Here is a 132,737-nt window from a genome sequence, read left to right on the forward strand (position 1 = left end):
GTATTCCCTTAAACAAATACGACCCTTAGCCTATTGAAGTTCAATGTAACATTATATTGAATTCCTAGCACTTATGTTGCACTTTGAAAAGGGAAAGTGCTATAATGTATTGATCGTACAGCAAAGGGCTGTTAGTGAGTATTTGAAAAGACGGTGCTAACATGTGGTTTTACTTGGGGGTAGGAAAGATTGTATCCATTTCTCAGCTCTTGTTTTTGGCAACCAGAAATTGAAGCCTGAAACTGAGATTCCATTGGCTTAATTATTCTATTTAATTCTCCATTTTTTCCTCCAAATTTATTAGAAAGATCAGTGACAGAAATAGTTCTGCAACAACACCTGCAATTTATACACATTGTGCTTTTTTATTATCCAGTGATTTCATAGACCTGACTCATTTTCTCTGTGATGCCAGTCTTCCTTTGTATTACTGTTCCATCAACATGAATGCGTTTTGTGCAGAACTCAACTTCTCTGGTAATGATGCATTTAAAGGTAGATAATGGTACGTAAAGTACCTAAATAAGAAGTGCTAAATCCTGCTAACATTTGTCATTGAGTAGAAATTCACACAGTTGCAATTTGTAGCTGCAACTGGTTTTCCCAATTCAGTTTGAAAACTGACCAAAAGGAAAAGAGACACTCATATCATCTGAGCCCTACCCAGCTCCATTGAGATGTGTTGCCATAAAGCAACCGTACTTTGAAGCTCTGAAATGGTGATGTGCAAAATCCTGAAACGTACAAAGGGCCTTGCATACTTCCAATACTCTGGGATCACATATGGAGACATGAGGGTTTTGAATAGCAGAGACCAACCATGTACAATTACAGAGACAGAGTTGCTTACCTCCCAGGCTAACAACATGTCACATTGGACTTTGAAAGCTCCTGTGGCCTCCTCATGAGACTTACAGATTCTCCTACACACCAAAAGTGTTAGTCTCATTCTAACTACGTTTCTAAGGTTAAATGCTTAGAAATAAATATAAATATTGTGGTATTAAATTCAGCTAATTATTTAAAATTTATTGGCATGGCATTATTGCAAAGCAAGCACCGTGCTGGTCCTTGAGAAGGAAGACTACAGTCAGAAAACACATTTCAGAAGGACAAGAAGAACAGTTTTCAGCTCCCTATATTTCGTATAACTACAGCACTGTTGCCTGTATATCAACAGTCTAGGTTTCTTTTTCAGCCAACAGAGGGACATAATTCTAAAACATAATTTGACTATTGCTAGCATAGGAGTCTAAAACTGGTAAATCAACTCAAGCAGATTTTTACAGTACACTATCAGGACAACTCAGTATTCCAAGCCCACAACCTAGGTGTCCCTATGTGAACTTGTTGGATGAGCTTTCATTGTAGTCAATCTCTGGTTGTTGCAGTCAACAGATCTGTGAGCTCAGTAAGCAGCTACATGGCTGCCAGGCTCTGACAGCAGTATTTCCTCGCTCTCTGTAGCTATCTGTCTTATTTAAGGACACACACATTTATCTGATGTTCAGTCCCACACACACATTGTAGACACATTAAGGTAAATGCTTTATCCATAAGGCTAGTTGAGATGAATTTATGTTACATATTCATATACTATCGAACATATATTTTCTAACATCACAAACCACAACTGGTCTTTTACTGATGAACTACTGCATTTCTGAGCTGCTCCCAGGTAAAACGTGCTTCACAGCTTCAATTTGAAGGTTTTTTTCTGTTGCTGTTGCTGTTTGTTTGTTTGTTTTTGTTGTGTTGTTTGTTTGTTTTTTTATCCCACTTTATTTAAGTTTTTAAAATCAAGAAGGCTTTGACTTGGATAGGTTGAGGACTTCCACTGCTAACTTCTTTGTGGTTATGCTGTTAAAAAAAGAGGGGAGAGGGATGATGCACCTTAACCTGTAGGAGAGAAGAGATAAAATAACAGAGACAAAAGAACAGGGTTTATTCCTGACATACACACCTGTTCAGATTTGTAGAACACGATGTAGACATTCAAGTGTAGATATCCATTTAAGGGTGAAAGTGTATATTTCGCATACTTCAGTCAGAATTTGCACTCTAGATGCTGCAAATTTGGTCCAGACTAGCAAAAAACACAATTAGAGATAGCATGATGCCAAATCAGAGTTTTAATCCATACACAACATATCAAACATAAGATTTTTTTGCTCAGAGTCAGATACCTTATTAGCTGACCTATGGATGCACTGCTTCTTCATAGTACTCAATTGTTGCTCAGTTCCAGCTCCACGTTCTGCTGAGCTCATGGAACTTTATAGTATTGTCTCTTGCTCCCAGCTGGCCCACCTGAACCCTTGTTCCCTGATTGCTATGTCTGTGTGCTAATTCAGATGGTGACCATAGAATCATGGAGTTATTACAGTTGGAAAAGACCACTAAGATCATCTAGTCCAACCATTGAACCATCACCACTATGCCCACTAACAACGTTCTTGTATGCATTGATTGACTGCAAACTTGCTTCATTGCTGTTGGGACAGGTATATCATGCCTTTGTTTTTTTCCTAGATTTTTTTTTCATGTAAATGGATTAGCTGCCTACTGTTTTCAGCTCATGTCACAATCTGCACAACCGCACTCTCGGTTTATGATACTTTTGCACCTCCAGGTTTCCAGAAATTCTCAGCTGTTTCTTCACACCACAGCTGAGATCAGTGTAGATAGTAAAGGACCCGTGCTTACCAATGCATTGCATGTATAAGGACATGAATTATTTAAACATCATCCATTTGCAGCAGCTCTGCATAGGTATGAAACTCTGCCTTAACTTCTATGAAGGTGTGCCAGTAGCTTTAGGTATTCGTTAAGTATTCCTTGAGTGTATCACTGTAAGAGTCATTTGCACATTTTAAAAATTCACTGCAGTGTATAAGCCACTGGGTATTTCAGTGCTTTGTTCTACATTTCAAAGGACTCATTCTAAAAAAATATTTGCATATTTTTCCTTGGTAATTTTAAAACTAAAGCTCTTAAACAGCCGTCATTGTCAGACGTTTTGTAGGAGAACTGCTGCAAATCTACATTAAATTGCAGAATAAGTCTCTATTCCAGAAAAGAAATATATATATCCAAACCTGTTAAGTGTATACTTCCATTCATCTCTGTTCAGCAAGCCTTTTAAACATACCAGAGCTACACTGGAACTTCAAGATATACTTAAGTAGTCTGACAAACAGTGACAAACTTAAACAAATCCTTACAGTTAAGTGCTTTGTTGAAACTGAATTCAGTGATGTAATTCTCACCCTGTAAATTATTAAATAGGTGTAGGTGAAACTGTGAGGTGTGAGCTTTGGCAACCTTAATAATGAAACTAAGAAAATTCCTCTGGTAGTGCACTAACGATAGTTAAAAACACGTGTGCTGTCTTCCTACAGAGTAATACAGTTTGATTAAATTTTAGTACAAAAGTTATATTTTAAAAAAGCATGTCTAGAAATACACAGAGATGGAGTTTTGTATTTAAACAGATAAATATGATTTTAAAAATACAACTTCTCTAGTAGGTAAGCATCTGCAGCATGTAATTCTGCACAAATTCACACTGTCACAGCAGCAGGAATAACTGGTGCAACAGCTGATCTCTTAGTTCTCTGAGTTTTAAGGGATATGGCCTCGATGTAGGTCTTATTTTAATGCAGGTCTGATTGGATTACTGCTGTGGTCTTCACTAGAATCAAAAAGCTGTGGGATAAAATGTGTGAAACAGGTTCTTCTACAAATAAATTCTCAAAACATCTGGATCTTACTTTATGACAAGTTGTTTCACGCTGAATCTTATGGATTATATATAAAACACCAAAGAGAAAATGCATAACATTAGTGAATTCTACCTAGGAAACATTTCCTGGACAGCATGTATGGGGGGAGAAAAAAAAAAGTATAAAGCTTGAATGAGAAGGATTATATTTTCAAGAGTTTCTCAATCCAGCATGCTCTGCTCCCTAAGGGAATGACTCATCATCAGACCTTCTCTTGACAGACAAAGAATAGTTAATTGTCACTCCAAACACTGCTCTGTTGTTTATGTATTTCTGATTAGAATCTGATTACACCCCATTTGCGTAAACACGTAATGTTGCCACCAATATTCATCTATGAAACTAGAAAGAAGCTAATTACCCAAAGCTTACAGTAATTGTCAGCATAATGGACAGAGAACATGACTGGGAGGAAGGAAGTGTTAACAGAAGCTGCCAGTTGTTCAAAGACATCCAGTTGGATATACAGAAAGTCACAATTTCATTAACATGTGAAGCTTTTGCTGGGCACAAAGTCATCCTGGTTAAAAAATGCAATGAGAAAATATAAAATCAACTTGTAAAGACTCAGGTGGGAAAAAAGAAACTAATGACAGGGATTAAAAGTAACAAGGCAGAGAGGAGGCAGAAGCTACTTGCTCACGTATGAGTGGGCAACTGAATTAAACACAGTAAAAGGACTCTTTAGTAAATATTAGGAGGGGAGAAAAGAAGTGCTTTCTATTAAATATTCATGAAGTGCAGTGAGTAAACAGTATGAAAACAGCAAAAAAAAAAAAATGTTTCATAGATTTCTGTTTGGAGTTATGTTCCGCCATGAGAAGGTGGCAAAAAGAACAAATATCACCAGCAAGAGAGAAAGCAGGGAGTATCAGTTCAAACTCAATTTCATCCTTCAGCATGGTTAGATGAACGCCTGCCTTCAGCTGTTAACAATGCATTGTTTAGATCTGGGGAAATTCTGGAGGAGTAATGTCAAAATTTTCTCAGTGTGTGAAAGCTTGAAAGGACATACAGAATAATTACCAGATGACATTCATAACCATCGCAAAGAGATAGCTAATGTGGGCTCTTGTCAGTAAAAATTGGAGGTTAAAATATCATTAAAACCAGTCACTGCAGCATCTCAGAAGATAGGCCTTACCGAACTTCTTTTGCCACGGGGCTGTCTATGCCCTTCAGCATGCTTTGAAAATTTATATAATTCTGAGTGTGAAGACAACGGTGTTCACATAACAGCCATTGATTTCTTCAAAGTGTTTTAGTCAATCCCACAATAACACTTTGATTTAAAAGAACTTCTATTATATGCAATTAGCACTGCATGGATTAAAAACTGACTCACTGGTGGATCTCCAGATGTCACTGCTAATGAAAAGACATAAACAAAGACTATTATTGTGAGGAGTTTTTTTACCCAGAGATTGATTTTTTTGTCCACTACTATTATCAGTGATGTAGACGACATAAAATATTATGATAAAGCTTGCAGACGATTGTAAATATTGAAGAGTGTGTATTACTTTCGCCAGTGGGGCTGAATCATCGGATTGAGAGTTCTGATCTAACAAAAAGGCAAATTAAAGGGGACAAATGCAATGTATTACGGATGGGGTCTGTCAGTATATGTGTGGGATAAGATACTCTGGGTCAGAGAGGAGTTTTGCAGCGTGAGTTTTGAAAAATGCAGTGCATTCAGCTTATATGAGAGACCAAAGAGAACTACAATGACCACTTGGTACAGCAACAAGCAAATGAGAGACCTTAGTCACAGCTCACTTTTCAGCCCAGGTGTTGAAAGCAAAACACTTTAAGATGTCTGGAAGATGGATAAAAACAAGCATGCTGCTATCAGCAAGCATAGTGGTTACTGGGGACAGCAGAGGACTTGCACTTAGTGGATGTGTGAAAACCTCATCAGAATTCTTGGCAAAAGTACCAGCCTCATTTCAGAAGGGGTGGTCATGCTGCTGCCTGTTTCTTTTGGCTGGGGAGTCTGAGAGGTTACATGTATGCAAGTAAATGGCATGCAGCAATGGTCTGGAGGCCCTATAGGTATCAGTCCCTACTGTTTAACAATTACTTAACACACAGCAACTAACACTCCTGACAACACCGAGCACATAAACAGGTAGCAGCATCCCTGAAGATCAGGGAACAGCTCTGTAAGGCAGTACCAAGGTGGCCAGCCTCATTGGGCTGAATAAGGAAGATGCTTTAGCCATGTGTATGCAGTGCTCACTGCTGCCCTTGTCCACAGGGTCAAAGAAGAAGCTGATGCCTGTCTTGTTCAGCAGTGTGGAGATGTCCCTTTGCAGGCCTGCTGCAGAATGCTCATACTGTATTGCCCTCCACATGTCCATTACATTTGTAGCTCTTCATTAAGACAATGAATGTATTAAAATCTTGTGTGTCTGGACTTCAGCTGGTTGGCTGCCATAGTAGGGGAAGGCTCCTCTCTGATATACAATAGCCCAATTGTGTTTTGGGGGCAAAGGCCTTTGTATTTTCCATCAGGATCATCTGGAGATGTGGCACCACTGCTTGTTAAAGAAGCCAACCCCTGCCAGGCCTTTGGTCAACCTTAGTTTCTCCTTTAAGAGCAAAAGGCATATGGTTTCTGTAATTCCTTTGTCCTCCATGGGTTTAAGAGCTGAAATACTGAAGGTCTGTGAAACTTTCTAATAAGTGCATTGCCAAGGTATTTGAAGTATTATTTCCAAAAAGCACCCCAAACAGATGGGGCACATGGTCTAATTGTCACATGAACAAATTTAATGACAAGTTCCTCAAAATAAAGGGCATCTCAAAACTTGTAAAGAAGAAATATGCAGACTTCATTTCCTTCAATGATTGTTTTTCACAAACTTTGAGTGAATCATTTACGGAAATGTGATGCTCCAGTTCTAAGCAATATGAAGTTTAATATGTTAACTTATGAGTTCATGGGGAAGTTTCATGTGTGTTCTCACTATGAAAGAAAGAGAGGAAGAAAAGGAAGGAAGGAAGGAAGGAAGGAAGCAAGGAAGGAAGGAAGGAAGATACAGCACAGACTACAAATCCTAATGACACAGCTATGTGTGTATGTACACACAAGTGCCCACATAGAGGAAAACATACTCAGATGAATTTATTTGTCCTCAAAAAACAAAAAGAGATACGGTTGGACTGACTTGACTGCCTTTGAAATGGCAACGTCATTCCAGCTTATGCAGACAGGCATAATTTCAATGCAAGCATGCCAACTTCCCATAGATGCAGCATGTGAACGTGTAGGTACTGAGAAATTGTACAGTTTTGTTAAACTGGTGGTCTGGGATTGAGAGAGAAAAGGAATTAGGGTCTGTACTTACAAGGTTGCCATGATGCAGAACAGGTTGTTGGATTTTCACAGTTATTTACTGTAATTCAGCTAAAAGCATGGGCAGAAGTTTTTTCACTTTCACACATGCTCCTTTATGTGAAATTGCAAAGCGCTGTGAGGCTTCGAAGAAAGGGGCGTGCAGAGTAGAGCCAGATTTCTAGCGTTGTCTCAAAGTAGAGCAAATTAGCAGGATCCCAATGTTTGAACTTCACGAGCGGAGACACACGAGGGCACCACTGGGCGGAGGATGGCGGCTGGGTGGGAGTGGGCAGCTGCAGGCACCTCCTGCCTTGTTTTAATGGTACGGTACCTTGAGTCTTTGTGGTAGGTCGTTAATAAAAACAAGAAGACAAACGAGACAAAACGAACCTGCAAAAATTAAAGAGTTAATGATATTTAACTTTGACTTGTTTTCTCATAATTTTTCTAGGCTGAATCTCTCAAAGCAAGATAATATTGACTCAGCCTCATTAAACTGATTCAGAGATTTTTTTTTAAGAAACATGCAAAATTAATGAACAATGTTCTAATATCAATAAGGCACTTCAGAATGTACATTGCTCAACTATTGCTATGAAAAGATACTCTCTCTCTACCAACTCTTTAAGTTGGTGAAGAGATGATCTGAAATTAGCAAGGTCAGAGCAAGAACTTACTGCAGCCTTCCACTGCTTGAGGGGAACTCATTAACAGGAGGAGACCAATTTTGCACACAGGCAGATAGCGATAGGACAAAAGGGAGCAGTTTTAAATGAAAAGAGTGGAGATTCAAGTTAGATGTTAGGAAGAAATTTTTTACTCAGAGAGCTCCAGAGAAGCTCTGGATGTCCCATTCCTTGAGATGTTCAAGGCCAGGTTGGATGGAGCCCTGGGCAGCCTGAGCTGGTGGGTGGCAGCCCTGCCCACAGCAAAGGGCTGGAACTGAACAGCCTCTAAGATCCCTACCAAACGAAGACATTCTTTGACTGTATGAAGTGCTTGGTGGGTTCTTAGGAAGCCATGACTCTTAGGAAGTCAACACAAAGCAGCCTTTGCCCCAGAGATGGCCCCGTCACAGGATACATTGTCACATATGCTTTATAGAGTTCTACTTTTTTCTTTACTGATGAGGCTCAGCTGGTCTACTATGCCTATTGTGGGCATCGTATTCAAGAGTCTTGGGGAGACCAACAAAAAATGATAAATGCTTTGAAAACATGGCAATTTGAATTGAGAAATCTAAAGAGCATGTTACCTCATGAGACCTTCTGATGTACATGTGGAATATTGCCATAAGCAGGGTAATACCCATTGTGTTCCACGACCAGAAGAGGAAGGCAAAATTTAATTGGGTTAATTTTCAGAAAAAGAAGCTTAGGCAGAAACAGTTAATGGACACAACAAGTGGTCTGGAGACAATGTGTTCTTCAGTTGAGGTTTTTAAAAGCATGGCAGAAAAATATGTTGGGCTTGACCTGAAATATATTTAATCCTGCTTCCCTCTGAGCAGATGCCTAATAGAAGGCCTCTTGAGATTCCGCCTTTTATGGTATCAGCCTTGCACTAAAATCTTATTGATGGAACATCCTGCCCAGGCTTTTTGCATATTTAATAACGTCCAGTTCTCCCTCATCTCATATAATGACGATTAAAAAACAAACTATGCCAGGAAAACGTTTCACAATCATGCTTACTTTCTGCCCCAGAACTGCCATTCACCAGGGGCAGAACTGAGCAAACAAACACAGGTGAGGGACAGGCAGAGACGGTGCTACTACAGGGTAGTAACAGGGCAGGGCTGAGCAAGAGATGAGCTTTTTTTCGCTGTTGCCCTTCTCCTCTTCAACACCATTCTCTCCTACCAACTAAGAGAGGGTAATAATCATGGAATTCTTTCAAGCGGTGCCCAGTGCCAGGACAGGAGGCCGTGGGCACAAACCGTATTACCCCAGGAGGCTCCCTCAGAACACCAGGAGCAGTGCTGCGCTGTGCGGGTGCCAGAGCACTGGCAGCACTGGCACAGGCTGGCAGAGGCTGTGGGGTCTCCTCCCTGCAGCTCTCCAGAAGCCGCCTGGCCGTGGGCCTGGGCACCCCGCTCTCGGCGGTGCTGCTGGAGCAGGGGCTGGGACGCGGGGACACAGAGGGCCCTACCCGCCTCAGCTCCAACGCAGGCGGCGCACCCGCCCCGCGCTGCCCGCAGGAGGAAGCGCTCGGACTGAGGGCGGTGCGGAGCGGGGCGGGCCGGGGCGGAGCGGGCCGTGCCGACCCGCCCCTCCGCCCGCAGCCGCCGCCGCGGCGGGAGAGGTGACAAGCAGCTGCGTGGAGGCGCCGCCGCCCGGCTGCGAACGGCCCCTTCCCGGCCCGGCTTCTCCGCGAGGTAAGGCAACCCCGAGCCACGATCCCTGCGGAGAGCTCGGCTCCGCCGCCCTCGGCCCGCGATACCTGGGCGGGCGGCGGCCGACGCTCCCCGGTCTCTGCTCCCTCGTGGGTGCCCCCCCCCGCCATTTTCCCCTCGTGTTTCCCGTGGGAGCGGCTGCGGCGCGGCGGCGCCTCCCGTCCCGCGGCCGCACAGGGCTCCGCGTGCTGCCGGGAAGCGGCGGCCTCGGGGAGCCGCGGTTTCCTCCCGGCGGCGGCCCCGTGTCCCGTGTTCCCCCCCCTCCCCCCACCCCCTTCACCCGCGGCCGTGAGCGCGGCCGCCGCAGAGGGCCGGAGCGCCCCGAGGAACTCCGTGCGGAAAGTCGATGTTGTGCTGCGCCGAGTTGCGTGAGGAGCGTGTATACCTACGGGGAATGCGCACCTAGGTGCACACGTGGGAGATATGTGCGCGCTGATAGATTTTCCAAGCCATGACGACATTGCCTGCAGGCTTCTGCTTCCAGATGTTTTCCTTTCTGTTTCTCCCGGGCACGTTTCCCTTCTACTGGGAGCGAGGATGCTCCCTGTGTGCTGCGGACAGGAGCAGTGGAGCATCTGTGTGCCCACGGTTCCTCTTGGCCGCACTGTGCCGGTCCCAACCCCAGCGGCGTGGGCAGGCAGCGGCAGAAGTGCAATTAATGTTCAGCACGTGACTTGGCCCAGCACTTATCATCTTAACGTGGTGTTCGGACCTTGGTAAATAAGCACAGGTTCAGCCATCTGTCCTGCCTTCTCCTGCCCTGTGTGTGCATACCACAGCGTGCGTGTGTACACAAATGAGAAGTGTCCCTATAGGAAGCTTTGGGGCTAAATATGTATTTGAACTCTTCTGGAAGTGCCCCGAAGTTACTATCAAGGACTGATGGAAAGCTCCTTTGATATGGTTTTTGACTACGTTCCAAAAAAGCCCCAAACCAGTTGCTTCAGGATTGGTGATGCCAGTCAGTAATGTGCTTAGCTGTTTGCATACACGCACTACAGCTGGTACTGCTGCTGGAAGGCATGCTGCTCTTCCCCTGCAGACAAGGCCCTTTTGTTTAGCTGTGGGTTCCAGGGGTGTGTGAAGCCAGGATGGGCCCTGTGGCCTCTCTCTGTAAGGAGGAGATGGTGCTGCTCATCCCACACCATCTGCAGCCCCAGGGTAGGGCATGTCTGTCTGTGGCACTTCCACGGCTGCTGCCATATGCTACAGCTTGTCTCTTGCAGGTGAGATTTGGAATGGTCTTTGGCTCCAGCGAGGGTTTGCAGTAGCATAAAAGTCTGTCTGTCTTACCAAGGTAGTCTGCAGGACGGTAGCTGTATGGTGATGTTTTCCTGTAGCAAAGAGATTGGCTGTGTAGTGATACCTCTGTGTGCTATGTAGATATGAGGGTGGGTCCCATGACGGATGTCACTTCAACACATTTTTCCTCGGAAACTTCTCTCCTTAATCATTTATGGCCCTCTCTGAATAAATAGTGTATTTTTAGAGCTCGGCAGACCTACCAAAATCTCAAATCCTTGGAGTTGATCTGTTTGGGATTGCGATGCTGAAATCTTCATTTGAGCATCATTTTCTTAAATTTGGCTTTTGCAGAATAACAGTTGTCATAAGAAGATTAAAAATAAAGTCTACTTGCTGTTAACACTTGGTGGGCGAAATTTTCATCTTGTCTACTACATCTGCTCTGCAGTTTCTCTGCTGGTTGCACAGTCTCTAGAGCTGTAGGATGCAGCATCAGATAGATTTTCTACTAACCTAGGGATTCTCAAACTGTGGTGTGTGCCGTGCAGAAGCAGCACCTGGATTCTGCCACCACTGACATATGAATCCTCCAAGTTTGGGAACCTTCCTGGTCTTGTTTTCTCTGAGCTTGAAAGCTCAACTACAAGACAGCAGAAAAAAATGCTGTTAACAGTTTACGGCAGGAAAAAGAAGCACACACAATTGGTATTCCCTGTGCTGCCTGATGGTGTTAGGTCCTCTGGGCAGCTCTTGGAATGTCAGCAATTTTTAACGATTATTTTACTCTTCAGACTGACGAGTAAAATTACAGAACTTAATTTATTTAGGTTTGGCACGTTCTCACTGAAACTGATGCCATATCAGGTGAATGAACAGCCTGCTTGTTTATACCACCTTCCCTCTCCCTTTTTATAGGCCCCCATAGGTATTGCTGTGGTACTACTAGAAGGCTTCAGAATTTGGTCTAACCTGCCAATAAAAACAGAAACAGAGAACTACCAACAGCATTAAACCTGTTATTGAGGAAGATATTTTAACACTGATGATGATCAGGGTAGAAATCTCACTTCAGAGGGCTCCATTCAGCCCTTCAATCACATTTACTGCTCTTCTATATATTTTTTTCTGGCAGTTTATTGTTAGCTGTATGGTGCTGGACTACTCAAGACAGATATGTACATGCTACCTTCATCTTTGCAGAATTGAAAAGTAACCTAATTGGCTTCCTGATCTTATGCCCCTCTATCATATTTCAAACTCTGTCTACTCATTACTGCCTTCCAGATGTCTTGTACTAATCAAATCTTTGCTGGATCACTTTTCCTCACATGCATTATTATTCATTTTCCTATAGGCATCCAAGAAATTAAAATGCTTGATGTAATTTTCTTTATTTTTTTCCTTTTTTTTTTTTTCCTTCCTTTTGCCTTTCTTCAATATTCTCCCATGTTCATTTGCAACTTTATGTAAGTACAGTTAATTTAGAAAGCATTCATTAAGATGTTACTGAAGCGAAAGTCAGGAACAGTGTTGATCAAAAATACTTTTCGTTTTCTGGTTGCTCATTTCTGACGAATAAACCTTTAAAAACCAGAACAATCTCCTTTTTCTACTAGTGGTATTTCCCCTGCTCTTTTAGTGTAGTCTTCATCATTTACCAATGAATGATTTACGATAACTGAGTTCTACACCTTCCAAACTTCAGAGAAGTGCAATACTGAAACTCTCAACTAAATATGGAATAAAAAGACAGTTGAGTGCGGCTCAGACAAACCTGAGTATGAAGGAAGAGCAGGCTTTTTCAAAGAGCTGTAAGTATCCAATAATGCAACAGTTTATCCTTGCCTTGCAGACCAACGTTTCAGGGACTGATGAAGATGACCGTTGTCAGGCACTTTCTGTGGAGCACGAAATAGGCCCTTTGCTATCCAGGGCTTAGGCCACAGAGTGCTTTAAGACAGCAAATAGGGTTTTGAGCACAAAAATGCAGTCTGGAAGACAGGAGGATTGGGGTGGTGATGGTATGCAGATGTATTACTGACATGCTCTGGAGCAGTAAAATTTCCTCAAGTGGGAAGTTTCATGACCTGCTATGGCGTATTGTGCAGGCCACTCTTTGCCTAGATAGGGCTGAGACAGCAACACTGTCATTGAGTAATGTTTCAGTATGAAAGTATAATGTCAGTGTAAAGTCCAGAAATACTTCTGACCTATGACCGGTTGAGATCATGTATCTTAAAGCAACAAAGCTAGTCTGTAGGTGGCTGCAGACTCTTTTTAAAAAGTGTGGGGGTTTATTTTTTGTTTGTTTTTTTTTTTTTTTTTTTTTTGTTTTTTTGCTTACTGGTGAATTCCAGCTTTAAGTTCAATTCAACTTAACATCAACTGCTCTTCAGCAGCAGGTTGTTTTGATCATGCTGCAGCTGTTTGAGCTGAAGGATAAATAGCTTTGTTGTCTTCATATTGTGAGAATTAAAGGCCGTTTCTGACTCCTTCACGTGCTGGTTTGATGCTGATGTGGGAAATAGGGCAGAAAGAATTCTGCTTTGTGGGTCTCTGCTTGGGAAGTAACAAGGGGTGGTGGAGCTCCTTCTTACTTTGTGCACCCTCTGCTGACAGACAAATATTTCATGCCTAATGGTATCAAAACGAGGTCCAGGAGGCTGAGTTTGCTTGAAACTCCATCTCCTTTGACTGGAAATCATGTGGTGTTGAGAAGAGTCCATGCCTTCTGCTTAGCTTGGTGTCCCTGGTCCATAGCTTTAGGTTCAATTAAATGAGCCGACAGTTGGCTTTGTTACTGATCTTTCTCAGGAATGGGAGATTTGACACTAAAGAATGGTTGCTCAGTAGATCCATGTCAAAATTTACAAGTGTTTTGTTAGTGATTTAAGACTGTAAAAATGTATGGATTTGGAGGTCTGGCAATAAAAACTTTTAAGAAGTACAGGGATGTCTAAATGCTCTTGACTTGGGTTCCAAGTGAGCGGTTAGTGGGTTTGGATGAAGGGTGTACTTGTTAGCTGAGAGGGGTTTCCAAGTAGGCACAAGGCTTTTGTGAAGTAGGACGCATCCCTGTGGTGCTCTCAGTTTATATGGACGTTGTAGGCTCTGAGCATTGATGGCCTTGATGGGTGGCTTTGATGAGTTAGTTATCTAACCTTTATTTGCTGTTCTCAAATCTGGAACTTCTGGTTTTTTTGTATGTTTACAATGAATTGTTGATATATCAAAGTAATTTCTGGATATGCTTCTGGAGCAGTGGCTGTCAGGGCTTGAAAGTAAGTGTTCACTTACTGTAGCCTTTAAGTGAATAAATGTTAACTTTAGCTTTTCAGATTAGTGAAATATAATAATAATAATGCCTTACTAGAAGCATCTTAAATTTCATGTCTGCAGAACAGGTATATGAAGTGTTTCCTGCCCCCTGCTTGTGCTTGAGTCTTTGGCTTAACAGCATGAGGGGAGAGAAGAAAAAAAGACACAGGCTTAAGATCTCCTCTAGAGAGCATCGGGTGATGCAACTCATATTAGATATTACACTCTTGGGATTCTGCATTGCCTGTTGGCAGTTAGAGATGGGTCTTGTGTTACTCAATTCATTCACTTAATTTCATAATACTTTATGCTTTTTGCTTCTTGTTTGTGCTGGAGTATATTTCTTGTGCTACTTGCAGCTTTTAGATATCTGTTTTCTCCGGTTCCTTTCCTAATTTCTTGAACAGTCCATTCCTGTTTACACTGTGGTAGATGGGTGCCATGTTATTGCTAGATGCCGTGGGATGGGCTTGGATACCCTGATATTTTTTTCAGAGCTGTAAGTGTTGAATGGTTAGACCTGAAAATGCATCCTATGGGAGCAGTGGTGAGTATGGACAGGAAGGGTGAAGGCATAATTAGCTGTAGTGGTAACACTATGACACAGTCCAGCAGAACAAGCTGTTGTCAGTGGCTTCAGTCAGTCATTCTCTTGAAATTACCTGTCCTCATTGCTGTGAATTAAAGGAAGGGGAGGAAAAATCAATACACTTTCTGAGCTGTAAAGCGGCATCTTGATCAACAGGGTGACAATAACTAGAGGCTAAAGCTGGGTGGAGCCCAGCACTCCTCCCTTGTGAAGCAGTAGAGCGGTTTGGTCGTCTGAGTTGTGATGATGGCCCTAGGGCTGACAGGAGGATTATTGCAGCATTGTTGTTGCTTTCTAGAAAGCTTACCTCATGCTTCTTTAGAAATTTCAGATGATTGATGCACTTTTTCTTACAGTGATGCCAGCGATGCCAAAACTGCTAGGGCTGGTCCCAGCTGCTGCTGAGTGCTGGTGGAAGAAGCCTGCTGCTGGAGGCAAACTGGAAATGGGGATGATGTCACACTGAGATGCTGTTTTAGAGAGTTTCAGGATTGAGACAGTGGGTTTTCTCAACTGGAAGAATCATTACAACTGCCGCAGTTCTACTTTGTTTACATCAGAGGGATTTTGTTAGGGGGACTGTAATTATTATTATTTTTGTTTGTTTTCTGACTGAGGGAAAAAAAGAGTAAATGGGATGCTTGTAAGGTGTTTTTTTTTTTTTTTTTTTTTTTTTTTTTAAAGCTGCCAATGCACTTCAAGTTACGTTGTCTCAAAAAGAAATATTTGGCCATGGCTGTAATTGGAGACTCCACAACAGATAGTGGTTTCTGGAAGGATATATCAAGATCTTTACCAGAAAGTTGGCTCTGGTTACTTTGTTCCTTTGTAGTTCAGGTGTCTTCCAGTAGCTGGAAGGGTTTTCATGAGACAAAAGTGTGGCTTGGTAGTAGATGTCTCTCTAAAATGCAAGTGCACTCAATACATAAGATGTCTGAGAGGACAGAAATAATAGGGCCCAGAATTCTGTGGATGTTTCTGTGGAGAATCCAGGGATTTTAACCTCTCACTTCTGACAGTAGTTGAAAGAAGGATCAAAAGAAGCAAATGCAAAACACTTGAGTGATATTCCCTTGTATATGCTGCCAAAAGCAGAGGAAAGGGATAAAGACAGCAGTCTCTCTAGTTCATCCACTGGGAACTGAGCACACATTCACAGCTTTTGTCCCAGGCCGTATGTCTGGCTCCAGTGAAGAGCTGTTGCCACGTCTGGACCCAGTGTGGAGCTATCAATTATGGGCAAGGGACTGGGCTGAGGGAGCTGGGTGTTCCTGGTTGGATGAAAGGAGGCTGGGGGAAAATCCCATGCAGCTAGTTAAGTATATTGAAGCCAAGCTCTGCTGAGTAGTGCCAGATGACAGCAAGGGGACAGTGGCAACAAGTTTTTGCTTTGGGAATTCAGGTTGGGCATTGCCCAAATAGGCAACCCCTAATTGTGGGCCTGCCAAAGTTAGGTTCACAGGTTGAGATGCCATCATGATCACCAAGAGGACAGGGAGACTGGTGAGACTGGCCTTAAGATTTTTGGTTCATAGACTGTATACATGCAAAGGATCTATACAGACTTCACCCTGAACTATTCTTCTGCAGTCTGCTTTGCCTAGTACTACCTTTAAGCCAAAGGCAGCAGGCAAGATACCTTCTAATCTCATTTTGCCTCTACTAATATGTATTAGTTCTAATAATTAATCGTTATTAGATTTGGTACTAGGGGGAATAGACAAATTAATGGCTATGTCAATATTTTATTTTACTTTTTTTTAAGTGAGAGGAAGAGTAGTAAGTGGAGAAAAATACAGAAGATGAAGTGCACAGCATTAGCTGGAAGCTAGCTGTTCACAGAGTTTTCCCTACAAATAAACTCTCTGTTCTATCTTTGAATCTCTAGTCAATGAAATAGTGTGCATTTTGATTTTGAAGCACTCTTTCTGTAATTTACTTCATTCTTGAGGTGGCGGGGTTAAATCTTGAAATTTGCAGCTGGAGCTGTACTGTCATTGGAGATCAGGGTTTTCGGATGCCATTTTATCTCCACCTAGTGCTTCTGCGAAAGGTCCTTGTTTCCTGCCCTTCATTGCTCCTTGTTTGCCTGTTTTTCCTGAGTGAAAGCAATTCTTGTTTCTTCCTCTGTGAACAGATATTCATTTTCTTGGTTTCTGTTAACGTAATACATCAGGAAAAGTAAAGATCCATGATCGTGTATATTTATATAGTGTTTTGTGGCAGAATAATTAGGCAAAGAACCACATGCGATGTTTTAAAACGTTGTACACACAAAAGCTTCATAGTGACCATACAGTAAGCTGTAACAAATCAACCTTTTTGAGGTGAAAATTGAAATTTTATGTAAAACTTGTGACTGCTTGAATGCGTGTAACTCTGATGTTTAAAGAAAAGCTTGCCTATGTGAACACAAACTGGTAGACCTCACAAAACAGAGCTGCTTGCTAACCAAAAGACTAGTTGCTTGCCAGCAGTTTGCTTGGCATAGCTTTCTCCTACCTGTCATCCATACTTCACAGAAAGAAATAAAACCCTGTACTTACATAATCCAGGCCTATCCTCCTTGCCAATGTAATGCTTTGTTAATTACACGGAGTCCTCTACTTTTACATGTGCAGGTCATTAATTGTTGTGAAAGGATGAGGGATTCAATCCTGCTGTTACTGATTTTAAAAAGCAAAAATTATTCAGTTGCTTCTCTTTTTTTTTTTTTTTTCTTTTTCTTTTTTTTTCTGAAGTCTCCTGGTGCCTGTTTTCTTTGCTTATGGTGAGATTGCTTGCTGATTTTGCTGCATGCCCCTGAGCATCTACCCTACAGGCTCATGCTGTTAAGTGGCAGCTTGCAGGGAAATGGCAGCTAGCATCACCTGCTAAATAGCAATGGGACATTTTGCACCTACCTTGTAGCAGTGTTTAAAAACAATAGAATAATTTTAGACAGACTAAGCTAAATTATTATTGTATTAATTTAAGATGGAGAGATTCAAAATGCAGCTCTGTTCAGTGACGCATTTTCCCCTTTGAGTTTATAATGGAGAAATAAAATAGAGCTTGTGGATTTAAAGGATAATTAAAGAGTCCTCATTACATCACTGGTTGAAAGTTGTATTATTTGCAGCCATTGCTTGAATTACGCGCAGGATCTGGATTACATTAGAGGCTGATAATTGAATCTTCATAGAAGATTTAAAAAATACTTGGTTTTACCTATTTAAAAACCATAATTGGAATAGGCTAGTTTTTTTTCAGGTAGTTATGTGAAGGATTATTTTTGGTAATTTAGGAACGATATATAATAGAGGACAAATCTTAGTTCTATTTGTTCCTGACAGGCTAGCTGTTACGGGAAGCCACCAAATTCTAGCTTCTTAGAATAAGGGGCAGAAGTTTCTTTTATGCAGCCTTCACCTATGTGGCCTGAAATTCAAGGGACTTCTCCTATGTGACTTTGGGGATGAGGCTATTAGGTTCTCTGACAAGGTGATTTATCAAGTGGTTTCCTCTTGCTGTAGGTTTGAATGGGAGCAACTCCAAATACGAGGCCAGAACAATAGCTGTGGAGGAAGTTAGTCATGGAGGGATCTGAGGAGGAAGGAGCATGTTTTTATCAGCAATGGAAGAACTTCCCAATACACAATGGTCTTGCTAAGGAGTACTGAGTAGCGGTGACTTACACCTTGGTGTTGTTTCCAACTGGATGCTGAAGACATACAGGCACAGTGCAAGACTTCCACCAGCTAATTCCCTGGTTCTGGTAAATGCTGTATAAAATAAAGGACATGAAATCAATTAGCAAGGAGGAAGATACGTTAGCAAGGAGGAACATGCGTCTTGCTTGCAGTGTTAGTGCTTTTACCATGTGATTCCTTCTGACTCATAGAACTCATTCTTCTGAGTAGAATTCAGAAGCTGTTGATGAAGGTACAGTTCTTAAATCTTTCTGAAAGAGTCGGATGGAACAGGCTTCCTAGGGGGGATTATGAAGTCTCCTTCTCTGGAGATATTCAGAGAGCTGCCTGGACGCCTACCTGTGCAATCTGCTTTGGGAGGGGAGTTGGACTTGATGATCTCTAGAGGTCCCTTCTAACCTTCCAATTCTGTGATTTTAATGCATGTTGAAGAAATCATTTAGGTTTTTTGATGGGTCCAAATACTCAAATATATGACCTCTAAAATGACAATAGACCATTTTATGTCTGAGATAACTGCATGGGGCTGACAGCTACAGCCCAGGGCATACCAGTGGCACCGCTTTTCAGCAATGGCCACTCAGGCTCTCACTGAGGAATCTAAGATGGCATCAAATGTCTGTAACGTTAGTATTAGTGGGCATGGTGGTGATGAGTTGACAGTTGGACTTGATTTGATATATTTCAAATCAATGGACTTCAAAATCCTCAGCTTTTTTTAGATGTCATGAAGAAACACAGAACCACTGTTTTAATGAAACTTTAGTGTAAGTTGGCATTCAAAGAGCTACTTAATATAGGTGGTTTGCCAGTTTGTTTTGACTAGTTTAGTACTTTGCTAGTGTATATTTCTAATATACACTAGCAAATATACTATATGTATTATAATATATAATAGTGTATATTTCTTATACAGTGAGAAACAGCAAGAAATCATTTGTTTTACCAACCTTCCCTCCCAAAAAATTTCCCTTGAGAACCCAAAAGAAAATCATAAAGAACTTAGTCTAACTCAGTCTAACTCCTTTTAGGTTAATTTGGTGTCAATCAGTTGTTCAGAGGAAGAAAGCATGGGGGAGTGTAGGGATTCAGTCAGGGAAAGAAAACCTGGAACATGTTCAGCATAGCTTAGAGAACAAGCTTGTGTAGCTTATACAGCAGCATAACTGGAACATGCTTATAGGAAGCTGAGGATTTACACCAAAGCTGTAACTGTGCATTGTCAAAATACACCTGTTCTTAAGATATATGATTATGTATTTATTTACTTGAAATTAATTTCAAAATCAAAAGTGCTATCCAGAGCATGTAACTTCAGTGTCTTAAGTTCTTAGGTTCTTAATAAAGCTTCTTCTGTGGTATGATTTCACCTTTTATTTGTTTAACACAGGAATTAATATGAGGATGGCCATCTCAGGTAACAGAGACAGAATGCTTTTAGGATGTGGAAGAATCTACTTTGGTATATGATGAATCACAGCCTACAAATGCCTATTTCTCTTCAGTGACTATAAAGAGAAAGGAGTAGAGTGACTCATTGAGATGTGGCTGTTTATATTTGGTCGTGTATATTTCAAGCCAAGTACATAGGGCTACATTCAGAGGCAGCTCAGCCCTCTGGTGCACCCAGGCTATGTCTCTCAAACGTTTAGCTGTAAAACCTGGTTGCAGTGTTCTGCAGCTCTCTTCTGTCTGGCATTTTCATTACCCTTTCCAACTGCAACCTCTACCAGAGGGAAGAGTGCATGTATACTCAGTTTTCATGCCAGTGGGGAATTGGTGTCATCCCAGAATAAAGTCAGGATACAGCCAGAGTGCATGCCTGAATCCATGCGTTTGGATCTCACAGTTGAGACATGGCTTAAATTCTGTGCACAACCAGCGAGAGGAAAGAGAGGATTTGGAAGGCCTCCAGAAACCACCTCAGGTTTGGTAAGGTGAATCCTAACCTCTGACTTGAATATGTGCTTAACTTCTGTGATATCTTACTGTTTCATATTTTTCTCAGTGTAGATGGTGAGACTAGAACAATCTGTTTTCATGTTTGTGTATACTCCATTTCAAGGTTTTCTGGGTTAGGGAGATGTTGGGAAATCAGGGTACTTGAAAGTTAAACCAGTTGAAATCCTGGACTCTAAGCTCTTATAAGAAGAGTATTTAGAAAATAATAATAATAATTGACCTAGCAATGTCCTTTTGGAAGTATACTTGCTTCTTGTCAGTAACTTCAGTTTTGGCAGTACTAGAGATCTTATTTTTGTAACTTACTATGATTCCTGCCATCACTTCAGCCCCAGTGCCTCAGAAATAGTGAGGTATTTTGCAAAGACTGGCATCAGTGACATTGCCTGTGAACAGGTCTAGGTGTCTAGATTTAAACTCTTGGCAGCTGCCTTGAAATTTTCTTTTCTGCTGTCATTCAGATCATAGCTACTAAGGTTGAATTTTACTGGTGCTAGCTAGTCTATTACTGACACAAGAAAGTTTTTGAAGTTGTTCCTGCCATTGCTGAACTTACCAAAATGTCACCATTGCTGTAGGTCATCTACACTCTGCTCAAAATCTTCTTTGTGCTGTAGCCAGTATCACGTAAGTTACTTGTCATGTTAAATGTTAGTGATATCTTTTAGTCCACCCTTTTTGCATAACTCTGCTTAAATCAAGTTTTGTTGGTTTCTAGTGTTAGCTCTAATAGCTATCACTGAAGAACAAAATAGGAAAAAAAGTGCAGATTTTGCTTGATCCGTTTTACTACAACTTTATTACTTCCAAAATAGTCCAGTTTTCTGGCAATGCTTTATCTGTATCCTTCAGAAAGTTGTAAGTCGCCTTTAGCAGTGTGTTTACATTGAATCATTAAGTGCAGGAGACTGTGAAACAGAGCAGATGGTATTTTCTTTGTTCAGAATGTACCTTTATTTGTTCATCTTTTTTGAGTTTGACATCAGAATTCCTTTGCTTCTCTAAGAGTTTTGTCATATTGCAATTAAATATATAATGCAATTGCATAAGTAGATCTGAAAATTGAATTCCTGTCCTTTTTCTTTGAAGTGAAAAATGCGTGATTGGATGGCTGCATCTCAAACTCAGATCAATCACTCTGGAAGACTTTGCTCAATGTACAGCAGACGTATTTTTAAATATACATTTTTTTCTTCAGCCCTTGAATTCATGCCTTGCTGTATGCTATTCAGGCACCATTTTTAAGGAAGATTACATATTTTCGCTTGAGCTTTCTGATGGACTCTTGCTGAGGGGCTGACACACACAGCGTGTGATTTGAGAGGCTTCTGATCCCTTGACAAGGGAAGAACAAGAATGTAATCATGGAAAGTAATCCACACAAGAATCCAGGTGAGCACTTGGCTGTTGGTTTTGCATATATAATTCTAGTGGCCTAGGTGTAAGACTTTGGAGAACCTGAAACACGTTTTGACTTCACCTGAAGCCCTGAGCTTGCAGTTGACTTGTCTGGATTTAACTTCCTTTTTGCAGTTAACTTGCAAGCTTCTTAGAAGCAAACTAACTACCCTTGGAAATTCTTTGTGTACACTGCCATATTGGTTCATAGGGAAAGGAGGACCGTGGCAGTGTGTGCTGCTGGAGAGGAGAGAGCTGCAGCCCTCTTGGGCTTGGGCTGGGCGCCATGACCGACCTGGATCTCCACTGTGCAGGGCTAGTTCCTCTGTGGGTGGAGTGGTGGTATCTGTGCTGCTCATCATCCTCTTTGGACCCTTTGGGGTACTTTGGGGTCACCAGGCTCCATCACTGTTTTGTCCCTGCCTCAGTGTCATCTTTCATCTCCTGGCTGTCCTGGAATTGTTGGTGCTCAGTGCTGGCTGCTCTGTGCTTCCCATCCAGCTCAGGCACTTTCTGCTTTCTTGTTATAACCTTTTGTTCAACCAGACCTGGGATTTCCAGACTCAGTCTCTTGCTTCTCTTTTTCCCCTTCGTCTGATTGCCGTCTCTCCTCTCCTGCCCAGCTTCATGCTATATTTTGGTCCCCTCGACCTTTCTCACACCCTACTGCAGTGCTGTCTCAAGGCTCTGTCTCCTGCACATCCGTGGGGCACAAGCCAAAGGGTCACGAAAGCAACAGACGAGGTTGTCTTCCTGCTGTCACTTCCAATGTCTGGTCTTTGGCAGATGGGAGCAGCAGTTACAGGGGAAATCCTGCTAATCTCCTGTAACTTGAGCCTGTTACACGCTCAGTCGCACTGTGGGGCTGGTGCCTTTCCAGCCACATACAGCCATTCGGAGGAGGTGGTGGATTTATATTGCAGAGCTCAAAAGGAAAAATACGATGATATATTAGCACCATTTTGTTAGGTCCCATAGCTTTATCAGATAGGAAAATATTTTCATAAGAACAGTAAAATATGTAGCCTTGAAAAATAAAAGAAAAAGGTAAAGAGAGTACTGCCAATTTTCAGGACTGCCCTTTGAGGGGAGGGGGCAGAGTTCTCCGGTCAGTGGGTTATTGGAATGGCAGAGCAACGTGTTTTTGTCTAGCCTGTCTCAGAAATGGGCAAACTGCATTTTGGCAGAAAATAAATAAATCCTGCAGCAGATGTCCAGCATGGAAAATTTTAACACAGGCAGCTCGAGTCTGGCAAAGTCAGAAGACTGTGGAAAATCCCAACGAGACGCACTGGGCCACCTCGATCATAGATGGAGTCGCCAGCCTTGCCAGCAGCGCGACCCAGCTCCAGGTCTCTCGAGGCCTGCTGGAACCTACTGTTTAGGGTTATTTTTGTCTGTTTTTGTATATTAGAGTGGAATGGAGGGGGTGATTCAGCAGAGAGGGAGGGCTGCCCTGTAGGAGACTCTAGGCAGAAGCCAGCAGCAGGAGCCAGCAGAAGCCTGAACTTGCTGGAATGGAGGAGGGGAAGGAGAGGAGGAGTGTGTCATGGTCAGATGGCGGGGACGCGAGGGGCAGCCAGCAGGGGGCTGCGGCAGGGGGGCCTGCAGTGCTGGAAGGGGCAGACCTTGACAAATTGGAGGGGAAATGATGAAGCCTGAAGGAGTTTTTGCTTGTGGGATGGCGGGGTAATGGATTTTGGAAAGCTTCGTTTATAATATGCAAAACAGGCGATAGGAAACAATGGGGCCTTGGGACAGAGCTGCCAGTTGAATGAGGGCTTTGTTTTCCTCTTGTCTATTCATATTTTTAAACTTTCAGTGGAATTTGAGATATATTTTATGTGTTTTTATGTAAGGGATTGAGCTACATTAACTACTGTCTAAAGTAGTATTGCACTGCAATCTTTATCCCTTTTTGGATGAAGATTGACTTCCCGGTTAAGCTCCTTTTTGTATTCTTTCTTAATTGCAACTCATGTTCAATAATCCTTTGCTGCATTGCACTTTTGGTTTAAAACTTCAGCAAAATTTGTGAGAAAACACAATTTTTTTTGTGTCCCAAGCATACTGATCTGCCCTGGGCATGGCCAAAAATTGGCAACTGGTTTCACAGCCTCAGTACTGATGGGCATCAGTGGTGAGCCACTCACACTACTGGGATGTGGGCGCTGCTTGTGTGATCTGTTTGCCAGGGGTATTAAAACGCCACCAAATAGGTCATGTCCTCATCAAGGAGCATCCCATACCCGGAGTTCATGGCACCTGGTCTCAAATGTTCTGAAAAATGCTGCCTGTGTGTTGCTGCTAAATGAGCGCGCTGCACAGTGGGATCATGCAGTATTTAAGTGAGAGCATTGCAAGCTGAATGGGAGTGCGGTTTTGCTGCATGTTGGAATAAAAGGCAGATTGTTTGGTTTATGGTGCATGGCAAACCTTTCCCAATAAAACAGCATCGCTGCAGTTCTGCAGTTCCAGTAATGCTGTTTGTGCATGCGTTTATGATCAGCAGAAGCTTTTAAAATCCTCGCACAAGCTGGCACTGAGCTGCCGTTGTGGTGCAGGGGAAGGGAGTTGTTTGCTTTTGCCGCATGTGGTGCTTCATGGAGGTACTGCTTTACCTCGCTAGCAGAACCCCTTTCCTGCGTGAGGGAGATTCCTGGTTCATCAGCATGGACGTGTTGTTTTTCCACGTTGGGAGCGCCGTGCTGCTGTGTCAATCACCCCCCATCCAGTGGGTTCGAGAGCGACAGGGCTGACGATGCGGGGCGTGATTGGCTGCCATATGCTGGGAGGGCTCTGGGAGAGGGAAGGGCTGCAGTCCTCCAGCAACAGAGTTTAGGCTGTGTCTTTGCTTCATCATCTGAGGAAAAATCCCCCAATAAGGCTCAGGGCTATCTGAGTGCAAGAAAAAAAAAAAAACAAATAGAAAAAAAAAATGGACGGCTAATCGTTCAGTGTGACATCCATTCATCACAATGATGCGATGGGAAAGGCGCGGCTGTTTGTTGATGTCACATGTTTCTGTTCACATTGGAAACGTGCCGAATAGACGGAGCTGAACAAGGTAGGAGGACTGTCGTCTGTTGTTGAGTGTTCAGAGAGTTTGCTGCAGTGTGCTGCATACCGGCTGTGCTGCCTGGGGCAGTTGGGCAGGCGAGATTTCCCCGTGAATACCTGCTGTTAGGGAGCGATATGCGGGTGTTATGCCAACTTGCTTTCAGAGGGACTTTGTTTACGCCATAAACAGCTCTCTTCAGGAATAGATAGTGAGTATATTAAAAATAACACGGGCAAATAACAGAAATAGGTCAGTGTGTTTCAGAAGTGCTGTACCCTAATTGGATTTTTAGCCAGGCTGTCGCCTAGCAGTGCTGCGTAGCCTTAATAAAGAGAATGAGTCAACCTGGAAATCTGTGAAGTTTATAGCAGATACGCTTGACGATTTCTGTGAATTAGAATGGCTCGTCTAAATAATTCCCTATCAGAGGCTTTAACTGAAGCCAGGATGGTCTGCCTGGAGCTTGAAGGAGCAGTAGGGTAAGCTTACAGCGTTTCACTCCATTACAGAAGTCCAGGCGTTTTGGGCTGTGCAGTGATTCCTTGTGCTCCTGAAGGCAAGCTGTTAGTTTCTGGTAATGTAGTTCAGTTGAGTATTTCCCCTGCTATTTCCAGGCCTTCGTCTTGGCAACAAAACGGGATCTTTATGTGAAAACAAGGTTACTAATACGTGCTGCAATTATCTGATCTGTGTGCATTTTTAATGAGAGGATACACAGCTAGCAGAATAATTTAAGGAGCAGGCTGGCTTTCACAGCAATGATTTCACTGTGCTGAGACGCATCAACTTTCTTGGTGAGGAGGAGCTCAGGAAACAGTGGAGAAGATTTATGTTAAGCACTCTGGAGAGAAGATGTTTATTTAGGCAGAAGCCTGTTCAATTTTGGAAGGGTTGAGGAATTAGTATTATTATTCATTATTATTATTTATTAGATGTTGGAAGCAAACTTTGCCACTGTATTGTTGGAAGGGTCTGAGAACATTGCCTCATCCTGTGACGTGATGTGCTTGGACTTTCCTAGACTGCCATTTGTGCTGGCAGAGCTCAGTACCTATCAGGATTCCACTCAGTTAGCTATCTGACATAGTGTGCTGTCTTCAGGTGTGCTTATAGCAGCATCAAGTTTGTATTTACAATACATAACTTTAAAAATAAATAGAAGATTGGCAGATGGTGAAACAGCAAGAAAATGCTATTATCTTATTCTCTTCTAATACCCATGAGTGTTATATATAAATATTTTTATTCAGATAAGATGTGGGTAGAAAAATTGTGTGAGCTGAGGAGGAATGAAGATCAATGTCTCAAAGTAGAAATTAGGTATAAGAACTCTTTAATGCCTAGAAAAACTTCCAAAAATCTAAAAAAAAAATCTTTGAAGCTAATTTTAAGTGTTGTGTTAAATAAGCCCTGTTAGACGAACAGTTCTCCCATCCCATCTCCTTCACTCCCAGTTCTTCAAGGGGAAGTACAGGACATGGGCAAAAAAACTACGGATGTCATCGCCCAACTCCTCACAGCAGACTTTGTTCAGAAGAGGCTGATTCAAATTCCCCATTATCTGGCTCAGTGCTTGCTGAAGACCTGGGGCTGAGATGTCGATACATCTCCTGTTTATGAACCAGTAATACATAAACACTGCACTCGAGTAAGTAGTAGCAGCTGCATGTATCGTCTGAGAATTTCCAGCTGCTAACAAGTGAAACACGTCAGGATGTAGAACATTATTATTAATAGGATATGAATATGTACGTTTCACAGTTGATTGCTATTGATGTTCGAATGTAATGTTTGTGTGCGCAGTGTGTTAGGCAAGTGAAGCAAGGACTGATAATTAGAAGTCAAATAATCTTATGCAAGATATAGACTGCGAGCTACTTTTTTATTTTTTGCAAACAGAAGTGTTTTCATGCATAACTTGCACAGAAATTTTTTCAGTCTCACATTTTGAGACTGTCGGATAACTTAAATGACTGGTTTTTGTATCTTTGAGGTGACATTGTGTAGAATTGGCTTTAATGCCAAGGTGAAAATTTGCATTCATCCCTCAGTCTGCCTGCTCTCAAAGTATAGTTATTCAGTATTGGGTTTGTTTCTTCGTTATCCTAAGATAATATTTACTCATGATGTAATGTAGTATCTACAGAATGTTTACGAAAGGAAATAAAGTTCTCTGTTTGTACAAATGCATTCTACAGAAATCTGCAGTAGTCATGCTGCAAGTATTTTTTCCTGTGCAAAAAAAGTAGCTATTAATATTGCATGGGATTTCAGGCATTCGGGACTGCTAAGTCATCTCTGCTGTGGATGAATGTTCTTCTCTGTAGCTCACCAGTATGTCAGCAATTATCTGTACTGTATTTGTAAGAAGCTCTGAATGTTCGCTCTTTTATACCATTGAGAGGTGAGAAAAAGGCTTAGGGTTCAAACGGAATTCCTCATTTCTCATTGCATGTGTGGTTTTATTTCCTAAATCATAAACATTACTGATGTATCTGACACAAATTTCAGATCATAACTATTAATGATAGCTTATTCTCCAATGTTACTAGAAATTTCTCAGACTATGAGGATTCTCTTTTATCTTTCAGAGAATAAATGCTTTTTAAAGCCCAAAGATTTTTCCTCTTTTTTTTTTTTTTTTTTTTTTTGTAAGAACACAGCTGTTTACAAGAGTGTACCAAATGAGAATATAGTTTCCTGCTTTAGAATTTGTTAGTATGTTTGCTTTTTAAAACCATCTTGCAGCCTTTGATTGTGAAGCTAATTTGGTATCTTTAGCATGGTGTGTTGTGGTCAACTGGCGTGAACCAGTGCTACATAACGTTCTGTAAACAGGCTGAAATTACAGCCTGAGGAATATAAAACTCTTTTTAAGGAGGTGTCAAAGCTGAAAACTAGTTCAAATAATAGTAGCATTAACTGCTTGCCTAATTAAACTAATCGTCTTATCCGTTATTAGCAAATGCAATGACAGTTGTTGGTCACTGATATACGGAGTCCAAAGTTTCCTTTAAAAACAAACATTTCAGCTCTGTTTGGGGTAGAGGGTGCTTGAGGTTAAAAATCATACATCGCCTTCCTAGAATTTACCGATGTCTTAATCTCCACGTGAGTAAATAAATGCATTAAATAAGGGATGTAAAATTCTTAGTGCAGTGTTTTGGGTGCGCTGAAAAAGGAAAGTTTGGGACTGTGGAAATTCACAAGCGTACCCAACAGGAGATTAGAGGCATATATAAGTAATACAAAGAATATGTATTGTAACTATGCAAAGAAATAGTAAGCGTGTGGAGGTTCTTTTTTGCTGTTCTTACCAAAGCTATTGAGAGATGCCAGTGTTCAGCTGGCTGCTTTAGCAGAAGACCTGTAGGATTCCTGGAGTGATAAGCCTGGCCCAGGAGCTTGTGGGCTTGTGGTACCAGCAACGATGCAAGTTAGAAGAGCTTGGCTGTTCTGGTTAAATGAAAGAGATGCACAAACCTGCCCAGTGCTTTTTTTTTTTTCTTTTTCTGTTTTTGTATGTAGATGTATGCGCACACACACATAATAACAACATTGTATTTCATTTTTGTGATTTTGAAATTAAAAAAATATGTAATGATACAGTAGGAGTGTTTTAATGGTGCAGCTCTTACATAAAGGAACAGATCAAGTTAGAGCAGATGGTTTATATCAGTCTATTACTTTTTTTCTATTTTTGATCAGTGACTTTTAGAAATTTCCAAGTTCACATTACACACCATTTCAAGATCATTGGAGTATCACACGCTGCTGAATTGTAAGCCAACAATTGGTAGAGAAGCTCATATGCCCGTGAAATCTTTTCTCCTGCATAGAGTACAGCAGTCTGAGCAATAGGCAGAATTAGAGAATACACACAAGGAAAAATACAAAAATGTTTTTCCTGTGGAGACTTATGGAATGAAGTTGGAACTCAAAAGTGCTTATTTTTTTTCCCTCTTTTTGTGGATTCTGAAGGCAAATTTTCATTTTTTTGTGTGTGTGTGATTGATTTTAAGAAATAGGCCAAGCAAATAATTTTCTCCCCCATTTAAGATTTTCTCCTGTCCAGATGGAATTTTTTTCACATATTTATAAATAATATAACATATTTAACATATATAACATATTTATAACATATTTATATATATTTATACAAAATATTTTCTACAGTATTTGTTTGGGACAGGGTTTTGAACTTATCTTGAGCAGTGTTTTGAACTTAGCCTAAACCTTAAGTTGCGAAGTGGCAAGGTTTCCACTTATTTTTTAGAACTCAGAAGAAAATTTTCAATAAATTGATTTATATGGTGCTTTTTTTTTTCTTTTTTCTTTTTTTTTTTTTTTAGCCTAGAAGCTCTTGGCAGGACAGTTTTTGACATTGAGGTGGGGAAGCGATTGTGCTGTAGGATATCAAAACCAATCCTTAGTCCATTTTTTTCCTTACTCATTCCCCCCTTTCTAGGCGGTTTGGTGGTTTTTGTGTTTTGTTTTGTTTTTTTTTGGTGCTGTTATTAACAGCTACGTAAATATTTCACTCCTACAGCTGTGCTGCTTTGTAAACAGACACCTCTGTCTATCCCTCCCTCTCACATGGGTGGCTGGCACACGTGCAGGTAGTGCCCCGTTAATGATTCAGGGCTTTAGCACAGCCCTGCATTTTATTTATTTGAAAAGTTGTGGTGATAATTATGGGTTTTTCCTGACAGCTGTATTCATTGATGGCTCGGACCTTGCCTTGTATTGCTGTGAGAAGAACTGTGCTGGTTTTCCTACTGTAGCCAGCAAGTGCAAGGCCCAGCGCTATGAGGCAGAGAACCTCAGGCTGGTGGAGGTGGGCTGAAGGCCACCTCCATCACAGAGCAGATGGGAGGCCCTGGGAGTGAGGCAAGCAGTCACAAGGAGCACAGGAGCTTGTCGTACAGTGTTTTTGAGCAGACTTTTATCTGTGGAGGTTTCTGTGCCAGAGGACACTTCTGTGTGGGCTGCTGGTGCTGCCGATGAGATGCTAGGCATGCAGCAATAGCACAGTACAGTGCTCTCCTGAAGCCAGAGCACACGTGTTGGAAAACTTCTCACGGGTATTTTTTTCAGTTTCCTTGTGTATTTTCAGTTCCGTTCTGGATTGCTTTATTGCGATAATTTTGAAGGAAAGGGAATGGGAAATACTAAAAAGCGAGGCATGAAGGCCTTTCGAAGTGTCTGCCCTGGAATGTTTAGCCAATAGCTTTTTCTTTTTTCCTTTTTTCTTTTTTTTTTTTTTAAGACCTCATTTAATGCTTGGGACACTGTGTGATGGGGCTACTTTCAAAGGCTTTGCAGTCTACTGCAGCAGCTCTTTGAAGAAGAAATGCCAGCAGGGGACGAGCTGGCAGCTTAATCCTTGGTATAAAATGTCCAAAGTGGTAAGAAGCCACTGCATCCATCTCAGGGGGAGGAGTTGGAGGTCCACACCTGGAATTACATCCATCTCACGGACATGGATTTCATGGAGCTGGGAGTGGCTGGACTTTTTTAGAACATGAGGGATACAGTTCCCTTTCACCTTCCTGTTGCTTTCCTACTTTCTATCCTTCCTTCTCAATCCAGTTCTCTTGAGGAGTCGGACCCAACAATCAAAGGTGAGGGACTGCAGCCAAAGAACCAGTGCCTGTTTCTGCCAGTTTTTTTTGCCTTCCCAAGTTGATCACTGCTCCCCTTGCAGAGCAATGTCACGCTGCCTTTCTCCATGGGGGTTTTTCTGCAGAGCAGTCTGCAGCTCTGTGGGGCCTGCAGGATGAACATCCACGCCTTTATGCCCTGAATTGTTCCTTGGAGGAGCCCATCTCTCCTTTGACTTTGAGGGCAACTGAGGAGATTGTACTTTTCAGTCACCGGGGTCACATTTACGTGCCTCAACATAGGCTGTGTGAGTCCGCGGACTCTGAAATCTGCTTGAAATAAGAGATGAGTGCTGACTTTCTCATGGGAAGCCTTGAGGATCAGCATGTTCCTGAGGATCTGTTGCCAGGCCTAGTTGCAGGACCAGGCTGCTTGTAAGGAGTTGCAGTCCCAAAGCGGAGAAGGCAAAAGGGTAAGCTGAGGACAGGAATACAGACCTTGACTGGCATGTGACTTCAGCTTTTGGTCACTCGGTTTCTGAGGAGTTTCCATGTGAGAAATTGTATTTAGTAGCCTTTAGTAGCTGATGGTGCAGTCACTACTCTTATTCTCTAGCTCTGCTGTCACTGCTCACATTCTGAGATGAGGGGGACCCACAGTATCTTTCTTCCCTCGTAGAGCCTTCTTTGAACCTAATGGTCTATGTGTATTATTTATTGCTTTTGTTGCGTTTTTTTTTTCCCCCCATCTGCATTATTTTGCCTTTGTTAAATTCTTATGTCATACTATCATTCATTGTACTCAGTGTCATGAGATCCTTTTGTAACTCTCACAGTTTGCTCCAGGTGTGATTTCACAATATTTAACTGCAGATGTTCAGTGATTACGGGTTTACTGTAAAGGAGAGGAGGATACTCTGTTGGTAAACTCTGTCATTACAGAAATCAGAGCTCATTATGAGAAGCGTGAGCATTATGAGAAGACACGTGAGCTTGCTGAGGTGGGGAGCCACATAGAGTTCACTGACCCAGAACTTCTGACTTCAGCCTTTGTGCCATCTGCAAGTCCTTTACATTTTTGCTTCTTTTAATTAAATTCCTTTCGACATCTGTAAGATTCTTATCATCGTGAGAGTTAAGTCCCACAATAATCATCAGATTATAAAGATAACTGAATCGTTTGCTTTCATTTTGCTTAATTCTGAGCTTTTGGGGATTGGTGTTTTTTTGTGGTTTTTTTTTTTTTTTTTTTTTTTAGCTCTTCACCACGGTTATCAGATTTTTAATTTTTAATAAAAACTGATAGTTTCCTGTAAACATATTTGTAGATGTTAAGGCTTTATGATGTGCACTTGATATTTTAAGACTTCCATTGATGTGGGTGAGAGTTAGCTGCACTGCTGGAGAATTGTGCAGTAGATCTGTGAACTTAAGGGTTCTTATGAAAGGATTCAGTATAGGTTATTTTCTTAGAGACAGAGGATATTAAAACTGACTTAGTAGTAATTATCAGCTTTGGTAAAAATAGCCAACTGCATCTCATTCTTCTTGGTCATCAGACACTATAGAGTTAACATAACTTTTTACTTAGGGAAAAGGTAAATATGGTGGTTATCATCTTGGGAACGCTTCATCTGGAAGGTAAAAGTAATTACCTGAAAGAAGTACTGAACAGAACAGAAATAGCTAACAAGTTTCTGCTTTACTGGTTTAAAAATGCTGAACTTTTTTGATTTATGCGTTGACTGCATTGACTCCAGTGCTTCTGGAGTTATGAAATTTAGATTGTGCTGTGCCTTATGCTGTGGCAGGATTGTTCTTCGGATTTTTCCTTTCTCCTTTCTCATCAAGCATGGTGATAATGAAGTAAAAAAAAAAAATTAAAAAAAATCTTAATTTGAGGATTGCCATCTAAAATGACGAAACTATAATAATTAAACTGAAGTAAAAACATTTTAAGATGTAAATGGAGTGAACTATGTTTCTAACACATCCCAAAAGTGTGAAACTACAATAACACTGTAGCCAAAAACTTTCATTTCTCTCAGAGTAAAACAGTGTTTTTTTGGTAGTGGACAAGCAATTCTATTCAGTTCCATTAAAGTGGTAATGTGGTTACTACTATTTCAGGTGACAGACAAAGGAATAAACCTGTAGAGGGACCTTACAGCAGTTTTTTCAGGATTTCCAGTCTGCATTGTAATAGATTGCATGTCTCTGCGAAATCCAAGTATTGGTGATGTATACTTTGCACCCCATGAAGCTGCACAATATTACTTGAGGGTGTAATTCTGACTGGGAGGAAGTTAGTAGACTTACATTTTATTTTTATTTTTATTTTATTTTATTTATTTTATTTTATTTTTTTCTCGTCTGGTTTGATATTTCATGTCCTGCTTGCTTTGTCCTGGAAATGATAGGAGTTCTTCTCTTTTCGTATATGAAGTGTCATGGACCAGTACGTGCATCCAGGCAGGAGGTCAGCTCAGATGAAATCTCTTCTTTACTAGCTAAGCAAATGCTGCATAAAAATTAAGTACATTCAACACAGAAATCTAACAAGTCATTTTTTTTGCAGACTGTTTTTCTGAAGTAGAAGTAAAATCACAGCAGTCCATTTTCTTAATTTTTTATGGACAGACGATGTCTTATCTCAGAATGATGTTTTTGGTGTTGTTTGGCCAAATCCAAAATATTTTTGTGCTATTTGTTGACCTTGTAACACAGAAAAAATTTCTTTAAGACAAAAAAACAAACAAACAAAAAGCTTTTAAGAACAGTACTGTTTATCAAAGTGAGACTTAATGACAGTTTAAGGGAATATTTTTTTTGCTTTACAGTTTAACAGAGAAATTACACAAGGCAATACAAACCATAGAACGCAAAACCAAATGTTCATTCAAATACCCATTTGGGACTAAGCTTGAAATACAGCAAACAAACCTTTGAAAAGGACAAGACTGCTGAGGCTTATATTAAACAGTCCAAATCTTGTGCTGCAATTTGAGCAGAAAACATTCCCTTGCCAAAAGCCGGTTGCTCGTACTTGGTGTCATGCATGTATCCCTTACTTTGGAAGTGCTCACCAACACCAGGCAGTGCCAGCAGGAGAGAGAAGTCTCTGCAGCTACAGGTAAGCAGATACAGAGTAGACAAAGGGCTGGAAAAGTGCTCCATCAAAACATTTCTGGGAAATGCATTTGGTGGAAATTTTCATGGAAAAAATGCTGCAATTCCTTGTTTCCCTAGGATGAAAGAACTTTCTCAACTTTCATATCAAAAAACAATTTATAAGGTATTCCTGCAGAGCTGTGTGCTTATCCATGACGATATTTCAGTTACAGTATAGTGGTTCTGCCATATAAAAATAAAGTGTACAGGTGGAATTGTTTCAGTATTGCTGAAATACTTCTTTCTCTGATATTTTCACCTTTCAGTTGACAGAAGCACTGAGATTGCTGGGTTTCATTCGGGAAAGTTTTTGACAAGTCCTAGGGGAGAGTAGGAAGGACATTGCCTACTGCACTGTTTCCATGTAAAATATCTAAGTTAAAATAGTGATTTTTTATTTTCATATTGGAAGAAAAAAATACAGTATTGATTTGAAGCAAGGATGTGTGTGGGTTTGTCTTTATAACCTTGAACTGTCCAAATAACCTGGGACTGTTGCCGCATACCCAGTCAGTACTGTTACCTGCATCCATGCTCACCTCAGCTCCGAAGCCAGCAGCAATGAAAAGGAAGGCTCCATACATTGAAGTTGCTTTTACAGCAACCTGACAAGTTTTTCCTTTGACAAATCTGAAGGTGGTTTGTGTCCCTCTTCACTGTTGTAAACAGCTAAACTAAGCACATGGCAGAAAAATGAGTATGAAGTATGAGTTCACCTGGTGTCACTGTAGGCTGATCAACTTCCTGAGCTTGTTCCCGTGTATCCTCTCTATTCACTGTTGTAAATGCTTTGTCTTCCATTACTTACTTGAAAAATGAATTATTTTCTAAAATGAAACTGGGTTAAAAAGTAACTTTCTTGAAGTGCCAATAGGTGGTGAGCTTTTTGGTCCAAGATCAATGTGACCCATTTTTATTGGGTCAGCACTTTCTAATCAGCGCTCAGGCAAAAAGAAAGGCCAGCACTGCAGATGAATCCCCAGTTTCATCAGATCAGAAAAAAACCAGGGGTTTGATGTGCGCTTCTTCCACTTGTAAATGCTTGCTTTTGGTTCAGGATTAAATAGAGGTTTTCAGAATTTTCTGGAAAACAGAAATGCACCAGGCTTGCAAGTACTCTAAGAAGTGCACTTTGTTGTTTCTTTACTTTCAATTGCAAAGCTAATCTTTGAGGAAAAGCCTTCTCCTTCTGAACTCATGATATACTGACAACAGAACAGCATCTTTGGAAGAGACCAAGTGAACCTTCTTTTTCCCTCCCTCCTTGGTGCTGTGTTGAAACAAACAAGCCAACATTCTTTGAAGAAACCAACAGTTCTTCATAATGAGGAAGGCTCTTTGAGAAACGGCTTTTAGTGAAAGGTTTCAACTTAGGTTATTTAAAACCTTTGCTGTTTGTCTGAATGTTGGCATAAAAACATTAATTATTTTATGAAGATGTAATGGAATTGCTTTTGAAGGCACTTGGAAGACTTGGAAACAGTCTGATACTCCATAGGTGACGCTGAAGTTAGGTTTCTATTCCATCTTTTTAACTGCTGCAAGATATAAAGTATTCTGACATTTACATTTAATCCAGCTGTGCAGTATGTCCCATGAGATATGTAAGAAGTAAAAAGCTTGCATATGTTCAACCTCATGATGATTTCTTTAGTTCTGGAAATAAATAAAACTGTGTTTGTATGTTACATGCACACCGCTAATGGAAAGTAAGGGAAATTGAATATTTATGTTTGAATGGGCGCTGGTAAAAGATTGCCTGGACAGCCCTTCGAGAAGCAAATACAATATACATGTTATTTCTTTTTCCTGTTGTAGACACTTCCCTATTGTAATGAGTTGCCTCCAAAATATGCCTGAGATTATTGTGAAATGCTTAGGGTCTGGCAGGGCACAGTCATATATGCCAAACTTTGGATCTCTCAGGTGTGCTCTTGGGTTTTCCTTATTCTCTCTGATCCCCCATTGGATTACAAACATAGCATTGCTTTTAGATAACGCATCTGGAGATGCAAAAAGGATCTTGGTGTTTCTTCCCGTGCTGATAGTTTTTAAAAGCACTAATAAAAGTTCCACTTAGAGTGAAAGGAAAAGAGACATCCTCTCTTCTGGTTTAACATGTTCAGGAGCAGTGAAAAGGCAGTAATAACACAGGTATAGTAAAGGGTGGGGGTTTTTTGTTAGTCACTTCAAAGGAACATATTTTATTTTAGGACATGCATACATGTCTGCAGTCTTGATGTATTTCCTTCCATGTCAACTCTCTTCTTCAGAGAGGCCAATCTTTTGTCAACAATTGGAAACCAGTAGGATTCCCTCTTGGTATCCCACTTTTTGTTTACGTGGTGCTGAAAGACACTTCTGACAGGGCAGCATTCAATAAGGCAATAGGCAAATCCATGGAAGAAAAATCCAGTAAGATCTACTAGATACAAAGACATCAGTAAGAGGTAACAATATATTCCTGCAGTTGCCATGCTCTGCTGGCCCAGTTTTCATACTCTACAGGAGGCATCTAGTGTCTGGCCATGGTTGGAGACAGGATATTGGGTTAGATGGATGTTTCAGCTCGCTTGCAAAGGTCATCTTTATGTTCTTTAGTATCCTCAGTTAAAATGAAAATGGAGAAAGTGGCATGGAGATGGAGGTATCTCTGGAGGGTGATGTTTCTTGGAGCTCATGCAGGGAATCTGTTTGTCAGAATGCATTTACTGCCTAAGAGACAGTCGAGGTTAATAGTATTAGATGCTCTCCTCCAGAGCTTTTTTGGATGTGCCATGCAGCTTTCCAGAGTGGGGTAATTTGTTGGAATATATTATTAATAATGCTATTGGCTAAGTGTGTTTTTATCTTGCAAGCTCAACATATCTTAATTTACATGAAGTTGTCAGTTCATTCAGAGCTGCCCCATCTCTCCTTGGAGGGGGATACTGCCTGTGACATAAAGAGATACCTTTGTAAGAGTTCTGTCTTCTGGGCTTAGTGTGAAACTGGGGAAGAGAAAAGCGAAAACTGACAGCAGCCTGAGCTCTTTAAAACTGTGCTCTTTTGTAACAGCGTGTTGTTGATCCTTTGGCAGGTGAGAGCAGTCACTTGATCATGGACTCGCTCCACGCCAGTCCAGGACTATAAAAACTTCAGAGCATACAGACACGCTCTTCTATAAATATTTTTACAGTTCTAAAAACATCGATGTACTTCTGCAGTTTGGTGTGTGTAGGACCTCCTAATATTCTGGGGTACCCTTCCCTGGGGAACCAGGTTTGATTAATAACTGCTGCACGGTGCACTCTGCCAAAAGCAAAACACCGGTGTCCACCAGAGGCCGAGTGATAACGTCATTGCTGCCAGGGATGATTAACTCTGCTCCCAGAGGCACGGAAGCAGGATTTTTCTCCCTTGTCAAGGTGGGAGCAGAACGTTATGTATGATTTTGTGCAGCTAGAGGATGAAAACTGTTTACATTGGGCTTGAAAACAAGAAGTGTTTAAGGTACAGACAGGAAGAAGATGAGGACCAAGAAAGAACGTGAAGGTTCAGTGGAGCAGGTTTAAAATCATTATAACAACCAAGTATTTGTTATAATAACTATTTTCTACAACTGTATTTTAACGGAAGCACAATGAGTATTAGTTTTATCAGCATGACTTCTAAACACTTCGATGTTAGAAAATACTCCTATGGCTTCCAGTCACCTGGAGACTCGAACCTCAGCAGAAATACTTCACGGTCCATTACCAAGGTAGCGCAGGGGATCGCTAAAGAGGTCCTGAGCTGTGGCTGTTGTTTCACAGCTGGCAGCACGCTTTCCTCACCTCTTTCCCAGGGGACAGAGGACACTGGTGGTATTATGTTGTATTGCCAGCTCCAAAGCACACGGCAGGTTTTTGCAAGAAGCTCAGCATTATGCTGTAAGTGACATGGAGCGTACTGAAAAACCTGAAGCTCAGGGCACCAGAAGGAGCAACATGGCACGTTAGTGATCTTAGCAAGGAGAATGTGGCTCATTCATCAAAACTGATGTCTGGAGGTTATGCACAGTTCAAATAAAACAGACCAGCATTTTCTAACCTGTCCCTGGATTTCTGTCAGCTTAATTGAAATTGTTAGAATTGACTCTTGGCAAATTTTCCATTTGTGTTACATGTGACGAGTGTTCGTCTATAGTTGTATAACAGACAGAGAGGTGTTGAAAAAGTTATCTGCAGCTCAAGCAAATAACATCAATAATGGTTCTTTTGTAAGTCAGAACACGGTTGATTTCAGTAGAGTTCAAGTCAAATTGATACAGGAACTGGGATTAGATTTTTAGTATTCTTGGCTCCTAGCCACTTGCACAAAGTATCAGGCTTCCTCCCTGATAGGACAGTTTGTTTCCTTCCTCATTTGAGCAGTGGTGGTCTATTCAATGCAAAATAGAAGCTGCTTTTACTATCTTTTCAAAAAAGTGTTGGCGGGAGGAACTCTCTAAATGATTAAAGAAATATTCAAAATGTCACTTGAAATTTGTAGAACAAAATGGATTTATCACCTTCTACTACAATTGAATGTTGGTGGTTTGGTTTTTTTTTTCTTAAAAATGGCAGCAAGGTTTTCTGTCATATTTCTCATCACAGAACAGATGTTTCGTAAAGTCTTTCTTGTTTTCTGTTGTTTCTTGTATGCTGAGAATATTATTTTTGTGACTTTGCAACAGCTGAGAAATGAACCAGCAGCCTGATTCTTTTTATGACTTTAATTTTCCTGAAATAGGCTAGGACATTACTGAACTCTTTGATACACTGTACAGACTTACTAAATGCTCTAATATTAGGGGTTACGTATCAAAAATATGAATGAGTCTTTAGAAACTGGTTCACAGTAAGAGTATAAAACTGACTCCATAGTCACTGATGAGGGATGCCCCTATATTGCTTATCACTTTCTAGTCTTGTTCCCTAATCTGGTGGGCCAGGGGAGTGAGAAAAGCTTATCTACCACACAAAAGTCTCTTGCATGTTCTGTCTTTAAGAATATTATTTATTCAGACATGATTAAGAAGCATGCCGACTGTCATATTGCTTGTCAGTAGAATAATATAATATCCTCTCTCTATTGGTTAGTGGGGGATTTTGCACAGAGAGGCTTAAACCAGCTTGGTCAGCCTTACTTTCCAGGGATAGGGAGCCCATTCTGTCTGATACAGCATTATAAATGTAGGGCCTCGCATCTGGGAGCCAGGCGGGCTGCAGCAGGAAGATGGAGGGCCAGGAAGGGAGCAGGACACAGACTGTGGTGCCAGGCCCAGCAAGTAGGGAGGTGTGGGCCTGGCTCTGCTGTGGTAGCCAGCATGCCTGATGTGGGCCTCGTGCCTGCTTTTTACTACTGTTTTGACTCTACTCCTCATCCAGAGTATTGGGAATGCTGGCTGTAGCTGATCCAACAGGTAACGTGAGGTGTTATGAATGAACGGTTTGTGAGCTGTCAGAAAATCTGCTGGAACAAAGTCAACTTTAGAAAGACTGTTAACAAAGGTGAACTGATAGAGAGCACGCAGGATCAGCGTGCTGTCATGTGGAGCTTTATGCCCGCCTTTAGCCCAGGATTAAACTGCAGCCTCGCTTTCCTGAGCCTCTTGGCAGAGGACCTGAGGGAGAAATACAGAAAGCAGTACTGGGGAGTCAAGGAAACAGCAGGTATGTGGCATTTAAACGGTGCTGGAGTGTGCTTGTGGGTTTGTAGTGGTCATTTGATATGCAGCTTCTATTTGTTTTAGAGGCCTGGTGTGCTATTTAAAGCACAAATAGTGGGAAAAATGACATTTGAAGGCATGTAACAGTAAGGAGTAGGTGAAAAGCTGAAGTAAAGTTGCACCATCATCGGACTGATGTGCAACCTGTTGTACAGCCGTGTCCTGAGTGCTTTAAAAGTGGAGTCCACCATGCAGCTCCAACTCAGAGATGGAACTTCATTGGATTTGCATACTTTTTTCTGGCTTTGAGGGTGAGGTGTCATGTTCAATAGCTGCCAGTCTGAATATCTGCATTTCCATTATGAGTATGTAAAATATGTAACACAGCATGATTCTGCTTCATATGGAAAAATCCTTACATATTAGACTTGTACAGGGAATCTCTTCACAAGGTTTTGACTCTTACCAGAGCAAAGGGCAAAGCGAGTTTCCTCAGCAAATGTCACTAGCAGCTGAAGATGCATCCACAGAACAGGACACATTGTTAACTCTTGTGTTTGAATTTAATGGAATATCCTGCACCTCTGTGTATGGTTATGCTTTGTCCCGTATTGCCTGTCCCTGCTGAAATCACTGATTTGAAACTAATAAGTCCAGATCAAAGGGGATGACTAAGCTGATGGTAATATTTCTTACATGTAAGTTTACCTCCTGGACAAATAGCTGAAACTCAGTGAGTATCATGAATATCACAAGAATCTGAGTGAGACCAATACATGGTTAAGACATAGATGCTGGATTGTGAACTTGCATCATTGAGAGTGAAGCTTGTGATGGTTAAGGTTAATGATGCCTAATGTTGTGAGGCAGCTGTTCTCAACTTCCTACAACTCCCATCCAGACCTTAAAACTTCAGCTTGAAGTTCTTTGTGCCTGGTGTCTGTTGCAGGTTCTCCAGAGGTAATCAAAATGATCTTGTGCTTGTGTATAAGCATATAAAAGTTATAGCAGCAGTCTGCTTTGGATCAGGGGCTTAAAATTTGGCGGTAGTATTTCTCTGGGATTAGAGAGTTTGGACTACTTGAATATGCTTCTATGGTTGGCTAAGTTAGCAGTCTCTGCAGAATTACAAAATCATGTGTGATTGTTTTGAAAACTAACTTCTCAAGATGTTCTGTTGGCATGAAGTATCCAACAAGTCATTTTTGGGGGACTATGTAGGTAGGTCCTGAAAGGGACTTTTATCCCACCTGATTTCTGGCATTTAACTGAATCTGGGGAGGTTCATATTGTCTGGAGTTTAATAGGCTGCTGCCCTTTTAGTGACCTGAAGAAGGATCTCCAACTACCTCATGCCTTAAGGAGGACTTTTTTTCCTGATTGTTTTTTATCTTTTTACTTTTTCTTTTTTCTTAAGCAGACTGTTGTAAACTGTTGAACTCGCAAAACAAAGTATATTTAGCAAATCTTTACTGACTTGCTGGGAAAGTAGAGGTTGTGTACTTTGCAATTTTTTTCTGGTGTAACTGAGGGTTTCCTGAATTTTTTAGTACTTACCATTGCATATATAGAAAAATATGTGGATCATGTTGATGGACTTAGACAATAGCAGCAATAAATTAAGTCCCATTCTCAATATCTCTCTTACTGAAGAGTTTGAATACTACGGGGTGGTTAGTTCTCAAAGAGTTAAGTGGAAAACTTTTAATTCCTTGTGAGTTAATTTAGTGGTTCTTTTGGAGATCTGTGTTGGGACCATGTAGGGTGGACTGTGGGTGTGACTTCTTTACTGGAAGGTGACTTTACTGCAGAGATGACTTCCTGAAGATGAGATTTTAGATCATTATGATGTGTTTTATCAACAGAAGCATAAATATATGATGCCTGGGAAGCCTCAGCTTCTCCATTACACAGATACTACACAATACTAGTCAGACTAGAGTATTTTTTGTTTCTTCTTCTGCTCCTGTTTTCCAGCTGAGCAATTCACTGGTTTATAACAAGGAAGGATTTTGTGGGGCTTCTAGCACCTGTATGGTTTGCATTATTTGATACATAAAAGGATTTCTTAATTATTGTTGTAATTTGTACTGGGAAGGTTTATCTGCCAACTTGGAAAAAGAGAAACGATTTAAAACAGAAGACAGATCTGGAGTCTGACAGGCTGTTTCCTGCTCTCTCAGGAGAGTATGAAATTGGCAAAAGGCTCCCACTCCTCCATGTCTTGCTAGCTTTCTGCAAAAGGGAAGTAATGCTTATCTGAAAGAAGAGATCTGGAGCTAAGTATCTTTTCCAAATAAACGTCCTTGAATTTATTTCATTTAACCGAACAACAAATTGAACCTCCAGAGCAAACCAAAAAGCAAAGCTTTCTGCCTGGATAAGGAACCTGATTGGTGCCAAGTGCTGTAGGCTAGTGAGATCCTGTTGATTTTAGCAGGGCAGCTTGACTTTGTCTGATACTTTGGAAAAGAAATTGAAGACAGAAGGACAGAGTTTACACTTGCTGGAGGGTCCCAGTCTTCTCTATATGGATGTGCTCTGCAGCAAGTGGTCACAGTGAACTGTGGTGTTAGTAACGGCCGAAGTAACGGTTGTGACAGGCATTTTATTGAGGCTTTTTTTTTAATTAGCATTTTATTTGTGTTGTCTTTCATAAATCCTATGTTTCTTTCCCTTGTTTACTTCAATCTGTTCATCTTATAACCATATTCTCTTCTACTTTCCTTCTAAAAATCCTTTTCCCTTTTTCACCTCAGTGTTCTCTTTCTTCCTTTTGACTTTCTTTCCCACCCATAATTTTTTGTTACTCCCCATATGTATAACCAAGATGTTGTAATCACAATATAATCAAAAGAGTAAGGCAAAAGCAAACAAGGATCACAAAAGAGAATAAGTAGAAGAGCTTACCCTTGGGTTGAGCTCACTAGAAGATACCAAAAGAGGGGATCTCCAGAAGAGATCCTTCCCCTCTGGTAGCCAGCTCTTAAATAGGTCCAGGAGGGGTGGAGCCTGGCTCCACCCCTTCCGGCAGCACAGGTGAATTGCCTTCAGCTGTGCTCCTCTGACTGACTCGTGGCTCACCTCAGGTGATTAATCAGAGGTTCAGGCCGTGACTCAGCAGTTCCCATACACCATAACACCCCTTCCATCCTTCCTCCTTCCCTCCATTTCCATAATGAGCCATTTCACTTTCCTTCTTTCTATTCCCGTATTTTCCTTTTCCTTCTCTTGAACTCTTGCTTCACATCTTGAACTCCTGCGTTCATTGATTCCTCCTGTATTTTTTTCCCCAGTTTCTCTTCCTTCTCTTTGTATTACTTCCCACTCAAACTGTATCTTTCCAAACAGTATTCTGTCACGTTTCGAGGACAGGTGATGGACAGAGGACGTATGCCTGCTGCCAGGGATGTGGCTATGAATACACTGGACACAGAAGTGGTCCTCATGTGCCCTGCAGTGTTGGTGCCTGCTTCGTAGGGAAGGCATGTCCTCCTTCAGGCAGGTCTCAGCGCTGAAGCCAATTGCAGTAGAAACTGAACAACTACATGTACTGAAACTACATCCTCAGCACTTACTGAGAAGTTATATTGTGATATTTTTGAGAAGATTTCTGAGATTCCTCATGCTCCCCTTTCCTCAGCAAATCGCTACTAGGATGATGATATGTAAGAAGACGAGAAGTACAATGAAGCTGTGCTTCGTTCCTCTTCTACTCTAGTCTTCCACCCCACACACTGGGTGGTTCTTGCTGCGGCCTCATGAATCTTGTATGTGATTCTGGTGTGCATATTTTTGTAAAAAAAAAAACCCGTGGCTACAGTCATTTATATAACGTGTTTGCTTTGCCATCACGTGTAACGCCTGTTTTTCTTCAGTCTTCACACCTACTGTTTGAAAAGTAGCCGAGTCTTTTGTGGTAGTGTGCAGCACAGCAGACTATTACTACTTGTGAGTTTGAGCTGTGTGCAGCGTAGCATTTACCCTTTTTCTAAAATTCTGGTCTGTTTCCTACATGTATTACTGAAAACCATTACGGGCATTTCTGAATTTGAATGAGTGGCTCTAGAGAGAATATTTCCTCTTTTGCATTTACCCAGCTAAATCATCAGCCTGACAAACTATCAGCTCAGCAGGCTCTTTGGAAAGGCCCTCCCTCTCTTTCCCCCCTTCTTTCCTTTTAATCATTTCCAAGTATTTTCTCACCTCTTTGTACATTTCCAACTTCACCCCACTCTTCACTGATGCTGTGGGACAACGCTGGTAGAATGTTTAATTAAATAAATGTTCAATTCTTATACTGTATTGTGCCACGGTTGAGTAGAGTTATTATAAAATATGCTCACTCTAAATGTATTAAATTAAATTGTACTAATTCTCAGACTTGATAGGGATCTTCTGGACGCGTTATTGCATGTTTGATTTGACACTGAATTTTTGAACAATTAGCATTTCATTGCCTGTATTCTTTCTAGTAGTGGCAAATTTTGTTATAGGTATTAATCACAGCAAAATCCTTTTTGATAGTGTTACTAAGTTATAGAAGAGCCTTTGGATGCAAAGGCTTGGAAGTCAGAACTGCGAACTGTTCCTGAAACAGTGTGTGAGTAATTCTTACTCGCATTGCTAACCCTCCTGGCTTTGATTAAATCAAATGAATCTAAGCACAGAATGGTAATTATTTTGGCATGGGAAAGCTGACAGTGTTTTCAGAGCTATTTTTATTGCTACATTTTAAAATATCACTTATTCCAATCTTCCCCCTTTCTTTATTCATCTTGCATAAAAATAATCCATCAACTGTTTCTGGCTGTTATCTGCAAAGTGAAGTTTGTGTGTTCCTTTGAAGCTGAACAGAAGGAAACATCATGACCGTGATTTCACTGTCTGCATATAATATAGTCATTTATTAAAAACTGTTTATAACGTCCAACCCTTTGATTTTCAAACCTGTTTATCTAGAAAATATCCTAGGTATTTTACGGTCCTAAAATAGCTTGAGTTCTGTATTTAAAGCTCTTAGGCTTTGGTGTTGAACCATGTATTTGTATAGGTACATGAAAGCCAATTTAATAAAAGAAAAAATCAGATAAGGGCTGCTTTGTATTAGAAAGAGCTAATCAGATGATCTTTTGTGAAGCCTTTTTGAAACAACCTTTGGCTTACCAGGGAGCCATTCTATTTTCTGGAAATGTGAACTTCTTTTCCTGTAATTCTGTGAAGGCGGTTCTTTGGGATTTCTCTTTTCCTGGAGAAAAAAAGAGAGAGAAATGAGAAATCTAAACAGAATGCTACCATCTTTATTTCTAAGGAAGAGCAAATAAAAAGTAGCAGTTTCCAATGAAATAAAACAATCTAAAGGGCCAAATGATAAATTAATGGAAACTGGTTCTTGTATATTGTTTTGGAGACTAAGCACATTAGATTGAATTGTTTCACAACCAGCACGCCTAATTATTGTGTCTGCCACATTCATCTATTTAAATCATTCCCAACTTTTGGATCGCTGCCTAGAATATTATTGCAATACGTGTTTCAGCTGGCTGTTCCCTTGTCATGCACTACTTCATGAAGGAGGCTGATTTCGTTTGGAAAAAGAAATAGAAGCAAGTATTGGTAGGATATTTAGAGTACCTGATAAGAAGCAATGATAGGTTTCATAAAGTTGATGTGAACGAGCTGAATGTGAACTGATATTATATTTGTTTTGTCAGGTCAGTGATTTAAAAAGTGCCTTTGTGAAGTCACTTTTATGAGAGAGGACTGCTACGCCTGTGTTTTCAAAATACTGTCTTTGCCAGCTAGACGTTGCCTTGACCTTACCTGTGGTGGAAGATACCTCAACTGTCTTGATTTGCCAATTAATTGATGGGAAACTGAACTCACCGTAAAAGCAGGAAGAAGGAATTATTATTACTGGGACATGAACAAATGAATGCATTGCTTTTCTTGTGTAATCAGTACCAGCAAGCAACCTGCGGCGAACTAATATTCCATCCAAGAGTGCCATTGCAGTGAAGGACGTGTGCTTGTAACCGGTGCATCAGTGATACAATCAGCAGACCCACACATTTTACAGACAGAAATGCTCCTGAGCATGATCTTCTTCAGCCAAAAGTCTACAAGTGGGACTTAATGATTGATGAATGACTGCTCGCCGATAAACTTTCTCAGTTTATTCAGTGTTGTGTGACTTGGACATCATTAATTGTCCACTTTTAAAAAAACAAAAAACTTTCAATTGGAATTATTTTTTTCCTGGTGTTTTGTTTTGTTGTTTATTTTTCCTTCGTCAGTAACTTTGGAAATTTCTTTGGCGTAATTCGCTTGACGGGGAAGTTCTACACAAATTCTGCATCAGCCTTTCAACATGGCTTTGAATGTTGCTCCTGTACGAGATACAAAATGGCTAACGTTAGAAGTGTGCAGACAGTTTCAGAGGGGAACTTGTTCACGCTCTGATGAAGAATGCAAATTTGCACATCCCCCTAAAAGTTGCCAGGTTGAAAATGGAAGAGTTATTGCCTGCTTTGATTCCTTAAAGGTAAGGAAGAAAATTGCATGTGCAATGTAGTTGCTGATATATTGTATTGTAAGCAAAAATTGAAATTGAATTACAGCTAATCAGAAGGTAATTTTGTGGCTTGTTCTTGGTAAGATGTATGTTAATACAAGTGTTACTTGTCTTAACTTTTGTTTATTGAAGCTCTGAAAAGCTTTCTTTCTAAGGTTTTTTCTTTTCCAGTGTCAATATGTTGTTTACTGAAATGTCATATGACTGTGGGATACAGGATTGCTTTCAGCTGGTGTGACAACTGTAGTTACATTTTATAAATTACCATTGTTCCACTGCAAATGAAAATACATGATGGCAGACTACTGGGCCATTGTCAGAGTGCTAGTGAGTCAAATGTTATTTAAAAAAAGTACATTTTCATTTAAACCAATAAAAGTAAGAAAAGTCTATCCACTGCTCCAATTTTGACACGGCAGATTGTTTACCCTAGTATTGTAGACTCCAAGATAAATGAATAGCGTTGCTCTTTATGTACATATTGTTAGTATAGATAGCCATCTAAGTTTAGAACAGAGTGAAGGGATGCAGAGTGCCTGCATTAGAAATAGTGTGGCCAGCAGGAGCAGGGAGGTGATCATCCCCCTGTACTCAGCACTGGTGAGGCCGCACCTCGAGTACTGCGTTCAGTTTTGGGCCCCTCACTACAGGAAAGATGTTGAGGCCCTGGAACGTGTCCAGAGACGGGCAAGGAAACTGGTGAGGGGTCTGGAGCACAAGTCTTATGAGGAGAGGCTGAGGGAGCTGGGATTGTTCAGTGTGGAGAAGAGGAGGCTCAGGGGAGACCTCACTGCACTCTACAACTTCCTGAAGGGCGGTTGTGGTGGAGAGGGGTTTGGCAACGAGCAGGACACGGGGTAATGGCCACAAGTTGTATCAGAGGAGGTTTAGGTTGGACATAAGGAAGAACTTTTTGTCTCAGAGGGTGGTCAGGCACTGCAATGGCTGCCCAGGGAGGTGGTGGAGTCGCCGTCCCTGGCAGTGTTCAAGAGGTGCCTGGATGAGGAGCTGCGAGATGTGGTTTAGTGCTTGTGGTAGCAATGGTGATGGGAGGATGGTTGGACTAGATGATCCTGTAGGTTCTTTCCAACCATGTGTTTCCATTATTCTATGATTTTCTCCTGTGGAGGAAATCTAGTACTTATACTGGTGGACCACGAGGTCTGTGTGACCTCCTAATGACATCACGCACGCTTCAGAAAGCTATTTTAAAAATTTTGCAAAAATATTTTGCTCTGCTGAAAAGACTGAATAAACCCATGGGATTTGAGGAGTACACGATGTTTTCTGTGAAGATGTGCTTGTATTCTCATGTAAACAGAAGAACAAAAAACATTTTTGTGTGTATAAATGATGATCAGGAAAAGTTACCCATTTGAAATTCTATTTTGAAAACTGGGGCAATTTGTCTTTCGGGCAATATGGGGGGAATATATTTTGGGGAATATATTGGTCTGCTTTTTAAATTCAGCTCTGTAAATCGGAATTTCAGTTACTTACTGAGAGCTCTTGCTATGGCAGTATCAGCGTGAATGAGAAGAAAGTTCCACGTTATTTGAAAACATTTGTTTAATTCCATTACACTTTTGAAAATTTTTAATTACAATACAAAATGCTCTACTACTCATCTCTTTTTCTGTGTGTGCTGATTTTTTTTTCCTCTTCTTTTGAAGACTCAGAAGAAGGTAACTTGGTGGAAGTGTTTGTGAGGGGTTTATGTTCTGTCTGTCCTGTAAACCAGAACAGCACCTTTGGAGTCATCACATCGAATGCTATTAATGACCTTAATCCCTGGATTACTGCACGATAAACTGCAGCAACGTCTTTGTAGATGTTCTAGTACGTTGGTCACTTGCCAGTGGGGTGATTTCTTCTTCTTAATGGATGGGCCAGCAAAAGGACAATAAGTAGCTTTCATAGAAAATAAGCAAGTCGGTGGAATTGTTTCAAATGCAACGTTTTACCCGTTGTAGAAGCTCAGGAAACAGTTCATAAGCTGCCAAAGAAGTTTAATTTAAAACTAAGGCTTTATTTGAGTGTTTGTTTGTTTATAGAACTGTAAGATTTTAAATTGGTCAGACCATAGCTTAATTCTTCATTTCTAACATCAAACCTGACTTTGTGTTTTATCCCTATAACCTTGGAAGCAGGGGATTAGTGTGAGAGGAGAATCATTCTTACACTCTTATGATTCCCTGACCAAATGAGTTATTAAACAACAGAAGACTTGGCCACAAGGCTAATCAGTGCCAAAGCAATAGTCTTAATTTCAGAGTTTAGAAGTATAACCCTAGTAGCTGTATAGATAAAAGCAAATCTGGGAAGAACTTCAATTGACCTAAAACTCAGTGCTCTGAGTGTGTATGCCCCTTCTTTCTCTGGAAGAAAAAGGAATTGATGTTATGAAGCTGCACTGGTTACAATGGGCTTTATTGCTTCTTCCATGACTGCCCTTGCTGGGCAGGAGGCCTGATGTGGGGCAAAGTGCTCTGTGTTCATCCTATAACAGTAGGGCTGGCAGGGCAAGAGGCTGCTGCTGCATCTTCAAAGCTAAAGCATGCTTGTGCTGCCTGCTTGCCTTGCCCTGACATTGCAGGGTGCCTGAGGCTCCAGCACCAGTTATTTGAGCTACAGGCTTTTGTGCTGGGATGATCACCACCCAAGAAATGGAACTTGTGTTGCAGCCAGATTTAATAATGCAGTGAGGGATTGCTGTGGATAACTTGCTGACAACCAGCATCGTTGCTCAATGGGAAGAAGTCCGAAACCATTTTAAAAACAAAGTCAAAGCAAACAAGCACTTTTTGTCCTTGTGCAGTAGGCACCAGCTCTGATGGGTTGGCACTTCCAAACCTGGCACTGGGGGCCAAAACTGAGGTGCCGTGCCCTGTCCTCTGCTCTGTAGCTCTGCTCCCCAGGCATCTGGCAGAAGGGAGCAGGCACCCATGCCTCCTGTGCTGTGTTTGTCAAGCTCATTTGATCAAATTGCCGGTAAAGATGGGATCAGAACGAAACGCCCAATTGCGGCCTGAAACCACAGAGGCAGAGGCTCAGGTTTCCTTCTGCTGACCGCTGCAAGCTGGCTGATAATGTCTGCGCAGCTCAGCATCAGTCAGAGCCCAACCTTCAATACATGGAGGGCTTTCAGGAATTGCTGAAACTGCATGGCTCGAGGCTGTATCAGCGAGTATCCCGAATCCGTTATCTGCATTATTCCAAAGGGTGTTTGTAAATTGATGCACGTATGGCAAGAATGTGTCCAGATAGCTCAGTTTGTTTGTACTGTTGGTGGAGAGGCTGCTGTTGTTAGCCACATAAATCTATCTGATGGCGCGGCTTCCTGAAATGCTGGCGTTGGTCATATGGCTTCAGAATAACTCTTTGGAATTCAACAGGCGGGATAACATTTTATGTAAATAAACAGTCCAGAGTTATAGATAAAATCAGAATTTAATTAAAAAAAAACAGAAGCTGTTTTCTTTACTGAACACTGAGCCATACTTTAATGCGGGCAATTATTTAGAATTTATTTGTATAATAGCCAGAGCTTTGGAGACTTAGCATATTTGCTGTCTTGGTTTGGTGCATCTGCTGTAAAAATAAATAACAGCGAGTAAGCTGAGTGTCTTTGGATAAGTATCTTCCTACCCAGAGAAGAAACAGGATTTTTTTAGTCTAAGATTGAGGTATATATTGCATTTATGTGGTGCCTTGCAGCTACAGCACCTCTATAAGAAATCAATCAGACACAAGATACAGCACCCAGGCTGTGGCTGTCCTTGAACCACAAATCATAACGGTCCACGTTCAGAGAAAGAACATGCACCCTCTGGATGTGTTCTCCCTTCTGGTTATCTGGGACAGGAGAGGGAGCAGTGTGGTGTCTGTGGGTGACAGCTGGATAAGATTGTTGAAGAACCTGGATGGAGCCACTGGACAGTTCAGCAGAAGACTACAGAGATGACAAGAGGGCTAGAGCACCTCTCCTGTGACAAGAGGCCAAGGAAGCCTGGGGGAGCTCAGCCTGGAGCGAAGGTTCAGGGGGGATCTTACCCATGCTTAGAAGTACCTGAAGAAAGGGTGCAAAGGCTACAGAGCCAGACTCTGTTCAGCAGTTCCCAGTGCCAGGACAAGAGGCCATGGGCACAAACTGCAGCCCAGGAGGCTCCCTATGAAAACGAGGAGCAGTGCTGTGCTGTGTAGGTGCCAGAGCACTGGCACAGGCTCCCTGCAGCTCTCCAGAAGCCACCTGGCCGTGGGCCTGGGCATCCTACTTTGGGTGGTGCTGCTGGAGCAGGCGGCCTTCTCACCTCAACAGTTCTGTGATTTTGTGACCAGAAGCATTTTCACTGTCTGCCTGTAGCCTTGTGATTGGTTAAAGGTAGTAAAAGCTGGTGTCAAGAGAGGAAATAATCGCAGCCAAGGGATGCTCAACTGGGCTGCACCACATCCTTCTTTGTGCTCGCATCGCTGTCTTGTGGTTGTGCAGTACACCAGGCTGGGAAATTGACTGTGGTTGAAATAAAGTTGTTGCAGTTGCTGCTGTCAGAAGGGACCAATTGTGGGTACCAGCAGAGCTCTGCTGCTTTTGCAGGAATCATGCCATGGCCTTAGGTCCAGGCTTCTGGAGTAATGGGATTGTATCAGAATCCAAGTTTTCCCAAATTAAAGGGATCTATTTGTAGGTCTGCTGGTTCCAAGTAAAGGGTCAACAGAATGTAGAGAACATTGTTTGCTTTTAACTCAGAAAGCATTTTTGACTCTGAAAACCTGTCCTAGTAATACTTGGCTTTAAACCCAGAAGAATTTGCAACAACCGCCCCTCGGACTGATTGCAGTTTTTCAGATCCAAAATGCTCACTGTCTAGGCTCTGAATATCCTTCATCTGTGAAATGCTCCAGGCTAGACAGAAATAGCTCAGGACTAATGAGCCTGGTTCAATTGCAGGCCAGAAACTTGCTGATGCCAGCTCCTGCCACATGGGCTTCTGAGATAGGGTTTGGCATTTTTTGTTTGGTTGAAGACAGAGCCTGGCCTGAACTACAGAGAGTACTTTGGGGGTTGTGCAGGGGATCGTTCCTGTTATTCCTGTAGGCACTGGTGCAGCAGTCAGTAGATAAGCACCCATTAACCCTTCACAGATAGTGTTGCCTCCAGCATCTGGGCTCCTTCCAGCAGGAGCCTTCACTGCTCTGCCAGCTAGTGCAGCACCTGAAATTGAACCAGGCAAGTGGCTCCCACTAGCTTAACATCCGGATGAAAGTGGCTCCCAGCTAATCCAGTTGCCTGTGGCTGACATGGATTAAGGCATATTTACATGACGAAGCCCAGAGCCTTTGCCAGTGGACAGGAAAGCAGCGAGCTACTGAAGAAGCTCTGCCAGTCAGAGCCTTGTCTGCTGCCTTAAACCATACTGAAGCCTTTCTGGGACTGTTGCTTCCCTTTGGATGCTGCAGTGATTTTGGGTCTTGTGATGAGGCCTATTTAAGGGGAAGTTTCAATTTCAGGAACTCCTCTGTTTGTGTTTTCATATTCTTGCTCAGTTCGAGCAGCTTAAATCTTCAAAAGTGAAGAACCTGGATATGTAACACTTCATATATCACATGCAGAGACCTCCAAGTTCAACATTGCAAGCAAGCAAACCTGTTTTAAAGACTTACTTGTCCTGCTAGTGGTAAAGAACAAAATCCTTTAAGAGGAATATTAATATATAATATAATCTCTAGGGACGAGAACATGCAGAACTGTGCTGTATTTAAAAAATAGTAATAATAAAACATTAAAATGAATAGTAATGCCTATGAGAGAAAGAGGGGAGAAGCTTGGCAGGTAAAAAAATGTTCATGTGCATTTCAGCAGGAGCAGACTCTTGTGTTCTCAGGCAAGTCTAGCTTTTAAATTACAGTCTGAATTCTCTTGACTCAGATTTATAACTTTTCTGCCAACTACTAGAAGGATACACTGTCTAAGCTACTATAGACAACAGAGGAGATATCTTAAAGATACTGTCACTGCAAATTTTATGGTGGCAACAAGAAAATGAAAGCACTTTTACGGCTAGAGTTGCATTTTTTTGTATTTTTTTCTAATCTATTTACTAGTGTCTAAATACATTGAGCTGTTCTATTTACTGAGCCAGCAGACTAGTGTGAACTGTTCATTTGCATTTTCATGAAAGCCTTTTAAGAACATGCCTATCTGGTCTCATTTGGCACTACAGAATAAAAGGTAATTGAACACTGTACACAGTAGACTGTTTACCAAGTTAAAAGGGTTCCAGGAAAAAAAGAAATTTTAGGACTATCTACTTTGTTGAAATATCTGAAACTGAAAAGAATCTGTGTAAGAAGGACTTGGCTTTATTTAGAAAAAGGAGGGAAAAAGTCTTTGTAAACTGAGCAGGCTGTCTGTAAGGGAGTGATCTCACAGTTAGGATGCACCAGCTAGCCATTTGCATTTATGCAATTCTTTTAGGGATCTCTAAATGCTTTATAAATGTTAAAGAATCGGGATCTTATCACACAGTGGGGTAGATGATACCTGTTCTCACTTTGCAGTTGAGGCAATCTGGACAGATTGTAGGTGCGTGCCATGGACACGAGTGACTGGCTGGTTTTGTCCGTACCAGAGAGCATGTAAATGAGCAGTCACAGTGTTTTAACTGGCACAATTAAAACTCACAGTTATGTGGTGTGACGCTGTTCAAAGACAAGGTGAGTTCAAGGGCTGTGCCTACAGCTGGTGGCAACAAGGGAAGAATGACTGAAATGAGCAAACTCATTTCTCCTGGGTGACAGCATCGTTTGTTCCTTTGGGGCCCGTGAATTCAGCCAGCTTTGCTGCACAGTGACCTAATTTCAGTTGGATGGAGTAAGTTTAGGATCTGGGCATGTGGAATTTGCAGCCTAAAACTGTTCAGGTGAGGATTCAGAACCCTGGTCCCCTCTCTTCATGCATTATCCATGTAAAAGGCAAAACAATGGGTTCAGTCGTGTCACTTCTTATTATGCTTTTTAAAAGTAAAACCACATGTGAACAAGTTACAGGTAGTCTGGCAGCACCTGGTAGAAGCTTTCCTGTCTCTGAATTGCAGAAAAGTGTGGGCATGAAGTGAAACTGTAAATCAAGGCCAGTTTTAGCTTACTGAGAAGTAACTGTGGGCTCCCTCCGTGTTCAGAATAGCCATGGCCACCTTGGGTCAGACCAAAGCCTTGTTTAGTGATGTGGAAGGGCCAGTAGTGTAAGTTTAAGAGGAGGCATACAAGCATGTAATGGCCTCCTGGAGTGCCCTTGTAGCTGCCATTGGTCTGCTGCTCAGGGACTTTGAGAGCCAGATACGATCTGCCTGTACTTAATACTTCTTGCTTAACATCTTTCCCCTGGATTTGTCCTGCTGTTTGTTGAACCACATATATCTTCAGCACACACAACATGCTGCAGCAAGGGCTTGCACAACTTCATTACGCAGAGCTGCAGCAAATGATCTGCCGTTCATTGCAAACCTCTTGGTTTCATTTGATACCTCCTAGGTCTCATACTGCAGCAGCAGAAGAGAACTTGCTAGGAATTATCCTCAGGATAAATCTGTTTTATTTTTTTTCCTCTAGCTTCCCTCTGGAGAGGGTATGCATCTCTAAAGTGAATTCAAAGGTAGTATTTTGAGAGTAAATACGTAACTTAAAATCTTGCCCCTGAAAATACAGTTGCAAAGACCCTGCTTTTTTTTTTTTTTTTTAGGCTTGTGGCTCAAGATAAAGTTCAGATTTTGCATCTGATTATGTTGCTGTTTTTCCTGAGAATGTAGGTATAGCTTTGTGTTGCACCCTACCCACGTAACTGAGAGCTGCTGCTGAAAGAGATGGTTGCATCCAGTCCTATTTTCTGCCACACCTAACTGTGTTGTCTTTTTGTCTTTGTTCAAGTAATCAGTCATTCATCCACTTAACTTGTTAGAGATGATCCAAAGGAGAGGAAAAGAACTGCATTCAAATCTGGTGTAAATTAAGGTTCAGTGGAGTTTAAGAAAGGAAAATATCTTTTTGAAGGTACTCTATCTCTGTGTTCAGGTACTCACAGTTATTCCTGCCTTGTCAGTCATTGTTCTTATTTGTTTTCTGCAAAACCCTCTGTTTTTATACTCCAGTTTTAATTCCTTTACTCCTCCCAACACCTACAACTTCCTTGAAACCTTTTTTTTTTCTGTTTGCCTCCCTCCCCTACATTCACCTAGCTGTCTCCATGCAAGCTGTGCTGGCTTACCTAAAGGTATAGTCAAAAACCAACAAGTTGAAGCATTGTGCAGACACACTTAAAAACTCATGAACTTGGCTGGACAGTCATTCACTGCAGCATGGGCCCTGTCCTTCGCCGGATTTTGCCTCTTGAAGAAGAAGAAGGTTTCTCCTCTGCTTCAGAGCAAAGTCCAGAGGCACAGCCCTGCACTGTTGCCGCCCATGGCTAACACAGGACCTGTACAGGCTGAAGCCCAAGCCTGCATGACAGCAGCAGCACAGTGGCTAGAATGGAGGAAATCCTGACCTGTTACCGGCGCTTCTGGAGCGAGAGTTTTGCCCTCAAACTGGAGCTGTGAAAAACACAGAAGCTGAACCAGTTCCCTGTGTAGGCAGTGTTGTCTTGTAGAAAGAACAGGTGTTTCCTTCGGGCCTTGTTTTGTTTCTTTGTTTGTCTCTCATAGCAACAGTACTGTGAGCGTGAAGTTATCCAGACCATCACTATTACCCTGTGTTACCAGCAGAGCTGCTGAAGTCCAGCACTTTGCTTTAATTTGATATCAGTTGATATCAACCCAGTTGGGCTGTTTGATAACTGAGCTACCCAGACCCTCATTTGCTCTGAGGGTGTGGGAACTTCCCTGGTCATCATTGAGCTTTGCTGTGATCAGAGCAGAAGCCTTTTGTATCTGGGAGACCAGTTGCAACAGCTTGTGCCTCCTTGGGCCTGTTTTTGCCACCCGCATGAGCTAGTGAGTGTTTACTGGCAGCTTTCACTGTGGTAGAACTTGCTGAGCAGGTCCTATGGCCTGGGGAGGAGAATGAGCAACAGAAACAATAAAGGTTGAAGGAAAAGGCAGTTAAAGAACAGTAGCTGAAGGATGTAGTACAAATATATCTTCTTGTTCAGTGAATCACGTTTTCCTGAGGGACCCACATTACTCTCTTCGTAATTCCTGGTTGCTGACCGTGCTGGCTTGAGTTAATTCCTGGAGCTTGCTTTTTCTGGAAGCCCCAGCAAAGGCTGACAAAGAATATGTCCAGGTAGTTTGCCATACCCGTTTATCTCAGGCACAGCTGCCATTCAGTTTTCAATCTCAGCCTGCATGACCAGGAGCAAGTAGGCAGACTGGTAAGAGCTGCAGGAAACATTGTGTGGAAGGGCAGATGTTCTTCAGATTCTCATGCTCTTGGGGGTCCTTCATATACCCACTAATTCTCCGTGCAGTTATTGTTGCTGCACCAACCCGTGCTCCCCTAAGCTTTATAATAACTGGTCTGTGGGTGTAGTGAAGGCATAATTCAATCAGTCTCTGACTCATCCCATCACTAGGATTTTGAACACAAGAGCAATTGCTCGCTGCCCACTCCTCCCCCACACTCCTTATTAACTCAGGTCACTGTTCCTGCAGGCTTGCTCTCTCCAGGTCTTCCCACCTACTCTCTCTTTTTTTTTTTTTTTCTCTTGGCCCACAGAATGCAGCTTTCTCTCAGCTCAGGAGTCAGCTGTTCTTCCCAAGCTGTTACACTTGGAGTGCTTTATCAATACAAAATACAGGGTTGTGGTCAGATGCGGGGAGCTTCCTGATGTAAAAGCCTGGTAGACCTATGTTCCTGTTAAAGACTTCCACAAGACTGGAAAGATAAGTTTAATAGCAAAAGATTGGACAAAACTATTTATCTCCAAGTCCACTTGACAGCCATCCCTCTCTCCTAACTCACATCTCACACAAAGACTGGCACCTTGCTTCTGAGGAGGTGGATTGCATTGGAAACCCACTGCAAAAAAAAAAAGGAAAGCTGTTATCATTTTAGAGATGTTGGAACTTAGTGTTGAAAGGCTGGTGTGAGGCATCAGTCCCACAACTGAAATTCAAGAGGAAATCATGTGTGACTGTTTTTTTCCACAACAATATGTTGTTTCTGGTGGCTGAGAGCATATTGTGACACCTGGGATTAGATTCCTGCAAGGTCTTGGCCAAAGCAAGGAAAAAAATAGTAATGGTGAAAAAAAAACCAGTCGTCTCATCTACTTTGTCCATGAGCCATAGGGCAAGGTGTTATGAACAATTTTCTCAAAGTCTGAAGGCCCCAGTGCTTAAAAAGGCAAATCATTGAGCAGTGAAGGAAGTAGATGTCCAGTGGAAAACAGTATGGATGTGTGACAGAGGTAGCTGCATCAGTGAAGCACCGATGACTTAACGTGCCAGTGGGGCCATCCTGCTTCGTGTTGGCAGCTGTGAACCTACAAGCTCAAGCATTGCTATACACCAGTATCCTGTGCAGTGCCATGCTACTAACTGAAAGATGGCTTTGTAGCATCACTGTATTGGAGTTACACCCTTTTTCATGAGGCATTCCAACTTTTCAGTCCTTACTTCCCCTCAGATTCAATTGGTTTTAATGAGAGGGAATCCATGTGCTCTGTCCTTGCAGCTGGATGGATGGCTTGGGCTAGCAGCCCATCAGCTCTGCTGCTTCTACCTCACTTCCATGTGCCATAGGATAGACAGTTTCTGAACTCTGTAAAACACTAATTTATTTACTTTTATTTGAAATTCAGCTGGGGCCTTGAGTTGAGCATTCTACAAGGATGCTTCTCTTAATAGGTTCATGTACCATTTTATGTGTTGTCTTACTGTCTGGTGGTAACTGTGTAGATAAGTAATAGCCAAAAGAACTGCTTGGCTAAGCTGTGAATGAAGCTGCTAGGACCTCTTCTGTTGGTTCAAAGCGAGCCAAAAATGAAAATCCAGCATGTCAGACGCTAGACTAAGCCACAGTGGCTGCTCTTGAACGGTTCCACCAGCACCCACCCTCAGCCAAGTAAATGATTTCACATAAGCAGCTTTCCTAGCCAGATGTGAATTTTTAGAGACATTTAATGCCCTTTATTCTAAGATCCCTTTCTAGATCAGGCCATCACTATAAAATTAATGTATACTTATTTGCAATGGAAAGGACTAGATCTTTGGGTTTGGTTTTTGGCCACAACAGGGGAACCTCATGCTATTTGAGATGCCCTAGAGTGTTCTTGATGGCTTTCCAGTGACATGTCAGAAGAGTGTGTCATATCTGTTGGCACTGCGCAGAAGTCTGGAATGTCTCAGTGTGCTCCAAATGGTTCTGCTGACTTCTCTATGGCAACTGACTGAAACCCTTCTCAGGAGGCAGCATTAGCTGCTCTACTAACTTGAGATTGTGATGCTGATTGCCTTGAGTAAAAAGACATAAATGGGAAATGCTGGGAAATGGTTTTAAGTTGAGGGAGGGAAGATTTAGGTTGGATGTCAGAGGGAAGGTCTTTACAGAGAGTGGTGAGGTGCTGGAACAGGCTGCCCAGAGAGGTTGTGGATGCCCCGTCCCTGGAGGTGTTCAAGGCCAGGTTGGATGGGGCCCCGGGCAGCCTGGTCTAGTATTAAATGGGGAGGTTGGTGGCCCTGCATGTGGCAGGGAGGTTGGAGATTCACGATCCTTGAGGTCCCTTCCAACCATGGCCATTCTGTGATTCTGTGATGTACAGTGCATTTGTCTCAGTGGTGACCTGGCTGAAAGGAAAATTGGGATATAGGCTAAGGCCAGAAAAAAAATGTGTTCTGTAGCAGAATGTTGGCAGGCAAAGCAAGCATGGGAGGAAAAATTTCAGCACGTACTTACAGTTCACCATTAGTAATGTTATCAGCTAATTTAAACTCATTAACTTGAAATAAATGCAACCCATGTAACTAGTCTCTTCTGCTATCTGTGACAAGAAGGAAAATCTTTCTAGGCATAGGGATGTTATGACAGTGAACTCAGTCCATTTAAAAATAAGATGGGCAATCTTTTGCAAATTTAAATCGACTTCTCCTTAATGAAGATTTTAAAACTAGAAATTAACTAGGACATGGTCTACGCGTTTGAAAAACCAAGAAAGTTTGAAAAACCAAACTCTACTCCCTGGGAGCATAATTCTCCATCACTTCACATTTATCACAGATGTGACCATGTGTCAAGTACCATCAGATGTAGCAACACATAGCTGACTTGTAATATAAAACAAAGAGAAACTATTTGCTTTACGAAGACTATGTTAGTGACAATTTTCCTAAGTTAGCGGATTTGATAGTGTCACAAAAATGCTTACTGCTCCCTAAAATGCATCTTACCTTTGTGCTTCCTAGTGCTAGTCAATATGAGTGTGCCAGTGTTACTAGAAATGAAGACATGGGATTTGCATGTGCAGAGATTGAGGTATGCGGATATAGATATGGAGATGCAGCATCTGTGTGCATCTGTAAAGGTCAGTATTTGTATGAAGGTGATTTTGTGGTGTGTATTGAACGTGTTTATGCTCTGAAGTTCCAGCCTGCAACAGTCTACAGTATAAATCAATACAAACATTAATTTGCTGCAAAGCACTCATTACTTCACTGAGAGCAGCATTGGCTGATTAGTATGCATGAACCGGTCTGTGTTAGAAGTGCAGGGAAACTCTGCGGTTCCCTTTCTTTAATTGAACCTTCTGGCTATAATTGTTTGTAGCCTGGATTCTTGAGGAAATGAGGCTTATGCGATCAAACTGCCCCTCTTTCCCTCCTCCCCCTTCACTTTTGAACCCACTGGCCAAATTCAGCCAAGTTTGACAAAGAGATTGTAGTCTCAAGGATAATTAAGTTCCTACGAGTTTTGTGAAAATAAGGAGCCAAAAAGAAAGGGGGAGAAAGAGAGAGAGACTTACAGACCCTCCCAAATGAAAGAAAAGGTGTTGGTTGGAGCTTACTTCTTGTTCCCAGAGAGTACAGGAGACTCTTAAAACTCAGTTAACCACATGGAAGTCAGGTTGGGGATTTGCCATCAAACGTGTAAAATCCCCACCTTGGTTTGTCCCAGTGCTCACAGAGCTGTCTGTTTAAATACAGTCTTTTTACTGGGAAGCAGCTGCATGGAGTCCTCTGCAACAGCTTCTAATCTTTAGCCTCAACTTACTTTTCAAGTGTAGTTCTCATGGTATTTTCCTTCCTTGACCTTTTCAAATATCAGATTTATCTTATTGAGTCATTGGGACTTGCCATTACTTCTTATTCTTCAGCAAGAAGGAAATTTCCATTAGCAATACAGACTTAGGTCTCATTTTAGATGGGTATACAAGGCAACAAGAGGATCCCTGGTGGTAGGTGGGGGTCAGCATCAACGCCCCTTTCTGAAGCTGGCTAGTGTGCAGGAACAACAAATTTGTAAAAGGCAGCAAGAGAAAGCAAAATAAGGTGCAGCTCTATAGACTTCGTGGTTAGAGCTTTTCTGGAAGGAGGGGGGTTTGAAGTGACCATCTCTACTGCTTGATTTCTTTGTGCAGCTTTACTTCAGGCAACCACTGGATGCAGAAAGAATGAAATGTCCTGGGAGCAGAGGTAGCAGTTCTTCATAGAAGTACCGTATGCCATTTGGTCCTGAGCACTTTACATCTCATTTTTAGATCTCCACACCTTTTCCTGTGTCCCAGAGCAGGAATAGGCTGGTCTTTGGCATTACTTAGGGCTGGCCTAGGAACTATTTGTGTGTCTTTTTTCTTCCCTCAAACTTGGTATTTTTGCGGTACAGCTAAGTGCTTACTGTTCCATGCACAGATGGTCTTTTAAACAAGTACTATTATAAAAAATACATTTAGCCAGCTTTCCCTGAAGCACCAACAATGCTATAAGCAGGTTTTCCTTTATTGGATATTTCAGCATGCCAGCTGTTACGATATATGTAATGTGTTTAATGAGCAAGGGAGTTTATTATTAGTTATTTGAATATGGCTCTTCTTTCTATGTAGTTATTTTTCTTTCAACCCTGGATGTTGCAAAAAGGTCTGCTGTGATCTGAGTCAATAGTATCATGGTGTGCTTTGATTTGGTGATGCACATGAAAATGGGGGGTGCGAAAATAGGCAGCAGGTTTGTTATGTGAAATGAGAAATGCTGTCATTACCTAATTAGGTAGCAAGTTAATTCATACAATATATGTGTCCAGATTCTGTTTAGTGTGTTTACTTATTGATATAGACTTGGAAATATCAAATGGAAAGGTAGTGCAGTAAGTTAATAAATACGTTGCTTCTTCAGAGGCCATAGAGAATTGATGGTAAATTGATTTTTAGCTCAGTTCAACAGAAGTTAATTAAGTGATATACCTAGCATTTTTTGTCGATCCCAGCGTGCTTGTGATTGCAGACAGCTATATCACCTGAGATGAGATCTGAACAGAGCAGCCCAGAGGAGGAGAGTGACATGGCCAAAGCAGCTCTGCCCCAGCTTAGGCTGTGCTGAGCCCTAACGTCGGTTTGATGCATCGCTCTGTGTGGCATGAGGGTACATAGAGGGGACAACACCTTGTGCAAAACACTGCTGATTTTTCAGCAGCATTTGTAAGAATAACAGAAGTACGTAGAAAGGGGAAAGCTGCCTGTAGGACTGTGTGCTGCTGTTGCATGAGGAGTGAAAGAACTTTCCCCTAAAGTATGTGCTTTTTGTTATGAGGGTAAGAACTAGCAGACATGGGGAGCACAGGAATGCTGAAGTTGAGAGTATATTGTGATGCTACTGCATGTTCTTTGGTTCAGGTACTTAATTCAACCCACTGGGAAATCAGCATCATGCAGAATAAAAATTTGTTGTTTAGATAAAGAAAAATTAAAATAGACCTGAAATGATTTGAAGGCAGGGCTGAAGCTTTCTGTTATGGTATCTGCAGGATCACTATAAAAACTGATTGCTTTGATATGTACTTTCATATGACTTTGCATTTTTATGTGCATACTGAATGCAGTTAAGACCCTGGTTTAAATAGATATCCATAATTTATCAGTATAATTGCAGTAACTTTAACATTTTATTTGATTATAATTTCCTAAAGTGATTTCTTCTTGTTTTCTTTACACGGCAGCATTTGTCTGGTGATGCATTGCAGACCTCTGTTAATGTCTGTGTAAAATTTACAGTATTTTTAAAGCATTTTCTTAGTTTCAGATCTGCTGTTGGTATGGCCATGTTTTGCACTGATCTTAAACTTAGTGAGTGAGGAATCAGAATCTTTTTAAGATATGGATCTTTATGTTTAAGCAAATGTCTGTGTCCAGAATATTTGTCTGCCTTTTTTGAGCTGGGGTAGGGACAGTCTTGGATCTGCAGTTTACAGAGACGACTCACTTCATAGCAGATCTCTTCTGGATAGCAGATAACCTTGGGAATTATGTTTCTTTAAATGTCAGCTTTTGACATGTTGTGCTGCTGTTTGACGCAAATCGTTTAATACCTTCATGCCTTTGTTTTCCCTTTTGTAAAAGAGATGTAGCTCTGTTGATTTTTTTACTTACCTCTTTGGCTTTTAGAAGTAGAAACCGTTCAAGGTTAAAAGGGAGTGATAACAATAATGGACATAGCTGGAAAAAAACCACAGACTTTTTTGTTCACAGAAGAGGCATTGTAAGTACAAAGTTATAAATAGTTACAAGTCTTGGAAATACAGATCACACCCGTCAGTACTCATGGGTGAAACTATAACATTTTGAAATATCTAGGAGTGGCTATGTCTGTAGTGCATCTTACTGGTCACATGGGAGTCTGTGGATGTGTCAAACACCTAGATAGATAGATATATACACACGTATACAGAACATCTAACATGTTCTGTGCGTTAGAGTTGGTAGATCTAGAATGCACGTCACTCCTGCTGCACAAAAGCAGTTTACCTGTGGGTTCCTGACACTAAATTAGTTTGAAGCAATAGAATTAAGAGGAAGTAAGAGCTTTGGTGGTTGCTTCTCCAGCTTAGAGAAGGGACCTTTGTCTACCTCTAGGAATGTGGTAGTTGAAATGGAGGTTGGGATGCTGATGTTGATGGAGAATATTCCCTAGACATAGTACCTAAGGTGTCTCCCTTCTGAGTTGTTGACCTGGGCGTTTAGATGCAGGCTTCCCAAAATGGAGGCAGGCAGCCTGCGGAGCCTCTGATGTGAGAGGCATTGCCCAGCAGCCCCATAGCCACACTAACAGCCTGGTGCTGCACAAATGACCATGTAGCCCGACTTGCTCTGCAGGAGGTTCCCATAAAGGAGCTGTTTCCAGCTTTTTTAAAAGCATTGCAAGCCAGAGATTCTCAAAACCTGTCAAGCATTCTGTATTTTTGTTTTCATATTAGGGTATCTACTGAAGCTTGATGTAATCTTGTCTTAGCATCTGAGTGGAGAATTGTAATCCTTTGTTGAGGTTTCCTATAGCTGTAAATTCTATTATTTGAAAGACAGAAAGTAACAACTGAGTGGGTTCCTTCCTTGCCATTTTTAATCTTTATCTCCAATGTAGCTTTTCAGTGTGAAATCAGAGGCTCAAAAAACCATTAATGTGGATAGTTTATTTATATTTTTAGTAGATATCAACTACTGTGATATAACATTCAGTTTACCTGGCCTCACCTGCTTCTCAGCCAGGGTTTTCCCGTAAGCAACCGGGTAAAGTGTTTCATGACCGGCGCTTTGCTTAACTCTATTGAGCAAGGGCTCCTGCTTCTGGATCCCTGGCACCACTCCTACAAATACTTACTGTATTAATGACAGGTTGGAAATATGGTTTTGAGGGAGCTGTGTAAATCAGACCTTCCTGTGCCATTTGTTATTGCAACCATGTTGCCTCTTCAGTAATCAGTCACTGATTTCCATCCTAAAAATGAGTGGGGGGTTTGGAAGGCGTTTTTCTGCTTCCATCACAAGATTTTCCTATAACTTCTCTACTCAGTATACCACCTTCTCTTTTCCGGTGTGGATTTATTTACTCCTGTATTAACCTCTGTTTAATTGAATGCTACTGTTATTTTGTAGCTTAAGCAATTGCATTGCTCCTTCCCATTATCCCTGCCATCATCCCAGCTCCTCCGAGGACATTCACTGCAGACAGTCAAATCCCTCCTCAGACCTTGTTTTACTAAGCCAAAAAACCGCTATGCTCTATTTCTCCGCTTGTAAGACAGTCTTCCCTTTCCTTGAGTCACCTTGGCAGCCCTTGCCTCTGCCTGCTCCAGACCAAATCCATCTTTTTTGAATGCTGGTGGTCAGAAGCACACACAGCACTGCAAGCAGAGAATCACCATGAGAGAAAAAGTCATCGTCACATTTCGTTAGCTTAGCTGGAGCTTCTGAAAAACACAGATGTGGTGTCCCGGACAGATGAAGCTTAACAGTGTAATCAAAGCAGTTGCTTTCTGCATCTGTGACTTTATAGCCCCTCCAGCCTGTGTCTCCACAGATGACTTCTCCTGGGACTGATTGTGTGTCCCACTAAGCCTGTAATAAACTTCCAGTTGATTTCATGGGGCATTTCACTGTCCCCACATTTTCTGCACCTTTGTAAACTCAGCCCAATTGACATGTTTCTAGCATGCAGACTAAATCATAGAATCACAGAATGGCCCGGGTTGGAAGGGACCTTAAGAATCATGAATCTCCAACCCCCTTGCCATAGGCAGGGCCACCAACCTCCCCATTTAATACTAGACCAGACCATGGTTGTTCCACTACCTGTGGAATTAAGTGGAACAGACTTCCCCTCCAGCTGATGCACATACTTCATGGAGCACTTTTAAAAGAGAAAATCCATTCATTTAAGTAGCTTGAGAGCTCTCAGCTGTGATATCACGATGTAAATGCCTACCTGTACATTTCTGCAAGGACCGTTTCCCAAGAGAAAAGCCATTAACACTCATAGTCAAAGGTTCTCAAAAAGTCTGGTCACTGAGGTGCACCAATATGTGCATACACTGTCTCTGTGAACATCAAGTGAGATTCTGCTTTTCTCTTGCTCCTGTGGGCAAAAAGGGAAGGAAAGGGAAATCATAAAATTTATCTTCTGTTCAATTATCTTTTTATTTTGAAAGGAATGCTTCATGCTTTTGCACAGGGTGTGTGTGTCAGACTTTGTTTTCTTTAGGTTTTTTCTCCCTCTTCTGTCAAAATTCCACCTCTGTTTTCCATCAAGGATATGTGAAAAATATTTTCAATATATATCATTAAATGGTTTCCTTGTTCTTACACTACTCCCTAGGCATCCACTGCTGACTGCTTTTGGAAACAGGATACTGGCTGGATGGACCTTGGTCTAACACAGTGCAGCTGTTTTTATTTTCTTAAACGCTGAATCATTTGTCAGAAAAAGTGATTTTTATTTATTTACTTACATGCAGCTGCGGGGGCTCTCAAGAATTGGAGTCTGCAATTTGTTCTTGAGAATACAAAAGGCAGATTCAGAGGTGTACAACAGCTCATCTAGGTAATTACCCAAGTGTTTCTAATTGTAGCCTTCTGCAGAGTGCAGTCAGTCACCGTGTGTTGCAGTGAAATGTGCAACTTGCAGAAAGCCTGTGTGCTTGAGAACAGCCAGAGGACTCCAGCAGCAGGAATGGAGGGAAATGTCCCAGGTCATACTGCAGAGGGAGAGGTACCAGATGGGAACAAAATCTGCCCGAGACTTGGTAGCTGTTGTTGCCACTGCTCAGGAAAGCAAATAGGGGAGAACTGGGGAGGTTTCCAAAATCCATAAATATCCTAAACTCTGGATGTTAAATGTTTTAGTAGACAGTCAGCAAAACTTTAAGAGACCATCTATAACTCTTCATACATTCTTCCTAAAATTTCTGTATTTTTACTGTAATTGACGCCAATCCGTGACTATTTTATTCCTTTTAATATGTAACGTAATAAAAAATTACCATATTGCTTTTGTTGCTGTTTTTCTAAGGTGTAGACACAGAAATATGGAATCTCTTACCTTATAATGCCTTTGTTGTTGTTGTTGTTCTACTTAAAGTGCCCCTGAAGTTGTGCTGTAGTGTGTTGCAGAAAGCCCAGACACTGGACTTTGGAAGATGGTCTTACACTGTTCAATTTGCACTGAGGTCTTTTGTGATTCCAGAACATTCATCTTCTCTATCTGCTTATTTGGCCACATGTTTTCTTGGGATTAGGATTTGAATTCACAGAATTTTCAACCAAATTCTACATCTGGACATCAGCTAGACTTTTAATTTACCTTTACTGTACTTCTAACCATTTAGTTATCAGAACTGATTATACAATTAAGCACAATGTCATCTGATTGAAATGCTTTCTCCACAGTTAGTGTTTTTCTCACACTGCTTTGTGAATTTTCACTTGGTTTACTGTGCACTCTCATTTATATTTTTAAAAGGAGCTGGAAAGTTTGGAAACCTTGACCCACATTTTTAAATTTAAAGTTAACTGGGCTTTGTTGACTTGTTGCTCAGGAGTTAAAGTTGGCGGAATATCTGTCCTAAATATTTTCTAGCAGTGGTACTTGGAACACCAGTTTTCCTTTTGCCAGTGATGGTGAACTAGCCAACAAGCAATATATATCTGACTCCACTCTCCTTGAGGGACTTTGATCTTAGGCTAGCATGTGTGTTTGCTTTAGCTTTAAACAGTGAAGAATTTAAACTTCTAGAACAGCTAAAGAGATGTATGAATGTTAGTATTTGCCCTTATTCTATTAGTGAATGTGAGCAAAAATAAAGATTGGATGCAGTTTGCTTTGTATATAAATTACCTTGGCAAATGGAAGATGATGTTTATCTGGAGAGCATTAAATAATAGGTCCTTATATGTAGCTAATTATTTGAACACACAAGCTCGGGCTGGCTCACCCCATGTTTTGTGGGATCTGCCAGTGTTAAGGTGGAGGGGATTGGGTTGAGTTGGGGTTTTTGCTATCTTTTCTATTAGGATCTTGGAGATGGGCGCTGGCAGCATCAATAATCTCACCCCTAATGATGCAGCTACTTTGAGAAGAGGAAATGGAAACTGGAGGTACTGGGTATTGCTGTAGAGTGGCAGCCAGTAGCTTAGGCTCTCATACGTCCCTTGTAGGCAACTGACTGCTTGGATCAGTGAGCCATGCTGTATACTTGGGCCATGCATAGGCACAGAGAAATGTCCTAAAATGAATTTCTCATTCCCAGACAGACAAATGCTTGATTACCCTTAGTCCTTTACCAGCATTAAGGATCTTATGGGGCTTTTTAGGCTATTGGAGAGCATGGATAACGATCACATTTCTGTCATAGCAAGGCTGTTGTTGTCCTCTTAGCTGCAGTCAGAGAGATAAGAAAAACACTTCATTATTAATCTAGGGTCTGGTGTTTGCATGAGTTTGCTTTTAATAGCAGTCATAAAAGGTAGATTAAAGCATCAGAGCTATGTTTTTAGAGGTCTTCATAGGTACATGATAAATTGGCAGACAGCTGTTTGATGGTATGAGACATGTTGTCTGCTACTCAAGTAACATAACATTTCCCGACTGCAGTCTAGCGCGGTTTGTATAGGATTCTGTTCTGATATCACTTGCTTCTCACAGCAAATTGAATATATTAAAATGTATCTGAGATTGTTCAGCTTTACTCTGAGAGACCTTCACTTTCTCATTAATTCTAGGAGTCCACGATGAGTTAACAACTCCCTAAGGCTTCTGTTTCTCAAGAGCCATATTTAATTACCTGGTGATTGGCCTTTATGTTGGGGTTTTGTTTGGTGAATGCGGAGAAGAATCCTTTGTATCAGCCTTCGTGGTGTTTTTGTATTGTTTCACTGTAGTCTCCAAACTGGTCATTCCACTTGTCAAACTGGGTTGGCTTTTGCAATCTCTTTTGTTGTGGGATTCTTCTTTGCCTCCCCAGTGCATTCCAGAAATGGTTTGCTTGCAGGCAATGCTATTTTTAAACTTGTTTCATTTCTGTTTGATGTTTGGGAAGGTTTTTTCGTAATTCTTACCTTTCCTTTGGCTTTGCTGTGATATGCTAATCAAATGTTCCTTAACTGGTTAAAACTGAATGCTTATTTGTTAAATGTAGCTGGCCAAGGAGGTCCTTCAGGCATGCATCCCCATGTTTTGCTGTCTCTGCTTTATTGTTCTCAGGATCACAGCATGGGAAAACTAAGAAAGTGTGGTCTACAGCATGGTGGGCGGCTGCGCATACGATGAACCTTTTATTGAGACCTTAGAACCTTTAAAATTTGGAATGTTTCTCCTTCTGAAGGCAGAGTTGACATTTAAAGCTAATTTGGCATTCTCTGTTCCCTGAAACTTTGAGTCTGGGACTAACACTGATGAGGAGAACTCAGATAAATACTGATAAAATGTGGGTTTTGGTGTGCGATGGTAAAGTGAAATACATTAAAAGACAAAGTGACATCTATTGGAGGAGACCGTTTTCTTTAAAAACATAAACAGTGTTGCTATATTCTTAATGTCAATTTAAAATTCATCAAAAGATATTTTACCCATTGGCAGTCTGTTCTTTTCTGCTGAAGGAGAATGGTGATTGGTTACTGTAGTCCACTTGCTGTAGGAAAGCAAGTTACCTCTAATGAGTCTGCTACAAAGTGTCTAAGTAGCTACAAAAACAAGCAGAGCTTAATAATTGTGAAGCTAGTGACAAGGTGCCTGGGATGCATCTCCAAAGCATCTCTTTGTCAAAGGTCACATCTGTAAAGGTGTGGAGACACTCATAAGAATCTTGCTTTACATATGTAGCTGCTCTGGCTACATATGAGGTCTGCTCTGAAAATAATGCTTCCTACTTTGTTATGTTGGCTCACAGTGTCAGAGGCAGATGTTGCTGGTACTGGAGCAATAGTACATTCCCATCCCATCCCCACCAATACCCCGTTACAGTTTTTTGCTGTGTGACAGATGGCAGTCTGACAGAGCGGCATCTGACATGGAAGTGCGTATGAAGCAAAGGGATGTCATTGAATTCCTCAGTGCAGAAAAAATGGCACCCACTGACATTCATCAATGCTTGCTGAACAGTTATGGAGCCCAACGAGTGGATGGGAGCACAGGAAGGCGGTGGGTGGTGCATTTCAGCTGTGGCAACAGAAACAGTGGGTCACCTCTGCTGGTGCAGATTTTGACAAGCGTGGCATACAAGTTCTTGTTCATTGCTGGCAAAAAAATGCACAGCTAATACTGTGACTGTTGAAAAAGGGTGTGTTGTCATTGAGACTTTGCTCTATCAAAGACTGTTATTGTGTTCTCTATCTGCTGTAGTTTCCATGGAAAGAAACAGAAGGCATTACTTTCAGAGTAAACTATGTATAATCCACACATTCTTTAGTATGTGACTTGCCTACAGATGAGATGAGTGCAGTCCTTCCAAACACCCACATCTTCTCTCTGTGTGCTTGCTATCAGTTTGTCAGCAGTTGGGAATAGAATTTTATTCTTTCTGTATGAATATGCTCCTTGTGGCTCATAGGTCTTCCAGAAGGTCCCTAATGAGTTTTAAGTTTCTATTCTGTGTTTGTGGATATCATGACACTTAGCTCTATAAATCAACTTACGTGTCATCACAGCTGGCTTGAAGATGTGAAAATATATGTGAAAGTTGATTTTTCTTTTTGCTTTCATTGTTTTATTACCGAGTACTGTAACATGAGAGTTTAATAGCCTGAGGAATAAGACTTTGTAGGCTGCCTTGTAAATGGCTGGTAGTTGGTAAATGACTGCTTGTATCAAGAGCTATATCTTCTGAGCGTGGTTTTACATTACATTTGTTAAAGAAAGCCTGACTATTGTCTTTGTCTTAACATGGCAAGATAGCTTGTAGTGCTGCATATGCCATGCTTCCTACAGTCACTATTTGTTGAGACCTGTCTCTGTGCTGTGCAGAAAACCTACAGTAGGTGTTGCTGAGTGCAGCAGGCCTGGTTAAAACCTTTTTTTTCTTTTTCATAAGTTAGCATTGAATTCATGAAATTGTCCAAACTCCCTTACGCCTTCTCTCCACCCAGACAATGAATCCCTGGTGATTAAACAAGGGAGGTGGCTAAACCCTGTCTAGCTTCTGGTTAATGATCTCATATTTTGACTATTTCCCCTGATGAATGGTACTCATCCATCACAGTTTTTCTTCACCAGAAAGCAGCGGGATGGGAAAAAGAAAAAAAACACACAAAAACCAGTGCTGATTTGGCCACCTAAATACTTCTTTTGCAGACTGTTTGCAATTACAAAGGCTTTGTGAAAATTCTGAGTCGTGATTGTCTCAACTGTGATTAACATTTCGTACCATACTACATTTTAACTTGGATGCTCTTCAGATCAAAATTGAAGTGCCGTAGTGATTTTAATTATTTTATGATGTGTGTATCAGACAAATAAAAATAGAATACAGGAACAAGTACTGAATGTTTCCTGGCTCTGAAAGAACCACTCTTGTGAAAAGCATGAGATCACTATGTATTTTTTTTCCATAAAACTTTGTTTTGATTTGTGGAGGTTTAGTTTAGTATGTTCTTCAGTCTTTTGACATTTATAAAGAGTATTTAAACGGAGGTCCTTTCTGACCGCAGTGTAGCTGCGGTGAATGATTCTCTAGCAAATGAGAAAAACATGGTTTGGCCATGCCACCAGGCTGGGTAGTGACAGATCACTGTCACATGCTGTGTACACTTTTAAAGCCTTGGTTGTTGCTGCCCTCCTCATCCAGAGAAGGTTTTCCAGTCTCTGGTTCTCCCCACTCCTGCTCGAGAGCAGATAAGAAGGTCTGTCAGCCACAGGCGGTGTAATCATCACCTAGAGTTTCTCATTCGTTAACCATTGTAGCTTTGACATAAACAGCAGTGACAGAGACCTTGTCTGCACCCTGGCTGTGCTTGCATCCTCTCTCTTCTTCCTTGGCACTCAAAAGAAAGCATTTTGACACAGAGATGTTTGAAGGGAATCTTTATCTTGTGATTGCTGCTCAGATGCAGTGCAGGCAGTGGAAGCGCTTTATCAGAAACGAAAGTCATAAATTATGTGCTACTCTGATTGCTGTTTGGAGAACAGTATCTAGGACCCAGTGGCAATTTCTCCTGAGAAACAGATGAGATTGCTGCAAAACAGTGCAGGCTTCCAGAAGAAAAGCACTGAAAACCATCGGCTTGCCACCTGCACAGGGAGAACCTGCTTGTCTCCTTACTTGGAAGGGTGGGATAACCGATCACCAAGGTGATTCATTGACCCAAGTGGGTTTGCACATTTCCTGGTAGGTCTCATAATAGCCTCTTGGTACTTTGTTGGACTGCTTTTACTTGTTCAGAGTTAGGGTGTGAAAAAAACTCAGTGAAGTCCTTGTTTAAGTCAAATGGACGTGACTTTCTTTTTGCATACGTCATTTGTTTTGGCACTGGAAAGACTTTCTACACCAGTACACAATCACTTGGATGGAACTTAAAATATAACAAAGAGTTTGCTTTGGAATGCCACTTACATGCTTATAGGCATTATGTTCTTCAAAGCATAATTTGGTAACTCCTTATTGTGTCAGTGGAGTGTGTCAGCTGAGATACACATACCAGCTGAAAGTCATGCCTCCTATTTCTTTTCATGGAAACAACAGCAGATACAAAGAACATGATAACACTATTTGATAGAGCAAATTCTCAGCTACAAAATACTCTTTTTCAACAGTCATTAGCTGTGCTTTTTTTGCAGCAGGGAACAAGAGCCTGCATGCCATGCTTGTCAAAATCTGCGCTAGCGAAGGTAGCCCTCTCTTGCTTCAGCTGGAACATACCACCCACCACCTCACTGTGCTCACATCCACTGGTTGGTCTCCAGAAACATTCACCAAGTCTCAGTAGATGTTAGTGGGTGCTATTTTTTTCCTGAATTGAGCAATTATTGACACACCTTTCCTTCCTACGCCCTTCCATGTCAGACACCATTCTGTCAGACTGCCCCTCTGCAGCCAGCTTTCACACAGCAGCAACATATAATGGAGTATTGGTGGGAAGGTTCAACCTCTACTGCCATACCACCAACATCCGTCTCTCATGTCAAAGGCCAACAGAATAAAGCAGGAGGCATTACTTTCAGAGCTGCCCTCATATAATGACTATTTGTATTGAAGTATTTCTGGACAAACAGTACAGCAGATTTCATTTTTAAAATGACTTGTTTACGGTTGTGTTTAAATATTTTTATTTTTCAGTGGGTGCTTGAAGTGCATGCACTCATCAGCTTTTGGTTGGATTTGGTAGTGAAGCATTTGTGAGAGATTTATTACCAATGGTGTGCTGCTGTCATCACCTGGATTTAACCTTGCCCACCACTTTCCATAGAGTAACCTCCTTAATGCAGTCCTTTGGGCTGAAACATATGAGTAGATGACTCAGGATGTTTATTTGCAGTTTTGGTGAAACACTTCAACCATTTTTGAGAAACAGCTGAGGTGAATACCTTGATTTTGTTCCTTAAGTGTTTCTTAAAATTGCTTCAACAATAAATTTGAGTTTTCATTGTTCACAGCTGAAATTTCAGATCCCCACAGCAGAAGGGTTGCTCTGATATCAGTAATTTGCCTTATGCTATTTTTCTGAAATTTCACCCAAATTTGGTCATTTTGTAAAGCGTGAAAACTTGCTCTTTATGCCTAGCAGAGGCTTTGTCCTGGTTTTCATCCAGATCAGACAGGCTTTGTGTGCACTGAGCTTGCTTCAGTGCAGGGTTTCGAGGACTAAGTACAACTGTCCCCATGCTTGCTCCATGTGGGCTCAGACACTAGGCAGCAGGTAACAGCTTGCCATGGTTCTCAGCAATGCAGATGTTGTAAAACACATGTATAAGAGGGAAGGGATGAAGTAAAGTTTGGGGAGATTAGTGGTGAGAAAAGACAGAGGAAGGGAAGAGCTGAGGCATGGTGGTACTTTGCCACTGTGAGAATTGAGGAAAACATGCTGGCAATGTGTTTTTCAGGCAGTGACAGCATACATTTGCTTTTGCCTGAGTGCATGCGTGGCACAGATGGTTTTCTGAAGAGGGACTGACCTGTGGATGGAATGAGGCCTGCATCCAGATGAGACTGGTAGGGGCACCAGGGGAGGAGATGGTCTCCTGGTCAGACCTTCATGGCTCCTCAGTGAGCAAGTCTCTGAAACTGGTGCCCTCACCATTAGCCCTTAAGTGGCTGTACTTCTGAAAATGAAGACTGGGAGGAGTCGTACAGGAAGCATCAGTGTGTGCCAAGTGGGCACAACTGCAAAGGGAAAGGAGGACCAAGATCTGCAGTCAAAAGTTGTTGCAGGCACTTCTTGTTGTTTTAACCATATTTGGACTTGGTTTGTTCTGTGTAGAGTGGGAGTAATACTATGTAATCTCACAAGGAGACTGAGAAACCCATTAATAATTTGTATGGAACTATTCATGATGTGATCCTATGGAATGACTCTTGTGGGTAGGCCCAAAAGGAAATGAATATGTTGCGTTCAGGATGGGAGAGATGAATATGTATTAAAGTGTTACTGCCCGTTGACTGTCAGGGTTACAAGAAATACTGTTTGGCTGCCTATTCACTGTCTGGGAAAGAAAGTTGTGTAAAGAAACTACGTATGATCATGTAATAGAGGTTGGGGTCAACACAGCTACTCATGACAATGGTGAAGTAAGGTGCCATGGACCTCAGTGTATACTAAAAATGTAGATGCAGTATAACAATTGCAAGGAAGTCTGGTGTGTGTGAAAGCCTTGGGTATATGCCTTTGAAAACCTATAGGCAATATTTTAACATGAGATTAACCTAGAATTTTATTTAGTTGTCACCAATTCTGTTTTAAGGAAAAGAGTAATTATCTGCTCTTTCAACAGAGCATTGAGAAGGTATAAGCACTCTCAAGACCACAATCTCATGTTCTAGTACTTAGATGAATATAGCATTCAAATAAGGTAATAAGACATCCCAATGTGTCTTATCTTTTCTCATAACCGTGATTTAGCTCCTAATTCTGTAAGCTACTATTTGAGATAAATGTAACCGCTTTCTGCTGCTTGCTATTTTTTGTTGCTTTTGTTTCCTAATACAAAATAGATGGAACGAAGTATTATTCAACACCAGGAACAAAAGGTAGGATTTCTCTTCAGTTACTGAGGTGTCGGAAGTTCTTTCTTGCCTCTTGCTTGAGTTTCTTAAGCTGGTCTGAATTGTTGATTCTCTAGATAATTCACACTAGTAAATCTCACATCCTACTGCTTCTGAAGAAGAGGTCTTATTACCCTTCCTGCTAACAGCTCTGTTTTCCCTACGCCCTAAACAGAAAAATCTGAGGTGTGCCGAATTTCAAGAAAAGCTAGAAATTTAAATTTATCCCTGATGTTATTAAGATAGCCAATTCCCAGAAAAGAAGTGTGGACTTGTATGGAAGTGGCTAGGGAAAGTGTCTGCTTATCTTCTGCTTTTTGGGTCAACTACACTTTTTGGACGTTGTTCTCTGTAAGTGGTCCTACAGTGGAACAACGTCTATTAATCTCATTTGATTATTTGATGCTTCTCATATGGTGATGGTACTATGGGGAATCTTATTTGTGATTCTTTTTCAGAAATGCAAGTATATTTTCTTCACATTTTTTAGGATCATTTTTCTTCAACATTTGCTTTTTAATAAAAACAAACAAACAAACAAAAAACATGGCTTTTCTAAAACACCAAGACATTCCAATATGTTTTCAGCAGCTTTCCAATGAACTAGAAACTTGTGTCAGGTTCCAGCTTTGCTGGTACATCCCGGGAGCAAAGCCTATGATTTATTAATAACACAGCTGTGGTTCCTGCACTGTTATTAAGGGCTGGTAAACACTCTTCCTTCTGCAGAGGGAAAAGATAGTGTAATTTTCACCTCTGCAATTATGTAATGCGTCCTAGGCTATTTGTATATTTAACTAGGATGTTGCTTTTTCCTTTTGTTTGTAGAGTGATCAGCTAAGAAAGTGTGAAATCCACAAAAGAAGAGAGGCTTTGTGTGTTGTTTGTGTCTTGATAGTGCCTAGCAAACTCCAGCTGGATGTGGAGCCTGCTATCAAGTGCATGTGCACTTGGGAAGCTGTGGAAACTGCTGACATGGGGTGACAACGCTTGGTCATTGTAAGGAATAGCAGAGGGACTCACCATCAGGAGATCTCTTTTAAGAAAGGGAGAAAGGAAGATCCAGGGCTCTACAGGCTGTTGAGCCTCATATATGTGTCTGGGAAGATCATAGAACAGATCTTAGAAGCTACGGTAAGGCATATGTGAGAGAGACAAGAAGGTCATCAGAGATAGCCACTAAGGGCATACTGTGCCTGACCAGTCTGATGGCCTTCCATGATGAAGTGACAGCATCGGTGGACAAAGGAAGGGCAACTGTTGTCACCTATTTGGACTTCTGCAGGGCCTTCCATATGCTCCTTGTCACATTTTTATCTCTAAATCAGAAAGATACGGAGTTGAAGGATGATCTATTCGGTAGATAAGGAATTGATTGGATGGTGACAACCAAAAGGTTGTGCTCAACGGCTCTATGCCCGGGTAAAGATTGGTGATGAGTGGTGTCCCCCAGGAGCTTGCACTGGTACTGATACTTTTCAACATCTTTATCGTTGACCTGGATTGTGGAATTGAGTGCCCCCTCAGCAAGTTTGCTGATGACACCAAACTTAGTGGTGCAGTTGATACAGTAGAAAGATGGGATGCCATCCTGAGGGGCATGGACAGGCTTGAAAAGTGGGCCCAGATGAACTTAATGAGATTCAACAAGGCCAAGTGCAAGGTGTTGTACTTGTGTCAGGGTGATCCCAGATACATATACAGACTGGGAGAAGAACTTGAGAGCAGCCCTGCTGATAAGAATTTAGGGGTTCTGGTGGACGTAAGCCAGCAGTATATGTTTGAAGCTTGGAAGGCCAACTGTATCCTGGGCTGCATCAAAAGAGGGGTGGCCAGCAGGGAGAGGGAGGCAATGATGAAATGTGTGGAACTGTTGGAATGAGTCAACAAGAGGGCTGCAAAGATGATCAGAGGGCTGAAGCACCTCTCTTACGGGAAAAGTTGGGGAAGCTGGGCTTGCTCAGCCTGGAGAAGGCCCCAGGGAGACCTGATTTTCACTTTTCAGTACGTGGAGGGAGCTTATAATCAGGAAAGAAACTGACTTTTAACAAGGGCAGGACAAGGGGATGTGATTTTAAACTAAAAGAGGAGAGATTTAGATTAGACATTAGAAGGAAATTTTTTAACTGGGAGGGTAGTGAAGCACTGGCACAGGCTGCTCGGAGAAGCTGTGGCGGCCCCATCCCTGTAAGCAATCAAGGCCAGGTTGGATGGGCCCTGGGCAGTCTGATCTAGTAATTGGAAGCCCTGCCCACAGCAGGGGCATTGAACAGGTAATCTTTTAGGCACCTTCTAATCCAGTCCGTTCTATAATTCTGTGATTCTTTGATTCTATGATCAGTGGCCATGCAGCAGTCACCAGCTTCATCCTTTACTCTGCTGGGCCCAGTGGAGTTACCTGGTTTGAGAAATGGATGTTATGAGACCTTTGTGGCCAAGGCCATGGCTGCCTCCAATGACATTTTGTCATCCTTCTCTTTATTGTGGTGGCAGAGTACCTTGATACATAGGGCACTTATGAAATCACATTGATGTGCCTTTTCCGAAGCTGTGATTCACTGCGGCTACCACTGTGTCTCCTCAGGTTTCTTTTAGACGGGTGACTAGCTGACCACCAATAAGGTGCTTGATTTTACAGCACTCTCCCTCCATTTTGTTGTTATCTGGTCACAGATAGCTCCACATTGCCAAGATGCTTCTCCTGCTCCTTTATGGTGCTATGTAACTGATTTCTATTTCTTCTGAAGCATGTTAAGATTCCAACCATCCTGTTGAGGGAACCATTGTTGAGGCTTCCTGATGGCAAAGCCCTATCCTCACTACTGACGGCTCACTCTTCTATCCTGATGTTGCAGGTGTGCTGTATCAACACTGAGGACATTCTAGCTTTCCTCCACAGCCACTGAGAGAAAAATAAGGTGTCTCAGAGCACAGGCTGCCAGTACTGCAGTTACTTTTGCCTACATTTTCGCTGCCAAATGGTGTTTCCACACGTACACGAAGCACAACTCGGAGTTTAAACACAGTCTTCTTCATATGAGCAAGCTCATATTAAAACCATACATTTGCTTGAAGGTTTTTACAGGCATTGTAAAGGAGGTGAGGAAGGAGGTCTGTCAGGAATCGGCACCATGCTGTGCTCATTCTCTTGTTTGGTCACAGCTTGGTTTGTACTATTCTTCTCTATGCTGCTGTTGCATTTTCTTGTGTCAGCTGATCTGCAGTCACATAAGTTGTCTTTCTTTACTGGCTTTACTTCTGCAGTGGCTATTTTTGTCTGCTCTTAAGACAGTGAGAAAAGTGGGAAAAAATTTCCTCTTATTGAGATTTTCAGCTTTTATCTGCTTTTTTTCAATCCAATCAAGTTAAACTCAGTAGTGAAGTATGTTGTTTACCAGCAAAACATCCTTGTTGCCCTGAGTTACCATGTGGTCCCACCCAGGATTTACACAGTTCTGTTCTGTCTTAAAAACAGTTGATCTTTGTAATGAGCACTGGGAGCTGCCCAGTCATCAGTTCAGTGTGTGTAGTGCTCTCAGCTCAGCAGATACCAAGCCTCTGTAAAGGCCATGGGCGTATTTTCTGTAATTCATGCAGGAATCTGCAGACCCTTTGACTTGATGAAATGAGTGGTGCTGGAGCACCTAAGGCACTGCTCTGTGTTCCTGCAGCCCTACTGAGTCCCTTCGCAGCCTGCATCATGCCTAAAAGCCCCACTTAATGCACCTTCACATCCAGTGGAGAGCCTCACTGCTAGTATAATGGAAGTAATAGGTTTGGGAAATGTAACTCAACAGAGTTACCCTTCCCTCTGCTTCCTTTATGTTAGTTCCATGGGAGTTTTCCCTTAGCTCCATGTTGGCTGTCTTTTATTTCATGGAAATTGCCTACGTGCATTGGAGTGAAGATGCATTTCAAGGGTTGTCCACAGTTGTTTGTGATATATTCATCAGTGCTGGTAGCCAAGCATGAAGCTGAGGTAAAAATAACTGGTTTAGATTTTGAGTGCCAGTGTGAAAATGAAGGGGAAAAAAAAAAGAAAAAAAGAGGCTATGTGGTTGGAGAAGAAATAAACTTTATTTCCTGATTATACTCAATTAATGTTTGAGTCGGTAAACATAGAAATAAAATAAATCGGTATTAGTGTAAACTATTATTTCTTTGAATTTTCTTTGTCTTATTTGTTAATCTCAAGGATGTTTGTCAAATGACTTGCAATTTCATACACATCCGAGCAATTTAATATCGAGTACGCTTCCCCTGATATTGCAAGGCAAATTATTAAACCATTCTCTGTAGCGATCCGTCTCCACATTTGGTTGAAAGAGCATCTTGAGAGACTCAGAGCTCTTTGTGCATTGCAAATGTGCTCTCCAATAGAACATTTTGTCTTTTTCCATTTAAATAAATATCTCCTATTAAGCCTTTAGTGTTAAGACTCTCACATCATTTAGACATTCCATCTTTTTGTAAGACTTCCATTTTTCTTCAATTTTTTTATTTTTTTTATTTGTATTTTTAATACCAGTTACAGGCATAAAGTAATGTTACTGGTAGCTCCTGTTTTCTGAAATTATGAATAAAATGATCATTTTTACTCTACCAGTTTCTAGTTTCTAGCAAATAGTTGAAATAATTTGAAGAGTAGCTAATGGGTTTTCTTAGCTTGCTGGAAACCAAATCAATCTCAAGTCACCTGAGAATTTTTTTGCATTCATTTTCCTTTCCTACTTTAAAGCAGGAAGGTGAATTTGCTTCTACTTTTTCTTAAAACAGAAATGTGTAGGTGCATATAAATATGTATGCACACTCACTAACTTTGGTGGGTGGACTTGTGAGGTAGCTTTAGAAATAATGAATTAATTTCTCTACAAAATTTTGAGGGTTTTTTTTCTTTTTTTTTTTTAGAAAAACAGATCCAACAGCTGAAATATTTCAAGCGTAATATATGAGATGTTCTTTGTTCCTGTCCTAAGGTGTGCTGGCAAGGAGTGAATTTTCAGATCTTTGAACTCTGCATTAAGGGCTTAATATTTCTAATACTGTTTGGCCCTTTTCTTTTTACTTTTTTCTTTTTCTCAGATAGTTCAGTTCTCTTTTTCATGATACAAGATCTTACACCAATCTCTTTTTTTTTTTTTTTTTTAAATAAAATGAGATACAATTCTAGTTAGGCTACAGGAATCCTGTTTTCATATGCATGCATGTTTGCAAGTCAACATACTCTTTATATGAAATTATGCAAAATTCAAAAACCCTTTGAAGCTTCTTCATATGCATTAAGGAAGAAATAAAGAAATCAGATATATTTTTAAAAGTCAATGACTAGTCTCTCTCAAGGCTTAACTAAATCCCTTAAGTCCTTGCATATGTGCTTAACTCTGCAGTCATGTATAGTTTTACAGATGGTGTGAGATGCTAAGTATCCACAGCAGATAAAAAAGAAGCACTTTATTGAGGTCTCTTCTTTTTTACTTTATCAGAGAACTTGGGAAGCAGATAGACCTGTAAAGGAGAATTGAATCCCAACATGGAATGCTATATGCCAGTCCTGATTGAAATCTAGTGTTTGGCCTTGATTTTGAGTGTTGAATTAGCTGTTGGCATTTCAGCGCTCATGTACAAAAATAAATAGGAGCAATATGTAAATGCAAGTCCTGTAGAACAAGGGGAATCATCCTTCTCTGCATAGCTCAATGAACATACAGTCACTGTTTGCTTTCTTGTGCTTTTCCTTTTTGGTATTTCTGCATCTGAAAAATAACATTTGAACTGGATGTTTTGGAGCGAAGAGGAGAGGAGCACAAGCTTAAGTGTTTCAAAGTTAATTGCCCTTCAACTGACTGTGTCTGTTTGTCAGTCCTACGGAGCCCAAGCTTGTTGGAATTGAGAATTTCCTTATGTATGCAATGGTGAAATTGTTAAATTAATTGTGAGAGATCACACTCATTCCCAACCAGAATTTGCGAAGGGGCTGCTGAGGAAGAATCCCAAAGAAGATCAAACGGTCATATAAACTCTTCCGGAGTATTTATGTCTTCAGTACCTTCACGACTGCTGACATTGCTGTCTCTGTGGCTATTCTTGCTGTGTGCTGCCACTGTCCCAGACAGAAGGCGCTGATAGCTCTTACTCAGCCAAGCTCTGAACAGCATGTAATATCTTCAGGTATCTAATATCAATATGGAGCAGGTGATATCTGGCTCACTAGCATGCCCACAGTTCCAAATACATATGGTTTGTTAGAATGTGATCTGATCTTTACAAGCATGTGCAAAGTTTGCTGAAGCTTTATGACACGGAATTACAAACATATATATATACTTACAGTTGCAGAGGTAATTGTAGAATCAGGTTTGTCATTGATGTTTGGTGGGGTTTCTCAGGTGTTTATCTGACTGCAGAATGTTGAGCTGTCTGGGTGTCTGGCCAGAGACCAGCAAATCTTTTTGCCTTTGTAGAACCAGTTACTCAAATATCTTCTAAAACTATTCATGTCTTAAAAGCCATAAATGTTGTTTTCTTCTTAAAATTGCTTATTTAATCCTGAGAGATCATATGATTTTGTCTGCGTCTTTTAGTAATAACTTGTTTTCTTAAGGTAGAAGATTTTGTGTAATTACACTATCCATACTTTCATCAGTACCAATCTTGCAACATAATGGCTTTAAACACTCTAGCCAATTTCAGACAATTTTGCTGAAAGTAGACGTCTCAAAGACATATGACTTGATAATAAAAAAATAAATCTTACTATTTATGCAAAAATCAGTGCTGAGTAGAAGAGAAAGATCCAAATTACTGCCCAGTTAAGGAAAAGGCTGCAGCCTGAACTGAGCCACTCCTGAGTGTGGTCTGCCAACCACATGCACATTTTGGCTGGCTGTTGAGGACACGCACAGCTCAAGCAAGTTATATTTATTATGTGACTTGTTTGCTGGTCTATAGTTAGGAGAGGTGGGAGAGTGCTCTGGGAAGAAGAAAGAGAGAAGGAGGGATATGGGGTACAGGAGGAATCTGGGAGCTGGGCGTACCTCAGGGAATGGGGATAGGAATGAAGGACAGACTTTAGCAAAGAAGCAAGCTTCTTTCTTCCTGCTCTTCATCAGATGACCTATTTTCTGGATGTAACGTGATGTCTCACTCGGGCATTACATCGTGGTGTGAGGTAAGGGAGGCTCGCTTGTTAGTTCCCACTAGTATTGACAATAGATTGCCTTCACTGACTTTGCATTTGTATGCAAAATCATTCAGGCAGTGAACTCTGGTGAATCTCATGAGGTTAAAATAAAACCAAGTGCAAGGTCTTGCACTTGGGTTGCAGCAACCCCCACCAGTATAAGCTAGGGGATGTAGGACTGGAGAACAGCCCTGCCAAAAGGGATTTGGGAGTGCTGGTGAAATGGCAAGCTGGACATGAGCCAGCAATGTGCTCTCGCAGCCCAGAAAGTCAACCATATCCTGGGCTGCATCAAAAGAAGTGTGGTCAACAGAGCAAAGGAGGTGATCCTGCCCCTCTAGTCCATGCTGGTGAGGCCTCGCCTGGAGTACTGTGTCCAGATGTGAACAGATTGCTTGGAAAGGTGGTGGATGCCCTGTCCCTGGAGACATTCAAGGTTAGGCTGGATGGGGCTCTGAGCAACCCAATCTAACTGTAGGTGTCCCTGTTTGTTGCAGAGGGGTTGGACTAGGTGGTCCAATTAGCACTGGACCTTTACAGTAAGCATACTGAGAATATGTACTGCTGACTCCTGCTTTAAAACCAGCCTTTGGCAGATGAGTGAAATTCTTGTTGATGAATTAGTTGATCCTCAGCTTAAAAAGATAAAAGAAACATTATTTTACTGTTGCTGTTTGTTTGTTTGATAAAAAAATTCAGACATCTTATTTTTATGAAAATTAAGGGCAATTTTAATAAGTAAAAACTAACTCATTATTATGCATGGATGATGGCAGGGACACCTCCCTCTAGACCAGGTTGCTCAAAGCCCCATCCAGCCTGGCCTTGAATGCTTCCAGAGAGGGTGCATTCACAGCCTTTCTGGGCAACCTGTTCCAGTGTCTCACCACCCTCACAGTAAATTATTTCTTCCCAATACCTAGTCTAAATCTACCCTCTTCCAGTTTAAAACCATTTCCCTTTGTCCTGTTCTACACGTCATTTTAAAAAGTCCCTCCCCAGATTTCCTGTAGCCCCCTTCAGGTACTGGAAGGCTGCTATAAGATCTCCTTTGAGCCTTCTCCTGCAGGCTGAAGAGCCCCAGTTCTCTCAGCCTGTCCTCGTAGGGGAGGTGCTCCAGCCCACTGATCGTCTTCATGGATCTCCTATAGACCCACTCCAGCAGCTCAACATGCCAGTCTTTGAACTGTCTTGTGCCACTGGTTTTAGGCAACCTACCTACTGCTCTTAGTAGGGAAATCTATTCATCTATACCATAATTCAGTGGTGTGACATAGTTCATAGAGGGACGTGGTTTTGATGCCAGGCTAGTCAGCAGTTCACAAGAGCACTGCCCACATGGAAACAGGGCTCCTTGGTGCAGCACCTGGGTACTGGGCATCATTTGAGTTCCCAGCTCATTGCACACATTCCTTCTGCCTCCCACCTCCTGCTGGAATGAAACCTGTGGCACGCCCCAGGTGCAAGCCACAGCATGTCCCCAGTCTGGATAATCAGCAGTAGAAAAAGCAGTGTTTCAGCTAAAATTTTCCATTATCTGCCTGAAATATGGCCCAATGCTTTAGGCTAGGCCAGCTGTAGAGAACAAAGTAAGAGAAACGGGAGGTCACAGGCAGGTGCCAGGCTTCCAGGGCGAGTGCTGGGAACTTCATCTGGTCTCCATTCATCATTACTCTCAATTTACTCTCAATTACAGATAAGGAGACAGCTCATTGAGAGTGAGTTTTGGTAAAGAAATCACGTGGAAAGTGAACAGGTTGTGATGTGCGTTTTGATAACCTTCATTTCATTGGTGGAAGGAGTTTCTGGGGACTAAGTTTCAAGCCAGTCTGTCTGCACCCTGTGTCAGGACTCTGACTCATAGGTGGGAGTAAATTAGAAGTTGTGTTAAGCAATTATTTTCCCTGCTGCCTTCCCTGTTATTTGAACAGAGGTTGTGCTGCTGTGCACCACCAAGTCTAGAGCAGCACCTTTGCTACTGTGATTTTAAGAGCCGTGGTGAATCAAGCCTTGCTCCAGAGGCTTAATACCAATGCATCCCAAAGCCAAAGCAATCAATTTTGTCTCTGTATTTGTTTTGAGGTAGCCTGCTACTGTAGTGTTTTTTCTTCAAGAATCCAAACGGGCCTTTATTGTAGACCCAACACATTGAATAATTTAGCATTCTCTGCTGTTTGGTTGATGTGTTACTATCATTTCCGTTGGACTTTGGTTTTGCCTTTTCAGTAAATAAAAAACCCAGGGTCACATCTGATTGATGCCACAAGTTTGAATTTTTATTCTTTAATTGATCAGTTGTTGGGAATCAGCCCAATTCTGCTATTGCCATCAGCAGCTCATAGGGACACGGACCATTTCTCAGCAAAAAAATGAAAATGCTTGTAAGCATTTTTCCCCAACCACTGAAAGTCCAACAAATGAAAGGTGGTCTCAGAATTCATTTGGTTTGGGTTGCTAGGACTGGATTCATCTGCACACTATTTTCAGTGCTCATTCAGTTGTGGTTTATTTTGGGTCATTTCACTTTAACAAGGCTCGATCTGTTTACAGTGCTTTCTATAGCAGCCTGACAGGACCACATAACTCTTTTATAGTAAGTTCATTGCTAACCAGGAGCTCAAAGAAAACCAACAAAACAACACTAACTAGTAAATGAGGCACAAACATGGATAACTTCAGAGAATAGAGCACATTTTTATGTGTTTGGATTATTTTGGAAAGTTTTCTGAAATAACCAGTCCTTTGTGCACTGTGGGCTGCTTTGCTGAACTGGAAGTGCCAGCATAAGCTAGCTATGTGCTTTTGGAAGCAATAGCAGAGGGCTGGCTTTAGGCTCTTTTCAGAACCGAGGTACTTCAAAAGCCACTCTAGTTGAGAGTTACTTATGCTCCTTAATTGAGGATCACTTTCATTTGCATAGGTAGGTATTTCCATCAGATAGAGTTACTTGATTTTGTTTTGCTGTTTTCATTTTCAGATTTGTCTATGAACCATTTACATACAAATTAGATTAAAATTAAATAGGTCTCCTTTAAAAATGCCTTAATCAGGAAATCCTCATCAGCCAACAAAAAAGCAGATGCTCATTGCCCGAGTTAAACATGCTCCTGTTTAACATGAGAAAGGCGATGGCCTTATTTCTCCATGAATGGAAGCACCTTTTTCTGTGTCTAAGGCAAACTGTGACTGTTCCATTTCTGCTTCAGCCTGCGGACAAAGTAACTTTCCTTTTGTGTGCTTGATTGAAAGCAACAATTAGTGACCTGCAGAAGTAAGAAGAAAGAGCACACCATGCTGAAAATGGCCTCACCTACATCAGCATATTAAAACAGTGCCAAGAGATGTTCCTTGGCACTGAGGCTTGGCTGTCTGCATTCTGCAGTCGTAGCTTTCTTGAACTCCTAATACTGATGTTCTGGGACATCCAAAGCATATTGGTGGTTTGGTAGGAAAGTATGTGTGCATACGCAGTGTCAGAGTACGTGTGTACTGTGTAATGTTCTCTTGCAGGGATCTAAATGTTCCTGTGGCCATAGGAGGATATTCCTTTTGGCTAAGAATTCTAAAACATTCATAGCAGAGAACAGAAGTTTTAAGGAGCACTTTAAAAAAAAAAAAAGAAAAGATCTCCATTTGGAAACTTGTCTTCAACAAGTTGAGTGTGTCAGATCCAGTTTGACTAACGCTTTGGGTCGTCTGCTCACAGCTCTTAAAACTTTGTGACTGTTTATGAGCTGTGCCATCAAGGAGCCTCTGATCTTAGCATGTCCTGCCTCCCTGATGCACCCCATTGTTTCCTTTTCTGTTTCCTTTTCTGGGGAGAATGTATCATTTCTTACACTGCTCTGCCTACATTTTGGCATGTGGTCAGTAGAGGTGTGCTCCATGTCCATCTTCCCCAACACAAGCCATCTCAAAGGTGGCTGCCTGCTGTACGTCTGTGGTCAGTACTAACTATCTACAGTCCCTTGCTCCAGAAGTGCCAACTTCTGTTCCTTTATACTTAGCTGGAAATAGTTCAAAGTTGTACTTGATGTAATAAAAACAGGAGGCAAGAAGGCAGGGAACTATAATTCAGCATGAACGTCCAGGAGAGCACAAGCAGAAAGTTGTCACATGGTTGGTTTTTCTATATGTAACGTGCTTAAAAGCTGTATTTTTCTTAAGGAATATTTAAAGTTGTTATTTGTGATGTAATTTAGAAAAGCATGGTATATTAATGATAACGTGATACAGTAGCCAAGATCCAAGAGAGGCAATTCAGGCAGCCTGGATAATAGACTGTTAATTGTATCACAGCAATTTGTACTTAACAATGAAAGTGCCTTCAACTGTTTTCAAAGCCTTTCTCCTTGGATCATGGCTAACAGCTCTAACAGTCAGTCAGATGTAGTGGGCTGAGGCAGAACTCAAGGCTGTCAGCTCCTCCCAGCCCGCTACACCATTCCCAGGAAACACCCTGCATTTCATTAGTTCTTGCTTAGTTTATGGTGTAATATTTTGCCCCAAGGCGATAAGCTATCATCAAAAGCAATAGACCAATTAGTGTGACTTCTTTTTCCAGGGTCGTTGTACAAGGGAGAACTGCAAGTACCTTCACCCACCAACGCATTTAAAAACTCAACTGGAAATCAATGGCAGGAACAACTTAATCCAACAAAAAACTGCAGCAGCTATGCTTGCACAGCAAATGCAGTTCATGTTTCCAGGAACCCCACTACAGCCAGTGGTAAGTATATTTCTCTGATGGTGTTGCTGGTAAGTATGTTGAGGCAGAAGACTATATTGACGTGCAAAAGGTTTCTAAAGTAGTCTTAATAAAAATAAACCTCATCTGTTGACTTAGGGAACCCTACTGAGGTGCTAGAAATGCCTTTTTCTATATTTGCATTGTAAAAGATGAAAGAGTGTTGCTGGAGATTTGATATTTCTTTTTTATCCCAGACTCGCTTTTTTTCCCCCCTCTTTCTTCTTTTTTTTTCCCCATTCAGTTCTTGTTAAGTTTTGTCTAGATTCACAAGGGTTTTACCCATGTTACTTCTGGAGGCAAAAAGCTGCATAATAATTTCTTAGTTATTTAAGTAGGACTACAAAGTTCTCCTCTCAGCAGTCTGTGAATTTGAGTGGCTTCAAACAATATTTAGTCCTGTGGAAAAAAAAAAGTGATGTTATTCTGGGTAGTGATTTCTTTCTCTCCTGAAATCTGAAGTGTCTCAGAATAACACAGGCAGAGAGTTGATGATGTGTCTACTTGCAAACTCAGCATTTTATCTTAAGTTAACACACTTGAAATCCAGAAGGTGACATAAAATCAGAGTCTTGCAGACATGAGCAGTGTCTTTGGGATATACATGAGAATGATCAGTTGCTCTGGGCTGCCTTTGCAGTTCAGCTCCTTGTTGTACCAGACTTGCAAAGCATAGCTAGGCAAGTAGTCTGAAAGAAACATTTGGTAGCTAATGATGTTTTCTCAGTTGAAACACCTATGTAAGGCACAGGAGTGAGATTAATTCCCCTAACTTGAGGCATCTGGAACATTGACATCATCTTCCACACTGGGCTTCCTAGGTCCACTTATAGTTTATCAAAAGGAATAGGCACTTTTAATTACCATTTGCTTGGCTTGTTTCAGAAATTGGTATTTGGATTATATGGTTCGGTTTCTTCTAATTGCTGTTGTCTTTCCATGGACTGTCAAAGGGGATAACTATAAACATCTCAGATGAAGAATCTGTTTTTGGCCACATAGCTCACTCCAGATTAATTTTCCAAAAGTGATTTTACGCTTGAAGTATCTGCTGTAAGGTGGGATGAGTGTGCAAAAACTGGGGGTCAGGAGTCCCTGAGTCTCAGTACATGTTTATCAGCTTTCAGCATGCATGTAAGATGTATCTGGGTATTTTGTCAGAATGTGTTTTGCTATTTCCTGATTTTATACTGCTTAAGTTTTCAACTTTTTTTTTTTTTCATGAAATAATAAAATGATTCCACTTCTTGTATTATAATGGAAAATTGAAGTGGCAAAATCATGCTTTTTTCTGCTCACTCATTTCATCACTTGAACTTTACATTTTCATTGACATAATGCCTTCTGTACTGATGGCTGTGATAAAAGTGGGGGGAGTTTTATTTTTCAGTCTCACGTAAATTGCCAAATGAAGATGACTCAGCCTTGACCAAATGCATAAAAAGTAGAAGAAAGCTCCATACAAGTCATTTGACATGTAGATTTATTCTTAAAATCGTATCTGAATACAAAGGTGGCATTTATATTAAACATGATACACGTTGTCCACTAAATAGTTGAAATGTTTTTTCATATATATCTTCATTATTATGCTGTGAAGAATTTAGTTCACACTTGGCATATAGACAGTGGTATTTCATATTGAGCAGTTTTGGTCTGAAAAAAAACAGAGCATTATTCACTTGTAACTCTGCAGGTCAAACACAAGGGCATCTTTAAAAGTAATGCCTCCTGTTTTATTCTGTTGGTCCAAGATGTCTGAGGCAGATGGTTTGGGGCGGTATGGCAGTAGAGTTTAAACCTTCCCCCCAGTATCCCATTATATTTTGTTGTGATGTGACAGATAGCAGCAGAGAGACAGTCTGACAGAATGGCATCTGACATGGAAGTGCATATGAAGGAAAGGGATGTCAGTGAATTCCTCCATGTGGAAAAAAATGACACTCACTGACTTACTTTGTTGGCGTTTTGTGAATGTTTCCAGAGACCGATCAGTGGATGTGAGCACAGTGAGGTGGTGGGTGATGCATTTCAGCAGAGGCAACAGTGGGTCACCTCCACTGGTGCAGGTTTTGACAAGTATGGCATGAAGGCTCTTGTTCACTGCTGGTGAAAATGCACAGCTAGTTGTAGTGACTGTGTTGAAAAAGAGTGTTTTGTAGCTGAGAATTTGCTCTATCAAACAATGTTATTATGCTCTTTATATCTGCTGTTGCTGCCGTGGAAAGAAATAGGAGGCATTAGAGTTGGAGCAACCTACATAGATGCTGCTTCCATACAGTTGGGTATCCTGGCTAGTGTGCTGCCTTAAGCATCTTACTGGTACTAAGTCAAACTTGAGTATAATTTAGTAATTAGTTCTAAACACCTGAAAAAAAAAGAACAGAAGGAAAAGGGGGAGAGGAACAAACAAAAAACACACTGAAAATAAACACAGCTTCTTGGCTTCTCTAATTTATTTTCCATACAGTGTTTCTTGATAGCTTCTATTCTCCAACACAGGCCATGCAAGTCACCTCAATGAGAAAGAATTTCCTTTTTTTAAATCTCAGTAAGGTTTTTTACGGTGTTCTGTTATTGCAGGGTTCATTTCTTGCTGCTGTCTTATTCAAGAACTTAATTTGTGACAGAGCTAATCTCAGAATTGTCCTGTTTTGTCTTAATTTTTCATTTATAATCATAATTATTTATAATTATAGCTTCACTCTGGAGTAAACATCAGCCCTGCAGAACTAAATCACTTTCCAGTTCCAGTTATGACCGTGGTCAGACCATGGCTATGTTCTGCTTCCATCCCCACTGGAGCTGGTAATAACAAAACCACTATTCTACTGTGGTAGGGCTCGATTTTAGCATCACACAAGTGCTCTTTCTTCTGGTCATGACTTCACTGACTTTTTCTAGGAAGGTATGAAACAGATTTTTAAAACCATATCATTTCTTTCAATCGACCTTTTTTGTAAGATGAACTCAACCTAAGCCCGAGTAATCCTTTTCTAAATATTATGTCCATTGGAGATTATAATATTTATTCTGCTTGCCACTGGTGACAGCTGGGCACACAAACATTCTGAAAGGTGAGGCTTTCCGATGTGTGAGTTATAGCAACATATAATTGCAGGAGGTGGCAAAATATAGCATGCAAACAGATGGAAGTTGAGCCAAAGAGCTCATTAGTTATAGTCTTATTAGAAATATGGCTTTAATATTGTTAATAATGCTTCACCTATGAAATCTGGTACTTTGAAAAATAGCCTGTTCTCCAAAGGAATGCAGGTATTGAGAAAAAGCAATAAAGTCTATGTTATTTCTACCTTTAGATGTGTAAATAAATCTGCAGTATAAGCTGGACCTCCATAGAGATTCAGGTTCGCAGCAGGATTCCCTTTGCATTGGCAGCCTCTTTTGCAATAGCAGAGCTACAAAGTGTGTGGTTCCTAGTATACAGCTGGAATGTGTTACATGATTAAAAGAGGAGAATATGCTCTGTATTTTGCCAGTTGCTTGAAAGTTTTTGATTTGAAGAAAACAAATTGGCATCAGGGAGAAGATGCAAAAGACATCTAATAAGCACTTGATTAAGATTTTTTTCGTCTTGGTCTGTGTTTTCATTTTGCAGCCCACATTTCCAGTGGGTCCCACAATAGGAACGAACACGGCTATTAGCTTTGCTCCTTACCTAACGCCAGTAACACCAGGAGTTGGCTTAGTCCCGACTGAGATCCTGCCCACGCCACCCGTCATTGTTCCTGGAAGCCCACCGGTTTCAGTCCCTGGTTCTACTGCTACTCAGAAACTCCTCAGGACTGATAAGCTGGAGGTACTGTAGAAACAACCATGACTAGAAATGCAGTTCTCTGATACGCTGTAGGAAAGCTCCTGGAGGAAAAACTCTCATTATTTTAGAAACTGTGCTTAAAATATAGTTGCTAAAAGTACAGGCATCATAATTAGACAGAATGCCAGTAGTAATTAAACACTTATTTTGAAGGTAGTTTACTCAAGTTTAATACATAGAAATCAGCATGAAGTTTCATCTTTCCTTGTCTCTTCAAATGTCCCTCGGGTTTACATGCCTGTAAAGGAATGCTTTGGTGAAATATCTAACAAGCACATTTTTATTGCAGTGTTAATTCTCTCCTGATTTTAATTAATCAGTATTAGGGTAATTTTACAGGCCTTCAGCCTTCAGCTTCCAGTAAAGGAGTTGCATGTCACACACCTCAGAGCAGACTGGGCAGGAAAGCCCCCAGTTATGTGTAGAGCCTCTGTGGAGTTGGTGGATCCCCACATGGCCCCAAAAGCGATTTCACCACTTGGTGGAATCTATGGTCCAAGCACATCAGAAGGCCAAATGCTGCTTACAGAAATGAGCGCCCTTTCCCAAAAGCCCAATATCTAGAGCACATTGCTCCTTAATAAATTCAGTTTATTGATCCTGTCCATTTTTTAAAACTGTTTTTTGGAGGCTCTCCATTTTGCTTTAAGACTCTATGCAGTTCTCTGTATCTTCCTTGAGTATCAACAAGAGGAGCACCTTCCCTTCTGGTGAAGTTGCAAGAACTTAGAATACAGTTGAGAGGGACTGAGCATTGTAAGTCTCAACTAGTTTTGCAGGGGCAGTTACTTCAGTAAGAATCCTTCCCAGTTGTTTTCTAGGTATGAAAAGGGAAGGACGTTTTGAAATGTTTCTGTTTCATGTCCATTTAGCCACCATACCACAGAGCTACCCAAGGAGTGGTAAAATAGATTCATTTTCCCTCTCCCAGAAGAAGATAGCGAGTTCATTAAGTTGGATTCGCTGAGCTAACTGGGGGAGGGGGAAGATCCATCTTGGGAGGCATGGGCTCTCCCTGCCTTTTCGGGTTGCAACCAGTGTTGTTTTGCATGTAGGTGTGCAGGGAGTTCCAGAGGGGAAACTGTGCACGTGGAGAGACTGATTGCCGCTTTGCACATCCGGCAGACAGCACAATGATTGACACAAACGACAACACCGTAACCGTGTGTATGGATTACATAAAAGGTCGTTGCATGAGGGAGAAATGCAAGTATTTTCACCCTCCTGCACATTTGCAGGCCAAAATCAAAGCGGCGCAACATCAAGCTAACCAGGCTGCAGTGGCAGCCCAGGCAGCTGCGGCAGCTGCGACTGTGATGGTAAGTGCTGGCATATATGGCTGCTTTTCTTGACAGAAGCTCTTTGATGCCTATTTTGCTTCAATGTAATGCTATTTGCTTATACTTTATTTTCCCTTTTGCTTTTTTTTTTTTTTTTTTTTTTGTAAAAGATAAGAATTTTTAAAATTACTACTATTGCTTGATGGGAGGAAGCACTCTTTTTCTTTATTCTCTTATTTTAATGCTGTATTTCTATCCAAGACAGTGAAGCAAATGACACTCTATACCACTTCTGTTCTCTGCCTTGATTATGTGTTAAATTTGCCCCTAGTATTTCCAAACAGAAATAAAACTGTTCAGTGTCCCCTGGAAAATAGGGGTTGATATGCTGGTTTAGCTCTCTGACAACAGTTAGGCATGTGGAAATATGGAAGAAAAGGAAGAAAAGCAAAGGAGGTGGGTTTTCTTCAGTTTAGTATTAGAAGAGAAATATGTTAAGATTCAGTTCACCCTGCTTTAGATGCCCTTGAGTTAAATAGAGACTAACCAGCCACCTTGGTTTCACTCTACGGGCAGTGGAGAAAACCTAGCATGTTCATCTACACTGTTTATCTGATCCACTACACCGGTGCCTGTCTGAGGGGGAGGAAGAATTATTCTCTGGAGATAGTTAGCTTTTCTCACTGCCTAAGAAATGCTGACTGTATATTCTTGAATTTTGGCTAAGGCTGATAAGTCTCACACTAATAAGCCTTTCTTTCATCTCCTACTGACAGGGCAAGTTCATTCAATCTCTATGCTACCATTTTTTTTCATTTAGCATAATAGGGTTTAAAAGTAATGAACTAAAATGGGAATTATCAAGAAAAAGCAGAGTAAGCGTAGTCAGAATTTCTATTTTCAGAAATTTGAAAGTTGTTTGAACAAGGCAGCCCATCCATTTACCAATACTGGTTATCTCTTATGGTTGCTATCAGGAAAGTTGTTAAATTTAAATAAGTGGTATTGATGAAGTTAAAGAAATCAAGCGTGCAGGATTTGACCTGGGAGACAAAATTGCTGGCAGAAAAATCAAAGAATCGTTGTCCTCATTGCTGGCACTGGATGAATAATTAAGCAGATGCAGTTTGTGGACTTGTGGGCAGTGCATACAATAGTTATAGACAATATAGTTATTATTTGAGTAAGGAGCCTAGCAGAACCACAATACAGTACAGTATATAACTACCCCAGGCTATTGTATTTAGCAAATTAGCAAAGAGCAGACTTTTCAAGGAACAAAGGGTAAGTTATGCAACTAAATAAACCTCTAACAGAAGAAAAATTTTAATGCGTTTTTTTGCACTTCAGTAGTGATGGGGCAATATCCTGACATTTTAAATAAACCATGTTAGCCTCAAAGTGAGATGAAGAATCCTTGGGAATACAGAATTGAAATTCTAATGTCGCAAGGGAAGAAGTCAGGGACCTATAGTTCTAGGTAAGTTTTAACAGAAAAATATGGAAAGTACTTTCATTTAATACTTAGGCTCTCAAACAGAAGAGATAATTTTCAATCCCATTATTTTTTATTCAATGTAGATTTGAAAGAATAAGATAAAGTGAATGAAAAATCATCAGAATGACAATGACAAAATAGTGGTAGAAAAGATGCACACCTGCAAGCTACCCAAGAATGAACAAGAATGCACAGTTGGATCTAGAGATCAAAAGTAAAGCAGAAACACACTTATCTGTAAGGCTCACTTAGAGGTTGTTGCCAGGTTGAATTGTAAGAGGTCTTCCTTCCTGAGGGAAATGTCTGCATTGCTTTGGCCCAGAGGGCTTTTTCTAGGCAAGTGTTGTCGACTTTATTGTAGTAGACATTGTATTGTAGTAGACATTGTAGTTAGACCTTGTAGGGCCATTGAAGGTCAGTGAAGACTATCATGTGGGACCAGAAAATGCCCTGCCTGTATTTTCATACACTAACGATCAGGAACATTTACTCAGATGCCCTAACTGACCTCATCCTTGGAAGTAAAAAGAAAAGGGAAAAACACTGAAAAAGGCTACAAACCGTATAGCTTAAATCCCAAGTACATTAGAAGACAAACACTTGTCATGGTATTCAGGGAGCTCCAGATATTCATGTACTGCATCAGAAAACATAGAAAGTCACAGAAGAATGTACTAAACTAAACTAAAATGTTATTTTTTAAAATGAATTGATAGTTGAGATTGTCTAGTCTACCTCCCTGTTCTGGTTGGATGGGCTTGAGGAGACAGCCCAGGATTGTGCCTGGTTGGCTTTTGAATTTCTCCAAGAATGGAGACTCCATAACTTCTCAGAAACAGATCAATTTAGTTCCTGTGGGTTAAACTTTGTCTAGAAGGCAAAAGGAAAGTCAGCAAACACTTCCAAGTAGGGAGGTAAGGGTCAGAAGACCATAGAGAGGAGGTGGAGAAAGGCAGTCAACACAGAGATAACAAGTGAGGACAAATAATACAGGTACTGGATTGTAGAGGTAATTAACCAAAATGCTTTACTCTATTGATGTTGGTTTGAATTTATGGGCTTCTTTATCGCATCATACTGAATTCAGTTGTAACACTTAACCTATGTGTAGACTTCCATCAGTAGTGGATGCAGAGGGTCTGAGGTTCTGTTAGCTTAGCCAAGGTACCACACGTCAGCTGTGCAGCACTCTGTGTGAGTGCAGGAAGGCTATCCACATCCTCACACTGCACCAGGTGTTTCTTGTTATAGCTGAGTCTTGACCCAGACAGATGAGCAGATACTGTATGTCACGGAAGATAATCCAGAAGTGTGCTGCAGGGTAGATGGGGAGGATGCTGGGAAGCCTCGTGCAATGTAGCTGCAACAGGACTGGGAACAAGGACAGCAAAGACTGTCCTGCAAGATACCCTGTTGGTGTTAGCTAATACCACGACTATAAGGTGTTTGTAGGCATTTTGTGCCTTGTCCTCCTTTTTAGACTTTTGTTCCGTATTTCCACATACTGATGTCAAGAGAGACATTGTCTGCATATCCTGAAAAAAAGTTAAATATCAGCAAATGCTTTGAAAAAAAGGGGAAAATTCTGATTTATGACTAAATCATCCTTGCTGTTTAAAGGTTTGTAAGAATAATTTACAGTACAACATTTGAAAGAAATATGCAATTTTTTTTTAAAGAATATCATCATATCAATCACAGGTTTAGTCTTACAGTGAAAATATACAACAATATCTATGTCTATGTACTATGCCTACATATTTTCTTTAAAAAATTTTTATAATGCTAAACCAGTATTATAAGTCATATTTCAATGTTTAATACTGCTAGGAGCAGTATTTTTACTCCCTGCTCCCAAAGATGGTACTATAAGGTGTAGTGAAATTTAGAAAACGTGTTTCAAATTCTGAAAGGCTGTTGTGTTTTTTTCCTCTCAATGTAATGTGGTAAGTCGCAAGGGAAAAAAATTACAAAAATGACCCACCTTTAGGGAAAACTATAAGGAATTAATGATAAGTTAGTGTAATGGGACAAATTATTTATTGTGCACTGGGAATAGAATCATAGAATCATGGAATTGCTCGGGTTGGAAAAGACCTTAAAGATCATCGAGTCCAACCACAACCCAACCATAGTACCCTAACTCTAACAACCCTCTGCTACATCATGTCCCTGAGCACCACATCCAAATGGTTTTAAACACATTCGGGGATGGTGACTCAGCCGCCTCCCTGGGGAGCCTATTTCAGTGCTTAAAGGGAAAGGAGAACCTCTCTCATTTGGAACCCCAAATCTGTTGGATTACGCACTTCTGTTGCCTAAGCCCCTCTCCTTGCAAGCACAAATATTCGGAACGTTTGTGATGCATTACAACTTTCATAGTGCTTTTTATTTGGACGTGCAGCATTCCAAATTTAATTGTGCACTTGGGAATTTGGTTTGGCTAACTTATCAGAAATTCTTGTAGGAGTATCCTTAAAACTTTCCGCATCTCTGTGAAGTGTTGATAAAATGCTTAATAGTGTCTGCAAGCTGCTGTTTTACTCAACTTTCCTGAATTTCAAACATCTATATTTTACTCTCTTATATGCTTTTAACTAAGGTATAGTAGATGCATTTTTGCTTCAGTACTAATTCGAAATGTAATATTCATTTCTTTAGAAGACATTTTTGTTGTTGTGCATGCCTAGTGTTTTGTATGTTGTATATTGCATTCAGAATATTTTTTTCCTTCTCACCTATCCACAATGCAATGCCGTTCCCATGATGCACCTCTGCTTGCTGTTTACCTGTATGTTAATTCGCTTGAATCCCATTGGCCCACTGCCATCATGTGCTCGCTGCCTGTTATTAAAAGACTCAGTCGACTGCCAAAGCAATGAAGCGACCTCTCGAAGCAACTGTAGACCTGGTACTTTGACCTTTCACCTTTTGCTTTGCATGTAGCTTTTCGGAGAAGCAACTAATGAAATTTGTATTGCTTTCTTTTTAAACATCAACCGGAAATGATTTCACATACTCTTAATTTACCGGAAACTCAGTACCGTATTTATCCATCTCATTCTCATACGTAATAAATGCAGACAATTTAGTTTGGTTCCTAACACGGTTTCATCTTTAAATACCTTCTCATGAAAAGTCGAATTGAGATAAAACTGCTTTTGTAATTGAAAACGCTTGACATAATCCATTAATCTGTTTAATAATAGGAAACAGTATTTCAATTAAAAAAAAAAAAACAACCCATACTTGGCAATGAAACACAAGTGGTTTTTTCTCCCTATGATATCTGAAAACCTCTTTAAAGGAAATGCCATTTTCGTTGCTTTAAAGGCCTTTCTTTTCAGTAGTTGTGCTGCTACAGTTTTAGGTTAATAGTACCATGCTTTTGCTATCAATAACAAAATTTCACTCATTTTACATTGCTGTGCTTTGAGTTAATATGCATGGCGAGGCATCTTTAGCCGCTTTAAAAATAATAAGTTTTTGTATTTTTGTATATGTTGCAGACAACGCCTTAAAAACTACTGCCTTTTAACTAACTCTCTTATTCACAGGCCTTTCCTCCCGGTGTTCTTCACCCTTTACCAAAGAGACAAGCACTTGAAAAAAGCAATGGTGCCAGTGCCGTTTTCAATCCCAGTGTCTTGCACTATCAACAGGCTCTTGCCAATGCTCAGTTGCAGCAACATGCGGCGTTCATCCCGACAGGTATGTCACACCCACACCGAACCCTCTTTGCTCTAAGTAGCCTCTGAATTAAGCAGTTGTGCTTACCAAAGGGTTACGCTCCCTGCCCTGCTTGAGATGAGGCTTGCACAGATATTTCCATGCTGATTTAAATCTTTCTGCAAAGTGCAAGGGGTCAGGCTGAAACTTCAACACGCCATTAGACTGCTTGTCATTTTCATAGCCTCCATTATCACCCACAGTTTGCCCTTTTTTCCTACATTGAATTGGCTGTATTTTGACTTTACCTGCTGGAGCTTTCCTAGGGAATGAGAGGGCAAAACACTGCTAGGAAAAGTCTGGGAAAGGTGTACGGCTTTGAAGATGCCAGGGGTGTCCATTCGTGGCCTCTCTGTTGCTGCTCTGCAACAATGCATCAACATGAGCCTTCTGCTTATACCTGCACAGAAGCATCCCCAAAACAAATTGATCCCCACCTTGACACAAAAGGAGCTTATAGGCATCAGACCAGTTTTTGTGTCTTTCCTTCTGGCACATAACCAGTGCTTTTCCTAGCATTTGCAGCTAAGAGCTGGGGCTGAGCCATCCAGGTGAGCCAAAGGTTAGGGGATGTGCTCTGTGTGTCTGCACAGAAGCCTGGGAGATCCAGTCATCCAGAGCTCGAGCTGTGCCACAGGGCTGGTGCTGGGACTCCTTTCTAACACAATGAAAGAAGGAGCACATGGTATTTGCACAGACAGTAACGCCAGGATCCTTTAAATTACATCAGACACCCTCACTCCAAACTTTCTGCTGGTGAACTTCCTCTCTAAGGAGTGAAGTGTTTTGGTCTGTGACTGACAAGTGGCACGTTCTGGTATCAGAACATTATCAAGGGTGAACATCCAGAATCCTTTAAAACTTCTTGTTTGCAAACACACTTGACATTTCAGCTATGTTATTTTTGTTTGTAGAAATAATGCTGGTTATAGCGGGGGATGAGACACAACATGCAAGAATTGCCCGATCTATCAGCATCCCCATATGTCTTTAAAGATAAAAATAAACACAGATGGCATTGACTTCATGTGATTTTGCTATAAGGCCTGAGTAACAACCTTGGAGCCTGCCCCTATGTTGATAATAGCAAGTTATAGAATGCTGTATTTTTAGCACATTCTTGCACTAGAATATCTGTGTCAGAAAACACTCTAACATTTATGGGAGTGTCTGAAAAAAACAGTGAGGTTGCATATATGGATGTGAATGGAAGACCACCCTGTGCTTACCAGTGTACAGAAATCTCCACGAATTTATTGTGTGTCATAATCCTAACAATTTGCACTATGATTTGCATTATTCCTTCTCTTAAGCACTCCCTTTTGGGGCTTATCGCTGCTGTAAGCAACTGCCATAGACTTTAAATTAACTCTAGAAAATAAGAACAGCTTAAACCTTTTCCAGTGAAACAGCACTTGGAATTTTCCAGACTTTGGAGTAATCACGTTTCTTGAAGTAGTTCATTCTTTGTACCATTTATTGTCCATCCCTCTTTCCAACTGGTGGTTATGGTTGCAGTTTTGTCTTATAAATTTCAGATGGTAGAGAGGGTGGCTCTTGGAACTAAGCCCTAAAAGCCAGATTGTTGGCAAATCCAAAGCAAGTGCACAAAAAAAAAGAAGAGAGAGGGGGATAACACAGGTGAATGCCCATGGTGGAAAGCCTTTCTCAAGGTGCTGAACCTCCTGCTTTGTGAATGCCATCAGCACCTAAAGAGGATATTAGAGATGAATGGGATATGGAAGAGGGCTAGAAAGGGAGAACCACTCTATATGAGTGGATGTAACGCGAGTTTTGTTAAAGATGGTTCCTCCGATAGTCCCACATTTCCTCGGAGGTCCCAGAGAAGGTTGGATCCGGTAGGTGTGAGGCCTGTCACGTCACCCAGCCCTGAGGAACAACACATGACATTATCTAAAGGATTTAAAAGGATGATGTGATATTTTCTGAACTGGTATAATTTTCAAATGTGTGTGTGTGTGTATTTGTGAGTGTGCTATAAAAGTTAAATTTTAAGACAAGTTTTGCTGCTGGAATATATATAAAACTTAATTGTTTTATATAACCTCTCTGCTTTCTTAACCACTTGCTCCCATAATGACAAGTGTGGGGCTTCACTTAGCATGGCTCATTTCCAGATTTTTGCACCTCACGTGTTTTCCATCAGTTTGATTGCTTCGTCACCTCTCCTTCCTGTTTAGTGAATGATCTCAAGAACAACAGATCTTTTCTCTCCTCTCATTGCTGTTCGTTACCATTTTTATGGCCGCTAGCCTAGGAACTGTGTGTATTTTCCAGGGTTGTTCTTCCGTAAGGTCATTCATAGTTACACTGCTGCTGGGACAGCTGTAAGCAGGAATATAGGAAGCATATTTGATTTAGTATCAAATATGTGTGTGTGTGGTACCAGTCTTCCTGCCTCCTCACCTTCACCAGCTTGCTTTATGCTCTGTGTCAAAAGCACATTGCTTTGTTGTTTGTTTTTTGGTTGTTTTTTTTTTCTGGTCTTCTCAGAAAGACTAAAGCCATTCAGCACCAAGAACCAGCAGTCTTTTTTCTGCTGAGGTTGCACTCTTTTAGATGTTTAGCTTGGGAGTTTTTGTTCTGGTCCTTTTGTTCTTCAGAAACACCTCCCTGCTTCATGCCTTGCATTAAAAACGCGTAGGTTAATATTAAGCATCAATTTGACAACGCCCCTGCAGAGTAGTTTGGGATACTTCCATTTTAGCTTTTTTGGTGAACGTTCATCTGCTCAGCACTAAGCTGTCCAAATCGTGCAGTGAGCTCTGAAAATGCAAAATAATGTGATATTTAATTTAAGATGTTTCTGTAAACAAAAACCTGTTGCTGCAGATTTGTGTACACAGAAACACACCAAAAGTCATATACTACTGTAGGAATTTAATATGAGCCTAATCACATCTTTAGCATTAAAGCAAAACTATGAATGACCTTAAACTTTCATTTAACTAACTTATCTGTGGTTATGCTTGAATCTCACTTTGAATGTTAACTCTAAACAGCTAACCTGTTTCTTCCCTTTATCCACTTTTTTCACCTATCATTGCATGACACGCAGGGTCAGTTTTGTGCATGACACCCGCTACCAGTATTGGTAGGTTCCAAATTTCTTTATTGATCTCTTTTATACTGTATATGATGTATATTCACTTGTTTCAAAACTCGTAGGTGAGATGTAGGCAATGGCTAGAACTAAAGGCTCACTTGTCCTTCTGGTTGACTTTGCGCAGTATTTAGATTTGTAGACGAAAGCTGCAGCTCAGATGTGATGTCACCTGCTATAACAACTATACTGCAAAAGCATAATATCATGAATTCCAGTCTGCTTTTCAGTTTTCAAAGTTTTATTTCCCTTTATATTTATATTGTCTAGTACTATAAAATCATAAAATACTGGAAAAGCCAGCGAGTTTCATCAGTGTTTTAAAGTTTCATAGTGGTGTGCCTATTTCTCCTTTTTGCTGTGTGTTAGAAAGTTTTATCAGCGTTTCCCAGAAATGTGTACTTTGATCCACAAAAGCTTAGTTGAAACCTGTGATATAAATCTCACTCCTCCTTTAAATGTGTTTACATCTTGGAATGAACACTTTGGGCATGCCAAATTGGAGTCCAATGTAGCTGACTCTAAGATGGGATATTTCTCCTATTCTGTAGCTTCATCCCAGTGATTTCTTTTTGTGACAGGGGAGGCTGCTCAGATAAGCAGTTAAAAGCTTTCAAAAGGTAAGGTTAGTATTCTCTCACAAGGGTACTGAGTAATATTCATTCTTAAAATGAGCAAAAGCAGCAGCTTTCACAAAATTGATCTTGCTTTTTTAGACCAAACGAAGTAGTATTTAAATCAGGAAAATGGTTATCATCCTTCTTCTGATTTTTGCCTCGAAGCAGATGGCAGTTTAACTCTGATAAAGTCTAGCAGTCATGCAGTGCTAGAAGAAAAAAAAAAACACACAAATTGGATTATATAGGAAGACGAGAATCTGGCTTACTTCAAAATGAAGACGCACGATAATAACTTGTTTTTAATTCTGTTTAAAAATTAAAATAAACAGTTACCATTTTCCTTCCCCAGTTCAAAAGACTGTAGGTTACTGTCAGTAGACTTTTATTTTGGAGTGTTTTGCAGCAATACTGAGGGGAAAAAAAAAAATTGTGTACCAGTTCTCAGGTAACGGGTTGTTTTGGTAGAGACCTGTTCTTAGAGATAACACCCGCATTTGCAGTGGTCCTTGCTCTTTTTTCTGGGAATCGCCGATCGTGTTGACAACCTTCCTTTAATTGTACTTGTAATAAGCTATTTTCCCTTTTTTTGTTTTTTATTTCTCCGCCACGCTTTCTCGCTTTGCACTGTGATTGCATGCCATCTGCTGGTTTAACCCATGACGATGGCTTGCCGCTCTTGATATTCACCATGCCAAAAATACCACTTCTCTTACCATAATGCTGCACCCTCCTGTTCATTGCTTCCATGGTTCCCCTCCTGAAAGTACCCATGATGCACAACGCTACGGCCGCCACTGTCTCTGCAGCAACAACTCCTGCAACAAGTGTTCCCTTCGCCGCAACAGCCACAGCAAATCAGGTTTGCTCCTTTTAAAGCTTTCTTTCACAAGATCCCGAACTCTAAATGAGTGCTGAGATTTTATTTATTTTTATTTTTTAACAAAAAAAATTCTCCCAGAGAATTTTTTTTTTTTTTCTGTGTTTACCCCATCAAATTTTATTTTTAAGTCGTTTATAGCAAGTGTTTGTGGGACAGGTTGCACTTATTTAGAGTTAGCATTTGTTGCAAATAATGATGTAGCTGTGTTTTGTGTTGCGATGTTTGTACCTAATTATTGTGTAATTAACCCAGCTGGAATTACAATCACAATAGTACTGGACTGCTTACGATAGTCTGTTATTAACTCTTAAATTCAAAAGGAAGACATCACAGGTTAATGTAACCTTCTCTGTATGGTGTGTGGAAGTCATTAATGTGTAAGCATGGAAGCTGTCCGAAATAACAAGCGGGAGAAGGCAGCTGAAAATAAAATGGAGAGAAACCAAACGGCATGTTTTCTGTAAATGCGAGTGATCAAAACAGCCCTGGGGGTGTTTATGACTGTGTCTGCTTTATGTTTGAAAGAGCATCTTCAACCTGGAAATAATGTTTCCCTAAGGAAGCACGTTGTTACAGCAGTTCCCCAGGATTATTGGCATGATCAGAGTAGGCAAGATGAGCCTTTCTACCTTTCTGCTGTGGTTTGTTATGTTAATGGAAGTTTTGATTCCACTAGGGTATCCCCCTCTTCCGTTAGGACTGCTCTGTAGGAAAGCCATATCTATCAAGGCTCCCCATGAGCAGCATTGATTCCTCCATTCAATCTTTGGAGGCTCAGCCCTGGCTTTTTTTCTTACTCTGTGAGTTCCACGAGAGTACTGGAATGCCCCATTTTCCCTCAGGTCTGAAGAGGTCAAACTGCAAAGCAAGCACAAAACAGGTTTGCTTCCCAGAAGCAAGGAAAGGGCTGGGACCTGGTCACATCTCCCAGTGTTGCTCCTGGCCAGGCTGCAGGTCAGACAATCCTCTCCCCCTGCCAATAAATTATAAGGAAATCAGTGAAAATCTTTTGCTTAGTGATGCTGTACCAGCAAACTGATATATTCTGCATTTTTCAGAGTCACAAAACAGTTTTAAGTATCCCACGGAAAAACAGAATTTGCTCTGAGAGTTTGTTTATAATAATCTAGGGAAAATATACTACCTCTGAAATACACCCCTCTTTATAAAGAAACACAGCCTAGTCCATTTTCTCTTCAGTTTTTGAAAGGTCTATTTGCCAGTATTGCAGTGCTTTGTGCCTCTATAGGTGTTTTCATCAAAAGAGAGTTGTTTTGTGCACTCCTTCCTCAGGGCTGACTTGTTTTAATGAAGAAACACACTGTATGTAGAGGGAAGGAGGTGTTCCAGCCAGGTGCTGCATTTAACTGTCCTTCCTTTCAGCATTTCAGCTGTGGTAGCACAGCAGGCGGGTGCTGGTTGGGTGGGCTGTAGGTTCCTGGTAGTGAGCATGGAAGAAAATGTCTGCCAGAGAGTGGCCTGATGGTACCCAGGGCAGTTCTGGGATCCCAAAGTGGTGACAGAGGGGTTTGAGAATGGAAAATGAGAAAATGGGACTGTTTGGGAGAGCGGCTCAGCTGGGGCTCTCTCCGCACAGTACTGTGAAAGGAACGCACCCAAGAAAAGGACTGGGAATCATTCAGGGTTTTTTTAACAAGGAATATTTCACACAAGTAGCTAGAACCAGTGGGGAGACAGAGGTGTGTCTTAATGCATTTTCTCATCTGGGAGGGCAGCAGGCAGAGCCCTTCTGTTCCCGGTGCAGATTTTATTTGCATTGGAGGATTAGAGCAGTTTGAATTTACAGTACTTGTAAAAGTCTCTGTTTGTACTTATTTGGTTACGTGTCTCTGTGTGTGTATACATAATTCTATGCTGAAATTAAAGGACGGTTTAACACAGGGATAGGTTTCCAATTGTTTAACTTCAGCCACTTGGCGGCTCAGCATCCAGTTCATCTGCTTTTCTGTAAGTCTGTGCTGGGGCAGCATGACTTGCCCTGGAGGGTCCTGCCTCTTTCTTTAAGTAGCTTTAAAAGCTACTTTAAAAAAGAACTGCATTTTAAAAGTAGGTAATGTAGAAGTAGTTATCCTTACAAGATGTAAATCTCCAACTTTGCTGCTTATTTATAAGCAGCTAGAGCTGGAGACCAAGCTGTGCTGGAAAAGGCTCCATGGTAACTGTGGTCCTAGTCCTTGGTATTTCTCTAGCCCAAGAAACACAGAAGCAGCAGGTCATTAACTTGAGTTCACCTGTTAAGACTTAGCTCATGGTCATCGTGTCCTTTGTTTATGTCCCTTTGTATAGATTTATACTCTCCTGTGTATTTCAGAAAAGGTTATCTTTTTTCCCATCTAGGTAAATTTTCATTTTTTGACCTGTGCCAAATCACAGGCTGCTTCTCTGTGGAATCCAGTTTCTTCTTTCCAGTGTATCTACTGCATGTTTTTTAAATCAACTTGCAGCCTTCAGTCTATCCTGTTTCTGCTCCTACAGTTTCTTCTCACAATGTCAGCCATGAAAGGAAAGTCATATCAATGCTCAATTATCTGGCTCAGTATCTTTTGGCTTAATATTATATATTATAAGCCTGGGGGAAAGATTGCTCTACCACTTCTGGGGTCCTAGAAGCACCCAAAACATCAGCATCCCAAAAGCCAAGGAGTCTCAGCGAATGGCTGAAAAAACCTCATAATTATATAGGGTCCAGAAAATTATTTAGCATGTCCTAACTGTACTTTGAAAGACAGTGAGATGTACCTTCTATATATATTTCTTCTCTGAAAGTAATAACAGGGTGCAAAACATGCCTGTGTTGACCCACTCGTAACCATTCATGCTCAGCCAGCAGCTCTCTGTGTTTTGTGCTCAGCATGCGTGGGGTTGAGGCCCAAAGGAAGACTGTGTTGGGTTAAAAACTATGCCTTAGTGCAGGGGCACTCAATTAAGGACACGTGGAAGATTAGGAGTCTCTTGCTTTTCCTGATTACATAAATTGAAGAGTAACTAACTCCTTCCCCTTTTCCCCCTAACCCATTCACGACTGCTCCAGCCATGCCCACTGGAATGGTGCTGAAAGCTGCAGCTGCTTAGCCTGCCTTTCTGCTTAATGAACTTAGGTGGTCAGGGCTCTGAACATCATCTTGCAGGGTGGAACCAACAAAGTTCCAGGAAGCATGGAGTAATTGGAAGGAGTGCCAGGGAGAATGAATGGAGGGCTTGGCACCAGCTCCCTCTAGTGCATGCAAATGGGCAGGCAAATTCAACAACATTCATTTACAGCATTAATAGAGTATCATTGTGTGTAAATATATACTTCAGGTACCTTTAACAAAACTTGTAATTTTTATTTATATTCACATAGTGGACTGGTCAGTGCACTAGATAGTACCTGAGCAAGCAGATCAGTTGTTCCCTACTCAGCTTCACTCAGAGCTATTTGTAAGATATCAAACAGGACAGTGTTGCTCTGCATTCTGGCACTGAATTACAGTTTTGAATGATAGCAGCATAGCTGATTCGGTTGCCTAAATGTGTGTCAGCTGACATTTCAGATTGTCCCAAGATAATCTTGAATGGCTGGGTTATCCAAGACAGGCTTAGCAGATACAGCACAGGATCTGCGGGGCAAACATGCACACTTCTGAATATGCAGCTGGGTGGCAAGGAGGAGACCTGAGCCCAAGCAGTAGTGAAGCCTGGTGAGCCTGTGGCAGCCAATCCCATTTAGGGATCTCCAGGCTTCACTGACCTCCTGGTGAGACTGTACCACACCACTGATGGCCATGGGAGTTTAAACACCAGCATTGATGTGTTTAAATGTGTTTTCAAGCTCAGTGTGTGCTTCCTTAATTGTTGGTTGCTAGAGAGTGATTAACAAATTCCAGATTGCTTTAAAGAAGACAGTCTTGTTCATATCATTTCAGTACAGAACAGTACATGCCTTTATTTTCTATAGTAAAGACTGACCATATCAAAGGAGTATTACAGAAAATACTGGCTAGAGATGCTAACACAAGTTTATTTTGCTGGTTATGTGACCTTTAACCAAGGAAGAGAAATTAGAAGGCGGATCTAGTAGACAAATGAACTACTTAAAGGCTGTGTCTGAAAAGAATTATAAGATCAACAGTCTCTCTCATGCTAAGGCTTGTGATTATCTAGCACAGCTGTTTTAAATTATGTATCAGTGTTCACACTAAATGAGATGGTAATTATGCAGATATTAATTATGAAATCATTTGTTAGCCTTCAGTTTTGTGAAAATCTGTAAAAATACAAAGAAGTGAAAATGAAAATGATGTGTTACGTTGCAGTACCACAAACAAGGGAACAATCAAAATACTTGCCTCAGAATTCACCAAGTCATTAACATTGCATAAAATACAAGTGCACCAAATTCTTGGTAGGGATTTGAGAAGCCTTGTGTGGCAGCTCCCTCTGGTGTGAGGGGAGCAGGGAAGTGCAGCATGAAAACACCTCTCTTGGCCAGAAAAGGTGTGGGGCTGCCCAAAAGGCAAATTGCCATTAGGCTGAAACATCCTGTGGCACATACTGAGCCTCAGGCAAGTGAATTTCTTCCTCTGCACATGCTCCCTGTTGCACATAGAGCACTGTGTCCCTCCAAAAAGTCAGCAAGTCTGATGGTGGTTGCACGCCTCAAAGTGCTGCTCCAAGCATTCCCATTTTAACTGGACGATGCCCCGAGCAGCTGCTGAAATCATACTGGTGAAGGCCAACAATTAGCTTGGCTGGGTTGGCAGAGTCTGGAGAGGCGTAGGAACAGCTCCTCATCACTGATACATTTCGGGGGAAGGATTAAAAATTTCCATCTCTTTCCTTTCTGTGTAGCAGAAAAAGGTGGAGTTCTCTGTATGCTGGGAGGTTTGTTTTATCATCAAGTATCCTTGATTGTGAAGGGTACCCTTCAGGGAAGATATTTGGAATAGCAACAGTCTGTCATGATGTGAAAGGCAAATTGAAACTGTTTGCTACCTATTTCTTGCTAGATACCTCAGAATCAGAAGCCTCAACTCAAACCAGTAATAAAGTCTGAAGACACTGAGTCACATGTAAGTAGCCATAACTTTGAGAATTACGGTTTCAGACTCAAAGACCACAGCAAATGTCAAGCAGGGTCATGAAAAGATCTTCTGAATTGCCTTGAAACAACTGGCATTACAAAACATGTGGCAAAACTTCGTTTTCTTAAATTGTAAGGCAGCAAAGAAGAGAACACCGAAGTCTACCTTGGGGGACTTGAAGGAAGTCTATTTTAAACCTTATGCAAACTTTAAGTTTTTATTGTGATATCATTTTTTTGGTCTCTTCAGCTCAGATATTGTTTTTTCTCCAGTAATTCCTACTCTCACCCCCCAGTCGTGTAGGGACTGCAAACTAAACCTGACTTCCCCTGGTTGCCTGCTAGATGGCAGTATCACATAACCTGAGCTCCTAGCAAAGACAAACACATTTATTTTATGTAACAAATATCTAAACATAGTTCCTTTCCCTGTTATAGACTATCTTAACTTTCATAGCATCACAGTTAATATAATGGAGTTGTTTGATATTATAGCTTTCCCTCGTGCTCTTTCTTTCAATTATTCAACAAATGATACTTTGACAAGTTGAGTAACAGTCTCTTGAGGCATCTATTTATTATTTAAATGTAGGAAAATTTTCCTGAGGTCAAGTGATTTTGTAGGCATTTGGGGAAAAAAAGGGAGCTAGTCTCCTTGTTCTTAGCATGTGCACACAGCTCATATCAGCCTGGTTTTTTCCATCATAAAATTTTAACAAGACAGCACTGTGCAGAGCTCCAGATGTATTTGCTTGGGATTCTGCTCTTTGAAATCATTGTGTCTGTACATCTATAGATGCTTCAGCTATTTGCCCTTGAAATTAATTAATACCATATTTTTTATCTTTGCATATGATTTATTGGATGAGCATTTTGCCCACCAGAAATGCCATTCTTTGGCCCTGAGTGTAGAGGAATCAGCCCAAAAAACCGCAGTGGAAATATTGATCGACTTATTAATTTGTTGTACCTGCTGTGTCTTTCAACCTGAGGCAAAGGTTTGTTAACTTTTACAGCTTTCACTTTCGGCACATATTATGCGCAGTGCCACAAAGTTTATGTAGATATATTTACAGTGAACCATGAAATGGTTTGAGTTGGAAGGGACCTCTGAGGTTCATCTAGTTCCAAACCGCTGCCATGGGCAGGGAGTTATAAAAGTACTCAGATAAGAATAAAAACAAGGAAGTGGTAGGTAGGTCCTAGTGAGAATCAGTAAGTTTTCCTTAGAAGAGTTATAAATGTAGTGAGTTCTATGAAACTAGCAGAGTTCAGTAACTGAGCTCTGTCCTACTATAAGTGTGGTGTCTGATGAGTAACCTTGGTGAGGAAAATGTAAATGTGGTGCATTTCTGGGTTCAAGAGAAATTTTGGGTGCAGCAGTGGAGCATCAGTCTGTGTTTGTCTTGTAGTGGAAGGCTCATCTTGAATGCAGGCTCATTTTCAGCATGGGCTCAGCACACTTCAGCACAACTGAAGTTGTGACCAACTGATCAACTGTGAGTTGTCCCTGTATCTGACCCTTTGGAATCACACTGAAAAAGCATTGCTGTATCTTACCCAAAGAAACTGGGCTGAATTAGCTTGCATGGGTATATGGCTACATGTTTCATTCTGGCTGTGATGATGTGCAGTTTTGGTAAACATCCCACTGGGTAGAATACACAGACTTGTTAGCAGACCCCCAAAATGCAAATAATCAAAGTAATGGGGCAGGTGATTTACCTCAGAAGTCTTTGGCAAGTGGCCAGAAGGGCCGATGGCCCGTGAAGCGGAGTGGGACTGGGGGCACTCAGATTTAAGGAAGAAAAAGATGGACCAGGACACCAAAATTGTCATGTCAGGGGATGGACTGTGGGGGGGAGGTTACAAAACAAAACAAAACAAAACAAAACAAAACAAAACAAAACCCCCAAAAATCAAAAACCCAAGCAAATAGGACCTCAGCTCCTCAGGAAACATGTGATGAAGCCTGTATTAGTGACTGTGTGGAAAGACAACCCAGGAGATCATCTGTGGCCTGCAGACCTCTCATTTATATGCAAAGCAGAAGTTGCCTCATTGATGGGCAAAGTAGACAGATGCATTGGGAATCTATTGGATAAATGGAGAACAATAAGATAAAGTCCTGTTCAGTCCTGAATTAAAGAGAGGTGCACAGTTAGAAAAACAAAGTGAGCTGACATTAAATAGTAACATGCTGGAAAGGAAAACAGGGCTTCTGGCCATCATGAGAGCAAGAACTACAAAGGGAAGCAGCCAGTGATACAAAGTGGGGCTAGGTGTGTTTATGAACAGTGATGAAGCAATCAGCAGTGCTGGTAGGGAACAGAGCAATAGCGAAGGTGGGGGAGATGCACAGTGTACCCAAGCAGCACTTCAGCAGAGTGTTTGGAGCAGGCAGGCTGCTTTTCATGCAGGTGGCTGAGGACAGGGTCAGGTCCCAGGTCTTGCAGCAGCATTAGTGGGAATCCTGGAGTGGGGCACTGATTGACCAGGGAGAAATCAGAGGTAAAAGAAATCAATCTGCAAGGCTACGTACAAATTACCTGTGACCAAGTAGAACTGATATGATGGTGAGCACTCTCAGTAAATGTCTGAATATTGTCAGACATTGTCTGAAACTCATCCTTTTCCTTTTATGATTGAGAAAAGAGAGACTGATTCACTGTGAACAAGGCACATGCCATAGAAGAGCATTCTAAGAGAAAATAAAAAATAAAGACATGAAGGCATTTCCCAAAGGCACTGGGAAATATAAATAGTCCTGGGTTTCATGTCAAAGGGAAGAAATACTTGATGTTGGTTTTATTTTTAGAGAGTGGGAGAAGTTATGAGACAGCCTGATATGAACAGGCTGCCTGAAAATATCTGTCGGTTTTAATGTATACCCTCCTTACATCTGACCATCCTGCTCCTGGTGTGAAAAACGTGAAAATGGAAAATGTCACTGTGCTGGGAGTCATCGGCCCTGTCGCGGATGGCTACAAATTAAGCACCTCAGTGTGAACTGCTTGCCACAGACTCTGACGTGGGGTGGGGAAAAAAAGCATCATGAGTTTGTAATTTGCCTCATGGTAAGATAAGTTGCCTGAGGAAGGGTAGGAAGATGTAAAACAGGGTGACCGGCTGTGGCTTGCACGTCTGAAACCATCTGAGATGTCTGCAGAGAACTATCAGAATATTGCTCTGAATTTGAAAGGCTGGGATGTTTACTGCATATAAGTTTGCTTTTGGAGGGATAAATGCTTTGCAGAGCAGAGGTCAAGTATGATCTCAATCCCACCTGAGAAGGTATTAACACTTATGGAGTGTAATTTGGAGAATTAATTTGAGAACTTCTTAAAGAGAAACGTCTCTGAGCCAGACGCAAAGTCGTGTTTTCCAGCATATCCATTGTGACAGATCTCTGAGTTGAACAAGAGTTCATATGCACTGAATTCATGCAGCATGGTACATTTTCTGTGTTCATCATTGCATAGTAAGTCTGCAATTGGAATCACAGAATCACAGAATGGCCTGGGTTGAAACGGACCTCAGGGTCGCCAACCACCAGACCAGGCTGCCCAGAGCCACATCCAGCCTGGCCCTTAATGCCTCCAGGGATGGGGCATCCACAACCTCCTTGGGCAACCTGTTCCAGTGGTGAGCAGAATAAAGCACACACACAGAAGTTTCGTGAGTGCTAGGCCTAAAATCAGTAGTACCCAGTCATGATCCTAAGTAATTCAGGTAATTATGTGAATGGCATTGAGTAAAACAGTGCATGGACTAATCTCAAGATCAGAAAAGGTTCACAAATGTGGATTTTACACCTTAATTGGAAAGAAATTGCCTGTTTTACTCTCAAGTCTTGAGTCAGTAAGTACTCACAGCCTTCTCTGCTAGGTCTGAGGGAATTGCAGGCTAATGCTGAGTTATCTGCTGCCTTTGAGAGCTGAAAAAGCCAGCTTTAACAAAAAAAAAAAAAAAAAAAAAAGTAATCATACTCTTGAAACTCTTGACTGCAGAAATTCAGATCCCCTCCATGTATTACCAGTTTCACAAGGTGCAGTAACTAACACTGGCACTATGTCAGTGATTTTAGTCTAGAGAGTGGCAGTCTCCAGCACTTGATATAAGAACTGAGTAAGAAGGCAGTGACATCTGTGGCTCAGAACAATGCTGTTTGCTGTTATTAAATCTTCTGTGCATTAGTGTCTCAGTCTGCAAGTGCCAGGCCATTGTGCTTTTGCTAGAAATAGTGTTTGTATTAGATCTGTTTCTGCAGTAGCAAAAAGTTTCTTCCCCTGCATGTCTGTACCCAATCCTGCAGATATGGAGGTGGTATTATCCTTACAGAGCATGAGAAAGTGCTTTCCCATGTTTGAGCCACAGACCATTTCACATGGGAGCGTGTGCATACACACACACAAAATGCACACTTGTTGTGTAGTTGTATGTTTCCATTTGTAATGCTCACATTTACTGTGGTGTCAATACGTTACATCAAGTTGTTGGGAAGTTTAATGAATGCGATAGTATCACAGCACATGGGATGAGTCATGTGCATGTACATAAAGAAATGCAATCCTTCCAACAGGATTTCTGGTTGTTAGACCTCTTTACAAGTAATGGGGGAGTGGAGACTGTAGTGTTTGCAGGGGCATTCTTTGGTCACTACTGCCTGCAGAACTTCTCCTTGTTCAGTGTGCAGGCAGGGGAGCAATTAGCAGCGATGCAGACTTAGATAGGTTCCATGTGCCATCAGAGCTTATTGCTTTGTTTGTAGGTTAAATGGGAGAGGTTCACTGCGTATTTTCCATGTAAAGTAGTTTACCGTTTTGTGTTCCTCTGTCAGATTCAATGAAAAAAACCAGTTGCAGAAGCTGCTGCTACATGTGTACAAAGCTGTGGTGGAGTTGTGATATCTTGGGAGAAATAGGGTGTGAAGATATAATTAAAGACTATGGGATGCATTTTACACTTTGAGGCTCAGGTTAAAAAAGAAATGTAGCTCCTCAGCTCTGCGTCTCTGCACTGGAGAAGCTGCTTCTGAAGGAGAGACTTGAGGATTTTTCCTCAGAGGACTCCTACGTATGCTAGGAATAGCCAAGGTGCAACATGCCCTACTTACACACTGCACGAGCATTGGGTTTGCAAGGAAGATGTGCTGGGAATGGGCTGGGAGGAGGAAGATGCAGTGGAGTCAAACATGGGGGGGAGAACTCCAGCTGCTGTCTGCTCCCCTGCACCCAGCACCACGTAAACAGGATGTGCACACAAAAGGGAAGCGTCCACATTGTCTTTGCTGCTTCCTGAGTGCTGAGAGTGGGGGACAGATGGCAGGATGGGATGGAATGGCAGAGGTCCTCACCTGGACCCTGCTGCTCACCTGAATGGTGAAGGGAGGAGGACCGGGCTCTTTCACGTTGCCCGCGGCTGTCCTGTGCTTTGGAGGAGCTGGGAGCATTGGTGCAGTTTGGCCTCTCGGGACATCTAGAAGTGGCAGTGATCTCTCTGTCTTTTCTCCGTGTGTTTCTGTAACAGTGGTGCAGGGAGCAAAAAAGTGAGAGCAAAATGCAAGTTCTGTCATCTCAAAAGTTACCAGGGAAGATAAGCAGCTGCAGTATCTGAAATCCTAACTTTTAAACTGTGTAGATTTCAGGTTACGTTCCATTAAACTAGACTTTAGGATCCCTTAAATACATTTGCGTGACTATGGCTAACCCAGTATAGCTAAAGCTGCTTTATTAATTACATTGACATGTTGGGTCGTAACGCGCTAAAAATACCAGTGCTGATAATCTGGGCCACTTCTTTTTTTCAGCACGGCTTCGTTCTTTGTACTAACTGCCAAGTCACAGTGCTGTAGATGGACCAGGCTTATCACAAGCAAGGCTTTATTATTTCAGCAAAGGTATTTCTCTGTTATTTCAACAGGGAACAGCAGATAGACGATAAGCCCACAAACTCACAATGAGTGGAAGTCTTTACAAATATATGTCCTTGTTGTAACTATGATGTATTTAGACGTCCAGCCCTTCAGAGTGGGAGTCACCAAGTTATCAGTGATGATAAGAGATTACTTTCAACCATGCCAGCAAGTTAGACAGGGTCTGTACTCATTGGCAGTCTTTGTGGCATGCTGTTCCTAAAGCCCTCCTTGGTGCACTGGGAACAGTGTGGGGTTGCGAGGCATGTTCTGCATGGTCTCAGGGTGCCTAAGGCAAGTGCTTTCCACACAGTGCTGAGCGTGTTTCTTTTCTGTATGTCAGAGGTAGTATGTTACTGAAGTCATTTTCAAAACACCTTTTTTCTTTCCCTTTTAAAATAAATATTGCATTAAGCAGCGGTCTGTCTGCGTACTACACAAGTAGGTCAAAGTGCTGTCATGCCTGTCTTGCAGACTACTTACAAACACGGCTTAAAATACACAGAGTGCCAAATCAAACAGGAAGAGCAAGCAATGCACTCTAGTTCCTTGACTTGTGCTTTGGTCTGGAGTACAGATTAGCAACAGCATGGTAAAACATCAGACCCCGTGCTTTTGATATCCCATTCACTGACGGCCCTTTATGTGGAAGAGGATGGAAATGCAGATCATCTCCCAGTACTGCGTGCTGGTTGAGTCGATTGCCTTCATATTTTGGAAGCTCACTGGGCACATCCTGCCCAAAACCATCACAGTATTGGAGGCACAAGAGCTTGCATCTGCAGAATGGTTGCTTCACTCTTAGGCTGAGGCCATTGGAGACAAGCCGGCAGGTTAGCTACTGGCTGGGTGCACAGGGGTGCCTTTAGGACCATCCCCCTGGACCTGCTGGTGTGAGGAAGTGTGAATGAGCTCTCAACTCACTGACCTGCAGATAATGTGTTAGAAATTAGCAGTTGCTGGAAATGCATTAAAAAAAACCCAACACTTTAGCTTGTCACAAACATTCAGCCCGGTACACCTTTGTTTTTTTTGGCTTGGTAGTGGTGAGCGGCTCTGCCTCTGCTCCATGCTGTTCCCCATTTGGCTGTCACAAGGAGGTGGGCACTGGGGGCTTCTCCAGCCCCCTAGCAAGGTCCAGAGTTGGGGCATCTTGTCGGGCAAGTGTGGTTCCCCGATTCCCTCTCGCATTTTGTTACCTAAACCACCCCCTCCACGTGTCCTCGCTCCGCGGAGGATGCGCTGAGCAGGCCTGTGAGACTCACGGGCTTCCACCCAGCATTCAGAGCATTGGAGGCTGTCCTGTAGAGGCCGGCTGTAGTCAGAGCAGTGCTGCCCATTATGGGGACTCGGCGGCTTCACCCAGCGGCGTGATCACGCTTTCCTTTCTCTCCACAGATAATCCTGAAGTAATCAGCAGGAACGGGACGGAGTGCCACGAAGCCTCCCTGCGGATGGCCAAGCACGGCTACTGTACATACTATCCTGTCTCCTCCTCTCTAGAATTGCCACAAACTGCATGCTAAGTAAAGAATTTGTTCTTACGGACAAATCACAAACTCTAAAAAGCTAGTGCTGCTATGTCATATATGAATATTAAATATGGTATGCTTACTATACTCCGACCTAAAATAGTTAACTACCTGATACCAGCTGTGATGTTTCAAGACATAAAGGGTAACATTTAGTTTTGAAGATTTTCTAAGCATAGTTTAATTCTTGCAAACGTTGTCTTTTCTCCATAACTATACCTAATGGAAATGGTCCAATTGAGTTAGCCTTGGGAGATTCGCAGTTCATGAATCTTTCAAGCTCAGCAATAATTAATTTGTATTGGCTAAAAACATATCCCGGTTGCACGGTTAGTTTGAGCCCAAACTATAATTGGGGGTTTTCTTCTTGGTTAAAAAAACTCCTGGTTTTGCTCCCCGAGCAATTTGACTCCGAGAGGGAGGAAGTGCAACAGAGCCCGGCGTCCTGCACGTCACCCTGCCAGTCTGAAATTTTTAGCCAGAAACCCAAAGTAAAGCACAAATTCTTTAGATGCACATAGTTGGTGTTTGACTTGTATGGAGAAGTTGCATTTGAGTCATAGCAGAATAGGAGAAAAAAAAAAAAAGAAAAAAAAAGAAGTGAGAAATTTTGCACAGTATGAGCTTCATACCCCTTTCAGTCCCCAAAAGAACAAAGTCTTGAAAATATTATTTTACGAGTATATTTATAATGTTTTTAAAAGAGACTTTGCAGAAGTGCCTAAATTTTGTCACATCAGACTTGGTGAAAGTGAGCCTGATGCCAACAGTCAATCCTAGCAGAAGCAAATATCTCTCAGACTCGTGGTCGGGTTACCCAAAAGATCCGAGCCCTTAGGGACTAAGAGTAACCTCGGCCGACATAAAATCAAACGAAAAGACCAAACTGACAAAAGGAGAGTAGAGAAAGAAAGCTGTGGATGAAGAGAAGTGTACAATACTCTAATTTAATTAAAATTCAGTTTAGTCACTGAGACTTCGTAAGTGACTTTAATCTAGGTTATTAACTGAACACTAAGAATGTAGAACGAGATTCAGTTTAATAAATCATTACTGTATTTGCGTTTTTTTTAATTGGGTTATGCGATTGTAACCAGATTAGAATGGAGAAAAAATAGTTCTTTTAATTGTTTTTCTTTAAAAACATATTTTATGTCACAAAAGTATGAAGATATCTTTAATACAATTATATACATATTATATATACATACATACATATATATGGATGAAGCAGATTTTAATGTTGTTTACTTTTTTAAATACTTTGTTGATTTACAAGGTAATTATATATGTATAATTAAAATTTCATTTGTTTGATTTGAGATATGTTTCAAGCACTATTGTACCAAATATTTCATATTTTCACATTTTATATGTTGCACATGTATCACAGAAATGACATAGTTTTTAAATTATTGTTTGAAAAACAAGACAGCTGTTATAAGTGGATATTATGTATAATTGTTTGCAGCATAAGTTTTCTATGTGGACATTATTAGTGATTGCAGTATTTTAACTTAACCTCTTCAGATTGATTGTAAACTATTTTAAACTTTGGCAGCACTGCCCGTTGGGAACGACTGAAGGCACTAAGAGTGGAACTGTTTGTCTAGGAAACGATTTCCGGGCTAAATCTTGTTCGTCCAATGTCTAATTGCTATCTATTTATATATAAAGCTGGAGATTTGATCATCTGACAGAAAAAAAACAAAAAAAAGCAAAAAAAAAAACAACCAAGGATCACAATTCGACTGTAAAATTAACATAGTGCTTGTAACGTTGCGTTAGTTTTAATTTGTGGGAAAATAACGTATCTTAACTTGTTACTTTAGCAGTTAAGGTATCACCATTATATACTATTAAAACATTAATATTTGTAGACTTTCTCAGTCATTATAACTAGGTAGTTGACACTGCAACTTGCCTATATCTGTCAAAGTTGTTTTTATTTTTTTATAATAGTTAATTTAGGCATTTGGGTAGCTTATTGTATAATACTAAATGGTAAATTATCCATGTTGTTTAAATATTTTATGTAGATAACTCTTCAAGACATCGTTTTGTGTGAACTTTTTATGTTTCAAAATAACTGTTATTCTATGTTTTCTACAAGTAATCCAATACGACTATTTTTTGCCCATGGATGACGAAGCTTCAGATACATCAGGTCTTTCATCCAGATAAACTGACAGACAAAAAGAGAAAATGTATTTTTAATAAGAGATCCACTTTCCGACTTGACGACTTTGTAATATTCCTAAAAAACTGTAAGAGTACAAACCTACGCTAACGGTAAGGAGGCAATTACAGAGATGTGCAAATACGTGTACAACAGATTCTGCATTTTATTTATTTATAAAGTAATTTTATAGACTATTTCAAAATTTGGGAAGATCTAAAACTATTTTTCTGTATAAATATTATTTGCCAAAACTTTGTTTATATTTAAAAAAAAAAAAAAAAGTCTAACGAAGATGATTAAATTTTAAATGCTTTGTTTAATTAAAAAAAAAAAAAAAAAACCAACAAAAAACACACAAATAAAACCCCCCAAAGGAACCATGAGATGGGCCAACACAGAGGCAGTGAATACTGCGGCTGAGGCGTAGTTTCAAGCTACTTGAGATGTCTCAGCGTAATTTCCTTCGAGCGATGCAGCTCCTCACCAAAATACCTTTTTGTTTGCCTCTCTCATCCAGTATAACTGACTGCGCTCACACCAACACCTTGGTAACAGTTTGAGAAGCCCCTCCATTCGCTCGATTCCAGCATATAACTACTAGTGGTCTGTTAAATAGCCATTCTATTTCTGTTGTGACGTTCAATTCATTCACCCAATGTACAACCACTGAAATAAAAAGAAGCATTTTAAAGTGACAGCCGAGTCAGACCCTTCTTTTATCGAGAGGTGACTGAGAAGAAGGGGCAGGGGCAGCAAATATGGACCAAAGGAAGCACAGGCTGTCTTTTAAAAGCTTACCATTTTTCTTGATTGCATATTCAAGGAACAAATTGTTACGTGTCCTGAACACACATGGTTTTTGCCTTGCTGAACAGCACACGCCTGCTGCCTGCCGTAGGACCATCCCTGCCTCCTGCCTGCATCCTGCACAGAGCAGTGCTTTGGGCAGTAGTGTGATGTTCCTGTGCCAGCGAGGAAGTTCTTCACTCAGAGGGTGGTGACGCACTGGAACAGGTTGCCCAAGGAGGCTGTGGATGCCCCATCCCTGGAGGCATTCAAGGCCAGGCTGGATGTGGCTCTGGGCAGCCTGGTCTGGTGGTTGGTGACCCTGCACACAGCACGGGGGTTGAAACTGGATGATCATTGTGATCCTTTTCAACCCAGGCCCTTCTATGATTCTGTGACACTGGACCACATGGATTTAGCTCCCCCAAAGCCATTTTGTGCCCCTCCCACCTGCAGGTGCTCACTATTAGCTCACAGATGGGTAAGCACTGCAGGGTTTGTCACGCTCCATCCTCTTGCCTTGCCCATATCTCACAGAGCTTTATGCCATCAACTCGTCCTCATCATCTCATAGTTCCTCTGGGAGAACAGCATTGCCCAAGCGCACAGAGATCACACAGCGAGCTCAGTGGCAGAGGAGAGATTAAAAACACTGGTTTTCAGCTTCACGGTTTCCTCACGCCATCTCCTCTGATCCACTGTTTAAACAGTTAAAGGAAGTAACAATTTCTGCTCCCTTAGGAACATGCAGAATCAAGAATTTGTGTCATAAGGTTGTACACATTGCATCAGCATGGGACTGGTTTGAAAGGAGTCCAAGGTCACAAGTGATGTGGAAAACCACCAGGTCAACCAGTCAGTTTGGATGCATCACAAGCGAATGGAGCCAGAAGCCTGCTGAGAACAAGCATGTGGGTTGGAGGAGAGACACAGGGCTGCCTTGCAGAGAGAGGGCTGGAGAATTAGAGGGCTACAAAGGCATTGTGAAGCAGGAGCAGCAAACCATTCAAATTCACCTAAAGATTGAGGAGGTGAAACTTTCTCTGTTTACGCCCTTTTGAGTTAAACCTCAGCCTGCAGTGACTTTCGGGTGAGTTGTCAAGGTCAGGATGTGCTCATTTTCTCATCCAAAAATGTCTTTGTTTCCTGCATAGCAATGGAGAAGCTCTTCTGGGAGATGAGAGCTTTTAGGAGCCCACCAAGCCAGTTATCTTTGTACATCTCCGAGTGCAAAGATAATTTCAGGGTTTCCAGAAGAAGGTATTTCCAGAGAGGAGATTTTGGAAACCTTTGGTGCTCTCCACAGGACAGCTGGCCGCGGGCTCAGCAGCCACGTGTGCCCTCACACACAGTCTGGTGTCACCACTTCAGTGCCAAATGCTATGTCCCCCCAGGGGACAGTCCCTTGCCCTGGGGACATCACATTGCTTCACATCAGCCTGGCCAGCTCCATGTCCTCAGGCCTCACGCGGCACATCCATGGCCGTAAGGCATGATTCATACTTCCAGCGTGGCTCTGTTTTGCAGTTCAGAGGTCTGAAGCAATCTGAGGGCTGCTTTTTTTGCAGGCCCACTGAAATTAATAACGTGAAACAAAAGGATGTGTGACATCTGAGAGGTCAGTACCTGCTGGGATAGCTTTGCATGTTTGTACACAGTGGAGGAAGCCAAAATTGGTTCAGCCGTCTCTGTGCTGCGCTCTGGGAGTGTTTGCTGAGCAAGTTACCAAAACAGCAGCTGGGGTTGGTTTCAAAAAGAGCTGTTTCTCTCCAGCAGAAAGTCTAGCAACAACCCAGATCTTCTGAATTGTGGCTGATGAAGGAGAGGGGACTCGTGAGCATGGCAGTCAGGCAGTGTGGTCTCCGTACTGGACCTTCTGCCGGAGGCATTCACTGTGTGAGCTGACGGGACCCAAAAATACACCTTGACTGGAGCTGCTAAAAAGCCTTCCTTGGCATCTGATCACATACATACCATGTTCCCTATGCCTGCAATCATTTCTCTAGCCAAGCCCTTGCCAAGCCCTACTTTTCAAGTAACCTCCCTTTTTAATGTCATATAATTGACAGTTCAGAAGGCTTTTCAGAGGGACCACAGTGATTCTGTTGCTTTTGTGGGAGGTGGTGGGGGAAATACCATCCCAGCTGCTGCATCAAAGCAGTTCACTGTTCCTGGTATGTAATGTATTTGAGCAAATTGTGATAGGTATAGATTATATAGTTAGATCGTCTGTGAATTAACAAATTACACAAATGTGCTAAGTTCTTATTCGACCAGTTCAGTGGTTAGAGAACCCTCAGAACCTACGGGAAATAAATTACATGTTGTTTTATGAAAATACCTTCTGCTACAAGAGGGGAAAAATCCCTACAAGTAGGATAATGGTGCGAACTGCTCATACGAGCAGTGCGGTGCTGCAGTCGCATCATTTCCATCAAAAGTTTCTTTCCCAGTAAGGAAAATGCACGTGGCTTTATGATGTGGGAAAATCACTGCAGGAAAGACACCCTGCTCCTCTCATCTTCAAAGAGCTGCATTTGGATACTGCTCCGAAGGAAAACAAGTTTTGGTGATCATCCTCCTTGGCCGCATTGTTGGTGTCGCGGCTGTGCTCAGGGTGGAGGTGCCGCTGGTGGCAGTGAGGCTTGCTGCAAGCGCCTCTCATTTCACAGGGTGTTAGACAGAGGAGATGCATTCAGTTCCTTGTTTTCAGCCTAAGGCCACCATGCTGAATGCCAGTGGAGTGCATTCAGAGATGCTGAAGTTGGTGACTGACAGTGCTACTGTGAGCCAGCAAGCTTCCCACACTTGGGAAGCTGCTAGGAAGGATTCCGCTTTTTACCTGTAGCTGTTCTATCATCTCAGACACTTGGCCTGGAGCTGCTGTTCTGAAGGAACACAGAGCTGAATGGATATCTCAAGTCTGGAGGTGCCTGTGGAGGCCTTAGGTACTCAGCATCACCAAGTATTTTTGCATATGTAAGCTTGTATTCACCTACAGCGGTGCCTAGAAATGCTTCTCATGTCACCCAAATGCCCACACGCTCATGGAGGTAAGGCCGAAGAGCAGCTCATAGCTGCATTCTTGAGAAAATCATATAAATCACCAACACAGATTTCACATTTGGTGATTTTGAGATGTTGGTATCCCTCACTAGGTTATAGGGAGGAATTTAGAATTACCATACCCCTCTGACATATAGCATCAGGCATAATCTTCATATGGGTTTTATTCCATCATTGTGATTGTATCAATGCAAGCATGATTTTATCCTTGTAACTTAATGCGAATGCAATTGTAATCATACAATCATAGAATGGACTGGGTTGAAAAGGACCACAATGATCATCCAGTTTCAACTCCCTGCTATGTGCAGGGTCACCAACCACCAGACCAGGCTGCCCAGAGCCACCTCCAGCCTGGCCCTTAATGCCTCCAGGGATGGGGCATCCACAGCCTCCTTGGGCAACCTGTTCCACTGTGTCACCACCCTCTGAGTGAAGAACTTCCTCCTAATATCTAACCTAAACTCCCCTGTCTTAGTTTAAAACCATTACAAAGGACCATTCTCATATGCAAATACACTATTTTATTCTAAATTGTTTGGGTGGACCCACTTTACTCTGTCTGATCTAGTTCTATGTATGGGAACTTCTGTTTGGTGTTTTTCTCCCCAGTCTACTTGGCGGTTAGATGGCTTGCACATCTTTTGCAGCTTTCAAAGGTCAGGCTACTTAATTTCCAGTTTGCTTCAGTCCTCTTTAAATGCGCATCTCAGATGTACTCATTTGTCTACTAGATCAATTCCTCTTATCCCTCACAGAACGGCCTCTGCAGCAAGGTAATTCAAATATTCCTCTGTATGAAGTACAATCCAAAAATAATTTGCAACATACGGAGAGCCAATAAAGCAAATGCAACTGAATTAGTTGCATCAAATTGTCAGCTAACTGCACTTTCTCATTTCAACCGCTCTATTTTCCAGATGTAGTACAGTATTCTTATGGACTGCCTAAACAGTGGCAATAGTTTTCTTCTAGCCATCTTTTTCTCTGTCCTGGCCCACTAATGTCAGGTGGAAGATGAATTAGAGTAATAACAAAAGCATATTTTTACTGCACAAAAGTTAGGCCTTTTGCATTCAGCCCCAGACTTTCTGTGTGAGTAAATGGAGCGAGAAGGGGAGGCTGGAGCCAGCAGAGGTGCCTGGGTGACCCCTGCCAGGCAGTTCTGGGGCTCATGGTGCTGTGCATCTCCCCACGCACCCCCAGCAGCCAAATCCTCCTTGTTCTGACTTTCACCTCAGCTTCTCTTCTGAGCATACGTGCACCACGGGAACCCCGTGCTGCCTGCCAACTTCTGCTCCTTCACTTCTGTCTGAGGTTGTGGGGTTCTTAAACCATCTTATGCCACACAGAGACATTTCCTGCAAGCTTATGAATCGTAAGAATCACAATATAGCCTGGATTGGAAGGGAACTTAAAGATCATCTGGTTCCAACTCCCTTGCTGTGAAAAAAAGCCTGTGTGGGAGTTATTTCCAGTTAGACTGACCAGACAGTCTTCATTCTCGTAACTAAAGCAGGAAGCCACAAGGGTCTGAGTATTTAAAGCATTGCTTAATTAGGGATTCACTTTGTGTTGATGGTAGAGTGGCCAGGACATTCCTGGAGAGGACTTTTTGCAGACAGTGTCCAGCCTGCTCCACGCAATGTTTTGAGACCAAGGAGAAGATGGCGAAGGCTTCCTTCCAGGCTCGCTGTAAATAAGCCCATTTTGACAAGTGTTCCAACTACTGGGTGAGATAAATTTGCTGGTATTTCACAGTGAATGCATCCCATGGGGCAGGTTTTGATGACAGCTATCAGGTATTGTGGAAACCCAATGGAAAGCGAAGTGGTAGCACAGTGAGGGGGCATTGTACAGCAAGAACCCAGCAGGGACACCTGAACAGAAATCCAAGCACAGCACTGTTGTTCTCTTACTTGCCTCTCACATCCGTCTGCATCAGATGATCACTCCAAGAGACACTTTGCCCCTTCTTGCTGAAATGAACCATTTTCTTGAAAGGGCCTGTCTTTTCGGAGCCTACGTTCTTTCTTATTTGCCTGTTTCCTCTCCCTTTGCTGTAATTTTAGCCCAAATGGAGATGATCTTCTGTGACATGAGACCAGCCTTCAAGTTTTGGTGAATTCCGCTGTAGGAGTAATTATCACAGGAATTGCTTTCAAATCCAAGTTTCCTGTGCAATACAATTATTCCTGCTTAAATAAAGGATGCCAGCAGTGCTACCCAGCAGCACCTCTCTATATAAATCCAGAGCTCTTTCTTCAGAGCACAGCTTGCTTTCTTCTTCTCTCAGAAAATGACTCGGTCAGAATCAAACATTAGTCACTCAAAGTGCCCAAAATCAACCATCATTTCATAGTCAATTGAATCATTACTTTTATAAATAGCACAAACAAAGCAGTTTATTTTACTTTCCTTTACTGTTACTACTACAAGAGCTGCTCCAAAAGTAGTGCCTCCTTTTTTTATCATGTTGGCCCACAACATCAGAGGTGGATGGTGGTGGTATGGCAGTAGAGGATGCCATGTGACTTCCGGCCAATATCCCATTCCATGTTGTTGCTGCGTGACAGATGGCAGCAGAGGGGCAGTCTGACAGAATGGCATCTGACATGGAAGAGTGTATGAAGCAAAGTAGTCTCACTGAATTCCCCCATGCAGAAAAAAGAGCACCCATTGACATTCACTGACACTTGCTGAATGTTTCCAGAGCCCAACCAATGGATGCGAGCACAGTGAGGCAGTGGGTGGTGCATTTCAGCAGTACAGACAGCAACAGTGGGTCACCTCCACCGCTGCAGATTTTTTACAAGCGTGGCGTGCTTAGCTAACGGTGCTGACTGTGTCGAAGAAGAGTGTTTCATAGCTGAAAATCTGCTCTATCAGAGTGTTATTGTGTATCTGCTGTAGTTTCAATGGAAAGAAATAGGAGGCATCACTTTCAGAGCAACCTACGTATTACTTCACAAATACTCGCAGAGAGAAACAGCTGTCTCTCATTTATATTTTAGCCTAATTCTAAGGCACAGCTGGATGTGGCTTCACGCTCCAGGAGCCTGCACACTTGAGTCAATTCACCATAAAACTGATACAAGAAAATGGCTCAAAATGGTTTGTGCAGCACCTTTAGTCTTCTCAGAGATGGAGACATGTAGGCTGTGCCCTTACCTCAGCTGCTTCGTAAAGCGCTGCTTAAATCAAGGAGCGACGCAGATGCATGTAGCCAGGACTGGACCAAAAATATTATTTATTTTGACCTTGGCAGGTTGAAAGCTCTGATATTTATACAGTAGTCTCACAGGTCACAACCTCCTCGGGTCACACAAACCAATGCAGCTTTAAGATACTGGAGTTCACGCCAATTTATAGCGGCTGAGACTCCAGCTGAAGGTTTTCAAGGCCATGGAATATACTGCAGCTCACATTGCTCCTGCTCTTTAATTTCCTTTATGTGTTTTTAAATAGATGTTTCATCTTCTAATCCAATGGTACTGTATAACTATATATCAGGCTTGGAGACAGTCCATTCCCCAGGCACTACCTGAAATACGGAAATAAAAGAAAGCGCAAAGAGATTTGTAAATAGCCTGATTTAACCAAAACGTGCTGCTTTGTCTTGTCTTTCTAAATAGATGGGGGGAGGTGTTGACTATCATCACTGCCATCTGCACAGAGGCTGATTTAGAAGGTGAGACATAATATTTCCTGCTCAAACAGGCACGAGCAGGCCGCTCTCTCAAATCATGGTGGTTGATCTGTACCATTAAGAGAAATGTTTAGGGCTGCAGTGACCAGTAACTTCCTGCTCCCATCTCCCTCTGTGTAAAGAAAACTGTGGTAAGGTGAGGAGTGCGTTCTTTCTAAAGCAGGCACAGCAGTGAGACACATAACCACAGCTAGCATATGCGCATACACCCCTCCTTGTTAAATTACCCCAGAGCAGTGAGTTGCACCCATGTCCCCTCACAACATACATCCCTACAGACCCCAAACCAGCAAGCAGCCCTGCATGAGATGCAGCCATACCTCAGCACAGTGGAGATGTGTATAAGTAGCACTGTTTTGGATCTGTCACACAGATCCAAAGAGGTCATTTGCTCATGGATGATTTGGAGCTACCGTTGGCTCCTCCTCCTCCCACATTAAACTGCAGCTAGTTGTTCTTCTGGGTCGTGGAGACCTAAACAGTTGTTTCCTGGGTTTTGTTCCCAGCGACTTTTAAATTACTTCAGGGAAACAATTTCCATGCTACATTAGACCATAGCTGAAAAGATAATGGATCGCACCTTTCAAACACATGGATAAGTTGGGGGGTCACCAGCCACCTTCACAGCTGGCTTAAGCACTGAAGGCCACAAGCCACTGAGATGGTGTTTCAGCGGCTGCCCATCAAGGTTGCATGGAAAAAAATGGCTCTTAGCCCGTGCTCAGTGTGATTTCCCAGTTTAATCTGGTATTGATTTACTCCATAGCTCCCTTCTGGTGCATGCTACAGGCATAACAACATCTTTCTGGACCACGGCTTTGTGCAATTCCTTGCTGGATATTTAAGTTGTCTCTGAAGTTATTTACCCCATGCTTTCCCCGATGAAACTGGGTGAGAATAGCCAATTAAAACTTTTTTTTATCTTACAGGAAAGCCGGTGTTTGATTTTTAAGCGTTTGGTAGCTCTGATGAAGGAGCACATTTGATATCACAGCAATGCACATTTTAGGAAGAGTAAGCACAATAAAATTACATGGCAACGCGTATTATTCATTAGGCGTTTTGATTAAACAATTAGATTTTGCTAACAGCTGCCTGGCATGAGATATGGCCATTGAGGTGAGTTGTGTCTCAGCCCACAAAAGAGTTGAGCCATCACAAGTTTTACCTGACCTGTAATATTTTCAGTGGAGGAATGATCAATGGTGCAGGCATATCTAAGGGCACTGTGTGTTTGCAGATAGGAACTTCTCAGGAAAAAAAAGAAAATGCTACCTAAAGAATCAGATGAGGCAGTCCCAATTACAGTTTCAAGTTAAGAGGGCATTTGTGTGCCATCTATGCTAGCTAACTCAGTTCTCTGCTCTGGCGTAATTTCTGTGGTCATAGAGCTGCATCCAACATGCACTGGACTCAATAAAATAAATGTAGTTTCTTATGTAATAAGAATAAACATAATGAATACTTATTTTATTGTGGCACTGTCCAGCAACTAGCCATTTATTGGTGTATTACATGGAAAAGACGATGCTTATTAGATTTGAGAATGCTACAAAGCTGAGAAGGGCCTGAAAGTATGTTGGAAGATAAAATTAGAACCTGACAAGAGTGGGAAAAAATAGCACAAGATCCATGATGCAATTCAGTGAAGACAAGTGCAAGGCACTGCCCTTAGGTAGGAACAATCAGTTTCTCAAAATTGGGGTGAGGTATCATTAGCTGAGCAAAACTTTTCCATGAAAGAGGTGAGTGGGAGAGGCTAATTGCAGATCACAAGCTTAGCACCAATCAACTCGGCCACAGTTTTGCTGTGAAGAAAAGCTTCAGGTTACACTGGTAGGTATAAACCTCCCACCCTCCCTGGGAGGCGAGTTCTTCCTGCCCAGCTCTGCCTCGGATCACATAGCAAGTCCGGTTTTAGATCCTGTACTTCAGAGATGTTTTAGTAAGAAAAATCCCAGGGAAGATGGAATTTGATCAGAGATTCTGGAGAACACCAAGGGGAAAATGAGATTGTGTTACAGTGCGTGAAAGTCTGCTGAATGTATTGGATGAGATGTAACAGGTTTAAAATACACAAAATGAGATTCAAGTTGAAACTTAAACTAACAGTGAAGGCAACAACACACTTTAGGCTTCCATGGGACTACTTGAGGTCTTTCAGAAGCAGTTATGCAGATGTCCATCAGGACTGACCCTGATGTACTCAAACTGCCTCATCGCAGAGCATGAACCTTACCAGCTCTTAAAATCTACTCTTCAGCCTTCTCAATAGTTGTAAGGAAATTCCAGCAAGTTTTAGTTGCAGGTCTTCATGGTAGCAACCATGACATTTCTAAGCAAGATCTACAGTGCTGTCGCTCTGTAGAAGTCGAGGCAACACCCTTCATAGGCGTTTCTGAAAACCAGCAGCTACGCCAAGCAATGAAATTTATACAGCTGACACATCACAATTTGATAAAGCGAAAAAAAAATTTGCAAACACTGAACTTCCAATCAAAGCAGTTGGGTTTTTTGGATGCTTTTTAGGTAAATGCAATCACAACAGAAAAACAGAATTATATATTTTTTCTCCTCAAGCTATATCAATAACCCTATAGGCTGTGACTGTAGAGGAGAAGCAGTGCTGTGCTGGAACCCAAAGGCTCCGTGCTGACTGGATGAGAAAGCACTAGAAGTGCATATGGTGAGAAGCAAGGAGGAAGAGTAGGAATTCTGTAACTTGGTTTCTCTGTCAGAGCTAAATACAAAAATACATCTTAAGGGAAGATCAGTTGTAAAGACACTACGTTAAAAAGAGAAGGAAGACAAGATGAAGCCTGATGAGGAAAAAAAGGTTGAACCAAACCTTAATACCAAAAAGTATGGCACCATGACAAAAGCAACTGAGGAAGAACCCTCTTGTTGAACTGCTGCATCAATCTCTTTACTTAAGTACAAAGGCTTACACATTTCTCTACCATTGCTGAGAAACTGGACAAGACGTAGGAGTGTGAGAAAAATGTTGACTTGGAAGATGACAGGAGAACCAGAGAAAAGGAAAAACTAGCAGACACTGACTGCCTTGAGAAGGCTGTTAAGGGGCATTTCCAGCAGATTCATCATTTATGTGCATTGATCACCACAAGCATCCCAAACCCACTAGGAAAAGATACGTCCAGTAAAGCCCAATAACATTCAGCTCTGTTCAGACACTAGATCTGTATGAAAGGTACCAAATGTTATTAAAAACTCTAATCTTGGGGATTATTTTTTGTTGTTGTTGTTTTGTACGTTGTTCCCCCATTATAATGCAACAATTGAACTGTAAATATACCAGACCACAAAAAAGTCCCAAGAGGAAACGCAAAAAGAGGCTGAAGTAAATTCTTAATGCTACTTTCCTCAAGGAAACTAACAATGATTCTTTGTTAAAGTAACACATGTATATCTCCCACTTGTAGGATGGGCCTCCCAGTATACCACAGCTCTGAAAATTTGCTAGAAAGCAGATGTCAAAGGGTTGCATTCTTGTACAGCATTGAAGACTTACAGAAGAGGATGTGGACTTTGTACACCTCACAAAGCCACTTCCTTTTTGGTTTTCCTCTGCAAGAAACTCATCACCACGCTCAGAATGGTTACTGAGCTATTTTTACCCCGTTCACAGTCCCCCTTGCCACAACTTCTGATTCTATATTTATGATATGGAATCCTCTTAAACAAACAGTGATTCAATCAAGAGCATGAGACTTCTGGCTCCTATTTTAAAAAATCACACGAGAATCATTGAATCGTTAAGGTTGGAGAAGACCTCAAAGATCATCAAGTCCAATCACCAACCCATCACCACCACACCCTATGCCCCTCGTGCCACATCTACACGCTTCTTGAACACCTTCAGAGATGGTGACTTGAACATTTCCTGTTCCGATGCTTTGCTGCTCTTTCAGAGAAGAAATTTCCCCTAACATCCACAAACAAAATCTCTCCTGGAGCAACTTGAGGCAATTACCTCAGGTCCCATCAGTAGTTACCTACGAGAAGAGTCCACTCCCCACTGTATGACGAAGTAATGAAGCAGTGGTATCTAGAGAATAGAGAATTAAAAGGCAAATCCAACATTTAGTATTAAAAAAAATCCAAATCCTAATGATTTTCAGGCTTTTAATGCTTAGCTTTGAAGCAATTCCTGATTTCAAAGCATTAAATTAGAACTTCCTACTTCACCAACCAGACAATTGCCTCAACAGACTCCCAAGGCAGGAGCTCCTGAAGAAGACCTTCAGCTAGAAAGAGACAAGTTGCTTTACAGGTGACAACTACCTCCTCACATCACATCCCAAGCTACTTGATCTACAAGAGTAAGATCTAAGAGACTGAGCTGTGCTCTGTGTGACAGTAACAGGGCCCGAGGGAATGGCATGGAGCTGTCAGGGGAGGGGCAGATGGGGGTTAAGGGACAGGGTCTGCACCACAGGGCGGTGGGCATGGAACGGGCTGCATAGGGCTGTGTGCACGGCCCCAAGTGCCGGCGTTCATGGAGCATCTGGACACCACTCTGAGACATAAAGTTTGGAATTTGGGTGGTCCTGGGTGGAGCTGGGAGTTGGCCTTCAAGATCCTCACGGGTCCCTTCCAACTCATGCTTGGGAACGTAAGTATGATATGAGGGAGGGTGGGTGATGCATGGTCTGGGCACATGTGTCCATCTATTTGCGTGCAAAGAGGAAGTCAGCAACTGCAGACACAGTGGCTGCTGAGTTTTCTTTGGAAAGACCCAATCTCATTTCTCCATGGCCAAAAGCCAGCACCCACCTTGGTCTGCCCCTGTCCAGGGACCTGGGGCAGAGGTCGCATGCCATTTGCTCTTCCATGCCTACAACAGGCAACCCAGATCCAAACATCCAGAACAAACACCTCTACTCTGACATGCTCCACAAGTACTAAACCGGTTTCAGCACATGTATAGAATTATCTCAGCTATGATTTGATCACATCTGCAGTGATTAAACACTGCCCCATTTAAGAAAAATGGGTATTTGAGAAATAAATACAAGAAAAGTGGATTGGAAAGCTTATTTTAATTTACAGTATAACTCACAGCAATTAAGGCATCTTAAAGATTAATTGAGTTCCGAATGTTTTGCTTAAAATAACCATATAAAAAGAAAATACGACTGTAACTGTAATACTGATATTTTTATTGACACATACAAAAATCTAATGCTTGTGAAACACAAGGCTGTGATGCTTATATTCTGGTTATTAAAATGGGGATTAAACATTTCCTTTCACGTCTGACTCAGACAGCAATGTCCACTCTGTTTGCCGTAGACACTCCAAGAGTTTTGTACCTTAATAAAAACAGATCATCATTACTTCCACTTTCTCTTAAATCTTGTGATTGAATTATTTTTCAAACATCATAAGGAGAGAGTCAAATGGAATAATAAATTAGTTCTTCTTTATTTATTTCACTGGAGGTTTTTTGTATCCTGAAGCTGATTCCCCTGTTTTGAACCTACATATGGATGACAGCTATTTAACTTAACTTTATTGGCAGATGAGTATTTCTCACAAAAATTAAGACGCGTAATGGAAGCTTTTCATTTGAATTAATAACATCACCAAGGTTTCTTCTTTGCATTCAGGGTAAGTAAAAGAACTCTTCGCTGTAAAATGCGTAACGCATCAGCAGAAGTCCACTAAACTCCACTAAAACCAATAAAAACCAGGTCACAAGCTAAGCCAGAATATTTTCATTTAGATTTCTCAGTGCTTTGGGAATGGTTTGATCAAATTTTCACTCCTAATAAAAACGGGCCAGGAGCAATTATTCTTTTTAAATTTAACCACCATCTTCAATTAAACACGACGACCTTATTACGTGACTGGGATGGATACACAGCTTCCCAAAGTAGTTAAAAATCATCAGCCTCAGCCTTTGGTGAGCAGTCTCCTTCCTCCAAACAGTTAATCTGCAGTGTCAGGAAAGAGCATTAATAAGACGGTAACAACAGAAAGCTGTCCCCATGTGCAGAGCTACCAAAGTGGTCATTCTCTGAAACAAGCCCACGGGACTGAAGCCTGAATGCTCCTTTCTGATTAGAAAATTAAATTATGGCTGAGATGAGACTTTGGTATGCCTACTTCTATTGTCTCCATGTCTTTCAAATTGTTAAAAAAAATAAAGTAAAATCCCTGAGGATGGGAGCACACAATTGGAAGTGACAGCTACAGCAACTTAATGAGTATCTGCTGGCAGAGCCACAGTTAATTGCGTTCACACTTGTAGTCCCCCCCAGTTGTACGGTAAAACGCATTAATTCAATCTAGTTCTGCCAGAATGTGATCTACATTGCTTTACTTCTCAAAACAGAAACCATCTTGGGGGAAGCAATAGGTGTGAGTTTAAACCAATTTGAGCTGCGGATGGAGTTAACTCTGTTTCTCCGTCCTGTCTGAGTCCCTGACAGCTAGCAACTATCTCACAATTTGCTTTTCTAGTCTAGATTAGCTTTCTATAGATTCATGAGGCTGCAGTGGCTCAGCACAGGGCCAGGCAGGCTACAACAGCAGCAGAGAGGCAGTGCGGATTTCGGAGGAGTGAGGAGACTAAGCAAGCAGGCTGGGTCCATTTACACTCCATGAATCTGCACGGTACACCAGGTACCTGTTCAAATTTTGTCTTCCTGATTCCAAAGATGCTTAAATGAAGACTATACACAGTTTAATGTGAGGGAAAAAGAGCTGCCAGCACATCTTGTCTGATGGTTTAGGATCTCCCTTTCAGTGTACTTCCTTGTCATTCCCCCTAGCCCTATCATTAGTTACTTGGAAGAAGATACCAACCCCTCACCACAACTGTCTTTCAAGTAGCTGGAGAGAACGAAAAGGTCTCCCCTGAGCCTCCTCTTCCCCAGACTAAACAAGCCCAGTTCCCTCAGCCACTTCTCATAAGACTTGGGCTCTACCACTGCAAAACACAAGCACTAGAACATTAAAACTTAAATGCCTTGATTTCCTTGATTTCCTTGATTTCAAGCAAACAAATCAACCAAAGAAATAGTAAATCTCAACTGGCCTGCAAGCAAGCTCTATGACAAGATCTTCCACAGTACATCAAATCTTACCCTGTGCCCTTCTGGCTTCCTACTATTCTGGCTCCTGTGCATCAAGGGCTGCCACTGACCTCAGACAAGCTCAGGTCCAGTGTTCTGTCACTTCACGAGTGCTCTGATGTGGTTTCTGCTCTCATCTGGAAAGTTGCTGTTTTTAAGAAGACAACAAACACCTACGATTTTGTAGTTGGTAAAAAAGGGGTAATGTGACTATAGGGAAGAAAGGGAAATTAACAGTCTGATCACCTAGAAGTGCTAGGGATAAGAAAAGTCAGCCACCTTTCACTTCAGCTAGTTGTATGGTGAGTTTGCCAACAGCTGTACGGACAGTTCTAATCAGACATTTTGGAAAGAAGTATTAGATGGAAAACTAAATATGATCTCAATCCTTAACAGTTAATGCTGGCTACACTTCCTAAAATACTGAAATTATGCATGGGTACATGCAATCCATGCGATGACAGCAATGCCACCTCAAATGCAAAAATATGGCAGTAAGCAAGAACAGGAAGACACCGTTGTTCTACTACCCTGCAATGAACAAAAACAGATCTAAAGGCCCTGTCCATCTCTTGTACACTAACATGCACTCAGAGGCCATAGCAGCAAGCACAAAATTTATGCAACAGTATGTTGTTTTGTGCGTAAGAATAGAAAATATTTATAGAGAAACTCCAGCCTATCATAAGACAGTGTGGTTAGCCACAGGCTGCTGAAGTCTGAAATATGATAGCTCGATATAAAAGACTCGAGAAATGAGCAATAAAATTGTCTGAAGCCTAAAGTTTCTAAACTCTGTGAAGGCAGCAAAATTCCAGCCACACGGCACAGGGGGATTGGATAACTCCTGAGAGTGCTCTGAGAAGCTGCAAAGGAGGTCGTGCTGGGAAAGGAGACGGCCTGTCTGCTCGTCAGATGTGGATGGAGATATTTGCCCGGACAAGCCTTGTCTAGCTCAATCTTTGGTGGCAGGAAGTTTCTCTTTCCTTGAAACGTACTTTTTTCCTTTTCCTCCCAGCTATTTGGTAGAGAACAGTGCAAGGATAAGCAATGTGCATAAAAGAAAGAACTGGCAGCACCGAAGCAGCCCTATGTTCTCAAACTCACTAAAAATAACTACACATAACTAATATCTGCATTTGTTTTTAGCGCAGAAATTCCAGCACTTACCAGCTGAATTTTCCACGTTGTCATTTTCCCCAGGTGAATCAGAATCAACCAAGGGAGAAGGCTAGAAAACTAGGGCAATGATAAGGTTTTCAGCCTCATCAGTGAAGTGACAGATCCTCAGTCATCCATTCTGGGCATCCAGCAGCTTCTCCCACAGACCATTTTGCCCCATTCCTTTACCATCTTCCAAGCCATAAAAGCTGGTCCACATGCATCCCATTTTTCTGTTTCTTTTGTCCCTGCACACATCATCCCACTATCATTAAGTGACAAAATGTCTCACTGCCTATGAAACTTGACCATCTCCAGACAGACCAGCTGGTGTGAATCTCTTCAGTCTGAGCACTCCTGTTGCATCTTCATTCTGATCACCCTCCTCACCATAAACCAGCAGTCAGCAGCTTCTCCCTGAGAAAGAGCGAACATCAGGAAAGTTAGCTTGGAGAAGAGAAGGCTCTGGGGAGACCTCATTGTGGCCTTCCAGTACTTGAAGGGACATACAAACAGGAGGGGAACAGCTGTTTTCATGGGTGGATAGTGATGGGACAAGGGGGAATGGTCTTAAACTGACACAGAGGAGGTCTAGGTTAGATATTAGGAGGAAGTTTTTCACAGAGAGTGGTGACACACTGGAACAGTTTGCCCAAGGAGGCTGTGGATCCCCATCCCTGGAGGCATTCAAGGCCAGGCTGGATGTGGCTCTGGGCAGCCTGGTCTGGTGGTTGGTGACCCTGCACACAGCAGAGGGGTTGAAACTAGATGATCATTGTGGTCCTTATCAACCCAGACCATTCTATGATTCTATGAAAGTGCTCTAGTCTAAGGGATGTGTAAGAAAGGAGGGTCAAATCTCCTCCTTGTGCAGAGACACATAAATTCTTTTTTTTATATGATGGCACATCATCTTCCTATACTGAAACACAACACATTACCAAGCCTGTTAGATACATTCATCTTTTACTGTTCCGAATGCAAGGCCAAACCCCCAGTCTGATGACATTTTCTTTCCACTCATATTTACAATTTAGATCCACGCTGTTCTATCAATCTTGTTTATTAGCTTAAATAGCCACTTCTTAATCGTGCCCTCACTAATTTGTTACCAGCAGCTGAACCCCTCCTCCATGTTTGCTTTCGCTGCACTAGCCAGACAAGCATTCCAAGTGTATTCTTGTAGATAAGCTTTGCTCAGCTTCAGTAACCCTCCTGGGTGTATTTCTGTACAGGTTCCTTTTCCTAGACAAGATTTGTCATTCCAGAACACAGTAATGCCTCACTGGCAACTCAGAGGTTTGACCTCCTGCCCATCTGTCACATCTGTGGGTGTTTTTTTGCGACTGCAATTTAAATTCTTAGCTTCCTTTCACCACTGACTAATAAACCCGGGTATTTTCCCAGTCCTCTGCCAGAGAGCTCCTTGATTTATGGTGCAAATACCCATTACCCCATGCACGCAGTATCTTGCATTTTCTGCTACTGCATGTTCTTCTGTGGGCTGTTTTATTACCTAAAGTTCTCGTGTCGCTAACAGAAATGAGATTATTCACTGAAAATATTACTAATTCCTGAGCAGGTTCAGTGCCATTTCCAAATGGATCCTGAGAGCCCTACAGGAATTCTTCGAACCTTTGCCATGGAACGTATTTACATCACACAGGTGCATGTAGTGTTGCTTTTGCTTTGGCAGTTTAATACATGGGTCTGGTGGTTGGCGACCCTGCACACAGCAGAGGGTTTGAAACTAGGTGATCATTGTGGTCCTTTTCAACCCAGGCCATTCTATGACTCTATGGGCACTTCTCTCTTCTAGGCAGAATAAATCTGTGGGCATCCTACCGAGATAAGCTCGCTTTAAAGCTCTGCAGATCCAAAAGAAAAGCAGAGAGGAAAAGACACAAAGGCGACAACGCAAAAGGAAGAAGAGCTCGATGGGCACAGCCCCAGGAGAGCCCTTTTCCAACAGCGTTCAGAGCAGCAGACCGGCAGCTCTGGCTGAGCCACAAGCCCTTAATGGGCACAAAACCCCTCCTCTCCATATCCGATCACAACCAGCGATGGTTAAGAAAAGAGAAATAAAAGCTCCAAGAGCCTCACAATTCTGGAGCCTCACAGTGCAGACACCCGAGCACAACCACCCTGACCCCGGCGCCACGCGCCCCCAAACAGCACTTCCGGCCGCAGCCCCGCCCCGCTCGCCCCCATCCCTCGCTGCCATTGGCTCCGCTCTCCCGCCGCGTGACGGCGGCGCGGCCGCCCATTGGTCCCACGGGAAGCGCGTGTCGCGGAGCCGGCCCGCAGAGCGGCTCGGGGGCCGTGGGCGGGGCCGCTGT

The 132,737-nt window shown here is 41.6% G+C and overlaps 1 protein-coding gene and 1 long non-coding RNA gene across 15 annotated transcripts; one reads left to right on the plus strand and one right to left on the minus strand.

Moving 5' to 3' along the window:
• Positions 1-480: 480 nt before the first annotated feature.
• Positions 481-10,130, minus strand: LOC122178282. The gene is made up of 4 exons (XR_006178267.1): positions 9,926-10,130; positions 7,139-7,518; positions 1,964-2,086; positions 481-1,860 (listed from the first exon to the last, which is right to left on the minus strand). It is a non-coding gene; the product is annotated as an uncharacterized LOC122178282 (long non-coding RNA).
• MBNL2 (muscleblind like splicing regulator 2) lies at positions 9,421-113,886 on the plus strand. Of its 14 annotated transcripts, XM_042868363.1 has the most exons (11): positions 19,951-20,299; positions 21,419-21,721; positions 44,948-45,777; positions 84,711-84,875; positions 88,513-88,713; positions 89,787-90,050; positions 94,367-94,420; positions 95,067-95,220; positions 99,747-99,841; positions 104,872-104,934; positions 112,258-112,358. In XM_042868363.1, exons 3-11 carry the CDS (start codon positions 45,604-45,606, stop codon positions 112,270-112,272), a joined length of 1,185 nt encoding a protein of 394 aa, XP_042724297.1. In that variant the 5' UTR covers positions 19,951-20,299; positions 21,419-21,721; positions 44,948-45,603; the 3' UTR covers positions 112,273-112,358. The 14 variants fall into 14 exon arrangements, with proteins under 14 accessions (XP_042724294.1, XP_042724303.1, XP_042724302.1 ...); XM_042868360.1 differs by lacking the exons at positions 19,951-20,299; positions 21,419-21,721 and adding an exon at positions 9,421-9,505; XM_042868362.1 differs by lacking the exons at positions 19,951-20,299; positions 21,419-21,721 and adding an exon at positions 24,529-24,794.
• Positions 113,887-132,737: the final 18,851 nt, after the last annotated feature.

Source organism: Lagopus leucura, unplaced genomic scaffold, assembly GCF_019238085.1.
Source record: "Lagopus leucura isolate 7727_CA_CO unplaced genomic scaffold, USGS_WTPT01 Super-Scaffold_100001, whole genome shotgun sequence".
Taxonomy (NCBI): domain Eukaryota; kingdom Metazoa; phylum Chordata; class Aves; order Galliformes; family Phasianidae; genus Lagopus; species Lagopus leucura.

Bases quoted from the DNA above. Each gene is read 5' to 3' on its own strand.
- MBNL2 (XM_042868360.1), top strand. From the start codon at position 45,604: ATGGCTTTGAATGTTGCTCCTGTACGAGATACAAAATGGCTAACGTTA. The intron at 45,778-84,710 runs GTAAGGAAGAAA...TTCTTTTTCCAG, and splicing joins CCTGCTTTGATTCCTTAAAG to GGTCGTTGTACAAGGGAGAA. The intron at 90,051-94,366 runs GTAAGTGCTGGC...TGTTATTAAAAG, and splicing joins CGGCAGCTGCGACTGTGATG to ACTCAGTCGACTGCCAAAGC.